Genomic DNA, 130,595 nt, shown 5'->3' with positions numbered 1-130,595 from the left:
TTTTAATATTGTTGAAATAAAATACATTGTAGGATCAAGCAGGTCCTGCTTGACTAACCTGATCTCCTTCTATGACAAGATGACCCACTTACTGGACGAGGGAAAGGCTGTGGATGTTGTCTACCTGGACTTTAGTAAAGCCTTTGACAGAGTCTCCCACAGCATTCTCCTGGAGAAGCTGACTGCTCAGGGCTTGGATGGGCATATGCTTTGCTGGGTAAAAAACTGGCTGGATGGCTGGGCCCAAAGAGTTGTCATGAATGGAGTTAAATCCAGTTGGTGGCCAATCACAAGTGGTGTTCCCCAGGGCTCAGTATTGGAGCCAGTTCTCTTTAATATCTTTATCGATGATCTGGACAAGGGGATTGAGTGCACCCTCAGTAAGAATGCAGACGACACCAAGTTGGGCGGGAGTGTTGATCTGCTTGAGGGTAGGAAGGCTCTGCAGAGGGATCTGGACAGGTTGGATCGATGGGCCAAGGCCAACTGTATAAGGTTCAACAAGGCTAAGTGTCAGGTCCAGCACTTGGGTCACAAAAACCCCATGCAACGCTACAGGCTGGGAGAAGAGTGGCTGGAAAGCTGCCTGGCTGAAAAGGACCTGGGGGTGTTGATCAATGGTTGGCTGAACATGAGCCAGCAGTGTGCCCAGGTGGCCAAGAAGGCCAACAGCACCCTAGCCTGCATCAGAAACAGTGGGGCCAGCAGGACTAGGGAAGTGATTGTCCCTCTGTACTTGGCACTGGTGAGGCTGCACCTCGAATACTGTGTTCGGTTTTGGGCCCCTTACTACAAGAAAGACGTTGAGGTGCTGGAGCAAGTCTGAAGAAGGGCAACAAAGCTGGTGAAGGGTCTGGACAACAAGTCTTATGAGGAGCAGCTGAGGGAACGGGGGTTTAGTCTAGAGAAAAAGAGGCTGAGGGGAGACCTTATCACTCTCTACAACTACCTGAAAGGAGGGGGTAGCAAGAAGGATGTTAGTCTCTTCTCCCAAGGAAGAAGGACAAGAGGAAATGGCCTCAAGTTGCACCAGGGGAGGTTTAGATTGGATATCAGGAAAAATTTCTTCACTGAAAGGGTTATCAAGCAATGCAACAGGCTGCCCAGGGAAGTGGTGGAGTCACCATCCCTGGAGGTATTTAAAAGACGAGTGGATATGGAGCTTAGGGATATTGTTTAGTGGTGGACTTGATAGTGTTAGGCTAATGGTTACACTCAATGATCTTAAAGGTCCTTTCCAACCAAAACAATTCTATGATCTTTCCCTTGAGGACTAAAAATATTTGGAAAATATTTTTCTTAACATACAAAGTAATGGAGAAAAGTAGGGTGTAAAATCTACTTGATGATAACAGTTTTACAATTATCAAAACAAGAAGTGACAACCATCAAAGGCAAAATGAATCAGGTTGTAAATGTGGTCGTATCAGGGAGTAGTGCTGCAATCATAACTCTGTACATTAATTTATTGGCACATCTTTCAATAACAAAGATAATTGTTATTTCATAACTACCACTAAACACAACCTGCCTCTGTAAATAGGATGTTTGCAATGAAATTGCAAAACTAGCAACCTAATTTGTGTTAAAAGTGAAAGAACAGTATTTAAAGCCCATCAAATTATTTTCCCTATACCATTTTATTAAATATGTTGTATCTGTTAAAGACGGCAAGTAACTTCTGTCTATTTTCATTACATTCACACAAGCACTAAATTGTGTATCTTCCTTAAAATGAGTATGTATTCATACCCCCTTGTCAAGGTTTAAAGCTGGGCTGGCTATGGCTTGCAGATGCTCTCTATTAACCCTTCCCTTCCCCTTCTGGGGAAGGAAAAGAGAAAAGGGAGAGAGACTTCTGGGTTGGAATGTTAAAACAGTTTTAATAGACCATGACAATGAGAAAGATTAATAATAGAAATAATTAAATATATACAAAACCAAGATTGAGCTCCCCTGATGACAATCACATCACCACTGGCAGTGCAGGCTTTGGGAAGTCCCGAACTGGACTCGGCAGCAGACGGTAACTGGATGCAGTAATGCACAGATTGGGATCGAGGGCAGGAGAAAAACAGAGAGAGTCCTCTTCAGACACTGGCAATAGCAGAAGACTTAAGGATCAGCTTCCCCCCCCCACTTTATACAGTAATAGTGCTAGAGGCATTTTAACAATTTTTTCAAAGTAACTCTTTATACACTTTGAAATACTCTTATCTTTGATATTTTCAGATGATTGTGGGTAATTTCAGTGCAGTGTCGCAGGAAAAAAGTCAGATATCATTCAGGCACATCTGAGCTAATAGTTTATTGAGTTCTAATCAGTAACTTCAGGTATGGGCCTCTGTTTAGCCCACACCTGGGGCTAAACAATAAGCAGTTGTTCTATCTCCCAGTGTCCCTTCCCCAACCAAGAAAGGAAATTGGGAAAAGGAGGGAGACTCGTGAGTTTAAATTTAAACAGATTTAATAAAATAAACCACTATCAATGGCAATACAAAACACACAAAATTATACTTAGCCCACAGAGTGGTGGCAAGTCACTCCAGGGATAGCAATTGTTGAGAAGAAGAAAGAGGAAGGGGAGAAGAGAGCAGAGCAAGAAGAGCCCCAACCCTCCCCAGCAAGCTTTCCCATTTACAGTGAACCTGATGTTAATAATATAGAATACACCTGTGGGTCAGCTGCCCTGCATTTATCTGGTAATGGCCTTGATCACCATGGCTGGCCACAAACTGAAACAAAATCTAACAAAAACTTGATTCTACAAATTTTATCCTCACAAAACCAGGACAGGATTCCACCTCTTATTCTATATCATTTATGTCAAGTCATTACTATTTTTCCTGTCTCTCAACATATATACATCCATAAATACACACAGATATCTCTCTAAGAAGTCCATTGAATTAATTTAGTCTAAAACCATGGGTTCCATTTCTCATAATAGTCCCATAGGGCAGGAAAAACATTGGTGTGGGATTCACTCAGTTGGCAGATTGGGACCAGGCCTCAATACAGCGTCATGGACTAGTGAAGTTGGGCCACAGCAGGATGATGTGTTGCAGCTGGTGTATCTGGTACAGCCCATGTTCACAGTCTGGGGTGATTCTTACTGTAATAAATGACACTTAGCATCATACAGTTCAAGTTATTGGCTTTTCTCGCACAGAAACAAATCTCCTTAGGGTACACATCTAACTTCCCCATCCTCCTGTATCACCCACCACATCCACCCAGGTCCTTGAGCAAAAGGAATTCCACAAGTGGGTTTGCCTTTGCTCGAAGCAGGAGTAAATCCAAACCGTTTTCCCCAACATATTTCTTGCATGAACCACTGGGACTTTATTCCCCTCTACAGCGCGCAACAGTTCGGAATGAGCAGGACCAGCCTGACTCACAGATCCCCTGGTATTAACTAACCAGGTGGCCTTTAGTAAGTATTCATCCCAGTTTTGAAAGTCCCATCGCCCATTGCTTTCAGGGTCATCTTCAACAGTCCATTACATAGTTCTACTTTCCCAGCAGCTGGTGCATGGCAGGGGATGTGATATATCCCTTCAATACCATGCTCTTTAGCCCAGGTGTCTATGAGGCTATTTTGGAAATGAGCCCCCTTGTCTGACTCGATTCTTTCCAGAGTGCCATGTCACCACAAAATCTGCTTTTCGAGGCCCAAAATAGTGTTACAGGCATTGGCATGAGGCAGCCGGTACTTGCTTCCACCATTGTGAGCACATGAAGCGCTTGCCTTGTCAGGTTCATGGAAGTGAGATGTAATCAATTTGCCAGGCCTCTCCATACTGATACTTCAGCCATCGTCCTCCATACCACAGGGGTTTTAGTCACTTGTCTTGTTTAATTGCAGCACAAGTTTCACATTCATGGATGACCTGTGCAATGGTGTCCATGGTCAAATCTACCCCTCGGTCACAGGCCCATCTGTATGTGGCATCTCTGCCTTGATGGCCTGATGTATTATGGGCCCACAGAGCTAAAAATAGTTCACCTTTATGCTGCCAGTCCAGATCTACTTGGGACACTTTGATCTAAGCAGCTTAATCCACCTGCTGGTTGTCTTGCTGTTCCTCAGTGGCTCTGCTCTTGTGTATGTGGGCATCTACATGATGTACCTTCACAACCAGCTTCTCTCATCAGGTAGCAATATCCTGCCACAATTTGGCTGCCCAGATGGGTTTGCCTCTGCACTGCCAGTTGTTTTTCTTCCATTGCTTCAACCATCCCCACAGGGCATTTGCTACCATCCACGAGTCAGTATACAGGTAGAGTACTGGCCATTTTTCTCACTCAGCAATATCTAGAGCCAGCTGGATGGCTTTTACTTCTGCATACTGACTTGACTCACCTGCTCCCTCAGCCACTTCTGCCACTCATCGCATAGGACTCCACACAGCAGCTTTCTACTTTCGCTGCTTGCCTATAATAAGACAAGATCCATCAGTGAACAATACATGATGCTTCTCATTTTTTGATAGCTTATTATATGGTGGGGCCTCTTCATCACGCATCACCTCCTCCTCTAGATACACTCCAAAATCTTTGCCTTACAGCCAGTACATAATTACTTCTAGAATTCCCAGGTGAGTGAGGTTCCCTATTCAAGCCTGCTGAGTAATCAATGCAACCCACTGCCAAAGGAATAGAGAAAAATGCATTTGCGATATCAGTCATGGCATACCACTTGGCTGCCTGTGACTCCAGTTTATAATGGAGTTCTAACATGTCCTGTACAGCAGCACTCAGTGGTGATGTGACTTCATTCAGGCCACGATAGTCTACAGTTAGTCTCCATTCCACATTGGATTTTCGCACTGGCCATATGGGACTGTTGAAGGGGGAGCGCGTTTTGATCACTCCTTGGTTCTCCAGTTGACAGATCAGCTCGTGGATGGGGATCAGTGAGTCTCTGTTAGTACAATATTGCCATCAGTGCACTGCTGTAGTAGCAACGGGCACCTTTTGCTCCTTGACCCTCAGCAGCCCCACCATAGAAGGGTCCTCTGATAGACCAGGCAGGATAGACAGCTGTTCAATTTCTTCCCTCTCCACAGCCGCTACACCAAACGCGCACCAGTACCCCCTCGGGTCCTTGAAATACCCTCTTCTCAGGTAATCTATACCAAGAATGCATGGGGTGTCTGGGCCAGTCACAATAGGGTGCCTCTGCCACTCAGTCCCAGTCAGACTCACTTCAGCTTCCAATACAGTCAGCTCTTGGGAGCCTCCTGTCATGCCAGAGATGCAAACGGATTCTGTCCCTCTGTAGTTTGATGGTATTATGGTGCATTGTGCACCAGTGTCTACTAGAGCCTTATACTGCTGTATCTCTGATGTGCCAGGCCATCAAACCCACACAGTCCAGAAAACACAGTCATCCCTCTCCTCCACCTGGCTGGAGGCAGGGCCCCTCTAATCCTGAACATAGTGTTCATTATTGACATCTTGGTTTGAGCAGTTCACATAGATTTTATCCCTCTTATTCACATATGGTAAATAGGGATCCAAAGCCCATCTACACTGTCTGGAGAGCATCCCATTGGAAACTAGAGCAACAAGTTTCCTGGAAGAACCCCCATTCCTAATTGGTTCACCTTGCAACTCATGTACATGTGTCCATAAAGTCAAGGTAGGTTTTCCCTCCCATTTTCTCACGTCTTCTCCGTGGTCACATAGGAAAAACCACAGGGTGCCTCGTGATGTGTACCGTCTCTCCTGAGCAAGTCTTGCAGGGGAACACTGTCTCCTGATGGCCGAGACATTCTTTGGTGCAGGTGGGAAGCAGGGTCTGTCCTCCATCCGGGACAATTTGTCCAACACCTCACCAAGCAGTTCTGTGGATTTGTCTGATGGTTTTTCCACAGCTGAGACACTGGCCCATTGTTGGGGATTGGCTACAGGACAAAGGACATAGCTCACTAGAACAGCTGTTCGAGCAGAGCAAGTTTTAGGGTAAGCAAGACTAGGCCGCATCTAGGCAGAAGTTGAAAGTTATGCTGATACCAGCAAAGTGGCAAGGACACTGCGTCCTTGATGGGTTTCGGTAAACAACTAAGAGGAACTACGGGACAAGAGAACAAGGAAGAAGGACACGAGACAAGCCACAAGCTGACCGCAAGTAGGAGGGATATGTAAAAGCGACCTTTAGAGCTTTAGCCAATCAATAGCTGACTACTAGGCATAATTATCGGTAACTGTATAAATATGAGCTATCTGGACGAATAAAGCGAACTCATACCTTATCACTCACATTGAGTTGTCCGTGGGTGTTCCTCCGCTACTCGCAAATGGCGCCCGAACAGGGACATGAAATGGAATGAACGGGAGTAGCGGACACAGAGAAGCACCGGTAGCAGCGACCGGGGGGCCAAGATCAACTCAATGCTGACTGGCGCGGCGTGTCGACCAACGGAGCCTGAACCGTCCAAAAGGGGCTCGCCGTCTGTGAGGGCTGCTGGAAAGGCTGCATCATCAACTTATCACACAGCGGAGTGCCTTAACCACGGAGCACAGTGAGGCCGCCGGCAACATGGATTTAGAGGTAGCCCTGGAGTTATTACAGCGCTTTTTAGAAAAGCGGGGGTGTCGGGTTCCGGATTTAAGGTCCGCCTCTAAAGCAAATCTAGAAATAAAATGCAGACAGCCGCCCCCCGTCCGCCCCCCCCCGAGAGAGAGAGAGGGAGAGAGAGAGGCCCGCCTAATTAGTCAAAAAAAGGAGCAAATCTAGAAATAAAATGCAGACAATCCCCGTCCCCTGCTCCCCGAGAGAGAGAGAGAGAGAGATATCCGCCTAATTAATAATTCCAGTGCAGCCCACGTGCGGCGTGCCTGGTTCAATGCAGACAGCCCGCGCGCAGGGCCCGCCAAAAATATAAATAATTCCAGTGCAGCCCACGTGCGGCGTGCCTGGTTCAATGCGAACACCCGGTATGCTTAACCTGCCGGCAGGTAAAGCACCCCCAAACAATCCTGACCCGAAATATTAAAGATTCGTGATCCCTGAGTTCAGACAAAGCACAACCGAGGCACGGTATCAACACACTTGGCTCTGACTTTATTAGGTCCAACACTGAGGCAACTCAATATTCAAGGAAAAGAGAGAGAGAGATGAAAGAAAGAAAGAAACAGAGAAAACAGTTGAAAGAGAAAGAAAAAAGAAAATATTCACCACCCTGAGATCCAGCGATGTCTTCCTTGGAAGATGGCGGTGAGGGTCCCATGTGTTGAAGTGATCCAGCCTCTTTTATAGAGTTTTTCGGCAGAGTCATGTGACTGGGAGCCGTCAGTCAACAGTTCGCACCAATCACAGGTCCGAAGGCGGGACATGTCCGGTTCCTGCGCCGTAGGATTGGCCCCTTGCCAGGCTGTCACCGGAGACACGCATCCGGAGGCGGGTGGAGGGCGGGCGCCTAGCTTATTGCGCCATCCCACGTTGCCAGGCTCAGGCATTCCAGGCAGCCGCCATAAGATGTCGCCCGAGCACGTGGTTTACGATTTCTGAGACAATGCTCAAAAGGAAGGGCCAGATTCCCACAGGGGGGTAGATTGTATTAAACAATTGTCAGGAATAGTTGCATATGGGAGGGTTAAAGGGTGTTTCCAACAACCCGACTCCTTGTTTGAAGTAGAGGAATGGCGAAAATTTGGTGATATCTTGTGGGACCTAGTTATTGATGACGACAAAAATGCAAAAAAAATAATGAAACCATGGAGGGAAATAATTAATGCTATAAAACGATATGAACTTGAAAAAAATGTTGCGGCGCTAGCCACCGAGCAATTGGGGGGGGGGTGGCAGGACCGGCTGATTGTTTACAGCCGAATACCTGGGAGCGGTGCTCGATGAAGCTCGCTGAGCGAGCTATGGCAGCGGGTTCTGCCAAAGAATTAAAAACATGGGGAGTTATCTCGTGGCTGCTATGGGCTGCACGGGAGGACTGGGCGACATGGGATGCGGCTCGGACGTGTTTACATGGGGTCTACCCTGACCAAGACAGAAGTGGCAGTGGTGAAACTCCTCCAACATATACTCTCTGAGAGAGGAATTAAATATGACGAAGCTGCGTTAAAGCAGTTACTGTTTTGGGCAAAAGATAAAGGACATTTTACAACCTTTAATGATGTCTTTGAAGTGCCTTTATGGGAGAAGATTGGTGACTCTCTCTGGAATGCGGTGTCAAGTGGTGATAAGGAAGCCTTTAAATTGTCTGCTACATGGAGGCTGGGTAGCGAAGCGTTAAAAGGAATAAAAGCAGAGAGAGAAGTCACACATACAGCTTTTAGGGCTTTAGGACCACAGGCGCCTACTACCCCCTCACTGTTTGCGGGACCAACACCTCCCACGGCCCCGGTGGCTGTACCAGTGGCAGCTCCTTTATCACCATGGGTACGGACGGCTCCGAAAAAAGCTGAGGAGCGGGGAGTGAGAAAAATAGATACAGATCCATCAGAACCGGTAGTGCGCCCTAAAACACGAACTCAAATTGAACTAATTGATTCAGACGCTGAACAGGAGACTTGGCAGAAACCCCCTCCGAAACCCCCTCCCTCTCATTGATCTCTCTACGGATGAGGCTGAGCAGGAGGACAAGAAGGAGGGTAAACATGCTTTATATCCACCTTTACCGGATTCGCCATTTACGGAGTCAGCAGTACCAGAGTCACAAGGACTTAAAGGACTGTTACCATCACGAAATGGACACGAACTTGACATGACAGAGCTTGGTAGACGACTGGAAGAATTAAAGACGGAATTGCAGCAGCATCGTTCAGCCAACGCCTCGGGACACGTGACTATGTCTCCCCCAAAAAACCCCCCCTCTGTGTTCAGGACAAGTATTAGGGCCACCTCAACCTCCTTTACAACTCCCTACTCCACCTTTAGATCAGGGCGGGGGGGGAGGTTTGCGTCCATCTGGTAATGTGGGAGGTGAGGGAGAGGGTCAGCGTCCGCCCGCGTATACAGGGGAAGGGGGGGGAGGTGAGGGAGGAGTGAAATGGAAAGGGGTCATTCGAGATGCGTTATTAGAAGGAGTTATAATTCCACAAGCATATCCAGTGATTGTGGGTGCGGGTCCTGAGGGGAGAAATATTTGGCAACTGTTAGATTGGAAAATTGTAAAAGAAGCATTGCCACTACAGTTAGCGAAGGACAACACAGTTGAGGACTGCAGGAAATTTGCAGGGATGGCAAATCATAACCCCACCTTAACTGAGCTAATGGATGCTTGTGAGAAAGTAGGAACCACCACATTTCAGATGGAGCATTTAGCAAAAACTTTTGCGGCGGCAATTAAGGTAGTTCAATGTTGTTATACATGCGAACAGGAAGGTCACTTTAAGAAAAACTGCCTTAAGAAGTTGAAGCTGAGTGGGAGAGAGAACTCTGTTTTGATGTGTCATTGCTGTGGGAAGCTAGGGCATTTTGTGAAGCTGTGCAGGTCTCAGTATAATGCTCAAGGTCAGCTGATAACAACCAGCTGCAGAATACAGGGAAACTGGAGAAAGAACGTGGCGGGGGGAACCGTGTGCTGACACAAATGAATCTTCCCAACCAGTTCCAGGCCTATGCAGTTAACTCGCAGCCCGAACCGGAGGGAGCGCAGGACTGGTGTTTCCACGCAGGGTTAACCTGCGCGGCTACCAAGCCTTGGACCTGTGGCAAACAGGGATAATGCTAATGCTGATTGTCAAAAGATCATTGAAGCTTTACCTGGAAAAACAGATTTGAATGCTATGATAAAGGCATGTGCAAAAGTGGGTACTGTGGAACATAAGGCTCAAGTTATGGCTGCGGCCGTACTTGGGGCTTACGTCGTCACAATTGCAGCCTATATTCCAATTGTTAGCAGGGGACACAACTTTAACAGCACCACGACACACTACTTCAGAGATACAGCAACTGATTACAAAAATAGAAAGCAGGCTACATTCCAAATTTGTACATCGTATTGATTTGAATCAGGAAATACAAATTATCACTTTGTTTGATAGGCAAATTCCGTATGCAATAATTGTCAATGGAATTCAGAATGATCAGATTCGTTACAGAGCTATTGGCACAGATTATTCATCAAAGGACGGATGCGATGTCGGGAGCTTGTGGCCAGAGATCCCTGCATCACTAACCGTTCCTATTGCGGTTCAATATTTTGAGTGGTGTATGGCTAATAGCTTTGCTTTGCAAACAGCTATGGAGAATTTCTCGGGACAGGTTGTTTATCACTTGCCCTCCCATCCTGTTATAAAATTGAGTGCGGAACTTCCAATTGCCACAGGAGTGTGGTGCGCAGACACTCCTGTGGATGGAATTACCATTTTTACGGATGGATCTGGGGAAACAGGCAAGACAGGCCTTGTCTAGTATTCTGATTGCAAGTGGGAATCTATGGTAGTACAACAAAAGGGTTCACCTCAGGTGGTAGAATTACGAGCTGTATTAAAAATATTTCAGAATTTTCCCATTCCCTTTAATTTGATTGCTGATTCAGCATATGTAGCTGGCATTATAAAGCAATTGGATAGATCTGTTATAGAGCATACACGTAATCAGTGTGTTTTTGAATTGCTGCGAGCTCTGTGGCAAGAAATTCAAATCCGAACTGCATTGTTTTATGTTTTACATGTAAGAAACCATACTAGTTTGCCTGGGTTTATTGCAGAAGGCAATGCTCGAGTGGACTCTTTGGTTTTTCATCCTAAAACAACATTTTGTACCAGAGTGGAAGCAATAGCACAATTGCTTGTCAAAGTGCATAAAAGGATTACAGACATTACCGGACTAGACTCAGATGCTATCTATTTACCTATCAGAAAGGAATATCTACAGTGGTTAACAAATCAGTCAACTCTTTTTCAAATGGCCTTACAGGATTTTACTGGACAATTGTTAACACATTTGCCAAAAGAAAAAGCTACAGTTTATTTGCAAACAGGATTGGGAAGAAAAACCTATCAGATCAGAGATACCTGTGACTGGACTAACTGTTTTTACTGATGCAGGAAAGCGATCACATTCAGCAGTTATTACCTGGCAAGAGGATGGACAATGGAAACATTGTAAATTCTCAGGACAAACTGAGGACTCATTGCAGACACTTGAATTTTTTGTGATATATCAGGGTTTTGTAAAATGGAAGGACTTACCTGTCAATATTGTAACAGACTCTCTTTATGCAGCAGGCATTGTAAATCGAATTGAAAGAGCTTTTATACGACCAATAAGAAATATGCGACTTTACACCATTTTGCTACAGTTGCATCAAGCAATAAACCTCAGAGAGATACCTTATTTTGTCACCCACATTCGTAGTCATCAATTTGATCAAGATTTGAGCATTGGAAATAATAAAGCAGACACACTTGTGTCCTATACACAAATATCACCAAATTTATTTGAACAGGCACACCTATCCCATCAATTCTTTCATCAATCAGCGAAAATGTTAGCGAAACAATTTCACCTCACCATGGCACAAGCACGTGAATTAGTTAGTGCTTGTCCTAGTTGTCAGAAAATTGGCATGGGAATTGGAATAGGGGTAAATCCTCGAGGATTGAGTGCGTTGCAACTGTGGCAAATGGATGTTACTCACATTGCAGAATTTGGAAGGCTCAAATATGTACATGTAACAATAGATACCTTTAGTAGGTTTGTGTGGGCCACCCCGCAAGCAGGGGAAAAGGCCCTCCATGTAATGCGCCATTTGACAAGCTGTTTTGCTGTAATGGGGGTTCCTGAGAAGTTAAAAACAGACAATAGGCCATCTTACATCAGATAAAAAAATGAGAAAATTCTGTCAAAGATGGGGGGTTGCACATATCACTGGCATTCCTCATTCACCAACAGGACAGGCCATTGTTGAGAGGGCAAATCAGACGTTAAAGCGATACTTAAGTAAATTTCCAGAAATCAAAAATATTCAAGAGAAGGTTTCACATGCATTATTTGTGATGAATTTCCTGTGTCTATTTGGGGATGAGGAAGTGCCACCTGCAAAAGTACATGCCGGAAGTGCGAAACATACGCCAGTGAAAATGCAAGTCTATTACAGAGATTTGAGCACAGGAGAATGGAAGGGACCTGTGGAGGTCAGATATGTTTTGGCAGGGGATACATGTGTATTATTACTCCCGCAGGACCGCAGTGGGTACCCTCGCAATGGACTAAAGCTGCCCCAATCAGCACCAAAGATCAACCTTCCACATCACCCAATCATCAGACTATGACAGAACACATGGAATAGTTGGAACTCTGGTATAATCATCCTGTTAAGTGTTCTAGTAGTGACAAACGGCTTTGTTCCCCAAACTGCCTTTAATCCTAGGCAAAATCTTTGGATATCGTTAAGCAGGGCCCTTAATACAACCACCTTTTGTGCTAGCTTAGCATCCCCCAGCGTTCCCTTTATTACTTGTTTAGTTGGGGTACCCTTAAACGAGTCTGACTGGGACATGTTAAATAAGACATTGCTAGATTTTGAACTACTTTGGAAACAAGGATTAAACAGAATCAGAGTCAGCTACTACCACACGCAAGCTAAAAGCCTTAGACAATGGTTTGACAACTATGATAGCTGGGATGATCGTCTTCCCATAGGCCCAGAGCCTCAGAAATTGAACTTATAGATTCACTAAATGCTTCCTATTGTTTCTTCCTAAATGCCTCTAAAACCCCTTGCAATGAAGGTCACCGCTTACTATGCAATACTACCGTAGAAACTCCTGTCTACCCAGCAGGAAATGAATCAGATTAGAAAAGGTGGTGCAACCAGACAGTAAGAGATGAAACTGCTCCTAACCCAGGTACCACCTATCCCCGTCATTTTCCTCCTGGGCTGTTTCTCATTTGTGGTAATCGAGCTTGGAATGGCATTCCGTCCCAACCAACTGGGGGCCCATGTACCATTGGTCGGTTGAGCCTCGCATTACCTCACCATCATCCAAATAAGACACATCCGATCAGGTGGAAAAGAGACCTCTCGGAACAACTTGCTGATACTTGTAATGATGGAGTAACACTATGGAATAAGTGGGAGGTCTTCTTTGCGTCTTTATTTACCCCCGGACTTTCAGCCGCCCGAGCCCACAAAAACTTAGAGGGCCTCGCTTGTTGGGTAGTGAAACAAGCAAACATGACCAGTAGAATATTAGGACAATTGGCAGATGATCTTTCTCGAACACAACACGCTGTATTGCAAAATCACATGGCCATTGATTTCCTTCCTTTAGCCCATGGCCATGGTTGTGAGGACTTTGACGGACTTTGTTGTATGGATCTCGAAGATCAATCACAATCTATCCATAAACAGATCCAACAACTCACGGACCATACAAAACAGATTAAGGAAGATCAAGGATTCTTTGGTCTTGAGAGTCTAACAAATTGGCTTGGAGTATCTGGGTGGCTGAAAAGTCTGCTTCAAAGTATTATATTAATCATTGTAGTTGCGCTTATAGTGATCATATTGATTTCATGCCTGTTCTCATGTCTTCGCAAGAGTCTCGATCGAATGATGAACCAAGCTCTGCTCGTACAAAAGGAAAAAGGGGGAACTGTTGGGGATTGGCTACAGGACAAAGGACATAGCTCACTAGAACAGCTGTTCGAGCAGAGCAAGTTTTAGGGTAAGCAAGACTAGGCCGCATCTAGGCAGAAGTTGAAAGTTATGCTGATACCAGCAAAGTGGCAAGGACACTGTGTCCTTGATGGGTTTCAGTAAACCACTAAGAGGAACTACGGGACAAGAGAACAAGGAAGAAGGACACGAGACAAGCCGCAAGCTGACCGCAAGTAGGAGGGATATGTAAAAGCGACCTTTAGAGCTTTAGCCAATCAATAGCTGACTACTAGGCATAATTATCGGTAACTGTATAAATATGAGCTATCTGGACGAATAAAGCGAACTCATACTTTATCACTCACATTGAGTTGTCCGTGTGCGTTCCTCCGCTACTCGCGGCCCATGGGGAGGAAAAGAGATTGTATGCATACTGCCTCATCCGATTATCTATGTCACCCACCATTGGTGCATCAGCATCTGCCCAGCTAAATAATGCTAATGTGCTAGCATACAATGGTGTCATGCTCAGTACCCACTTGCGCCACATGGGTCTGGTAACTCTGAGTGCATCGGGATCTAGTGGTGTCTGTGGGTCATCCAGGTCCTCAAAAATCAGCTCCTGCATAGCTATTTCCCTCAGATTCTTAACACCTCTCTCAGTGGTTGTCCACTTGCCTGGGTGGTATATGACATCATCCCAGAAGGGATACCTGTTCCTCATGCTTCACAGTAGTCACTGCTAGAGAGTGAGGGGCTCTGCACCTGTTGCAAGACCCCATCAATACCCACTTCTCTAGCCATTGGTCCCAGCTGCTCACCTTCATGATGGCTGTAATCTTTACATATATTTTGCAGCTCACGCAGGGATAGGGATCAAGTGGTTACCTCTGGCTCACCTTCTGTGATGTCCCTGGTAGGCCATCATGACCTGCTCTTCTGTATTTTGTCTTCTGTACAGGGGTGATGGATACTGGCACTGGTTGAGTCCCTAGGTTAGCTGTATCACCCATCACTGGGGGCTGATTAGCTGCAGCCATTGTTGCCAAAGTCTGGGTCATCACAGCAAGTGCTTCCTGGAGTTGAGTAATCACAGTACCCAGTGCAGAAATCTGAATAGCTGCTGGGGCAGACAGGATTCCTGCCTTAGGGGCTGGCAGTGTCTGAATATCTGCAATTATAGTTCTGGGGCAGCTGCGGTGTCTTTCATAGGGGCTGGAACTGCTGTGGTGCCTGGTGCAGGGGCCAGGGTTGCTGTGGAGCCCATTACAGTGGCTGCAGCAGCTGTGCTATATCCACCCTTATTACTTAAGTTTTACTCTAAAAAAGAGCTAAAACTGACAAAATATTCAAAAGGCCTGACAATATGAGAATGGTGGTTAAAACATTCCAAGGGTATTCAAAATTCTCAAAAGCTATCAAGATCACCCTCAAGGGAAAAAGAACATATATGCCACCCATTCCAATTCCATAGAAATCAGAAATGGGCACAATTCCAAAAGAATCTATAATACCATAAACCAATGCCAAACAACATAGCAGAGTGATACATCTGAGTCCATGCCCAGAAGTAATAAACCACACAAAACTAGTAACAAACAGCAGCAAAGCCACACATTTGCTTAGCCACCCCAAAAGCAACTGTAAAACCAAACTCCAGAGAATTCTACTCAAGGACCCTGCTACTGACACCAACATAATGAATGCTCTTAACAAAAGCAGTCAGATCTGTGAAACCTTCAGCCCTCTGAGACACTTAGATCAAAAGTCTACAGCTCTTCCCTGTGAACTATTTACACTGGTCACCAAATAAACTGTCTCTGTTTAGCCCACCCCCCAGGGCTAAACTATAAAAGCAGTTATTCTCTCAGCTAATTTCCCTTCCCTAACCAAGGAAGGGAACTGGGAAAAAGAGGAAAAACTCATGGGTTAAATTTAAACAGATTTAATAAAATAAGGAAACCCATATAAATGATAATACACAACACACAATTATACTTAGCCTACAGAGGTGCAGCCACTCACTCCAGAGATAGTGATGGAGGGGAGTATAAGGATGAAAAGAGGAAAGCAAAAAAGCACCCCAGCCCTTCTCCCCAAGCTTTTCCTTTTATAGTGAACCTGACATTAATGATATAGAATGCACCTGTGGGCCAGCCTGGGTCAGCTGTCCTGGCTTTAACTGCTAATGGCCTTGATCACCATAGCTGGCCACAAACTGAAACAAAATCTAACAGAAACTTGATTCTATAAATTTTATCCCCACAAAACCAGGACAGTATCTAAAATATTTAATAGATAGAGATGGATTGGTGGTCAATACTCTACTATTTACTACATTTAAAGTTAGTATGGTGTGTGAGCCGACACAGGCAGGACGCAGGAACAGCCACAAAACCACAGATAAAATGCAAAGAGCAAATTTATTCCCGTTACCTCGCAAACCAGGGGATCTCCGAAGCAGCACCCGGGGCAAAGGCACGCAAGCGGGGACGCAGGCACCGCGGAGCTCGGTTCCTGCTAGAGAGAGAGCAAGAGAGATTCCGGGCCTGCTGCTTTCGCCTGTATATTAGGGGTTTCTTGCAGGCGGTAGTTTTCCACTGCGCTTTGATCTTTCTCACAGCAGGGCAGGAATCTCAGGCATGAACAATTAGGTGCCCCTGAGTCTTATCACAGGCCTATGTTATCTGAATGCAGATGTTCTACTTGTCCAGCACACAAGACTAAATAACAGTTACTAGTATGATATATGTGTTTTTCGACACCTCAGGTGCAAGTCACTTGAGCGTGTTTACAATCCTCCTCGCCAATCTTCCATTATATTCCCACATATGGGATACAAAGATTATCATGTAAGCTTACTATACGTTTCTTAAATGTTACATGCATGCAAAAAATGTCACTTACCAACCCATTGATGTGTGCTGTCAGGTAAGGGATCTCAGCCTCAAGAGGTAACCTTGAGAGGTCTCCCTACTCAAGGGGAGATCACCACCGCACAGCCAGCTGCTGTGCAGGGAGAGCTCAATGCACCCCGATGGCTGCAGATATCTATAGTATAAAGTGGTTGATTCGTAGTCAGATTTTGTGCTGTGTTCATGTAGTTTAGGCTGCTTATCAGCAAAGTCTCCAGCCAAACCATTTTTTTGGGTTTGGTGCTGAGTTCTCACTGATAGCCTCACGCAATACGATTAACTTCGGTTACGCCTACTTGCTGAGCATCTGCCTGGACCAAAGTTAGGTTAGTTCAAACAGGAGGAGCGCATCCGTCACATGTAGGCATTGCCTTTTGTTTTCATAGCACTTGCTCTGCTCTCATGGAGAAAGGGTAGGTTCTGTTTCCCAAATTAAATTTGGAGGGATGCGGAACATGAGATCAGAGGAAAGGAGTGGGGTGCATTAATGCAGCAGGTGAAACAAACGGTGACAAGTGGCTGGATGGTTTCACTCAAAGAGTTGCGATCAACAGCACGATGTCCAAGTGGAGACCAGTGATGAGTGGTATTCCTCAGGGGTCGGTATTGGGACCAGTCCTGTTTAACATCTTTGTCGGCGACACGGACAGTGGGATCGAGTGCACCCTCAGCAAGTTTGCCAACGACACCAAGCTGTGTGGTGTGGTCGACACACTGGAGGGAAGGGATGCCATTCAGAGGGAGCTTGACAGGCTTAAGAGGTGGGCCCATGTGAACCGCATGAAGTTCAACAAGGCCAAGTGCAAGGTCCTGAATGTGGGTCGGGGCAATCCTAAGCACAAATACAGGCTGGGTGGAGAATGGATTGAGAGCAGCCCTGAGGAGAAGGACTTGGGGGTGATGGTTGGTGAGAAGCTCAACATAAGCCGGTAGTGTGCTCTTGCAGCCCAGAAAGCCAGCCATATCCTGGGCTGCACCAAAAGCAGCATGGCCAGCAGGTCGAGGGAGGTGATTCTGCCCCTCTACTCCCCTCTCATGAGACCCCACCTGGAGTACTGCATCCAGCTCTGGAGTCCTCAGTACAGGACCTGTTGGAGTGGGTCCAGAGGAGGGCCACAAAAATGATCAGAGGGATGGAACACCTCTCCTGTGAGGAAAGGCTGAGACAATTGGGTTTGTTAAGTCTGGAGAAGAGAAGCCTCCGAGGAGACCTTATTGCGACATTTCAATATTAAAGGCGGCTTATAGGTAAGATGGGGACAGACTTTTTAGTAGGGTCTGTAGCGATATGACAAGGGGTAATGGTTTTAAACTAAAAGAGGGTAGATTTAGACTAGATATAAGAAGAAATTTTTTATGATGAGGGTGGTGAAACACTGGAACAGGTTGTCCAGAGAGGTGGTAGATGCCCCATCCCTGGAAACATTCAAGGCCAGGCTGGACAGTGCTCTGAGCAACCTGATCTAGTTGAAGATGTCCCTGCTCATTGCAGGGGGGTTGGGCTAGATGACCTTTAAAGGTCCCTTCCAACCCAAACTATTCTATGATTCAATCAAGACTGTGGTTAAGAGAAGGTGAAAGGGACTTGGTCTAAATTGGTTTGAGGGAATAGCTGCTTTAAGGGAATCAATTACATTTCAAGCTGATGAAATATAAAGTTACTGTCTGCTAACCCTACTTCTTATATTTCATCTAAATTCTTATATGTGATAGGAGTGTTGGTCTTTTATAGCCGTGTCTCCTACTGTCACTCATCCCCCGATCCCCAAATACTGATGATAGAAATTCTCCCCTATGGCAACCTCAGTAGGGTGCCCAATTGTCCCTGAACTGTTGCCATACGTGGTACATAGTGCCCGGCTTTCCCCCTTAGGGAGAGGTGCTAATCAGGTGTCCATGGTCTTCTGCCAAAGCCAGCAGGTTTAGAAGGGAAGGGGCAAAGGGAAACCGTACTCTGAGCCTGGCCAGGGGACTCGGGGAGACAAACAGAGATCCACTCTCGCAATGACGAGAGCTCTAGTCAAGGAGACAACCTGAAGGTGGCTGCTGGGGTGAGGGCTGAGCTTGTGGCCAGGGCGGTGGTAATCCATCGGGCGGGGCTTGCGCCTGCGCACTGCACACACCGTGCCCTGCCTCTGGACGTTGACTCGGCAACAGGTGGCGGCAGCTCGTGTAGCAATGGAATGTGGCCCGGGCGGTGCCCGGGTCCAGCTGCGGTTGGGGCTCCTGGGTGTTGTGGCGGCCCATCAGTGCCCCAGCTCTGCAGGTTGTGGTGAGCAGCGATTTGGGCACGTGTGATCTCCCTTTGTGTTCTGAGGGTTGGCGTTAGTCTGAAGGACTGTCTCTGCCCTGACTCGGGCAAAAGTGGTGGTGGGATTCTTGGGATGGCGCCCGGAGGAGCAGGGGAAGTCTGTCCCGTTCGTGTTTCCCCCCCTCCAACTCCCTGCGCAGGGGGAAGCGGTTTGCCTGCGCTCTGCCTTGCTTCAGGGGCTGTGCCGCCCTCTGAATAAATCCCTCGAAATGTGAGGCAGTAGCCTAGCGGCCATCACTGGTGCCCTTAGGTTGAGCAGTGTACTGTGTTCTGTCAGCCCGCGGCCTGAGGTGGCTCCGAGACTGAGACTGGAATGCTCTCCTCCTGCCCTCTCCCGCTGCGGGGACTCAGGTCTGAAACATAGCCGGCCCTCTCTGCCCAAGAAGCCCAGCTGGTATTTTGCTTGAGTTTCTGATCTCTTGTGCTTAGGAGGCTGTAGTGTGTTTTCCTCGCTTTTTATGTTCTTATTAGAGTTTCTAGCAAGGTACTTTGTCTTGTGGCTCCTTTCTCTCAACTCCTTCTGGAACAAGCATGTAATCTGCGTGGCTGAACTGCAAATAGCCTGTGAGCTATGTGAATGAAAATAGCTGTTTTAATTTGGAAATATAGGTAAGCATCAGTTCTGTTTGTGTTTAGCAGGAAGCTGCTATAGTTAAGAGTTGGTGTCCCCATCCCTATCCTCTACCCCCCATACCCCCAAATAATAAAAACTTTTTTCTTTTTTTTTCCCTCTTCAAATTCTCTATAGGTATGTGAAAAAGCCACTATTTGGTTTTCTTTATAATAGTTATATAGAGGTTTAATAAGAATGGAGATTAAGCTAGATGTTCTCATCTCTACATGTATCAAGCAAAAAAACCCATGGCCCTGCATCTCTTGCATTGGACAGATAAGTGTAATGAACTTTTATTTAAATAAAATTCTGCAAAGAATTGGGGTTTTTTTAGCTATATAACACTTTGCACTTCTATTTATAGTGGAGGGGTGTGTGTTTAAAAAAAAAAAAAAAAAGTGTCAGGAGGTGATTTGGAAGTACCACACTTAAGAGTTATTGAAATAAATGGCTTGGTTTTCTATCTTCTTGACTTGAGGCCAGAGATTCAAAATTGCTCAGCTAAACAGTGGGGAGGGTTTTTTTGTTGTTGGTTGGTTGTTTTTGGTGTGGCTTTGGGTTTTTTTTGGTTGGTTGTTTTTTGTTTTGGTGGTTTTTGTGGGGTTTTGGTTTTTTTTTTTCCAAAAACATGTCCCTTACCTGACATTCTTATTTTGATGATTCTAGTTTTTCGTCACTCTCTTTTTTTCTACAGTACATTACTGGAAATCATAAACAAAAATATTTTTTCCCATTCCCTGCTGCATCTGTTGAAAGACATGCTTTCTTAAGCTTTTTGATAAAATAAGACTAATTTTTTTTTTCTTCTCTTCTAATATATGATTTGAGTTTAAGTAGGTAACTATTTAAGGCCCGTTCCTCCTTCTGTTGAAATCGCTGGCAAAAATATCATTAAATTTAGACACTAGTTATTTCATCTTGTAGTGTTTATCTTGCATTTGTTGGTAAGTACTTCAGTTGAGGTACTTTGACAAACTTTTTAATTATGATTGTAAATTTAGTTTAATAGCTTGAAACATGTGAACCAAATTTGACATCGTTGTAAGTTGATACTAGATATGATGTACTGTAAAGCAAATATGCCAAAGAATGAAGTTAATGTAGTAATTGCAACTGTAACATATTTTCTTTTTTTTTAAATTATTTTTTCCTAACATTTTTTATTTCTGTCTGCATTATTTTGCAGGCTTATATAGAAAATAATGTTTTGAAAAAAGGAAAAAATGCTTTTTTTTCTTTCAATAGGAAAAAGAGGCTATTTTTCTTCTAGACAATAAACATATAAATGAAATCAACCTGGCATCAGGGAAGACAAAGAAGAAAATCCCTTGACTGCAGTCATTGTTGAAAAATGTAGTTGTTTTAACAACATCAGGAAACGGTTAAGTGCCTCACCTTGAATACTGTGTGCAGTTCTGGGCCCCACAATTTAAGAAGGATATTAAGGTCCTTGAATGTGTCCAGGAGAGGGCAAAAAAGCTGGTGAAAGGGCTGGAAGGCATGTCCTATGAGGAGCAGCTAAGGATGCTGAGCTTGTCTAGTCTGGAGAAAAGGAGGCTGAGGAGCGACCTCACAACTCTCTACAGCTTCCTGAGGAAGTGTCCTGGTTTCATTGGGATTTGGTTTCAGTTTGTGGCCAGCCATTGTGATCAAGGCCCTTAGTAGTTAAATCCAGGGCAGCTGACCCTGGCTGGCCCACAGGTGTATTCTATACCATTAATATCAAGTTCACTATAAAAGAGAGGACTTGGAAGAAAAAGATGGCATTTTTCCTCCTCTTCTTCTCCTTGTGATTCTTGGGACAAATTGCCAATGCTCTGTAAATAAGTATAGCTTTCTCTGTTTTGTGTTGTCATTTATATTGATTTCTTCATTTCATTAAATCTGGTTAACTTCAACCTACAAGTCTCCCTCTTTTTCCCAATTCTCTTCCTCGTTTGGGGAAGGGACATTGGGTGAGAGAAAAACTGCTTATTGTTTAGCCCCGACTGCGGGCTAAACATAGACAGTTTATTTGGTGCCCAATGTAAATAGATCCCCTAGAAGAACCATAGACTTTTGATCTAAGAATCTCGGAGGGTTGAAGTTCTCACAGACTTGACAGTTTTTGCTATAAGCATACACTGTCTCCTACAGCATCCTTCTAGACAAACTGGCTGCCCGGGGCTTGGCTGGGTGAACTCTTCAATGGGTTAAAAACTGGCTGGATGGCCCAGCCCAGAGAGTGGTGGTGAATGGGGCAAAGTCCAACTGGCGGCCGGTCACTAGTAGTGTTCCCCAGGGCTCAGTTCTGGGGCCGGTGCTGTTCAATATCTTTATAGATGATCTAGACATAGGGATTGAATGCACCCTCAGTAAATTTGCAGATGACACCAAGCTGGGTGGGAGCGTCGATCTGCTGGAGGGTAAGAAGGCCCTACAGAGGGATCTGGACAGGTTAGATAGATGGGCCGAGACCAATGGCATGAGGTTCAACAAGAACAAGTGCTGGGTCTTACACTTTGGCCACAACAACCCCATGCAGCACTACAGGCTGGGGGAAGACTAGTTAGAAAGCGGCCCGGCGGAAAGAGACCTGGGGGTGCTGATCGACAGCCGGCTAAACATGAGCCAGCAGTGTGCCCAGGTGGCCAAGAAGGCCAATGGTATCCTGGCCTCTATTAGGAATAGTGTAGCTAGCCAGTCTAGGGAAGTGATTGTCCCTCTGTACTCAGCACTGGTGAGGCCGCACCTTGAATCCTGTGTCCAGTTCTGGGCCCCGCACTTCAAGAAAGATGTTGAGGTGTTGGAGCAAGTCCAGAGGAGGGCGACCAAGCTGGTGAAGGGTCTGGAGGGTCTGACCTACGAGGAACGGCTGAGGGAGCTGGGGTTGTTTAGCCTGGAGAAGAGGAGGCTCCGAGGTGACCTTATTGCAGTCTACAACTACCTGAAGGGAGGTTGTAGCGGAGTGGGAGTCAGCCTCTTCTCCCGGGCAACTAGCGATAGGACAAGAGGACACAGCCTCAAGCTTTGCCAGGGGAGGTTCAGGTTGGACATTAGGAAGAATTTATTCTCAGAAAGGGTCATTAGACATTGGAATGGGCTGCCCAGGGAGGTGGTGGAGTCACCATCTCTGGATGTGTTTAAAAAAAGACTGGACATGGCACTTAGTGCCATGGTCTAGTTGACATGGTGGTGTCAGGGCAATGGTTGGACTCTATGATCCCAGAGGTCTCTTCCAACCTGATTGACTTTGTGATTCATCATGTTGGTGTCAGTAGCAGGTCTGCTGGGTGGAATTCTCTGGTCTTTGGTTTTACAGTCACTTTTGGGATGGCTAATCAAATGTGTGGTTGTGCTGCTATTTGTTACTGGTTTTGTGCGGTTTGTCACTTTTGGGCATGGACTTAAAGGTGTCAGTCTGCTATGTGGTTTGGCATTGGTTTATGGTATTATAGATTCTTTTGGAACTGTGCCCATTTCTGATTTCTATGGAATGGGAATGGGTGACCTGTATGTTCTTTTTCCCTAAAAGCTGATCTCAATGGCTTTTGAAAATTTTGAATAACCATGGGATATCTCGACCACCAAGCTCATATTGTCAGGCCTTTTGAATGTTTTGTCAGTTCTTGCTCTCACTTCAACATTGGTATAAGGGTGGATATAGCACAGCTGCTGTACCACTGTAACAGACACTGCAGCTGCCCCGGCACACAAAACTGGAATTGCAGATACTCGGGCCCTACAAGTCCCTATAGCAGGCTCCCTGGCTACCCCAGAGGCTATTCAGATGTCTGCACTGGGTACTCTGATTACTCAAATACAGGCAACACTTGCTGCAATTACCCAGACTTTGGCAACAAGGGCTGCAGCTAATCAGCCCCCAGTGATAGGTGATGGTAGCTAACCTAGGGACTCAACCAGTGCCAGTATCGGTTGCCCCTGTACAGAAAACAAAAACCATAAAAAGGGCAGATCGTGATGGCTGACCAGGGACATCACAGGAGGCTGAGCCAAAGGTAACCACTCGATCCCTATCCCTGAGTGAGCTGCAAGATACACATAGATATAACAGCTGCCATGAAGGTGAGCAACTTGTTACTTGGCTGCTTGGCTGCTGGGATAACGGAGCTGATGGTCTCGAGTTAGATGGGACCAATGGCTAGAGAAGTGGGTATTGATAGGGGTCTTGCAAGTGGTGCAGAGCCCCTCGCTCTCTGGTGGAGATTCATGCGAAGCATAAAGAACACATATCCCTTTAGAGATGATGTCATATACCCCTCAGGCAAGTGGACAACCATTGAGAGAGGTGTCAAGAATCTGAGGGAAATAGCTGGGCGGGAGCTGATTTCTTGCTGACCTGGATGACCCGCAGACACCAGTAGACAGGGGTGCACTCAGAGTTACTGGACCCATGTGGTGCAAGTGGGTACTGAGCGTGCCACTGTCATATGGCAAGTCAGTAGCATTATTTAGCTGGGCAGATGCTGATGCACCAATGGTGGGTGACATAGATAATGGGATGCGGCAGTATGCAGACAATCTCTTTTCCTCCCCATGGGTCAGTGTCTCAGCTGTGAAAAAAAGTCTTCTGACAAATGCACAGAACTGCTCGGTGAGGTGTGGGAAAAATTGTCCCAGATGGAGGACAGACCCCACTCCCCACCTGCACCGAAGAATGTCTCGGCCATCAGGAGACAGTGTTCCCCTGCAAGACCTTCTCAGGAGAGACTCTACACACCACAAGGCGCCCTGTGGTTTTTCCTGTGTGACCATGGAGAGGACATGAGGAAATGGGATGGCAAATGTACGTCAGATTTATGGACATGCGTATGTGAGTTACGAGGTGAACCAATTAGGAATGGGGGCTCTTCCAGGAAATTTGTTGCTCCATTTTCCCATGGGTAACTCTCCAGACAGCGTAGGTGGGCTTCAGATCCCTATTTACCAGATGAGAATAATGGGGATCAAATCTACGTGAGCCACTCGAACTGGGATGTCGATAATGAACACTATGTTCAGGATTAGAGGGGCCCTGCCTCCAGCCAGGTGGAGGAGAGTGACAACCATGTTTTTTGGACTGTGTGGATTCCATGGCCTGGCACATCAGAACCGCAGCAGTATAAGCCTCTAGTGGACACTGGTGCACAATGAACCATAATACCATCAAGCTATAGAGGGACAGAATCTATTTCTATCATCTCTGGCGTGACAGGGGTTTCCCAAGAGCTGACTGTATTGGAAGCTGAAGTGAGTCTGACTGGGACTGAGTGGCAGAGGCACCCTATTGTGACTGGCCCAGATGCCCCGTGCATCCTTGGTATAGATTACCTGAGGACAGGGTATTTCAAGGACCTGAGGGGGTACTGGTGGGTGTTTGGTGTAGCTGCTGTGGAGACAGAAGAAATTAAACAGCTGTCTACCCTGCCTGGTCTATCAGAGGACCCTTCTATTGTGGGGCTGCTGAGGGTCAAGGAGCAAAAGGTGCCTATTGCTGCTAGAGCAGTCCACCGACGACAATATCGGACTAACAGAGACTAACTGATCCCCATCCATGAGCTGATCTGTCAACTGGAGAACCAAGGAGTGATCACCAAAACATGCTCCCCCTTCAACAGTCCAGCATGGCCAGTGTGAAAGTCTACTGGGGAGTGGAGACTAACTGTGGACTATCATGGCCCGAGCAAAGTCACACCACCGCTGAGTGCTGCCGTACCAGACATGTTAACAGCATTATGAACTGGAGTCAAAGACAGTGAAGTGGTATGCAGTGATTGATAATGCAAATGCATTTTTCTCCATTCCTTTGGCAGTGGAGTGTAGGCAACAGTTTGCCTTCACCTGGAGGGGCATCCAGTACACGTGGAATCGACTGCCCCAGGGGTGGAAACATAGCCCCACCATTTGCCATGGACTAGTCCAGACTGCACTGGAGAAAGGTGGAGCTCCAGAACACCTGCAGTACATTGATGACATCATTGTATGGGGTAATTGTAGGTAGATTAGGGTACAGCGACCGGAAAATCTCGGATTGTAACGGAAAGGTAGGCGTGGCGAAAGGAGCAGGATGTGCAAGTATCGCGCGAGTTCGTACGGGACAAGATGACTATATAAGGCTGTTGCGCAGTTAAATAAACGCCATTTGTTGCATCCTCACATTGGTGTCTGTGCTCAATGGCCCTGGGGTGCGGATAGCCTCAGGCCAGCCAGCAACCGAACGGAGCTTGCCGCAGACAAGCGGCAACAAATGGTGACCCCGACGTGATTGCTGGGCTGGCGGACTGCAGGCGGTCGGAGTGGGTTCGTGAACCATGGAAGCCTTGATAAAGGTGATTTCGTTACTGGGCGGGGAATTTAAGATTTCTGTGAAATCGAAAGACGTAGCCCAGTGTGTGGACAGTCTCGTTAAGGAGGGGGCGGTGGCAGGACCGGCTGATTGTTTACAGCCGAGTGCCTGAGAGCGGTGCTCTATGAAGCTCGCTGAGCGAGCTATGGCAGCGGGTTCTGCCAAAGAATTAAAAACATGGGGAGTTATCTTGCGGCTGCTACGGACTGCGCGGGAGGACCGGGCGATATGGGATGCGGCTCGGGCGTGTTTACATGGGGAACCAGGGCTGGACACACGTTTGCGGGACGTGAATGATTGCGACACGCAAACGGAGCCCTTACCTCGGGAGAAGGAGGGGGATGAATCCGGGCCAGGGGGTGGGCGCGGGGAGGGGGATCAGCATCCTGAGCCCTCGGCTCCAATGTATCCCTGGGGTGAGATGAACGCTCAGCCCCTGGCCCCCCCGGAGGACGGGGTACAGGCGTGGCCGGTGAATAAGCCGACGCCGTTGTATCCATGGGGCGAGATGCATGATCGGGACCCCGCAGTTCAGCCCTCTCAGTACACACCATCAGCGGGTAACCCCCCCCGCGGAACCAGTGGTAGTTACCGACCCGCTGGACTGGCTCCCCGGGACGTACATAAAGATGACGCCAGAGGGAGCGGGGGAGGGTCGGTCGAAAGCCTTAGGTGCGTGGCCTCAGAACCGCCCTGACCCACCACCTGACCGTAAAAGGCAACAGAACTTAGAAACCCTGCCCCTCCCGGCCGTCCCGGAACAAGGGGGGGAGCAGGAGGTGGAGGAGCTCACCGCCCGCTTGCAACAAGCGTGGAGCCCTGTCTCGGTACCGCGGACGCGCGAGGGGGGGGGGGAACCGCCACAACCGACGCGACCACACCTGGAGGTAGTCGACCAACTTGTGGAGGCGTTAGAGGAAATAAAGAGGGAGGTTCTGCACCAAAAACAGGTGTTGCAGCGAGTAGAGAAAGCAGGGGACAGAAAAGAGACCGGGGAGGCACCAAAGATCCCATTGACTAATTGGAGGATCATTGCAGAAAACTGTGCTTTGGAAGGGATTCAGCTACAACGCATGCCCGCTGTTTTTCCCATCCACGTGCAGGCAGGGGGCGTTGCAGAATGGGTCCCCTTGGAACCCAAGATAGTGCAGTCGCTGTTGCAAGCCATAAAAGATCATGGGCTGAAACATCCCTCCACACGGATACTGTTAGATAGCATACATGCTCAGGGCCTGTTGCCCACAGATATACGACAGCTAGCACAATCCGTGCTGACCCCAAGCTCATGGGCAATCTGGAAGGAGGCCTGGCAGACAAGGTGTTACCGATTAGCTGCCGCTGCAGCCGCCAGTGCAGACCATCCGCTTGCAGGAACCACTTATGACAGGCTTGTGGGGAAAGCCGCGAACATGTTAACACCACAACAGCAGGCAGGAGGCTTGCCGACTAGAGAAATAACTGCTACAACAGAGGCCTCAAGAATTGCTTATGAGGAAGTGGCTAGGGTGGTGAAATCGGAGCCTCCCTGGACAAAAATCAAGCAGGCAAATGCGGAGCAATTTGAGGTGTTTTGTGATCGGCTACAAAGGGCAATAGAGGACTCTGATTTGCCAGAGGAGGCTCGCCCTGCCGTAATGATAGAGTGCATAAAGCAACAGAGTAATGACTCCGTGAAAGATATATTACAGCATTTACCTAAAGGATCCAATTTGGCACAAATAATTAGGTTTGTATTGGAACGTCAGTCCCGAGTTTCTGACACAACTGTCCAGACACTGTTGCAAGTTGCAGCAGCCTTTCCCCGTGGTAACCAGTCTAGAGGCAGATGTTACAACTGTGGAGGAAAAGGTCACATAAAGATGCACTGTCCTACTAAAAGAGGACATGAGACCAGAAATGCACTGGGGCCGTGTTGGGCATGTGGAAGAACAGGACATATGGCCCGAGATTGTAGAAAAACCCAGGGAAACGGGAGGCGGGGAGGCCAGGCCCGGGGGCCAGCCTTCCCGCAGAACCCAGTTTTTGCCCCCGGAATCCCTTCATACAGCCCTCAGGGCAAGCAGGACCAGGTAGGGGGCCATCAGTGGCCCTGGCACTAGATTTTAAACAACGACCGATCACCCGAGTTTGCATGGAAATAGTCGAACACCCCGAGGCAGGATTTATGGCTTTGAATATGTTGCTTGATTCCGGAGCAGATGTTTCTGTCGTATCCTTCCATATGTGGCCGCCACAGTGGCCATTGGAAGGCGCCGGCTACATAGCCGGGGTGGGAGGCACCACCTCCACGTATAAAAGTAAGGAACTCATTCGATTCACCCTGTATGAACCTGATGGGCGCAGACTACAAGCCATCTCGCAACCCTATGTAACAGATCTGTCGGAGTCCCTGATAGGCTGCGATGTGCTTGCTGCCCTGGGGATGCAAATCACCAATGTTGCTCCCGGCTTTCAGCATCAAGGAAAAAAGGTAACAAATTTATCCTAAGGGCCACTGCCCCAGCAGTTTCACCGATACCGCTGCAATGGAAAAACAATGATCCTGTCTGGGTGGAGCAGTGGCCATTAAACAAGGAAAAGCTTATAGCTGCGCAGCAAATAATACAACAAGAGTTAGAGCAAGGCCACCTTGAGGAGAGCTTTAGCCCTTGGAACACACCCATATTTGTTATAAAAAAGAAGTCTGGTAAATTTCGTCTTTTGCATGACCTACGAGCAGTGAACCAACAGATGTGCGACATGGGGGCACTGCAACCTGGCCTACCCCTTTCCTCAGCAATCCCTAGGGGATGGCCAATTGTGGTAATGGATATTCAAGATTGCTTCTTCTCCATCCCATTACATCCTAAGGACCGGCACAGGTTTGCATTCTCTGTCCCAACTACAAATTTGGAGGAGCCAGCTACACGCTATCAATGGAAGGTCCTTCCTCAAGGCATGAAGAACTCACCAACCATCTGCCAATATGTGGTGGCCCAAGTGCTCTCGCCGGTGCGTGCACATTTTCCTGAAGCGGTGATTATTCATTACATGGACGACATCCTGTTGGCGGCCCCAGAAACACCCCAAGTGGAAAAAATGGAGGAAGAAGTAACAGCATCACTCCAGAGTGTCGGCCTTTTCATCGCAGACGCAAAAACCCAAAGAGGAGATGACGTTTCCTACCTGGGCACCTGTATAACAGGGAACACGGTACGTCCTATGAACATCCAGTTAAATCCAAAAATTTCCACCCTGCATGATGTGCAGAAGTTAGTCGGAGCCCTGCAATGGATGCGACCGATCATCGGGATCCCTCCAGAGGTCATGGTGCCATTTTATGATTTGTTAAAAGGGAAACACCTATGGGAGCCAAGAACAATATCAAAAGCAGGAGAAGAAAGCCTGAGACAGATCGAGAAGCTCCTGGCTACGGCGAGCATTAGCAGATGGGACCCCAAAGAACCTATTGTTGCTCTGGTCATGTTGGGTTCAGCGGAGGCAACAGGAGCTCTCACACAGCAGCCAGGACGATACCCTCAAGTCCTGCTGTGGCTCTTCTCTAGCCAAATGACGACCGCGTATATGACATATATTAGAGCCACCGCGTTGCTACTCCAAAAGGTTAGAACGGCTGCTGTTCGACACTTTGGACGTGATCCAGAGGAGATTCATGTGCCGTTCAAAAGAAAGGTGTGGTGTAGGGGCCTGGACCGTGGGAAAGTTATAGAGAGAACATACCAGTACACTGTTATGTAATAGCATGAGATAGCAAGAAAGCATAGGGATGTGGCTTGCTTAAGTTTATAGTAAGTATCCAATCAGAACAGTAGAGGTGGCACGCAGCCAGATTATGGACAATACTTGTAACCAATAGCTTAGTGTGTAACCATTACATAAGAGAGTATGTAGGTTATAAAAGTGTGTGTTAACCAAAATAAAGAAGCTACTAGAGCACCATATTGGTGTGCTGTAGTTCCTTCCTCGCGCGGACCCCAACAGTGTGGGATACCTTAGCTGCAACTGATGATGAAATTATGCTAGCTCTGCACACATATCATGGAAGGATAATCCCTGGCCAGTCACACCCCTTGCTCCAGAATCTCCAGACCTGCCAGCCCATGATCAAGATTCGAGTACTATCAACCCCAAAGCCTGGAACCATCTATTTCACCGATGCATCTTCACGTACTAGTACAGCCGCTGTGGTATGGGCCTCAGAAAAACAATGGAGGAAGGTCACATACACGGACAGCAATTCAAGCGTGCAGCATCTAGAAGCCAAGGCAGTGTCATTGGCGGTGCAGATGGAATCCAATCAACACATTAACATCGTCACAGACTCCATTTTCATTTGGAAATTGGCACAAAAAATGACTACTGCAGGATACACCGGTTCAGCCATAGCCTGTATGCTAGAGGATGCGCTACAGCAGCGCCAACAAACATGTTCAATCATCCACGTTAACGGACATCAACGCTATCCAGGCCCCTTTACAGAAGGCAATGCGATGGCAGACAAAGCAGCGAATAAGATATGGACACTATCTGAAGCCAAAGATCTCCACGGCTTTCTGCATATCGGAGCACGAGCGCTCGCAAAACGCTGTGGCATCCCTCTCACGCAGGCTCGAGAGGTCGTTGCGACCTGCCTGTACTGTCAACGTTCACCGTTATGGAGTGCTGGGGTCAACCCCCGTGGACTGAAGCCTAACGGCATATGGCAATCAGACTTCACCCTATGTCCTCAGCTCAGACCTCAACCATGGCTGGCAGTCACAGTGGACACTTACAGTATGATGATTGTGGCCACCCCGCATCGGAAACAAACAGCACGCTCCATTCAGCTACATTGGAATCTTGCAATCGCTTGTCTAGGCCTACCTGTCGAGATCAAAACTGATAATGGCCCCTGTTTTATTGCTCATACCACACGTCAGTGGTGTCAGCGGTGGGGTATCACGCTCAAACACTGAGGAGAAGGAACACGCCTCCACAAAATCCAACGTGAATCAAAGTGAAGACGCTTTATTAAGCATAAGCTGTCCCTTTTATACATTTTGTACTTTCCCTGGCTGTAAGCATGTGCATTGCTACTGGTTAATAATACTAAACATATTCTTCTTTGATGTGTTGATTGGTCACTGCTCTGCCACTGGTCCTTCCTTAATTGGCTCCATCAGTTCTTGTTTCTTCTCCTCTGTGTTCGGCTCCCACCGGCTACTCCCTCAATTCTTGTTTGCTCAGCTGCTGTTTTTCCTCATCTCTCAAAGGTCGGCTTGTTGACACTAGCTACATGAATCTTCTCACGCAGCTAGGCCTTCACTCCATACTCTCATACTTCTGGCTCATTACATGACCATTCTGCTCCAAAAACCCCTCTACAATTCCCCCTTTCTTTTCTTGAGCCAGAAAGGCCGTGTTTATTGTCCGCTGCAGGGCCCTTTGCAAGCAGGAGAATAAACACGGTAATACAAGGATGATAATACAAATCACAAACAATCCCATCAATAGCATTTTAATCAATCCGACCAGCCACCCTCCAATTCCCAAATTACCCAACCAGTCATCCAGGAACCCATGCTATTCCCGTATTTTCTGTGTGGCATCCATGAGCTCTTTGATCTGCTTATGAATTGACCTGGAATGATCGTTCAGATCCATGCAACACATCCCATCAAACTCCTGACATCCGTGACCGTGCACTAATAATAAAAAATCTATAGCAGCTCTATTTTGTAAGGTAGCATGTCGGATACTATCTACATCATTGGCTAATGTTCCTAAAATTCTAGAAGTTTGATCAGCTCTTTTTGCAACCCAGCAAGCTAAGTTTCGCAATTGTGTTAGTCCTTGTGCAGCAGCAACACCTGGTGCAAAAATAGAAGAAAGAACTACTTTGGTCCTAGACCATAGTTCTACCTCATCTTTACATTCTTTCCCTAAGGTAGTGACACTTCTTTTAATCTTGTGTAGGTTAGTGTGGTTTAATATGACCTTTCGTGTAGGCATTAGTAAGCTTAATTTACCTATGGTACACGGACCTCCCAGTTTTTTACTGGGCAGCCCTGGCCAAGCCCTATCTCCACAAATTAGGAATAAACCTGGTAATTTTCTAGGCATGGCCAAATCCGGTGCTGGCTCTGTTCGACTGCGCCCTACGTTTGCACACCAGATAGATTCATTTTGCCACAATGGATTACTGGGTGTGACATCTTGTAATCTCTTTATGTCGTTCTGATAAATGTTTGATCCCTCTGTGTAATTGAAAAACACACAGGATTCTGCCTCTAAAGTTCCTAGGATGTCAAGTTCTTGGGGCTCTAAGGGACTGACAGGCAAGCTATCGTCCCATAAATCCCAATGTTCGCCACATTTCATTGCATTCTCACAGAGGCTCTGTTTCAGCACATTCAACCCTGCCACTATCTCCTTACTTTCAGATCTGTTTAAGGGGACCCCCACTAGAAATGTATGAAAGGGTTGTTCAGGCTGAGCTAAGGAGGCACAAAACTGTGTCTGGTTCAAGCTCCGCATCAGAGTCACCCAAACGTTGTGACTCCCCTTCCACGGTGTCGGCGGAAGGACTATCGGTTGATGACCTTTTGTCAGGTCCAGGATCCAAAGCAGGCTTAACACAGAAAAAACAACCCCTTGCTTCATCATGACTACGCCTTTTGCTCCCTTTTCTATACCTCCCACGCAAACCTTTTTTCACACTTCCCGCAGTCAGGGCACTGGATCTCTCGAGAGGTCAGTGTTCCGAGGCAGATCCTGAGTTGGCTCCTGTAGTTCAGGTTGTTTTTGTAGCCACGGCTTCACCCACTTAGCTGGTACCCATTTGGCTCCTGTATCTGTAACGACACATGCATACCCTTGACCCAACGTTATTAATTTCATTGGACCTTCCCACACACCAGTCACCCCATTTTTTACCATCACTTTGGCTTGTTCCTGTTCTTTCTGAAAAGCCTCCATACCTCCCTTTAACCCTGCACCATGTTTTACTGCTGGAGGTACAGAGTAGTCCTGTGGCAAGCGTAAAAAGTTTAGTACATAAAGCGCTTTACACAACCTGTCAGGAGGAGATAGCCCTGGCTCTCCCCCTTTTTGTTTTTGTAAAAGGTGTTTCAGAGTTTGATTCATGCGCTCCACAATAGCTTGTCCCGTTGGTGAATGTGGGACACCTGTTACATGCGTTATACCCCACAGTTGGAAAAAGTCCTGTGTGGCACGTGCCACATAGCCTGGGCCATTGTCCGTTTTAATCGTCTGTGGAATGCCCAGGGCTGCAATAGCAGAACGCATGTGTCGTTGAACGTGTTTGCTGGATTCGCCTGTTTGTGCTGTAGCCCAGGTAGCAAGGGAGAAACAGTCAACACTCACGTGGACATATTTCAGCCGTCCAAATTCGGGGATGTGCGTTACATCCATTTGCCATATCTCCAACGGTCCAGTACCGCGGGGGTTGACACCAGGTGCTAAACCACCCCCAAGATGTTGACAGTCTGGACAGGACTGGACTATCCCACGTGCATCTGCACTGCGTAGCCCAAACTGACGCCGCAGTACCTTAGCAGATTGATGGAAAAAGGCATGGGATCGTTGTGCTTGAGCGAAGCGATCAATTGAAGGCGCAGCCCAGGCAGGTGCGACAAGTTTGTCTGCCCGAGCACTGCCTTCAGCTAAGCCTTCCAGGAGTCCTGTGTGACTACGGATATGTGTGATGAAATATGGATGCAGTCGCTCTGTCAGCAAAAGCCATAATTCATGAAAAAGTTGGTATAGTTGTTCATTAGCTATCTCTTTGAGCAGAGCACGCTCCATCCTCTGGACAATCCCTACGACATATAAAGAGTCGCATACCACATTAACAGGTGCTGTGTTCCATCGCCGGAAGACCTCCACCACAGCTCGCAATTCTAATTGTTGTGTAGACCCTTGAATGTCAGATAAAATTACATCATGCCACTTCCCATTGTCTAACCATGTTAGTGCTGCTTTTTGAGCTTTGCCTCCAGCATCTGTAAAAACGGTGACACCACTGACCGGACGTTCTGACCTTTTTGGTAATTCTTCCCATTGACCCAATTGCAGCACGGAGAAGTATTTGTGAGGGGGTAGATGTACCTTCAACTCGCCCCTATAATCCAATAACGCAACTTGTAATGGTATGGAATTTTGTAATGCCCATTGTAGATACTCTGCAACCAGTGGAATAACCAAAAAAGCAGGTTCGACACCTGCTATCTCTACAACCCTCTGCCTTCCTTTCATTGCAAGTTGTGCTATGGCCTCTACTTTCGTAGTGATGGTACGTTTTGGTTGCATAGGCAAAAAGATCCATTCCAGCACATGTAGAGGATCCTTGTCAGTCACCCACTGCATAATTAATGCCAGGGGGTGGCGATCGTGATTGATAACCAATACTCCAATACTGTAATCTGGGTCCCAACGGTGAGTGTATGCCATAGCTATTTTGGTACTCAGGTGTTTCAATGCCTGCTCAGCTTCCTGTGTCAATGTGCGGGGGGCATCTGCACCGCCTCCTCCCTTTAGCAATTGCATCAAAGGTGCCAATTCAGCATTGGTGAGACCACACAGGGTTCGCACCCAATTGAGGTCTCCCAACAGTTTTTGTACATCATTTAAAGTACTGATATTCACACGAATTTCTAGGTTTTGGGGTCTAACAGTTGTTTTGGTAATTTCCCACCCAAGGTACTTCCAGTTTTCCTCCTGTTGTACCTTTTCTGGAGCTATTTGCAATCCACCTTTTGCTAGTTCAGTCTGCAGTGTATGAATCAATTGTTTTTTATCCAATTGTTTCCCTGCTATTAGAATGTCATCCATATAATGGTATATAATCAAATTTGGAAAATTCCTTCGCACAGGAGCAAGTGCCCAGGCCACATACATTTGACACATTGTCGGTGAATTTTTCATTCCCTGTGGTAACACAACCCAATGACAGCATTTCATAGGTGCAGCTTTGTTCACTGATGGCACCGAAAAAGCAAATTTCTGATAGTCATCAGGGTGCAAAGGGATGGTGAAGAAACAATCTTTTAAGTCAATGATTAAAATGTTCCTATCTTTAGGGATCATATTGGGGGATGGGAGCCCTGGTTGTAGGGTTCCCATATCATCCATGACCTCATTGATTTTTCAAAGGTCATGTAACAAGCGCCATTTGCCACTTTTTTTTGGAATAGTAAATATTGGGGTGTTCCATGGGCTTGTTGTGGGCTCAATATGACCTTTTTCCAGTTGCTCCTGTACCAAGCTTTCAAGGTGGGCGATTTTTTCTGCAGACAGCGGCCATTGATCGACCCAAACTGGGGTTTCTGTTTTCCAGGTTAGTTTTAGGATTGGTCGCCCTTCATCAATGGCCGCCTCTAAAAACCCTCACTGTTAGTTACCAAACGTGCCCCTAATTGACTTAATGCATCTCTCCCCAGTAAACAAATGGGGACAGGCATCACATATGGTCTTACTGTACAGGTACTCCCATCCTGCAATTTGCAACAAATCACATTTGTACTGATTTTAGTGGTCTGTATTCCCCCGACCCCCAAAATGGGCGTAGGGGGGATCTCCAATGGCCACGAATGAGGCCACGCTGCTTGACTGATTATTGTAACGTCTGCTCCAGTATCAATCAGCATAATGACCACGCAAGTTTTCCCACCAGGTTCTTTTAGTGTTACCCGTTCTGTTGGTTTTGCCTTGCTGATATCCATTGCCAGATAAATGTCAGCCTGGCCTGTTGATCCAAAACCCCCAACCCCTCTTATCTGATTCCCAGCTGTGGGCACAGCTGATTTAAAGGGGACCAGTTGTCCAATTTTTTCTCCTTTGGGTATATGAATTGGTGGCAGGGGGGTCCATACCATAATAGATATGACCCCTGTAAAATCGGCATCGATTATACCGGGTAAAACGAAAAGACCTTTTCGGGTCGTAGAGGATCGCCCGATAAGTAAGGCACTCAACCCATGACCCAGTGGGCCTTTCATATCGGTGGGTATACATTGTACTTGCGGGTCTATCAGAGTCACCTCTACTGCTGTGGCAATGTCCACCCCAGCACTCCCTCTTGTGGCGGCGGCGACGCCATCCAGGCAGCCCGGGTGGAAGACCTGTTTTGTGTCATCGCGCTGGGTCTCCTCGCGCTCGCCCCCCCCCCGTTTCCCAGCCGAGTTCCCTGCTTAGTGAATCTAGATCGGCATTCATCTGCACGGTGACCGTATTTCCGGCAGTGATTGCAGGTCCCTGCAAACTCGTGACTTTTTACTCGGCATTGAGCCTTAAGGTGTCCCGGTTTGCCACAGTTGTAACATTTTGGTCCCTGATCGCCTCTCCCTGATCGTACTAGAGGTTTCACCGCAGCCGCAAAGGCTGACGCCATGTATCCTGCTGTTTCTTCCGTTGTTCCTACGCGCTCACACGCCTCCATCATTTCTGCCAGGCTAGAATTTTTGGGTAATGTCTGTAAAATGCGCTTACAAGTAGGATTAGCATTGTCGACTGCCAACGACATTAGCAACGCCTCTCGAGCTACATCGGTCAGCGATGCCCTTTCCAATGCTTCACGCAATCTTTCTAAAAATGTCATATAAGGCTCAGATGGACCTTGCCTTATTTTTGTATAGGCAGGAATTACTTTCCCATCTTCTGGGAGGGTTTTAAAAGCCTCTCGGGCTAAGGTGGCAGTAAGTGCCAAGGCTTCTGGTCTAAGTCGTGCCTGTCGTTGTGGATCACTAAACTGCCCTTCTCCCACCAGTTGGTCAAATGTTATCCCTAAAAGTGGATCATTATCTCCCCTCCCCAGGTTTTCCACCGCTGCAGCCTGTGCTGCGTCATGCCACCTCGTCCGCCACAAGAGTTCCTGCATCGGGGTTAAAATCATCGCCATCAATTGCTTAAAATCAAAAGGTGTTAAAAGCGTAGACATAAAGATACTATTTATAAATGCTTGGGTATAAGGTGCATGCAACCCATTTTGTTGTACCGCTTTCCGTGCCTCCTTAACAATCTCCCACTGTAATCCTACCCAGCGCGGTGGTTCTCTCTGATTTCCCAAAATAACTGGGAAAGCTGTGGGCAGAATCTCCCCCTCCACCAGCGCATTCTGTATAACTCCTCGCCACCGTAATCGCGGATCGTCTCCTCCCCCGTTCCCCCATGACAGAGTGCATACCAACATTCCCATCCATGTTTCTCATGCGGCTAGTCCCAGCCGCCTCAGCACCCCCCCTGGCCCCCCCGCGTAGGCGTTCCCTTTCTTCTTCTTCTCTCCTCTGCTCCTCCTTATGTTGTCGCTCAGTTAAGGTCGTCTGTCTTTCCAGGTCTTGTAATTTTGCTAACAATTTTTCCGCCCAAGCCACCGGATCCTTAAATTTCCCTGGACCGCCGGCAGGCGATGGGGGAGACGAAGGGGGCAGAGGGGGATATTCGTATTCGGCGCGATTTGCGAGATTGGCGGCTCGCGGAGGCTTGAAGGGTGGGGGGGTGGGCTCGGGCTGATGCTCATCAACCTCCATTTCCTCCGGCTTAGGGGGCTCCCCTGTTGGTTTAGGGGGTATTTCAATTTTTTCCTGCTCTTCTGATGGTGCGGAGGGGTTTGAAAAAACCGGTATTGGCGGCTGACCAAAAACACGAAGACCTCTCGCCCCAGGGTTAACCTCTGTTGGACGCAGAGCCGTAAAAGCCCCTGCTGCAACAGCCCTCTCTGCTTTCATTTCTTGAAGAGCAGTAAGAACAGCCCTCCATGCAGTTGCCAGTTCTATTGCCTCCTTTTCCCCACTGCTTATCGCGTCCCATAAACCCTTTCCAATATCTTCCCAAGTGTCCACCTTAAAAGCGCTCTGGGGGTCCGAAGGGAACCCATGCTCTCAACACCAAACTAACAGTCTCCGGAGCAAATGCTCATCATGTTTCACTCCTCTCTTAGAGAGGATATGTAGGAGAAGCCTTACTATCGCACTTTCTTCTTTAGAAATATTTTGGCCCATCTCCTTTTTCCCCCGGCTGCTCACCTCACTAAGTGTCCCATTGCAACGTTCTTTTCTTTTCTTGTGAGTCGTCCTCCGTCTCGCCCCGGTCTTCAGACCTGCTGAGCCGTACTCCTCCTTCTGGGCTATTCCCCGAACTTGCCGTCGATCAGTGTCTCATCAGGGTCACCATCTGAGGAGAAGGAACACGCCTCCACAAAATCCAACGTGAATCAAAGTGAAGACGCTTTATTAAGCATAAGCTGTCCCTTTTATACATTTTGTACTTTCCCTGGCTGTAAGCATGTGCATTGCTATTCGTTAATATTACTAAACATACTCTTCTTTGATGTGTTGATTGGTCACTGCTCTGCCACTGGTCCTTCCTTAATTGGCTCCATCAGTTCTTGTTTCTTCTCCTCCGTGTTCGGCTCCCACCGGCTACTCCCTCAATTCTTGTTTGCTCAGCTGCTGTTTTTCCTCATCTCTCGAAGGTCGGCTTGTTGACACTAGCTACATGAATCTTCTCACGCAGCTAGGCCTTCACTCCATACTCTCATACTTCTGGCTCATTACATGACCATTCTGCTCCAAAAACCCCTCTACAAAACACGGCATTCCGTATAATTCTACCGGGCAGGCCATTGTAGAGCGCACTAATCAGACGCTAAAACACAGAATTAAGATTCTTGGGGAGGGGGAAGGATTCCCAGATGTAATTCCTGTCAACTACCAATCTCACATTTTACATCACGCTCTTTATTCTTTAAATCATTTTGCCCGGGGAGACCAAGAGCGTGCCCCAATTGAGCAACATTGGGGTCCAGGGGTGCCAGAAGTGGGCCCCCCAGTCAAGGTTCGGTTCCCTGGGACAGCGGAGTGGGAAACAGGTTGGGAGCTGCTACATCACGGGAGGGGGTATGCCGCCATCAAACGGGATGATGTTATACAGTGGGTCCCTACACGCTGTTTGCGCCCTGATTTAAAACAAAATCCTAACCCGAAGTAATATGTACGCTGTCCGAGCTTTATGTTTTGCAGGAGTACCTGTGGGGGAAGCCGAAACAGCACCAGCCTCGACCTTCAGACGTGAGGAGTCATAACAGTACAGAGAGCCTGGTAAAGCGGCGGGGCGCCAAGAAAGATGAGGAACGGCGACCGTTGCTGAGTGAAACGAAAGCTTTGAACAATGCGCTCATGATTAGCTTGCTTTTGCTTTGCATCTCAGGAGTTGCAAGGGAATCTTACTGGAGAACCTGGGCTCGGGTACATAACCAGACACGGTACTGTTGAGGACCAAAGCTCTGGGGGGAACGTTTCCAGCCAGGGCGGAACACTACTGTAAATAGTTCCCTCGTTGTGGACGAAATGGATATAAGGGATACTCCCTTTTTGTCTGCAGCACCCGTTAGTATTATTATGTAATGGTACTGTTCACAAATGTTTCTACCCAAGAGAGCCATATGGGTGGTGCATATTTGGCACCTTAGAACCCATGGGCATCTTCCTGAAACCTGAGAGACGAGGCAGGCGACTGCCTTGATGAAGAAAGAGGGACTTAGGGACATTGAGAGTGGAACTGGATGATGGCGAGGTAATAACCAGTGAGAACTGTTTATGCAGGGGAGTTCTTATCTTTCCCTGTCTGGAAAGGCGCTGCGGGAGTCTTTACGTTAGCTTTAACAGATCCAGGAACGTAATGTAATCCTCCAGAAGGCAGCGGATAGCTTGGTAGAAATAGCTAAGGAGGATCCAGTTAAATGGCAATGGCTAGCTGATATCGGAGCTAGTGTCTGGGGATGGCTAATGTCTTGGTTTTCTTGGGACAAACTCATAATAGTTGCTGCTGTTGTTGTTGGAGTTATTCTCCTAACATGTTTTGGTTTTCCTATTTTAGGATGTTGTATCCACCAGTTACGCTTACGCTTTGACGCAAGGCTCCAGAATCAGCGATACGCTTTACTTCGCATGACTTGAAGCATGGGGAGGGGGAAATGTAGGTAGATTAGGGTACGGCGACCGGAAAATCTCGGGCTGTAACGGAAGGTAGGCGTGGCGAAAGGAGCAGGATGTGTCATTATCGTGCGAGTTCGTACGGGACAAGACGACTATATAAGGCTGTTGCGCAGTTAAATAAACGCCATTTGTTGCATCCTCACATTGGTGTCAGTGCTCAATGGCCCTGGGGTGCGGATAGCCTCAGGCCAGCCAGCAACCGAACGGAGCTTGCCGCAGACAAGCGGCAACAGGTAATACAGCAGGAGAAGTTTTTGAGAAAGGGGAAAAAGTAATTCAAATCCTTCTAGAAGCTGGTTTTGCCATCAAACATGGAAAGATCAAGGGACCTGCAAAAGAGATCCAGTTTTTAGGGATCAAGTGGCAAGATGGCCGCCATCAGATCCCAATGGATGTGATCAACAAAATAACAGCCATGTCTCTGCCAACTAACAAAAAGGAGACCCAAGCTTTCCTAGGCGTAGTAGGCTTCTGGAGGATGCACATTCCCCATTACAGTCTGATTGTGAGCCCTCTCTATGAAGTAACTCGGAAGAAGAATGACTTAAAATGGGGCCCTGAGCAACAACAGGCTTTTGAGCAAATTAAACAAGAGATAGTTCATGCAGTGGCCCTTGGACCAGTCCGGATGGGACCAGATGTAAAGAATGTCCTCTATACTGCAGCTGGGGAGAATGGTCCTACCTGGAGCCTCTGGCAAAAGGCACCAGGGGAGACTCGAGGTTGACACCTGGGGTTTTGGAGCCAGTGATACAGAGGATCAGAGGACTGTTATACTCCAACAGAAAAAGATACTGGCAGCCTATGAAGGAGTTGGAGCTGCCTCAGAAGTAACTGGTACTGATGCACAGCTCCTCCTGGCCCCTTGTTTGCCACTGTTGAACTGGATGTTTAAAGGGAAGACTTCCTCTGCACATCATGCAACTGATGCTACATGGAGTAAGTGGGTTGCGTTGATTACTCAGCAGGCTCGAATAGGAAACCTGAATGACCCAGGAATTCTGGAAGTAATCATGGACTGGCCCGAAAGCAAAGATTTTTGGAATGGTGCCAGAGGAGGAGGTGATGCACGCTGAAGAGGCCCCACCGTACAATAGACTATCAGAGAATGAGAAGCATCATGCCTTGTTCACTGATGGATCTTGCCACATTGTAGGCAAGCAACGAAAGTGGAAAGCTGCTGTGTGGAGTCCTACATGATGAGTGGCAGAAGCAGCTGAGGGAGAAGGTGATTTGAGTCAGTATGCAGAGGTAAAAGCCATCCAGCTGGCTCTAGGTATTACTGAGAGAAAAATGGCCAGTACTCTACCTGTATACTGTCTGGTGGATGGTAGCAAATGCCCTGTGGGGATGGCTGAAGCACTGGAAGAAGAACAACTGGCAGCACAGAGGCAAACCCATCTGGGCAGCTGAATTATGGCAGGATATTGCTACCTGATGAGAGAAGCTGGTTGTGAAGGTATGTCACATAGATGCCCACGTACCCAAGAGCAGAGCCACTGAGGAACAGCAAAACAACCAGCAGGTGGATCAAGCTGCTAAGATTCAGGTGGCTCAAGTAGACTTGGACTGGCAGCATAAAGGTGAACTATTTTTAGCTCTGTGGGCCCATAATACATCAGGTCATCAAGGCAGAGATGCCACATACAGATGGGCCCGTGACCTAGGGATGGATTTGACCATGGACACCATTGCACAGGTCATCCATGAATGTGAAACTTGTGCTGCAATTAAACAAGACAAGTGACTAAAACCCCTGTGGTATGGAGGACGATGGCTGAAGTATCAGTATGGAGAGGCCTGGCAAATTGATTACATCTCACTTCCATGAACCTGACAAGGCAAGCGCTTCATGTGCTCACAATGGTGGAAGCAAGTACCGGCTGCCTCATGCCAATGCCTGTAACACTATTTTGGGCCTCGAAAAGCAGATTTTGTGGTGACATGGCACTCTGGAAAGAATCGAGTCAGACAAGGGGGCTCATTTCCAAAATAGCCTCATAGACACCTGGGCTAAAGAGCATGGTATTGAAGGGATATATCACATCCCCTGCCATGCACCAGCTGCTTGGAAAGTAGAACTATGTAATGGACTGTTGAAGACTACACTGAAAGCAATGGGTGATGGGACTTTCAAAAATTGGGATGAACACCTATCAAAGGCCACCTGGTTAGTTAATACCAGGGGATCTATCAACTGGGCTGGTCCTGCTCAATCCAAACTCCTGCGCACTGTAGAGGGGGATAAAGTCCCAGTGGTTCCTGCAAGAAATATGTTGGGGAAAACAGTTTGGATTATTCCTGCCTCAAGCAAAGGCAAACCCACTTGTGGAATTACTTTTGCTCAAGGACCTGGGTGCACCTGGTGGATGATGCAGGAGGATGGGGAAGTTAAACGTGTACCCCAAGGAGATTTAATTCTGGGCAAGAATATCCAATAACTGTATGATGCTAAGTGTCATTTCTTATAGTAAGAATCACCCCAGACCCTGAACATGGGCTGCAGCAGATAGATGCACTGCACGATCAAGATGCAATACACCATCCTTCTGTGCCCAACTTCAACAGTCCATGACACTGTACTGAGGCTTGGTCCCGAGCTGCTAACTGAGTGGATCCCACACCAATGTTTTTCCTGCCCTGAGAAATATTCTGAGAAATGGAACCCACAGATTTGGACTGAATTGATTCAATGGACTTCTTGGAGAGATAGCTCATGGACTGGAGAGAATATCTGTGTGTATATATGGATGTGTATGTATGTTGAGGGATGGGGAAAATAGTAGTGACTTGATGTAAATGATATAGAATAAGGGGTGGAATCCTGTCCTGGTTTTACTGGGATTTTGTTTCAGTTTGTGGCCAGCCATGGTGATCAGGGCCATTAGCAGCTAAATCCAGAGCAGCTGACCCTGGCTGGCCCACAGCTGTATTCTATATCATTGACATCAAGCTCCCTGTAAAAAAGAGGGCTTGCTGAGCAGAGGTGGGGCTTTTCATGCTCTCCTCGCTTTTCCTCTATTGTTCCTCTTCCTCATTGTGATTTCTGCGGCAACTTGCCAGTGATCTGTGGATAAGTATATTTTTGTGTGTTTTGTGTTGTCATTTATATTGATTTCTTCATTTCATTAAATCTGTTTAACTTCAACCTACAAGTCTCCCTCCTTTTCCCAATTCCCTTCCTCATTTGGGGAAGGGACATTGGGTGAGAGAAAAACTGCTTATTGTTTAGCCCTGGGTGCAGGCTAAATGTGGACATGAGGGGAAGTGGAGAGGGAGGTGCTAATCTCTTCTCCCTGGTATCCAGTGATAGGATGCATAGGAATGGTTCAAAGCTGCCTCAGGGGAGGTTTAGACTGGACACGAGGAAGCATTTCTTTACCGAGAGGGTAGTCAAAGACTGGAACAGGCTTCGTAGCGACGTGGTCGATGCCCCATGCTTGTCAGTGTTTAAGAGGCATTTGGACAATGCCCTTAATAGCGTGCTTTAAATTGATCAGCTCTGAATTGCTCAGGCAGTTGGACTAAATGATCATTGTGAATCCCTTACAACTGAAATAGTCTATTCTATTCAATATATTACAAACTCATTCTATTTGTAGTTCTAACAGTTTAGAAAGATAGAATATCTAAAGGATCTGCCAGTTCACTGTCAGCTTTAGAACTGTGGCTAAGATGGAAGGGAAGTAATTATAAGTACTTGACAATAATATCATTCAAAACATCTGTCCCCCAATGAACACAGGTGCTTGGTTAGCAGGAATACTTACAACAGGAGAGCTATTTCTTTGGAATAAAGATCAGGACTGCTTGAAAATTGAGCCAGCAATCAGAGTCTAGGGAATTAGTTGCAGCAGCACAAGGTAGGGTTTTTTTTTTCAATTAGTTTTTTGAAAAATGGAATAGATTGAAAGCGTTTTTGTTTGTTAAATGTTATTGCTCAAGTAAAAGCTATATTCTCACATTGGTTAGCATTTGTATAATTTGTGTGCTAGTTAAGCTTTGACAAATGTCACTTTTGTCACTTGAATGGTACTTTTTTGCATTTAGTAATCTCCTGTATAATTTTTAAATACAGTGAATACTTTATTTAATTTTAATTTTTTTTTATGTTTCTTCTAGGCATTGGATGCAGATTCTGCCTGATGAATCAGTCATGTTGCCTTCTACTGAAGAAAATGATGTTGGAGTGCATGCTGCTGTCATACAAAATGAGGTAAAAAATAAGCCCTAAAGCAATCATCTAATCTCTTAAGTAAACTAGAGCCGCAGAAGCTACAGTGAATTTTGAGAGCAATGTCTCCCTCTTCGGTGTTGTGTGTAGGCTTAATCACTCAGTTCGTATTAGATTTAATGACAATGTAAGAACAGCCATACTAGATCAGATCAAAGTTAATCTGGCCCAGTAATATTCTCACCAGCCTTTATATTTCTGAATGATAACATTATTTAATCTGAATTGTAATAGCTATTGATCTAAATATATAAATAATTTAAAAGGAAATTGTGTGTAACCAGTTTTTTGGGGTTTTTTGTTTTAGTTTTGGGGGTCTTGTTGTTGTGTTGTGTTTTTTTTTTTTCTCTCAGATACTGGGTGATTTCTGCTTGTGCTCTTTTGTTTTACTCTGGAGAATGTTTGGTACTCACATTTTTTGATTCTTTGATGGCATGAAAATAACTTTAAATATGTTGGGTAAGTTCAAGGATATTTGAAGTTAATTAGCTTAAGAGGAAGATTTTTATAATTAAGTGCTTTAGAGTGGGGATTCACAGCTACAATTGAACACACTTACATTAACATCCAGTTAGCTTATGGTTACAAGCACCTACTTATATTTGCATATGTATGTTCGTAGCGTGTCACATTATATATGCATATATGGACAAGATGGTCGTTTTCAAGTATTTAAAGTGGTTAATGCAACAGCATTTATGTGGGGTTCCCACAAGACAACGGTCATGTACTGAACGAGCTATGTCCAGGGGGTGGTAATGAAACTAGCCAATCATAATACAGAACAAGGACCTTGGCTATGAGACAAACAAGATATGAGGAAGTTGAGGACCTTGGCTATGAGACAAACAAGATATGGGGAAGTTGAGGACCTTGGCTATGAGACAAACAAGATATGGGGAAGTTGAAAAATAAGTAAGAATGCTGCAGCTGCAAGATATAGCTTTTTAGCATAAGCCAATCAGAACTAATATAGAGGCGCGTGGACAAAGCATGCTCACCAATCATGTTAGTACAAGTAAGGTATACTAACCAATCATAATAGAGATGACACGTGCACGGAGCGTGCACGGAAATAGAATAGTATAAATGTACCCTCAGATACGCGAATAAACGAGATCTGCTTAACGATCATATTGGTCTGCGTGCAGTTACTCCGAGCCCTCTCGCGAACACAGACACATTTATGTATGTATTCCATACTTCATTATTAACTTACACCTAAATAAAATTGAGTGTATTTATCACTGCATGTGGGTGGCTATGTATACATACACATGCCTGCACACACATTTGTGTTAGTGTCAGGAAGTCTTTTGCATAGCACTAATAGTTTTCTTTCCTTGTTTTTCTTATATTACTAGTGCATACTGTGCAGCTATGAATACCCTAAATATCTCGTTCTCTTCATTATGCATATTTGTATTTTATTTGTTTTCTGTTCCCCTTTTCATCTCTCTATGCCTAGACTATGTAAGAGTGTGTGTGCACATGTGTATACACACACGTTTCTTTATTTGGGCTGGGACCGTGTACTGAAATAGTTATACTGATAAAACCACTTAAAAGTGCAATTGAATAATGATCCTGAGTACATGTATAGTCCATTTCTCTTGCTCTGTGAAATACATGTATGTGTGATTTTAAATGCATATGTCCTCTGCAGGTATAACTTGTGTAACTTGCTAAAATTATGCCCTACATTTGAAATAGTACAACTGCCTTTGTTAAATGATGCCCTTTTGATATTAACTTAGTAATGATGTCCTCCTTGTCCTACTAAGCAGCATCACTCTTCACTCAGTTTGTCAGTAGCATGGTAATGCCTTTCTGGTAATACAAAAATTAAATGGAGCGTAAGATTCCCAGTGTAGAAGTGTGTATTGGGTTTGTGTGGCAAGGTTTTGGTAGCAGGTGGCTTCTGTGAGAAGATGCCAGAAGCTTTCCCCCATGCCCAATAGAGCCAGTGCCAGCTGACTCCAAGATGGACCTGCTGCTGGCCAAGGCTGAGCCAATCAGTGATGGTGGTAGTGCCTCTGTAATTTAAGAAGGGGGGAAAAAAAAACCTGCTGTGCAACAGCAACCAGAAGAGAGGAGAATATGCGAGAGAAACAACTCTGCAGACACCAAGGTCAGTTAAGAAGGAGGGGGAGGATGCAGTGAGCTGAAAAGAAGGTGTGGACTCTGCTGCTCAAAGAAGCAAAGACATTTATTGTTATTCTACTATCCTATTTAAATACTACAAGCAGGAGCTGGACTACGCAGTTCAAGGTAACATCAACATTCACATGCTAAGCACCCATCACCCATTCTGGCAGGAGCCACAGAGTTCTGGGCTCAAAACATCAACAATCGTTCTTTGTCAGTTCTGTATTCAGAACGTGACCTTCAACACGTTTACTTGTTTCATGCCTCAAAGGGCCCTGTGAACTGGTTCCTTTATCTTAAAAGCAAGCAAGAACTATTCTCAATGAAGTGTTCTTAAGTGAATCCTTTGCTCTTTAAGTAAAGAGCAGCTGTTTGCAGGCTGATGGTCTTCCTCAGGAGGAGGTTGTCCATTATTATAGTTTATTAAAATGGTTTTAACTTTCCAACCTGTAAGTCTGTCTCCCTTTTCTCTTTTCCTTCCCCTTTGGGGGGGGGGAAGAAAGGGTTAATAGAGAGCATCTGCCATCTGTTTAATAGCCAGCTGAGCTTTAAACCTTGACAGAGGTGCTCCAGGTACTGGAGCAGAGATTCCCCTGCAGCCTGTGGTGAGGACCATGGTAAGGCAGGCTATCCCCCTGCAGCCCATGGAGGTTAATGGTGGAGCAGATATCCACCTGCTGCCTGTGGAGGACCCCATGCTGGAGCAGGTGGATGTGCCTGAAGGAGGCTGTGATCCTGTGCTGGAGCAGGCTCCTGGCAGGACCTGTGAACCTGTGGAGAGAGGAGCCCACACTGGAGCAGGTTTGCTGGCAGGACTTGTGACCCCATGGGGGAACCTGTTCTGGAGCAGTCTGTTCCTGAAGGACTGCAGCCTGTGGGAAGGTCCCATGCTGGAGCAGTTTGTGAAGAACTGTCTCCCGTGGATGGGACCCCATGCTGGAGCAGGGGAAGAGTGTGAGAAGAGCAGCAGAGACAAAGCGTGATGAACTGACTGCAACCCCCATTCCCCGTCCCCCTGTGCTGCTCAGGGGGAGGAGGTAGAGAAATCAGGAGTGAAATTGAGCTGGGGAAGAAGGGAGGGTTGGGGGGGAAGATGTTTTAAGAATTGTTTTTTATTTATCATTATCTTACTCTAACTGTTGATTGGTAATAAATGAAATTAAGTTCCCTGAGTTGAGTCTGTTTTGCCCATGACAGTAACTGCTGAGTCCTTATCTTGACCTATGAGCCTTTTGTCATATTTTTCTCCCCATGTCCAGTTGAGGAGGGGGAGTGATAGAGCAGCTTGGTGGGCACCTGGCAGCCAGCCAAGGTCAACCCACCACAAAGTGCATATATATACTGTAGTACTTGCAGCCTGAAATTATAACAACATTTCTCAGCCATGTTACTAATAATTTTTTATGCCAACTTTCACTCAGCTTCATTACTAACTATTATTTACTTCATTTTATCATCTTAATGCTTTTTTTCTTTTTTGGTCTGTTAGGTGGCATGCTTCCAAATGGAATCTCTCTTGTGTTTTCTATCATGTTTTGAATCTTCTTAGAATCATTGAACCATAGAATGGTTTGAGTTGGAAGGGACCTTTTAAAGAACATCTAGTATAACCCCCTTGCAATGAGCAGGGACGTTTTTCACTTTCACGATCAGGTTGCTCAAAGCCCTATCCATCCTGACCTTGAACACTTCCAATGATGGGGTATCCATAACTTCTTAGTTTAGAGCAGGATACCATTGATTTCCATTTTTGAATTCTGAGTATTCCTGTGTTGGATGATGTTACACTGTCTGAGGAAGCTGTTCCTAGCTAGAATACAAGTACTTTAGTTATATGGCATATATCTATATTTATTTGCATGTTCTATACATATAGCCCAAATTCCTATCCCATAAAAATAATTCTCATCATTCAGAAATCATTTTTAAACTCGGGTAAATACAAAGTATTTTTCATTTGTAAAGTTTTTGAAGAAAACTTGATTTTTTTTTTTCAAATATACATGCTTTGTGTGTTTATCTTGCATGTTGTAGTTTTTTTTACTATGTACAAAGCATCCCTTTCAGTATATCTGAGTAACCTCTTTGTTTTGTTGTCTTTTGTTATTCAGTTCTTTGCCATACCACAACCACAGGGTGCAGCAGACTTCTCTTGTTAATTTGGTTCCTCACTGTGTGTTTGTAAATTGAGAGGAGTTTTGTTATGTGCATTTGCAAGAGATGGACTTTTACTTGTAGCTGTTAATCAAAATCATCTAATGGTATGAATGATAGACAGTATCATAGAATCATAGAGTGGTTTTGGTAGGAAGGGGCCTTAAAGATCATCTGGTTCCAACCCCCCTGCCCCAGGAAGGGACACCTTTTCACTAGACCAGGTTGTTCAAAGCCCTATCCAACCTGGCCTTGAACACTGCCAGGGAGGGGGCACCCACAACTTCTCTGGGTAACCTGTTCCAGTGTCTCATCACCCTCACAGGAAAGAATTTCTTCCTAATATCTAATCTAAATCTACCCTCTCAGTTTAAAACTGTTACCCCTCATCCTATCACTACTTGCCCTTGTAAAAAGTCCCTCTCCTGTTTTCATGTAGGCCCCCTTCAGATACCGGAAGGCTGCTATGAGGTCTCCTCCGAGCCTTCTCCAGGCTGAACAGCCCCAACTCTCTCAGCCTGTCTTCATAGGAGAGATGCTCCAGCCCTCTGATCATCTTCGTGGCCCTCTTCTGGACTTGTTCCAACAGCTCCATGTCCTTCCTATGTTGGGGGCCCCAGAGCTGGATGCAGTACTCCAGGTGGGGTCTCATGAGAGGGGAGTAGAGGGGCAGAATCGCCTCCCTCGACCTGCTGGCCATGCTGCTTTTGATACGGCCCAGGATACGGTTGGCCTTCTGGGCTGCAAGCGCACATTGCCGGCTCATGTTGAGCTTCTCATCAACCATCACCCCCAAGTCCTTCTCCTCAGGGCTGCTCTCAATCCATTCTCTACCCAGCCTGTATTTGTGCTTAGGATTGCCCCGACCCATGTGCAGGACCTTGCACTTGGCCTTGTTGAACTTCCTGCGGTTTGCATAGGCCCAGCTCTCAAGCCTGTCAAGGTCCTTCTGGATGGCATCCCTTCCCTCCACTGTGTCAACAGCACCACACAGCTTGGTGTCATTGGCAAACTTGCTGAGGGCGCACTCAATCCCACTGTCCATGTCGCTGACAAAGATGTTAAATGGCGCTGGTCCCAATACCGACCCCTGAGGAACGCCACTCATCACTGGTTTCCACTTGGACATCGAGCCGTTGACCATAACTCTTTGAGTGTGACCATCCAGCTAATTCTTTATCCACCAAGTGGTCCATCCATCAAGTCCATGTCTCTCCAATGTAGAGACAAGGAAATTTTTGATTTCAGAGTTAATTTTTCAGCGATTTAACATCCACAGGAATAAAGAGTTATTTTGGAAGTATTGTAAATACTCTACTAGTAAGTTGATATTATAATGCCAGATATGTCTCTACAATATCAACTTATTTTGATTGCTTTGATTTTTCTGAAAGTATCTGAGTGCATCTATGGTTTTTAATGTTTCTGTATTACAACATGCACCGGTGTATATTTGTTCATGGTCTCTTTGGATATTTTAATCAGACAATTTTTCGTATAAAGCCTACAAAATAATACCTTTGCAGAGAAAAGGACTCAGCACACGATTCAATATGAATCAAGCATAAGCCGTTTATTACAAAAAAAAAAGCCCCTTTTTATAACATATTTGCTTCCGTATATGCAGCCAGGCACTGTCCATGCAAAACCCGATTGGTCGCCCCGCTTCTGCCACACGCTGTCCATGCGCCCCCCTGCAATCTCCCATTGGTCAGTGCTTTCACCATCCCCCTGTGCTGTAACATGATCCTGCAGGTGCCAAGTCCGGCACTGTTCACAGTGATGTTTACTGTCAAGTATGCAGAGGCTCTGTGGGAAGCACACAGGAGATTAGCCTGTGACCTTGCAGGTGCTAAGTCTGGCAGAGGCTCTGTGGGAAGCACACAGGAGATTGGCCTGTGGCCTTGCTTGGAGAGCTTGTTGACTTCAGCTCTTCATTCTTTCTGTTAGATGTAACAATATCCCCCAACATACCTTGATTTCAATATTTGCATTAGTCAAAGAAAGATCCATGTTGTCATGGTTCAAACCTGGGCCAGCTATTAAACCGGTGGCAGACGCTCTCTATTAACCCTCCCCGCCTGCTCCAGAAGGGAAAGGGAAAAGGGAGAGAGACTTACAGGTTGGAAAGTTAAAACAGTTTTAATAAGCTATAATAATTAAAAAGAGTATAATAATAATAATAATAGAAATAAATATATACAAAACCAAGATCGAGCTCCCCTGATGTCGGTCACGTCACCACCAGCACTGCAGGGCAGGCTCCGGGAAGGCCCAGGCTGGGCCCAGCGATGGATGGGAACTGGATTCAAGGATGCACGGAACGGGATCAGGGGCAGCAGGAAAATGGACAGAGTCCTCTTCGGACACTGGCCATACCAGAAAAGGTGAGAAGGGAGAAGAAGGGGCCGAGACATTTGTGATCCCCCTGCTTTATACTGAGAATGACGTGTATGGGATGGAATACCTTTGTTAGTCAATTTTGTGTCACCTGTCCTGTCCGCTCCTCCCTGCAGGTGCGACCCTCCTGCGGCTTTTCACTCGTAAGCAGTGAGGAATTTAGCAGTGACCTTGGTTTCTCTAAGAATAAGTACAGCAAGAGCCTTTCTGCACAACGTCCCTACTGGTGCCTCAGTGATAACTACGAACTTCAAGCGGTATCAGTCCTAGAAGCAGACACTGTCTGCAAAACATGCAGTTAGTTTCAGAAAGTGCAATTACTTAGAAGAATCACAGAATCAATCAGGTTGGAAGAGACCTCTGGGATCATCGAGTCCAACCATTGCCCCGACACCACCATGTCAACTAGACCATGGCACTAAGTGCCATGTCCAGTCTTTTCTTAAACACATCCAGAGATGGTGACTCCACCACCTCCCTAGGCAGCCCGTTCCAATGTCTAATGACCCTTTTTGAGAAGAAATTCTTCCTAATGTCCAACCTGAACCTCCCCTGGCAAAGCTTGAGGCTGTGTCCTCTTGTCCTATAGCTAGTTGCCTGGGAGAAGAGGCCGACTCCCACTCCGCTACAACCTCCCTTCAGGTAGTTGTAGACTGCAATAAAGTCACCTCTGAGCCTCCTCTTCTCCAGGCTAAACAACCCCAGCTCCCTCAGCTGTTCCTCGTAGGTCAGACCCTCCAGACCCTTCACCAGCTTGGTCGCCCTCCTCTGGACTTGCTCCAACACCTCAACATCTTTCTTGAAGTGCGGGGCCCAGAACTGGACACAGTACTCAAGGTGCGGCCTCACCAGTGCCGAGTACAGAGGGACGATCACTTCCCTAGACTGGCTGGCTACACTATTCCTAATAGAGGCCAGGATGCCATTGGCCTTCTTGGCCACCTGGGCACACTGCTGGCTCATGTTTAGCCAGCTGTTGATCAGCACCCCCAGGTCTCTTTCCGCTGGGCCGCTTTCTAACCACTCTTCCCCAGCCTGTAGCGCTGCATGGGGTTGTTGTGGCCAAAGTGTAAGACCCGGCACTTGTTCTTGTTGAACCTCATGCCGTTGGTCTCGGCCCATCTATCTAACCTGTCCAGATCCCTCTGTAGGGCCTTCCTACCCTCCAGCAGATCGACGCTCCCACCCAGCTTGGTGTCATCTGCAAATTTGCTGAGGGTGCACTCAATCCCTACATCTAGATCATCTATATAAAGATATTAAACAGCACCGGCCCCAGAACCGAGCCCTGGGGAACACTACTAGTGACCGGCCGCCAGTTGGACTTTGCCCCATTCACCACCACTCTCTGGGCTGGGCCATCCAGCCAGTTTTTAACCCATCGAAGAGTTCACCCATCCAAGCCCCGGGCAGCCAGTTTGTCTAGAAGGATGCTGTGGGAGTGTCAAATGCCTTACTGAAGTCTAGATAGACTACATCCACAGCCCTGCCCTCATCTACTAAGCGGGTCACTTGGTCATAGAAGGAGACCAGGTTGGTCAAGCAGGACCTGCCTTTCATGAATCCATGTTGGCTGGCCCCGATGCCCCGATTGTCCTGCATGTGCCGTGTAATGGCACTCAGGATGATCTGTTCCATCACCTTGCCTGGCACCGAGGTCAGGCTGACAGGCCTATAGTTCCCTGGATCATCCTTCCGACCCTTCTTGTAGATGGGTGTTACATTTGCTAATTTCCAGTCAGCTGGAACTTCTCCAGTTCACCAGGACTGCTGGTAGATAATAGAGAGTGGTTTGGCAAGTTCATTTGCCAGTTCCTTCATTACTCTGGGGTGAATCCCATCCGGGCCCATAGCCTTGTGGGTGTCCAACTGGCACAGCAGGTCACTAACCGTCTCCTCCTGGATTACGGGAGGTTCACACAGCCCCCCGTCCCTAACTTCAGGCTCTGGGGGCCGAGTCTCCTGAGGACAACCGGTCTTGACATTAAAGACCGAGGCAAAGAAGGCATTGAGCAGCTCTGCCTTTTCCTCATCCCCTGACACTACACTACCCTCCTCATTCAGCAAGTGGTGGAGGCTCTCCTTGACCCTCCTTTTGCTGTTAATGTATTTGTAGAAACTTTTTTTGTTATCTTTGACTGTAGCAGCCAAATCAAGCTCTAATTGAGCTTTGGCCGTCTAATCTTCTCCCTACATGACCTGGCCATGTCCCTATAGACCTCCCAAGTTACCCGACCCTTCTTCCAGAGCAAGTAGGCTCTCTTTTTTTCCTTAAGTTCTATCCTAAGTTCTCTGTTTAACCAGGCCGGTCTTTTTCCCCGACGGCTTGTTTTCCTACACACCGGGACAGCCTGTTCCTGAATATTTAGCAATTCCTTTTTAAAGCACGTCCAGCCTTCCTGGACTTCTTTGCCCTTCAGGACCGACTCCCAAGGGACTCAGTCCACCAACCTCTTAAACAGGCTAAAGTCTGCCCTGCGGAAATCTAAGGCAGAAGTTCTGCTCTTGCCCCTCCTTACTTCCCCCACTATCGAAAACACTAACATTTCATGGTCGCTACTCCCAAGACAGCCACCGACCCTCACATCTCCCCCTAGTCCTTCTCTGTTCACAAACAACAGGTCAAGCAGGGCCCCTCCTCTAGTGGGCTCATTTACCACTTGCATGAGGAAGTTGTCCTCCATACATTCTAGGAACCTCCTAGATTGCTTCCTCTCTGCCATGTTGTATCTCCAGCAGACATCCGACAAGTTGAAGTTGCCCACGAGTACAAGGGCCGGCGACTGGGCAGCTTCTGACAGCCGCTTGTAAAACGCCTCGTCCGCCTGCTCATCCTGGTTGGGTGGTCTATAACAGACTCCCACCGTAATGTCCGCCCTGCCAACCTTCCCCCTGACCTTTACCCATAGACATTCTACCTTGTCATCCTCATCATCTTCCTCAATTGCAACACAGTCCAAGCACTCCCTAACATACAACGCTACCCCACCGCCTCTCCTGTTTCGCCTGTCCCTCTTAAAGAGCTTATAGCCATCCATAGCAGCACTCCAGTCATGAGAGTCATCCCACCACATTTCTGTGATGGCAACCACATCATAACCTTCCTGCTGTACAGTGGCTTCTAGCTCGTCCTGTTTGTTGCCCATACTGAGTGCATTGGTGTAAAAAATGCTAAAGAGCTGAAGAGACTTAGCTGAAAGTAAAAATCACTTAAAGGAAAATTGGTCTGGTTTAGGCCAAACCAGGACACGTGTGTACATGGTGAGAAGGTCTTGGAAAAATTGTGTTGCACAAGCTGGATTAGTGTGAATATTTCCCTAAATAATGTCATTGCCTCAACAGTAAACAGAAATGGCTGGAGAAGCAAAGAACTCCTTAGACTTAATGTTGATCAGCACCTCTCCAGGAAAACCATGAAATAAAAACTTGGGAAACAAATTTAAACCTCAAGAAACAAGAGGATACTAAATTTGTCTTAATTTGTCTCAATACACTTCCTTAAAATAAGCATAAGTTGCATACTTACAAATGTTCCATCAGTGTGAATTAAATCTTTACATTAAGAATAACCCACAAATTTTGCATATGCTTGTATACTGCACATTCTTAAGCAGAAAAATAGCCTACTCTGATCTCAGTATTATATCATAGCATGAGCTGTATAGATGTTGATAGAAGTTTCTTGGATCTTTGAATATATTTATGAAATAATCATGATCTGTATTCTGGTTCCTTTCAGCTCTTTTTTCTGTCTGTTTTTTTTTCCATGTCCATTCATTTACTTAAGTAGCACCATAGTGATAATAAAGTATGCATGCCTCTCTGTTTTTTCCATAAAGGATCTGTACTCTAAGGAAGAAGAGAAATATTCTTAGGAGCAGAAACAACATTTAAGTCAGATTCCTTATTGTATATGTCCTTTTTAATTTGGGGCTTGTTTTTGTCTTGGAATTTGCATTTTTCGGGAAGACTGCAATGACAGTCTTTTAAAAATTGAAAGAGAAATTTGTCAGAAAGTGTCAGGAGTTCTTCAGCGCATTATCTTGCTCTTCTGGGCTGCTTGTTGTTCCTGCCCTGCAGCACAGTGGTATATTGCACAACTGAAGTGGGTGAAAAAAGTTATGCAAAAAGTAAGCATTTAACTTGTTTTTTTGTAACTTGCTTATCAGTAGTAAATATTACTGACAAGCTTGCAATTGCATTGCAGGAGTATTCAGTCTCATCTGGACTTTGCTGCTGTCATGTTTTTTACGTGTTAGCTTCTTATACTTTTATGCTCCATGTTCAGTTCTTTTAGGAAACCAGAACTTAAAGATATAGGGTATGTACTTCATAAAAGTGTCTTCTTTTACGTGTCTTTCTGTACCTACTTGGTAAAATATGAACTCATTTCTTTCTCCACTTGAAAGAAACAAGCTAATTTTAATTGGGAGTTACAGCTGCTAACTGGAAGTGTGTTCCAGATCACTTAGGGTTGAATATGTAACAGAGAACATGATGCTCATTTCAGGTAATGTGGTCATCTTAGTGCACAAAGTACAGGGCTTATAAGATCTCATTCTACTTGTGCATTTTGTTTGCATAGAACCAAGCTTGGAATATACTGATAAAAAATTTTTGTGTAAACTCAGGCTTTTCTTAGGTCATTGTTACACAGCCACTTAAAGGTTGACTTGCTACAGAAGGGTGTGCGTGTGACTGTCTGCCTTCCCTCAACCCCCTTGCACCAGCTTTCATGTAGAGATCCAGATCAGGAACTGGTCTGACTGACAAATAAATATTTCTTCTTTTTTTGCTCATTGCATGTTCATGCAAAAGCTTAATGCTGGCACAGGGAGATGATCAGAAATAGCAGCTGAAACAGGAAGGAAAACTAGTCTGCCCTGGTTGACAGCAGCCTGGACTGTGCTGGATTAAACTGGTTTCGTAATTGTGGTCTTAGTTGTTCTTATACTTTGTTGCTGTTTTATTTCATGGTACTCATGATTATCATGCAAACAAAAGCATTCTATGTGCCATAGCTCATACTAAACTTATTCCTTTAAATGAATATTCAGAATACTGATTTGAAGAAAATGGAAAGCAAGCTTAAGGGAATTTTACTGATCTTGGTAGTATTCTGCTAATAACTGAGAGGCTGTACATTTCATAGTGATAAATACAAAACTTTAACTGATTTTTATTTCTGTTTTGACATGCAAACAAAATTAGTTGATACATATATAAAATGGCAAATTATATTTAAATAACTGATTGTTTGTTTGTTTCTTTATTTTTACTAGTATAGATTTGAATGAAAGTATCTCTTCCTTCACTGAGTCCATTCCCAGAGACTTTACTTCGTTACTCCAATTTCTACACTGTTTTCTGTAGATCTTCATCTTCTGGAGACCATCAGTTTGATGATATTTCCTGTAAAATTTTAGGTCTGTATGCAATAAAATAGAATAATTTAGAGCTGAAAAAAGAACATGAGAGAATCCACAGGTGCATAGAAATTCTAATCAGCTTGAAATATTATACTGCAATGTATGCAGAAACACATTCCTTTTCCAGCTTTTAATTATGTTAGTTATCAAAACTCTTAATCCGAAAGTTCCTGTTCTAGATTATTGTGTGTTATAGATCTGACAGATGTGAAAGAACATGAACACTAAGTGGGACTAAAGAGCTCAAGCTGTAGAGCACTATTGAAAACTCAAAAATGAGCAATTTTTTCTTTAATTACTGTTAAGATAAATGATGTTAATTCCTTTCTTCTAGCTAAAAATCTCAAGTTGTTTTATTTAATTTATTTAAATAGAATCTCACCATATTGCATGTTTCTATTGTAGGTTGGTTTAGAGAGCTACGTGCATTGCGTTGGATGTTTCATGTTTCTGAAAGATTATCTCTCAATTGTAGGTGGTACCAAATTGCAAGGGAAAATATGGACAACCATAAGGTAATAAAATTACTAATATAGTTCTCCTGGTTTCATTGGGATTTTGTTTCAGTTTGTGGCCAGCCATGGTGATCAAGGCCCTTAGCAGTTAAATGCAGGGCAGCTGCCCCAGGCTGGCCCACAGGTGTATTCTATATCATTAACAATCAAGTTCACTATAAAAGGGAGGGCTTGGGAGAAAGAGGGGGGGTTGTTTTTGCTCTCTTTTCTGTTGGTATTATTTTTTTCTTATTGCCAATGGTTGGTATTCCTGGAATAACCTGCTGCAACTCTGTAGCTAAGTATACTTTTGTGTGTTTTGTGTTAGCATTTATATTTGTTTCTTTATTTTATTAAATCTGTTTAATTTTAACCCATGAGTCTCCCTCTTTTTCCCAATTTCCTTCCTTGGTTGGGGAAGGGACAGTGGGTGAGAGCAAAACTGTTTATTGTTTAGCCCCGGGTGTGGGCTAAACAAAGACAGTTTATTTAGTGCCCAAGGTAAATAGATCACCTGGGAGAACTGTAGACTTTTTGCTCTAAGAGTCTTGGAGGGTTGAAGTTTTCACAGATTTGACTGGTTTTGTTACAAGCATTCATTTTGTTGGTGTCAGTAGTAGGGTCACTGGGTGGAATTCTCTGGGCTTTGGTTTTACAGTTGCTTTTGTGGTGGCTAATCAAATGTGTGGTTCTGCTGCTGTTTATTACTGTTTTTTTGTGGTTTGTCACTTCTGGACATGGACTTAAAGGTGTCGCTCTGCTATGTTGTTTGGCATTGGTTTATGGTATTATAAATTCTTTTGGAACTGTGTCCATTTCTGATTTCTATGGAATGGGAATGGGTGACATGTATGTTCTTTTTCCATTGAGTCTGATCTCAATGGCTTTTGAGAATTTTGAATCCCCTTAGGATGTTTCAACCACTAAGCTCATATTGTCAGGCCTTTTGAATGTCTTTCAGTTTTTGCTCTTGCTTAAACATTGGTATAAGGGTGGATACAGCACAGCTGCTGCAACCACTGTAATGGGCCCCACAGCAGCCCTGGCCCCTACACCAAGCACCATAGCAGCTCCAGCCCCTGTGACAGAAACCGCAGCTGCACCAGCACCCACAACTGGATTTACAGATACTCAGACCATGCCAGTCCTTACAGTAGACATCCCAGCTACCCCAGAGGCTATTCAGATCTCTGCACTGGGTACTGCAATTACTCAACTCCAGGAAGCACTTGCTGTGATTACCCAGACTTTGGCAACAAGGGCTGTAGCTAATCAGCCCCCAGTGATAGGTGATGGTAGCTAACCTAGGGACTCAACCAGTGCCAGTATCGGTTGCCCCTGTACAAAAAAACAAAAACCATAAAAAGGGCAGATCGTGATGGCTGACCAGGGATATCACAGGAGGCTGAGCCAAAGGTAACCACTCGATCCCTATCCCTGAGTGAGCTGCAAGATACACATAGATATAACAGCTGCCATGAAGGTGAGCAACTTGTTACTTGGCTGCTTGGCTGCTGGGATAATGGAGCTGATGGTTTTGAGTTAGATGGGACCAATGGCTAGAGAAGTGGGTATTGATAGGGGTCTTGCAAGTGGTGCAGAGCCCCTCGCTCTCTGGTGGAGATTCATGCGAAGCATAAAGAACACATATCCCTTTAGAGATGATGTCATATACCCCCCAGGCAAGTGGACAACCATTGAGAGAGATGTCAAGAATCTGAGGGAAATAGCTGGGCGGGAGCTGATTTCTTGCTGACCTGGATGACCCGCAGACACCAGTAGACAGGGGTGCACTCAGAGTTACTGGACCCATGTGGTGCAAGTGGGTACTGAGCGTGCCACTGTCATATGGCAAGTCAGTAGCGTTATTTAGCTGGGCAGATGCTGATGCACCAATGGTGGGTGACATAGATAATGGGATGTGGCAGTATGTAGACAATCTCTTTTCCTCCCCATGGGCCAGTGTCTCAGCTGTGAAAAAAAGTCTTCTGACAAATGCACAGAACTGCTCAGTGAGGTGTGGGAAAAATTGTCCCAGATGGAGGACAGACCCTGCTCCCCACCTGCACCAAAGAATGTCTCAGCCATCAGGAGACAGCGTTCCCCTGCAAGATCTGCTCAGGAGAGATGGTACACATCACAAGGCACCCTGTGGTTTTTCCTGTGTGACCATGGAGAGGACATGAGAAAATGGGATGGAAAACCTACCTCGGCTTTATGGGCACATGTATATGAGTTGCAAGGTGAACCGATTAGGAATGGGGCTTCTTCCAGGAAATTTGTTGCTCCATTTTCCCATGGGTAGCTCTCCAGACAGCGTAGATGGGCTTCGGATCCCTATTTACCAGGTGTGAATAATGGGGATCAAATCTATGTGAGCTGCTCAAACCAAGATGTTGATAATGAACACTATGTTCAGGATTAGAGGGGCCCTGTCTCCAGCCATAATACCATCACACTATAAAGGGACAGAATCAATTTGTCTTTCTGGTGTGACAGGGGGCTCCCAGGAGCTGACTGTATTGGAAGCTGAAGTGAGTCTGACTGGGACTGAGTGGCAGAGGCACCCTATTGTGACTGGCCCAGATGCCCCATGCATTCTTGGTATAGATTACCTGAGGAGAGGGTATTTCAAGGACCCGAGGGGGTACTGTTGGGCATTTGGTGTAGCTGCTGTGGAGACAGAAGAAATTAAACAGCTGTCTACCCTGCCTGCTCTATCAGAGGACCTTTGTATGGTGGGGCTGCTGAAGGTCGAGGAGCAAAAGGTGCCCATTGCTACTACAGCAGTGCACTGATGGCAATATTGTACTAACAGAGACTAACTGATCCCCATCCATGAGCTGATCTGTCAACTGGAGAACCAAGGAGTGATCAGCAAAACATGCTCACCCTTTAACTGTCCCATATGGCCAGTGCGAAAGTCTAATGTGGAATGGAGACAATCTGTGAACTAGCGTGGCCTGAATGAAGTCACACCACCACTGAGTGCTGTTGTACTGGACGTGTTAGAACTCCATTATGAACTGGAGTCAAAGGCAGCCAAGTGGTATGCCGTGATTGACATCACAAATGCATTTTTTCTATTCCTTTGGCAGCAGAGTGTAGGCAAGAGTTTGCTTTTACCTGGAGGGGCATCCAGTACACCTAAAATCTACTGCCCCAGGGGTGGAAACATAGCCCCACCATTTGCCATGGACTGGTCCAGACTGCACTGGAGAAGGGTGGAGCTCCAGAACACCTGCAGTACATTGATAACATCATTGTATGGGGGGATACAGCAGGAGAAGTTTTTGAGAAAGGGGAAAAAGTAATTTGAATCCTTCTAGAAGCTGGTTTTGCCATCAAACATGGAAAGATCAAGGGACCTGCAAAAGAGATCCAGTTTTTAGGGATCAAGTGGCAAGATGGCTGCCGTAGGATCCCAAAGGATGTGATTAACAAAATAACAGCCACGTCTCCACCAACTAACAAAAAGGAGACCCAAGCTTTCCTAGGCATAGTAGGCTTCTGGAGGATGCATGTTCCCCATTACAGTCAGATTGTGAGCCCTCTCTATGAAGTAACTCGTAAGAAGAATGACTTTAAATGGGGTCCTGAGCAACAACAGGCGTTCAAGCAAATTGAGCAAGAGATAGTCCATGCAGTGACCCTTGGACCAGTCCGGGTTGAACCAGATGTAAAGAACGTCCTCTATACTGCGGCAGGGGAAAATGGTCCTACCTGGAGCCTCTGGCAAAAGGCACCAGGGGAGACTTGAGGTTGACCCCTAGGGTTTTGGAGCTAGGGATACAGAGGATCAGAGGACCGTTATACTCCAACAGAAAAAGAGATACTGGCAGCCTATGAAGGAGTTAGAGCTGCCTCAGAAGTAATTGGCACTAAGGCACAGCTCTTCCTGGCCCCCAGATTGCCAGTGTTGAACTGGATGTTTAAAGGACAGACCCCCTCTACACATCATGCAACTGATGCTATGTGGAGTAAGTGGGTTGCGTTGATAACTCAGCGGGCTTGAATAGGAAACCTGAATGACCCAGAAACTCTGGAAGTAATCATGGACTGGCCGGAAGGCAAAGATTGTGTAATGTCACCAGAGGAGGAGGTGATGCGCGGTGAAGACGCCCCACCATACAATGGACTATCAGAGAATGAGAAGCATCATGCCTTGTTCACTGATGGATCTTGTCGTATTGTAGGCAAACAGCGAAAGTGGAAAGCTGCTGTGTGGATCCTATGCGACGAGGGGCAGAAGCGGCTGAGGGAGAAAGTGATTTGAGTCAGTATGCAGAAGTAAAAGCTATCCAGCTGGCTCTAGGTATTGCTGAGTGAGAAAAGTGGCCAGTACTCTACCTGTATACTGACTTGTGGATGGTAGCAAATGCCCTATGGGGATGGCTGAAGCACTGGAAGAAAAACAACTGGCAGCACAGAGGCAAACCCATCTGGGCAGCCGAAGTGTGGCAGGATATTGCTACCCGATTAGAGAAGCTAGTTGTGAAGGTATGTCACGTGGGTGCCCACGTACCCAAGAGGAGAGCCACTGAGGAACAACAAAACAACCAGCAGGTGGATCAGGCTGCTAAGATTCAAGTGTCCCAAGTAGACCTGGACTCGCAGCATAAAGATGAACTATTTTTAGCTCTGTGGGCCCATAATACATCAGGCCATCAAGGCAGAGATGCAACGTATAGCTGGGCCCGTGACTGAGGGGCGGATTTGACCATGGATGCTATCGCACAGGTCATCCATGAATGTGAAACTTGTGCTGCAATTAAACAAGCCAAGTGACTAAAACCCCTGTGGTATGGAGGACGATGGCTGAAGTATCAGTATGGAGAGGCCGGGCAAATTGATTACATCTCACTTCCATGAACCCGACAAGGCAAGCGCTTCATGTGCTCACAATGGTGGAAGCAAGTACCGGCTCATTGGAAACATACCCCATGCTTCATGCCACTGCCCATAACACTATTATGGGCCTTGAGAAGCAGATTTTGTGGTGACATGGTACTCTGGAAAGAATTGAGTCAGACAAGGGGGCTCATTTCCAAAATAGCCTCATAGACACCTGGGCTAAAGAGCATGGTGTTGAAGGGATATATCACATCCCCTACCATGCACCAGCCACGGGGAAAGTGGAACGATGTAATGGACTGTTGAAGATGACACTGGAAGCAATGGGTGAGGGGACTTTTTAAAAATTGGGATGAACACTTAGTAAAGGCCACCTGGTTAGTTAATACCAGGGGATCTATCAACCAGGCTGGTCCTGCTCAATCCAAACTGTTGTGCACTGTAGAGGGAGATAAAGTCCCTGTGCTTCATGCAAGAAATAGGTTGGGGAAAACAGTTTGGATTACTCCTGCCTTGAGCAAAGGCAAACCTATGTCTGGAATTGCTTTTGCTCAAGGACCTGGGTGCACCTGGTGGATGATGCAGGAGGATGGGAAGTTAGATGTGTACCCCAAGGAGATTTGATTCTGTGTGAAAATAGCCAATAACTTGAACTGTATGATGGTAGTTGTCATTTATTACAGTAAGAATCACCCCAGACTGTGAACATGGGCTGCAGCAGTGTCCTGGTTTGACCTAAACCAGGCCAATTTTCCTTTCAGTGATTTTTACTTTCAGCCAAGTCTCTTCTAAGTAACTGCACTTTCTGAAAGTAACTGCATGTTTTGCAGACAGTGTCTGCTTCTAGGACTGATAACGCTCGAAGTTTGTAGTTATCACTGAGGCACTGGTAGGGATGTTATGCAGAAAGGCTCTTGCTGTACTTAGTCTTAGAGAAACCAAGGTCACTGCTAAATTCCTCACTGCTTACAAGTGAAGAGCCGAAGGGGGGTTGCACCTGCAGGGAGGAGCGGACAGGGCAGGTGACCCAAAATTGACCAACGAAGGTATTCCATCCCATACACATCATTCTCAGTATAAAGCGGGGGGATCACGAGGGTCTCGGCCCCCTTCCTTCTTCTGCCCCTTCCCTTGCTTCGCCTGCTGTGTTTGGGTGTTTCTGCTGCTTCGGGCTGCTTCTGCGGCTTGAGCCTTTGGCCAGTGTCCAAGGAGGACTCTGTCTGTTTTCCTGCTGCCCCCGATCCCGATCCGTGCATCCCTGAATCCAGCTCTCGACCGTCGCTGGGCCCAGCCTGGGCCTTCCCGGAGCCAGCCCTGCAGTGCGGTGGTGACGTGGCCGACATCAGGGGAGCTCTATCTTGGTTTTGTATATATTTGTATATATTTGATTATTCCAATATTATTATTATACTCTTTTTCATTATTATAGTTTATTAAAACTGTTTTAACCTTCCAACCTGTAAGTGTCTCTCCCTTTTCCCTTTCCCTTTCCCTTCGGGTGGGGGGGGAGGGTTAACAGAGAGCATCTGCCACAGGTTTAATAGCCAGCCCAGCTTTAAACTGTGACAAGCAGATACATGCACTGCAAGATCAAGATGCAATACATCATCCTGCTGTGCCCAACTTCACTAGTCCATGACACCGTACTGAGGCCTGGTCCCGAGCTGCCAACTGAGTGAATCCCACACCAATGTTTTTCCTGCTCTGAGAGACTGTGATGAGAAATGGAACCCACAGATTTGGACTAAATTGATTCAATGGACTTCTTGGAGACATGGCCCATGGACTGGAGAGAATATCTGTGTATATATGTGGATGTGTATGTATGTTGAGGGCTGGGGAAAATAGTAGTGACTTGATGTAAATGATATAGAATAAGGGGTGGAATCCTGTCCTGGTTTCATTGGGATTTGGTTTCAGTTTGTGGCCAGCCATGGTGATCAGGGCCATTAGTAGTTAAATGCAGGGCAGCTGACCCTGGCTGGCCCACAGGCCATATATCATTAACAATCAAGTTCACTATAAAAGGGAGGGCTTTCTGGGGAGAGGTGGGGTTGTTTTTGCTCTCCTCTCTTCTAGCATCTCTTTTTTCTCATTGCTGACGATTAGTATTCCTGGAACAACCTGCTGCAACTCTGTAGCGAAGTATACTTTTGTGTGTTTTGTGTTAGCATTTATATTGGATTATTCTTTAGCCCCGGGTGCAGGCTAAATGAAGACAATAGTAAAGATACATTTTAATTTCATAGAGCTGTAAGAGGAATTGTAAGGATGTGCTGTACATTTCTGTGAGGACTCTTAATTGCTTAGTAGGACAAAATTAGCATAGTGATATAATGTGCAATATTTGATGCTACAGAATAGTGCTGTCCATGTGACCTACATCTTTCTAATGGTATTTCTGTTGGGCTTTTGCTTGGTATTTAACTCAGATAATTGAAGATATATACTGTCAGAAATGCAATAGTTTCTATGCTTTTTGTCTAGCTTAAGTATTTTTTTTTAACATTAGATTACATTATTTTGGGTATTTCCTGACCAATGTGTATTTAATGTACTATCTTTGCATGAAGCAGGTTTTATGATGAAGATTGGGTCTTTGGTTTTCAGAAGAATAATGAAAAATACTAAAATTGAATCATGTTTTCTCTACTTATACACTTGATGTTCGAGATCAAGGAAGAAAAAGAAAGAAACTATTGGCATTATATTTGTCACATATCCTGTATCAGTACAGATGTTGATTTTTGCCCTATCTAATCTAGTAACTTAGCTGTCCTTAGCAAAGGCTGCTTCCTTTTTGAGTCCAAAATTTCTCTTCACCAGAAAAGTCAAGCTTCAAATAAACAGCATGGCTCTGTTTCAAATAGTACAATATTCTGACTTTTTTGTGCTTCATGTGACAGTGATGAATGAGATGGAAACCACTGACTGTTTCAAAATAAACTGATCTATCTTAAAAGCCTCTCGGCTGTCTTAATTTATCTTACTCCCAAGAAAGAATTTATGATCACTTTAAGTCACAGTAAAATTATTTACTTCATCTGGTAATTCAGTATATTTAATCAGTTACAGCTCGTTTAATCAAATCCTTAGGTTTTACTCTAAATGACTGCAAACAGACTCTGCTGAAGAGTGGTAATGGCATTATTTCCTAAGCTGGTTTAAAAAAAGGTTTTTTTAATTATTATTTTATTTTTACATAGGTTATGGTCCATTACAACCTTGATCTGTCTTCTAGCATCATATTCTCTGTTTGGCAGTGAAGTTAGCTGGTTTTATTTTCTCTTAGCTAGGGAAGAATTAATGCAATTTGCAATGTGTGAATAATTTAGCTTATCAATTAAAGTTTATATAGCAAGGTGTTTTTTTTAGGATCTGAACAATGAATATGATGCCTCCACAGTTGAGCATTGTCTAAATGCAGTGGAGTGGGCTTGTCAAATGCTTGTTTTCTACAGGTTCATGAATGTTGAAGAACTAGCTGAAGATGTAATTTTGAGTTTGCTTGGAGAATTGCCACCAGTGAAAAAGGTAAAAGACATTAAAACTAGAACAAAAGCAATATTGATTATCACAAATGTTTCTTCTTGTAAATGCTACTGGATAGACTTTTTGGTGGTGTAAGTTCTGTTGGAAATTATACCTTACTTGTATGTTAGCTACTTGAAAAGATACTTTATTTTGTGCAGGTGGCAGAGGTTTTTGTAAAAGCATTTCCTAATCCTGAAGATATAAGGGTTCCACTAAGAGATATAAATATGGTCTTCAGCAGCGACTCGGACACAGTATTGTTAAAGGTAATGTGCATCCTTCTTCAGGAAATATATTAATTTTCTTTTTTACCCTACTTAGTAGTTAACTTGTGACAATACCTTCTTTCATACCCCATGTAAAATAGTTATTATAGTTTTCAGTTAGATAACTTTGAGAGTGTTTTGTGGTAAAATCTGTTTTTTCTTTGTCTACACCAATAACAGAATATCCAAGTTGATGGTGTTTCTTCACTTTATCAGTTTCCTTTTGTATCTCTAAATGCCTATAATTTATGATGATTCCAAGTTCATTATGTCTCAATTTGAGAGAATAAGTGAAAACTGAGAAGATTGCATTTAAAATCTCTTGGTTCTCTTTCTTTGGGTAGGTCCTGAAAGTGAAGAAATTATGTCTGTTGTTATACAAAATACTGAAAAATTGAGAATGAAGTCCTTGAGATGTGTAATAAGGAACATAGGCCTCATAGAAATTAATATTTGGGAGCCAGCAGAAGAGGGAACAGCGGATGATGAGGAACACTGACAGTGAAAAATGACAGACTCTCATTAGGCACTAGTCTAAGCAGAAGCACACTTACTGATTTGGGGAATCCTCGGGCATATAGTGATGCTGAAACAGCAGATACACTTTCTGATGCTTTGCTTTCTGAAGAAACAAGAGCTCAAACACCTTCACTCCAAAGACATGAAAAAAGTAGCAAGAGAAAGCTTTTCTATTAAAATAAATTTTTTAAAAAGTCTCTTGCTGTTCAAGTAATATTTTCATCAAACAGGATAATTGTCACTTTGTGTAATTTATCAAAATAAAAATTACAAATTTACTAAATCTTAGAATTGCCAATGTTATATCAGGTACTCTGTGATTAATATGTTACAGAATCACAGAATGGTTAAGGGTTGGAAGGGACCTCTGGAGATCACCTAGTCCAACCCCCTGACAAAGCAGGTTCACCTAGAGCATGTTGCACAGGGTTGCGTCCAGGCGGGTTTTGAATATCTCCAGAGAAGGAGACTCCACAAACTCCCTGGACAGCCTGTTCCAGTGCTCTGTCACCCTCACAGTACAGAAGTTCCTCCTCATATTGAGATGGAACTTCCCATGTTTCAGCTTGTGCCCATTGCCCCTTGTCCTGTCACTGGGCACCACTGAGAAGAGTCTGGCCTCATCCTCTTGACACCCACCCCTAAGGTATTTGTAAGTGTTGATAAGATCCCCTCTCAGTCTGTTAAAGAAAATTGGCAGAGTCCGGATCTCTAGGTTTGCTGATTCTTTATTGAAGCAACTCAGAGTTGGACCACCACCGCAGTGAATGGTACCTGACTCAAATTCCCTATCAGTTTATACAGAAACTAATAAGTAGTTACATTACAAACTTCTCACGAGCTTCTGTTAAAAATCCACTAACTATTTCAATTCCTCTTTCTTCCTTCATCAAGAGTCCACAAAAGTCCATTCTTTTCCATTGGTTAGCTGATCTTTATGTTCTGGTTCCACTCCAGCTCCGGTTGACACCCTATCCTTAATGTTCTTACTGTGATCAGTGTCCCGTCTTGATCCGGGTTGACCAGAGTCTGGTTTCCACTGCCAGCATCTCCTAAGTATTAACCTAAAATAGCTAAAGTCTATTTAGAACTTTATTTCTATTAATGTTTATTTCTAAGTATCCTATATTTCTCTTAAGGTAAAGAAAAGGTTAACTATACATCCCCTTTACCAAAATCATCAGAAGGTAATACTTCTAGGCCTACTCCTGCTTAGCTACTCATTAAGCTTTGATTGATGATTTGTTCAGTCATAGGTCAGGATTACACAAGGAGCTTTGAGAACAATATTCATGGATTGTGAAAGCCCACCTGTGTTTATCAGATTGACTTATATTTATTATTCTATTCTTAAATTGTTATAGAAGTTCTCATGAATTATGTGAAAATTTCTACAAGAAGTCTTCTCTTCTCCAAGCTGAATAGACCCAGCTCTGTCAGCCTCTCCTCCTAAGAGAGATGCTCCAGTCCTCTGATCATCTTTGTAGCCCTTCACTGGACTCTCCAGTAATTCCTTATCTTTCTTGAACTGGGGGGCACAGAACTGGACACAGTGTGGGGTTCCCACGGGACAACGGTCAAGTACTGAACGAGCTATGTCCAGGGGGTGGTAATGGGGTGGTGATGAACTAGCCAATCATAATACAGAACAAGGGCCTTGGCTATGAGACCAACAAGATATGGGGGAAGTTGACGACCTTGGCTATGAGAAAAATAAGATATAGGGAAGTTGAAAAATAAGAAAGAATGCTGCACCTGCAAGATATAACTTTTTAGCATAAGCCAATCAGAACTAATATAGAGGCGTGTGAACAAAGCATACTAACCAATCATAATAGAAATGACATGTACACAGAGCGTGTACAAAAATAGAATAGTATAAATGTACCCTCAATAGAATAGTATAAATGTACCCTCAGATATGCGAATAAACGAGATCTGCTTAACGATCATATTGGTCTGTGTGCATTTACTCCGTGCCCTCTCAACAACACAGTACTCCAGATGTGGCTTCACCAGGGCTGTGTAGAGGGGCAAGATATAATCTCCCTTGACCTGCAGTGCCGGTGGTGACGTGGCCGACATCGGGGGAGCTCGATCTTGGTTTTGTATATATTTGATTATTCCAATATTATTATTGTACTCTTTTTCATTATTATAGTTTATTAAAACTGTTTTAACTTTCCAAGCCGTAAGTGTCTCTCCCTTTTCCTTTTCCCTTTCCCTTTCCCTTCGGGTGGGGGGGGGAGGGTTAACAGAGAGCGTCTGCCACAGGTTTAATAGCCGGCCCAGCTTTAAACCGTGACAGATTTATTGGCGCACAACGTGGGGCTCGAGAGAAGCTCCGGCAGGTTGCTCTGATAAGTCGAATCCTGGCTCCAGCAGGAGGAGACCCAGAGAGCTCAGCTGAGAGAGTATCAGATTTCTTCCTCTGAGATTTACGAGGGGTTGGAAATTAAAACAGATAGCTAAGATGGTAATGTTATTTTTGAACGCTGTGTTATCTCATCTCTTTATAGAGCTTTATACAGAGTTAAGTGTAATAGTATCTTACTTGCCACATGCAGCATATTATTGCTTGCTTCTTATGAATGTTTACATGTGGTTTAACAGTGGGAGCTGCTCGAAATGTTTTGTTTTGCTATGGGGTTTGATACTGATTTATGCCGTGATAAACTGGGCAGTTACTATTCCGATCTCTTATCTCTATGACACAATGATGGGCAGCTTTAATCGCGAATCAGTAGCAGCGACTTCATCTGCGCACTCCGGGCGTCCTTTAGCTGATTGTGTTAATGATTACACTTCCAATTTTACTTTGGGAAATAGTACCTTCTCCTTTTCTGCCAAGCTGATTCCACTAGATTTTATGAAATTCGGATGGTGCTGTCTAGGTGGCATGTTTTTATTTTTGGTTGTCCTGAATGTGTTTCTGATGTGGGATAAGATTAAATATAGGTGCAGGGACGGGTGTAGGTGTTATGCTGCCACTACAGCCACTAAATCCACTGAAACCTCGGCAGCCTGCACCACAGCTGCTACACCCCCCAAGATGGCCACTGCAGCTACTCAGACTCTAACGAGTCTCAGCACTCCCATGACAGCCACTGCATCTACTCAAACCCCAGCATCTACCCAGTCTGTACTAATCGCCCCTGTAACCAGGAAGAAATACCAAAAGAAATCAGCTCGTGAAGAGACGGATGATGACTCAGAGCCTTCTAAGGCAGAGCCATCACATGACCCAGGTGAGGGCCCTTCTCAGGCACAGTCAGGGCCTGACACAGATGGGGGTTCCCTTGATCGTCATTTTAAAGCAGACCCATCACAGAAGAAAGTTCTGCTTTAGAAGGACCTATCACAAGAGGAGGACTCGGACGTAGAGGTATGCATGGGGTTATTTCTCCCAAGGTGCAGGACTCTATACTTGCCTGTGTTGAACTTCATGAGGTTCCTCTCCACCCAGCTCTCCAGCCTGTCCAGGTCTCGCTGAACGGCAGCACAGCCTTCTGGTGTATCGGCCACCCCTCCCAGTTTTGTGTCATCAGCAAATTTGCTGAGTGTACACTCTGTTCCTTTGTCCAGGTCATTGATGAATAAGTTGAACAGGACCGGACCCAGTACTGACCCCTGGGGAACACCACTAGCCACAGGCCTCCAACTAGACTGAGCACCGCTGATCACAACCCTCTGGGCTCTGTTGTTCAGCTAGTTCTCGATCCACCTCACTGTGCACTCATCTAAGCCACACTTCTTGAGCTTTCCTATGAGGATGTTATGGGAGACAGTGTCAAAAGCCTTGCTGAAGTCAAGGTAGATAACATCCACTGCTCTCCCCTCATCAACCCAGCCAGTCATGTCATCATAGAAGGCCATCAGATTGGTCAAGCATGATTTCCCCCTGGTGAATCCATGTTGACTACTTCTGATGACCTTCTCCACATGCTTAGAGATGGCATCCAGAATGAGCTGCTCCATCACCTTTCCAGGGATGGAGGTGAGGCTGACCACCCTGTAGTTGCCTGGGTCTTCCTTCTTACCCTTTTTGAAGACTGGAGTGACATTGGCCTTCCTCCAGTCCTCAGGAACCTCTCCTGTTCTCCATAACCTTTCAACGATGATGGAGAGTGGCTGGGCAATAACATCTGCCAGTTCCCTCAACACTCGTGGGTGCATCCTGTCGGGGCCCATAGATTTGTGGGTGTCCAGTTTGTCTAAATGATCTCTAACTTGATCCTCCTCAACCAAGGGAAAGTCTGCCTTCCTCTAGACTTTCTCTTGTACCTCCCCAGGGTCTGGGATTCTTGAGGGCTGGCCTTAGCAGTAAAGGCTGTGGTAAAGGCGGCATTCAGTAACTCCGTCTTCTCTGCATCCTCTGTCACCAAGGCACCCTCCTCATTCAGCACCGGGCCCACATTTTCCCTAGTCTTCCTTTTGCTGCTGATGTACTTGAAGAAGCCCTTCTTGTTGTCTTTGATGTCCCTTGCCAGATTTAATTCCAAGCGGGCCTTGGCCTTCCTTGTTGCCTCCCTGCATACTCTGACAACCTTCCTATATTCCTTCCAAGTAGCCTGTCCCTTTTTCCACATTCCATAGACTTCCTTCTTCCACTTCAGTTTTGCCAGAAGCTCTTTGCTCATCCATGCAGGTCTCCTGCCCCCTTTGCTTGATTTCTTACTCATAGGGATGCACTGATCTTGAGCTTGGAGGAAGTGATGTTTGAATATTGACCAGCTCTCATGGACCCCCTTGCCCTCTAGAGCCCTAACCCATGGGATACCCCCAAGGAGGTCCTTGAAGAGGCCAAAGTCAGCTCTCCTGAAGTCCAGGGTTGTGGTCCTACTTATTGCCCTGCTTCCTCCACGCAGGAGCGTGAATTCCACCATCTTGTGGTCACTGCAGCCAAGGCTACCCCCAGCCTTCACATCCCCAACCAGACCTTCTTTATTTGTTAACACAAGGTCCAGCAGCACACCTCTCCGCGTTGGCTCCTCCACTACCTGTGTCAAAAAGTTATCGTCAACGCTCTGTAGGAACCTCCTGGACTGTGGGTGCCTAGCTGTGTTGTCTTTCCAGCAGATATTGGGGTGATTGAAGTCCCCCATGAGAACTAGGGCCTGCGATCGTGAGGCTACTTCCAGCTGTCTGTAGGCCTCACCTACTTCCTCTTCCTGATCAGGTGGCCTGTAGTAAACCCCCACAACAGTGTCACCCGTGTTAGCCTGCCCCTTAATTATTACCCATAGGCTCTCTACTCATTCTTCATCCTTCCCTAGGCTCAGCTCGATATATTCCAGTTGCTCTCTCACATAGAGGGCAACTCCACCTCCTCGCCTTGCTGACCTGTCCTTCCTAAAAAGTACGTAGCCATCCATGACAGCATTCCAGTCATGTGAGCTATCCCACCATGTCTCTGTAATTGCAATGAGATCATGGCCCTGCGACCTCACATAGATCTCTAGTTCTTCCTGTTTATTCCCCATGCTGCATGCATTGGTATACAAGCATTTCAGAGAGGTAGCCAAGCATGCAGGTTTCCCAGGAGAGAAAGTTTCTGAAGTGTAAATTATTATCAGCTATGACCAAATTAATATATGATACTGCTAAGTTGCAGTTTATGTGAAATATATGGATTTTGCATTTGATTAACTTGCCACCTTAATATTGTATTAATGTAAGCTTGGTTTTGTTAGTTTCCTGTTTTTAACAATAAAGGAAGAAGAGGAACTAATGTTGCATTTACTTATTTTTTCACGTAATTCTTCTTAAAATTGATTTTGGCATTAACAGTACTTATGTTTGTGTGTTGTCTTACAGGGATAATGAACATCAGAGACAAGTTGAAATAGGTAGAAAAAAATCTACCCAGAAGATAAAAGCTCTTAACTGGAAAACAAAACATAAAGACAAAGTATATGGAAAGGACATGAATAATCAATGTAACTTGCCTATAGTTAGTGCATGGGAATTTGAATGTGATGATGATGAATATGTCATTTTTTAGAACTCTCTTTGAGTTATGCTCTTGAGAGAGACCCGATAAAGTACAGTGACCTTGGAATTCAATTTCTTACTAGCTTTTCTGGATTTTTTTCGAGAGCATGAATTAAACTCTTTTTTTTTGATGTTCATACAACACTTAAAATGTCAACAAGGCAAAGCTAGAAGCCAAAGTGTGTTTAGAGCATGGTCTCACTGTACTGTCACCCTGGCATCTTGTGATCCTGAAACAGTGTCTGTCTATAATGAAAACCAAAATATTTTGGAAAATCCAACCATTGTACAGTCCATTCTACAGACAACAGAACCTTCTGTGCATAACCTAATGAAAGGACTTAATGCAGGATTATTTGGTTTAAAATACAAGTAAACTTACAGAGCTCAGAGTGACAATCAAGGTGTAACTATTACACCAGCAAGCCAGACCTTTCCTAACCATACTTTCTCTAGCCTGCAAACTCTGGCAACTTCTAAATTTACAAAACTCTTCATATAGTTGATATTGTATCAGGAGAAGAACTAGCTACAGCATTGATGGGTAAATTTAGCAATATTGCAAAATTGCTTGAGTGGATGTGGTTCCAATAAGCAAGATTCCTTAGAAGAGAGTCTCTTAATGATACATGTGAAAACATCAGCAGCTGCTGTCCTTGCTGCTTTGTGGCTGTTAGAACAGTTATACAGGTATGGATCTCAAGCAAAGAGCATAAAATTTAAGGTAAAAAAAGAGGATGGGATTGGTGTCAATGAAATGTGTGTTACTTATGCCAGTAAAGAAAATCACACACATCTGTTACCTCATACTTCCATTCTCAATAAAATATGAATATTGATTAATAGCTGTCTTCATTTAGCCCACACCCAGGGCTAAACAATAAGCAGTATTGTTTAGTAAGCTTCCCCAACCGAAAAAGGGAATTGGGAAAAGGAGGGAGACTCATGGGTTAAAATTTGAACAGCTTTAATAAAATAAGAAAATCAATATCAATGCTAATACAAAAGACACAAAATTATACTTAGCCCACAGAGTGGTGGCAATGTACTCCAGGGAGAGCAATCATTGAGAATGAGAAAGAAGTAAGGGGAAAAGAGAGCAAAGCAAAGAGCCCCACCCCTCCCCTGGGAGCTTTCCCTTTTATAGTGAATGTGACATTAATGTTATAGAATACACCTGTGGGTCAGCCTGGGTCAGCTGTCCTGGATTTAACTGCTAATGGCCTTGATCACCATACCACAGCTGGCCACAAACTGAAACAAAATGTAACAGAAAAGTGATTCTATAAATTTTATCCCCGCGAAACCAGGACAATAGCCTTTCCTTTAAGGGTTGCTAGGAAAAGAGAAACATCCCAGGAATATTGGAATTCTGCATGTAGGAAGACTTTGGTTGGAGATTAAAGTCCTCTTTGCAATTCCTATTTAAAATCTAACTCATCTAGATACCAGATTATTTGAGCAAATGCTTACAAGTTAAATCACTGTGTCTAATTTTAGACATCATCTTTGAAGAAAGCTAGTATTGGAGACAGGCTTATGGAAAATCAAGACGAAGAATAAAGAAATAGTTTCTCTGATGAGACTTGAATTTAGATTTGTCTTTGAGGACAGTACAGATTCAGTCTGACTGAAGTATTTAAAGTAGCTGTGGATTGGTGAAAAGTAAATTTTGAATTTCCGTCTAGCACTGTTAGAGTTGGAGAATGTGTGTTAATACAAAAGAAGATATTTGCCAGAAGAACCCAATGAGTATTGCTTTATTTTATATTTAGGAATAGCTGGATCATTTATCCTCTTTGATTAAGTCTACATGAAAGGCTTTGGGGGGAAGAGGGTTGTGGGGTTTTTGTTTGCTCTTTTGGGTTTGTTTTTGAGAAGGCTTTTCTCCCAGATCAAAAGAGATTTTTTTGGTCTGCATTTTCTGTTTTCTAACAAGTGCCACTTGTATTTTACTTACAACTTACTGCCAAAATGTTGTGCGTGTTTCTAACTATGCATGATTATGTATGGGGTTTTTGCCTCTCATACTGTCTTCAGTGCTACTAATTTAGAGTAGTTTAGTACCAGTTTTGTATTACTGGTGCTGAAGACCAAATCTTATTGTATATCTTTGTATAGAGTATATTTAATTGTCACATAGCATCAGTGACAACTGATGCTGATAAATATCTCTTACTTCATGATTCCTTTAGATAATTCAGAGGACCATTGCTTCACTTAATGCAAAAAGGGGCAAAAATCAGGTTCCACAGGCAACCCTAACTCCAGAATTTCTCAGTTCTATAATAGAGAAAAGGATATGAAGTTAATCATAAACATACTATATTGGGTTTTTTTAAGTATCAAGTATCTTTTTTTAACTAGTGATATTTTTTTTATCTTTATTGTTATTATTAATAGAATCTAGGTAATCAATATCTGAAAGAATTTACATCTCCATCAGAAGCCCAACCTAGGACAGAGAAAGAAAGTAGTATGGATGAAGGCTCTTCAATACTGGCAGTTGATATCTAGCACGTACAAGCCTATGATGATCTTTGTGAAACCAGTTTTGGGTATTTTTTTTTCTTTAACCTAAGAACTCTAGTTGGTTATAATTCCTCAGCTAAGCAGCATGTCAATATGAAGAGTTCTACTGTTATTACATGTTATATACATGTTTAATGTTGAGTGCAAAGTCAAACTCGCACATATTGTTTCCAGCTGCATGAAGCAGTCTGTTACATTACTAGATGTTATTCCCAAAATATGATCCTTACTTATTATATATATTCTATATCTGTATAAGTTAGTAATTCCACTAGAAATTTTAAGGTGTTCTCTTCTATACCACGATGCCTACTACTGTTGATAATTGTTAGGATTAATAGCCTTGCTTAGCGCTAGAAGCGAAAATAGTTGAAACCTTAGGCTGCAAGAGCTGATCGAGAGTAAGCTTTTTGATAAAACTAATGCTGCAAATATAGAACTAGCTGAAACTGGCAGATGCAAGCAGAATGAAGAAGGACCAAGGAACCGATTCCAAGAGAATGATCTAAATTCAAAAGTAGGCCAGGCCAGTGACCAAGAAAAACAATAAGAAATCAAGAGATGACTGACCAGAATTAAGTGATTGGACTCAGGGACTGGGTGACGGGTGGTACGGGTATAACTGGAGTGCACGATCTGCAGTAGGGGACCCACTTTGGAGGCACCCAGCGTGAGCTGCTCTGCATGTCGGATAAATAAACTACTTCTTTACTCAGCAGATGGGCAACTCGTCTTCGAGCAGGAACCTAGGGCTGAGCCCTATTGAGGTGTTGCCGCTTGTCTGCGGCAAGCTCCGTTCGGTTGCTGGCTGGCCTGAGGCTATTCGCACCCCAGGGCCATTGAGCACTGACACCAATGTGAGGATGCAACAAATGGCGTTTATTTAACTGCGTAACAGCCTTATATAGTCGTCTTGTCCCATACGAACTCGCACGATACTTGCACATCCTGCTCCTTTTGCCACGCCTACATTCCGTTACAGCCCGAGATTTTCCGGTCGCCGTACCCTAATCTACCTACATTTCCCCCTCCCCATGCTTCAAGTCATGCGAAGTAAAGCGTATCGCTGATTCTGGAGCCTTGCGTCAAAGCGTAAGCGTTGCTGGCGGATACAACATCCCGAGCCCAGGTTCTCTAGTAAGATTCCCCTGCAACTCCTGAGATGTAAAGCAAAAGCAAGCTAATCATGAGCGCATTGTTCAAAGCTTTTGTTTCACTCAGCAACGGTCGCCGTTCCTCATCTTTCTTGGCGCCCCGCCGCTTTACCAGACTCTCTGTACTGTCATGACTCCTCACGTCTGAAGGTCGAGGCTGGTGCTGTTTCGGCTTCCCCCACAGGTACTCTTGAACCTGGTTCCCTGTGTCTCGCAGAGCCCGGTCAGAGAATCCCAGCCTTGATTACCCATAAATCCTGCTCTCTGTTGTTGTGCCACAAAGGTTGTATTGACCATTCGTTGCACAGTTTTCTGCAAACATGCAAACAAATAGGGTAACACAAGTAGGATAATGCTTATTATAAACATTCCTATAAGCAGACTCTATCTACAAAACATGCAGTTTACTTCAGAACATACTGTTATTCTCTATTTTTCTAGCTGAAAGGAAAATTACTGACAGGAAAGCTGATTCTGTATAAAGGTAACACAGAGCAGGCCTTTTAGAGCCTACTCTGAGGCCTACTCTTGCTAAACCATTGCTAAACCATCCGGTATCAATTTCCCCCTCTGGAAGTAGTTAGATTTATTATCTCACTACTTCCATATACTCTTCTCAATGATTGTCTTAACACAACCCATGCAGATCCCTATGATAACTATAATCACAACTACATAAACTATTCCCTCTAATAATGTGGCTAACCATCCTTTTAGAGACAATCCACCGTACTCCTGCGCCTGTAGAGACAGAAGCATAACCTCGACCCATTAGTAATAGTTCCCCTGGTCCCAACCATTCGTTAGTACCTGGTTCCCTATACCACACTTTGCCTTTGTTTTTCACATAGCTTGCTCCCTGTTGAACTGCCTCCCAATGTATTACAATTGGGGGTCGCTCCTTATCTCCTGCTAAAGTTAAATGGTTAAGTACACAAACAGCTTTTGCAAGTCTCTCAGAAGGTTCAGTCACCTCTCCCCCTTTTTGTTTTTGCAGAAGCTGTTTCAATGTACTATGAGCACGTTCCACAATCGCCTGACCCGTAGGCGAATGAGGAATCCCGGTGACATGTGTAATACCCCATAGCTGACAAAATTGACGAAAAATCTATGAACAGTATGCTGGTCCATTATCAGTCTTAAGTTGTTGTTTTAGGATGAAAAGGTGGAAAAACCCATTCTATGATTTGCTGTTTAGTGTCCGGCACCTGCACAGTCATTGCAGTAGAATTTGTAAGGTCAGAAACCAAAGAGTCCACTCGAGCATTGCCTTCTGCAATAAACCCAGGCAAATTAGTATGATTTCTTACATATAAAACATAAACCAATGCAGTTCGGATTTGAATTTCTTGCCACAGAGCTCGCAGCAATTCAAAAACACACTGATTACATATATGCTCTATAACAGATCTATCCAATTGCTTTATAATGCCAGCTACATATGCTGAATCAGTAATCAAATTAAAGGGAATGGGAAAATTCTGAAATATTTTTAATACAGGTCGAAATTCTACCACCTGAGGTGAACCCTTTTGTTGTACTACCATAGATTCCCACTTGCCATCAGAATACCAGACAAGGCCCGCCTTGCCTGTGTTCCCAGATCCATCCGTAAAAATGGTAGTTCCATCCACAGGAGTGTCTGCGCACCACACTCCTGTGGCAATTGGAAGTTCCGCACTCAATTTTATAACAGGATGGGAGGGCAAGTGGTAAACAACCTGTCCCGAGAAATTCTCCATAGCTGTTTGCAAAGCAAAGCTATTAGCCATACACCACTCAAAATATTGAGCTGCAATAGGAACGGTTAGTGATGCAGGGATCTCTGGCCACAAGTTCCCAACATCGCAACCGTCCTTTGATGAATAATCTGTGCCAATAGCTCTGTAACGAATCTGATCATTCTGAATTCCATTGACCAATTATTGCATACGGAATTTGCCTATCAAACAAAGTGATAATTTGTATTTCCTGATTCAAATCAATACGATGTACAAATTTGGAATGTAGCCTGCTTTCTATTTCTGTAATCAGTTGCTGTACCTCTGCAGTAGTCTGTCGTGGTGCTGTTAAAGTTGTGTCCCCTGTTAATAATTGGAATAGAGACTGCAATTGTGACGACGTAAGCCCCAAGTACGGCCGCAGCCATAACTTGAGCCTTATGTTCCACAGTACCCACTTTTGCACATGCCTTTATCATAGCATTCAAATCTGTTTTTTCCAGGTAAAGCTTCAATGATCTTTTGACAATCAGCATTAGCATTATCCCTGTTTGTCACAGGTCCAAGGCTTGGCAGCCGCGCAGGTTAACCCTGCGTGGAAACACCAGTCCTGCGCTCCCTGCGGTTCGGGCTGCGAGTTAACTGCTTAGACCTGGAACTGGTTGGGAAGATTCATTTGTGTCAGCACACTGTTCCCCCCGCCACGTTCTTTCTCCAGTTTCCCTGTACTCTGCAGCTGGTTGTTATCAGCTGACCTTGAGCATTATACTGAGACCTGCACAGCTTCACAAAATGCCCTAGCTTCCCACAGCAATGACACATCAAAACAGAGTTATCTCTCCCACTCAGCTTCAACTTCTTAAGGCAGTTTTTCTTAAAGTGACCTTCCTGCTCGCATGTATAACAACGATGAACTACCTTAACTGCCGCCGCAAAAGTTTTTGCTAAATGCTCCATCTGAAATGTGGTGGTTCCTACTTTCTCACAAGCATCCATTAGCTCAGTTAAGGTGGGGTTACGATTTGCCATCCCCGCAGCAACCCCTCTGCAGTCCTCACCTGTGTTGTCCCTCGCCAACTATAGTGGCAATGCTTCTCCCACAACCCTCCAATCCAACAGTTGCCAAATATTTCCTCCCTCAGAACCCGCACCCACAATCACCGGATATGCCCGTGGAATCACAACTCCTTCTAATAACGCATCTCGAATGACCCCTTCCCATTTCACTCCTTCCTCACCTCCCCCCCTTCCCCTGTATACACGGGCAGACGCTGACCCTCTCCCTCACCTCCCACATTACCAGATGGATGCAAACCTACCCCCCCGCCCTGATCTAAAGGTGGAGTAGGGAGTTGTAAAGGAGGTTGAGGTGGCCCTAATACTTGTCCCGAACACAGAGGGGGGTTTTGGGGGAGACATAGTCACGTGTCCCGAGGCGTTGGCTGAACGATGCTGCTGCAATTCCGTCTTTAATTCTTCCAGTCGTCTACCAAGCTCTGTCATGTCAAGTTCGTGTCCATTTCGTGATGGTAACAGTCCTTTAAGTCCTTGTGACTCTGGTACTGCTGACTCCGTAAATGGCGAATCCGGTAAAGGTGGGTACAAAGCATGTTTACCCTCCTTCTTGTCCTCCTGCTCAGCCTCATCCGTAGAGAGATCAATGAGAGGGAGGGGGTTTCAGAGGGGGTTTCTGCCAAGTCTCCTGTTCAGCGTCTGAATCAATTAGTCCAAATTGAGTTCGTGTTTTAGGGCGCACTACCGGTTCTGATGGATCTGTATCTATTTTTCTCGATCCCCGCTCCTCAGCTTTTTTCGGAGCCGTCCGTACCGACAGCGATAAAGGATCTGCCACCGGTACAGCCACCGGGGCCGTGGGAGGTGTTGGTCCCGCAAACAGTGAGGGGGTAGTAGACGTCTGCTGTCCTAAAGCCATAAAAGCTGTATGTGTGACTTCTCTCTCTGCTTTTATTCCTTTTAACGCTTCGTTAACCAGCCTCCATGTAGCAGACAATTTAAAGGCTTCCTTATCACCACTTGACACCGCATTCCAGAGAGAGTCACCAATCTTCTCCCATAAAGGCACTTCAAAGACATCATTAAAGGTTGTAAAATGTCCTTTATCTTTTGCCCAAGACAGTAACTGCTTTAACGCAGCTTCGTCATATTTAATTCCTCTCTCAGAGAGTATATGTTGGAGGAGTTTCACCACTGCCACTTCTGTCTTGGTCAGGGTAGACCCCATGTAAACACGCCCGAGCCGCATCCCATGTCGCCCAGTCCTCCCGCGCAGCCCGTAGCAGCCACAAGATAACTCCCCATGTTTTTAATTCTTTGGCAGAACCCGCTGCCATAGCTCGCTCAGCGAGCTTCATCGAGCACCGCTCCCAGGTATTCGTCTGTAAACAATCAGCCAGTCCTGCCACCGCCCCCCCCCTTTAACGAGACGGTCCACACACTGGGCTACGTCTTTCGATTTCACAGAAATCTTAAATTCCCCGCCCAGTAACGAAATCACCTTTATCAAGGTTTCCATGGCTCGTGAACCCACTCCGACCGCCTGCGGTCCGCCAGCCCAGTAATCACGTCGGGGTCACCATTTGTTGCCGCTTGTCTGCGGCAAGCTCCGTTCGGTTGCTGGCTGGCCTGAGGCTATCCGCACCCCAGGGCCATTGAGCACTGACACCAATGTGAGGATGCAACAAATGGCGTTTATTTAACTGCGCAACAGCCTTATATAGTTGTCTTGTCCCGTACGAACTCGCACGATACTTGCACATCCTGCTCCTTTCGCCACGCCTACCTTCCGTTACAGCCCGAGATTTTCCAGTCGCCGTACCCTAATCTACCTACATTGAGGTGGCACCCACATAATTCCTACCATGGTCTAGGTGGTGGCTGCATAATTTCTGCTACAATTATCAACTTAGTAAAAGAAAATCCAAATTTTATTATGCCTTGTAATATTACATGCAATTGTGTCAGATCTTCTGAAATAAATGACCAAATTTGTAATAAAAAGTATTCAGGAGATTTAAATTATTTTGGTGATTTTGTTACAGTATCCTGGTTTGGACTAGAACAGAAACAATTTTCCTTTCAGTGATTTTGACTTTCAGCTAAGCTTTATCTAAGTAACTGCATTTTCTGAAAGTAACTGCATGTTTAGCAGACAGTGTTTGCTTCTAGGACTGATAACACTCGAAGTTTATAGTTATTACTGAGGTACCAGTAGGAATGGTATGCAGAAAGGCTCTTGCTTACATTTATTCCTAGAGAAACCAAGGTCACTTCTAAATTCCTCACTAACTACAAGTGAAGAGCCATAGAAGGGTTGGACCTCCAAGGAGGAGCAGACAGGACAGGTGACCCAAAATTGACCAACGAGGTATTCCATCCCATACACATCATTCTCAGTATAAAGCGGGGGGATCACGAGGGTCTCGCTCTTCTTCTATGGCCGGCGTCCGAAGAAGCCTCTCTCCACTTTTCTCCTGCCCTCAATCCCAATCTGTGTGTTCCTGAATCCAGTTCCTGTACATTGCTGATTCCAGTCTGGGACTTCCTGGACCCTGCCCTGCAGTGCCAGTGGTGATGTGACCGTCACTGGGGGAGCTCAATTTTGGTTTGGTATATATTTGTATATATTTAATTATTCCCATCATTATTATTATTTTTTTTTCATTGTTATAGTTTATTAAAACTGTTTTAACTTTCCAACCTATAACTCTCCCTCCCTTTTCTCTTTTCCTTCCCCTTCTGGAGGGGGGAGAGGGTTAATAGAGAGCATCTGCCATCAGTTTAATAGCCAGCCCAGCTTTAAACCGTGACATATGGAATCATAGAATTGTTTTGGTTGGAAAGGACCTTTAAGATCATCAAGTCCAACCGCTAGCCTAGCACTGCCAAGTCCACCGTTAAACCATGTCCTTAAGCACCACATCTACGCTCCAGGGATGGTGACTCCACCACTTCCCTGAGCAGCCTGTTGCACTGCTTGATAACCCTTTTCGTGAAGAAATTTTTCCTGATAGCCAATCTAAACCTCCCCGGCACAACTTGAGGCCGTTTCCTCTTGTCCTATCACTTGTTACCTGGGAGAAGAGACCAACACCCACCTTGCTACAACCTCCTTTCAGATAGTTGTAGAGCATGATAAGGTCTCCCCTCAGCCTCCTTTTCTCCAGACTAAACAACCCCAGTTCCCTCAGCCACTCCTCATAAGACTTGTGCTCTAGACCCTTCACCAGCTTCATTGCCCTTCTTTGGACTCACTCCAGCACCTCAATGTCTTTCTTGTAGTGAGGGGCCCAAAACTGAACACGGTATTCGAGGTGCGGCCTCACCAGTGCCAAGTACAGGGGGACAATCACTTTTCTAGTCCTGCTGGGCACACTATTTCTGATACAAGCCAGGATGCCATTGCCCTTCTTGCTCACCTGGGCACACTGCTGGCTCATCTTCAGCCAGCCATCGATCAACACCCCCAGATCCTTTTTTCCCAGGCAGCTTTCCATCCACTCTTCCCCAAGCCTGTAGCGTTGCATGGGGTTGTTGTGACCCAAGTACAGGACCTGACACTTAGCCTTGTTGCACCTCATACAGTTGGCCTCGGCCCATCGATCCAACCTGTCCAGATCCCTCTGCAGAGCCTTCCTACCCTCAAGCAGATCAACACTCCCGCCCAACTTGGTGTCGTCTGTGAACTTACTGAGGGTGTGCTCAATCCCCTCGTCCAGATCATTGATAAAGATATTAAAGAGAAGTGGCCCCAATACTGAGCCCTGGGGAACACCACTTGTGATTGGCCGCCAACTGGATTTAACTCCATTCACCACAACGCTTTGGGCTCGGCCATCCAGCCAGTTTTTTACCCACCGAAGCATATGCCCATCCAAGCCATGAGCAGCCAGTTTCTCCAGGAGAATGCTGTGGGAAATGGTGTCAAAGGCCTTACTAAAGTCCAGTTAAACAATACCCACAGCCTTTCCCTCATCCAGTAAGCGGGTCACCTTCTCATAGAAAGAGATCAGGTTAGTCAAGCAGGACCTGCCTTTCATAAACCCATGCTGACTGGGCCTGATCGCCTGGTTGTCCTGTACATGCCACATGATGGCACTCAAGATGATCTGCTCCATAACCTTCCCTGGCACCAAGGTCAGGCTTACAGGCCTGTACTTCCCCGGATCCTCCTTCTGGCCCTTCTTGTAGATGGGTGTCACATTTGCTAATTTCCAGTCAACTGGGACCTCCCTGGTTAGCCAGGACTACTGATAAATGGTGGAAAGTGGCTTGGTGAGCACTTCTGCCAGCTCCCTCAGTACCCTTGGGTGGATCCCATCCAGCCCCATAGACTTATGTCTGTCTAAGTGGCGTAGCAGGTCACCAACCATTTCCCCTTGGATTATGAAGGCTTCATTCTGCTCTCTATCCCTGTCTTCCAGCTCAGGGGGATGGTTACCCAGAGAACAACTGGTCTTACTACTAAAGACTGAGGCAAAGGAGGCATTAAGCACCTCAGCCTTTTCCTCATCCTTTGTTACTATGTTCCCCCCCACATCCAGTAAAGGATGGAAATTCTCATTGACCCTCCTCTTGTGGCTAATGTATTTATAGAAACAGTTTTTATTGTCTTTTACGGCAGTGGCAGATTAAGTTCTAGCTGGGCTTTGGCCCTTCTAATTTTCTCCCTGCATAGCCTCACGACATCTTTGTAGTCCTCCTGAGTGGCCTGCCCCTTCTTCCAAAGGTCATAAACTCTCTTTTTTTCCTGAGTTCCAGCCAAAGCTCTCTGTTCAGCCAGGCCGGTCATCTTATTTCAGCATATGGGGACAACCTGCTCCTATGCCTTTAAGATTTCCTTTTTGAAGAGTATCCAGCCTTCCTGGACTCCTTTGCCCTTCAGGACTGCCTCCCAAGGGACTCTGTCCACCAGGCTCCTAAACAGGCCAAAGTCTGCCCTCTGGAAGTCCAAGGTAGCAGTTCTGCTGACCCTCTTCCTTACTTCTCCAAGAATCGAAAACTCTGTCATTTCGTGATCGCTATGCCCAAGACGGCCTCCAACCATCACATCACCCACAATTCCTTGTCTGTTCGCAAACAACAGGTCCAGCAGGGCCTCTTCCCTACTTGGCTCCCTCACCAGCTGTGTCAGGAAGTTATCTTCCACACACTCCAGGAACCTCCCAGACTGTTTTCTCTCCGCTGTATTGTATTTCCAGCAGACATCCTGTAAGTTGAAGTCCCCCACGAGAACAAGGGCTAGTGAATGTGAGACTTCTCTCAGCTGCTTATAGAATATTTCATCTGCCTCTTCATCCTGGTTGAGTGGTCTATAGCAGACTCCCACCATGATATCTGCCTTGTTGGCCTTCCCCCTGATTCTTACCCATAAACAACCCTATCATCACCATCCTCAAGCTCTAGACAGTCAAAACACTCCCTAACATACAGACCACTCCATCACCTCTCCTACCTTGCCTATCCCTTCTGAAGAGTTTATAGCCAGCCATTGTAGCACTCCAGTTGTGTGAGTCATCACACTATGTTTCCATGATGGCAACTGTGTCATAGTTTTCCTGCTGCACAGTGGCTTCCAGCTCCTCCTGTTTGTTGCCCATGCTGCGTGCATTGGTGTAGATGCATTTCAGCTGGGCTATTGATCCCACCACTTTTGTTGGGAAAGAAGCCCTAATTCCTGCATGACCATTCTCCAGCACTTCTGCGGTTTCTAACCCATCACTAACTTTTGCATCTCTGCTGCTGCATGGCTCTCCATCCCCTGCCTCCACTGAGATGGCAGACCAAAGGACCTCACTAGTTCACCATCCCTCAAACATTGGTGTGCTGCCCCCAGGCTTGTCTCTAGCAAGCCTCGTTTTATCCCCTGTTCTGTGCTCCTGTTACTTTTCATGAAAATATGAAAAAATCTTAGGTGCCATCTTTAAGCGTTATTAGCATTAAGTGTTGGAAGCTGACAGTCTTGAATATTGTTACATAGTTGCTACAAGACTTCACTTTTTATAGAACTTCAGTAGTGAGACATAACATAACACTTGAGAGACAGAAAAGCAGATTAAATATTCTCCAACAGCAGACGTGTCTCTAGGTAGAAAACAAAGTAGCTGTTGCATATGAAGTGAATTGTACATGATGATTGTTTATAAACTTAGTGATGTGGAAATGGGCTCTAGATTTCTGATACAACTGATATCATGGTTTTCTCAAAGAATTCGGATAACTTCCACTCTCTTCATTGTAATTTTCCTTATGCTGGGTTGAGAGTTCACAAGACTAGTTTATTTTTTCCCTGGATCTCTAATCTAGCTATGTTCATATGTGTGCATGTTGGAAAAATAGATGGAAAAGGCAGTAAATATTTTATTTGTTAATATCTTACACAATTCTGGAGATGGAGATTTCGTAACCTAAAGGTGTTTGTGACATTTCTTTTCATCTTCCGCTGCACTAAAGAAACAAAAAATCTTTGGTATTAGTATTCTAAGACATTGGTGTGTGTCTTCTCTGACAAGAATTTTTTTTTTTTTAATAAAGGAAGCTTCTGTGAGGGAGATAGATTTTGAAGTAATGGTGCAGTTTATGCCATCCATTTTCTTTTTGGTAGATCATGTGTGTTGGTTACATTTTTCTGGAAACAGCCCATCTGAAAGACTGTACTATTAATGTCAATAAAATATTACAGCTATACAAAAAAAATATTAATCTTAGTGTATTGGGTTTGCGTGGCAAGGTTTCGGTAGCAGGGGGGCTATAGGGGTGGCTTGTGTGAGAAGCTGCTAGAAGCTTCCCCTATGTCTGATACAGCCAATGCCAGCCAGCTCCAAGATGGACCTGCTGCTGGTCAAGTCTTAGCCAATCAGCAATGGTTGTAGTGCCTCTGTGATAACATATTTAAGAAGAGGGGGGAAAAAAACTGCTGCACAAGAGCAGCCGGAAGAGAGGAGTGAGAATATGTGAGAGAAACAACTCTGTGGACACCAAAGTCAGTGAAGAAGGAGTGGGGGGAGGTGCTCCAGGCACCAGAGCAGAGATTCCCCTGCAGCCCGTGGTGAAGACTGGGGTGAAGCAGGTTGTCCCCCTGCAGCCCGTGGAGGCTAACGGTGGAGCAGATATCACCTGCAGCCCATGGAGGACTCCATGCTGGAGCAGGTGGATGTGCCCAAAGTAGGCTGTGACCCTGTGGAGATCCTGTGCTGGAGCAGGCTCCTGGCAGGACCTGTGACAACATGGAGAGAGGAGCCCACGCTGGAGCAGGTTTGCTGACAGGACTTGTGACCCTGTGGGGGACCCATTCTGGAGCAGTCTGTTCCTGAAGGACCGCAGCCCGTAGAAAGGACCCATGCTGGAGCAGTTTGTGAAGAACTTCAGCCTGTGGGAAGGACCCATGTTGGAGAAGTTTGTGGAGGACTGTCTCCCAGGGAAGGGACCACATGCTGGAGCAGGGGAAAGAGCGTGAGGAGGAAGGAGCAGCAGAGACAATGTGTGATGAACTGACCGCAACCCCCATTCTCCGTCCCCCGTGCTGCTCGGGAGGGGAGGAGGTAGAGAAATCAGGAGTGAAGTTAAGCCCAGGATGAAGGGAGGCGTTGTCGGAAGGTGTTTTAAGATTTGTTTTTATTTCTCATTACCCTACTCTGATTTGATTGGTAATAAATTAAATTAATTTCCCTGAGTTGAGTCTGTTTTGCCCATGATGGTAAACGGTGAGTGATCTCTCCCTGCCCTTTTCTCTACCCACGAGCCTTTCGTTGTATTTTTCTCCCCCTGTCCAGTTGAGGAGGAGGAGTGATAGAGCGGCTTGGTGGGTACCTGGCATCCAGCCAGGGTCAACGCACCACACTTGATTTAAGTGAAATTTACAGAGAAAATTTATATGAACATTGACTATATCGCAGCAGTGTTTATTTTACGATTACGTACTAGCCTGCAATCTGAGAGGAACAGCATACTTAAACTGTCAGATACTTACATTATTTCTATTACTATTACCTTTTGTAATTCCAATTACCAGAATGTCTCCAAAGTCGACATATTTTTATAAGAAGGAAATTAAACATGGGAATTACTCTGTACCTCATATGACTGAAGATCTTAATGAAGTGGAACAATTTGTTCAGGAGGTGTTAGATGTAATATCAGAAAGCGAAGGTTTGTTTTTATGGTATATCTTTTTACTATGGGCTGACTTATAAAACAGTACAAGTTTTGCCTGAATAAGATTATATGTCCCTCTGTTTATTTAATCAGAAATGGAAATAAGTTTTAATTGTTCTATTGAAATTAATATTGTATTATTATTGTATCAGTTTTATATTATAACTAAATTTTATACAATTGCTTTCTCAAGATGTTTTCTGATCAGTTTTTCACTTATGTAACTTTTTTCTATAGAGATAGGACAATGTATATTAACGTATTTAATTCTCTCTTTTACTTTCATTCCAAAATATTCATGTGAATATGATTTGAAAATTTTAAGAGCTAAGTATACATAGATTAAATTTATCATATTCCTACCATGAAAATAAGCTCTTTTTTTTTCTTCTGGTGCATGCATCATCACTAGTAATAGCACAAATTTTGAATTTGCTGAGAGATCTCTCAACCCCTTTCTTCTCACTAGGGGAAAAGTGGACTAATGTGACCAGTTGGCAGAAATCACATAATAGTGCTGTATGTCATGTAGTTTTTTGATTTAGAGTAATTGTGTTTATTTTGTAGAGTTCTTTGAGGAGCCATATGAAACTCCAAAGAGCTCCAATAGCTCTGTCAGAATCAAACCTGTAGAACATCAAAGAGGAAAGGCAAGTTATCATCTTGCATAGAAGCAGCAAATTATTATGAATACTCTTTTCAAAATATCCCAAATTCCTCAATATACTTAAGAAATGGAGGGTTTAAAATGTTTAGAATTGGTGATATTTTTTCCCTACTTAAATCAGTAATAAAAGTCACAAATAATTAAACAGTAGTAAAGTGAGATCTGACGTGAGCACTTTTGAAAACTGATTCATTGTTTGTAAAACTAAATGTGTGTGTATGTCTATATAAACAGATATATATAAAAGCATTAAATCTGTATAATGTATAACACTAAATATATAAGATCACGCATGCACACATATATACAAAAGCACGTAAACTAAAATAATACAGATGGTCTTCTGGTTAATAGACCAGATTCTTATGTGTATTTTGTTATATTAGCAAGATGTATTAACAACTTTTTTTTTTCTTTAAAAATGCATGCTATCTCTGAAGTTGTCACAGGGTGATTAAGTAAAGACTCTACCACTTGTTTGCTTGCTTGCTTGTTTTTTAAATTAAATGTGTAAAGACATTTATTTTGCTCCTGTCTGAAAACTCAATCTGGATCTGTAAACAAGCCTTGTTCTCATGCATCATCTTTGGTCGTAAGTCTCCTATCTTTGAAATTGGCTAAGGGCTATTATGCTAAATTGTGAATTGCAATAGCATTGGTTTGCTTCCCTGTAGTAGTCTAGATTCAGTGCAGTTAATAGGATTAGAAACAATAAATGTATTGTGCTCTTCAATTCTACAATGCATTTTATTATTTTGAATCTCTGGCATGTGTAAAATCCTGTGTTTGGTTTTAATTTCTTAGTTTGTAAATAGTTTGTGTATAATAGGATTGTTTCCACATTTTCATCCTTACCTAGGAGGTGCGAGATTAGCAGAGTATATTTCCAGGGTACTATATGGATATGAATTTGAAAATAAAAACTCATAATAATTACTTTTTAAAAAGATGCTCAGATAAATCATTAGGATATCTCCTTATTTCTGATCTGTAGCTGTCCTCTGAGAAGTATGTAATTTTGATTATTTTTCAGTCAGATTTATTTCAAGTGGCTGATTAATCAAAAGTATGTTTGCCTTAGGCTAATACAATAATATTTTATTGAAGTAGAAGGGGGATATAAAAATATACAAGTTCAGATGCATCTTTATATATTCCAGCATGGCTCCATTTCAGATAGTTCCCAGAAAGACCAAAAGGTGGAAAAAACAAAGGAAGGAAAGGCTGAACAGAATGCATGAGAGACTTTTTGTTGTTTTAATTTCTCTTTTAACTTTGTTTAAAAAATCTAAAGTATTTTTTTTAATTAGGGAATCCAGTCCCATCTCAATGGGTTCTTGCTGTTGTTTATAGCAACAAAGTCATAGTTAGAAACAAAATTTAAGTCATCTTCTATTTTACATATACAGGCATTTCACATATGCAAAGTGCTGAGTGGATGAGTGGTTATTTTAGTAATGAACAAATAAAAGAGGCATGGTTTGTAGGAAGGTGTATTTTATATCTAGGCAAAGGATAGAGAATAACTGGAAACGCTTTCAGATATACAATTCCTTTTCCAGATCTGAAATAGGAGCAGCATCTTCAGGCTAAATACAGGTGGAGAGTTGTTATTATAGGAAATTTAACAGTTAATTTGTTACACAATTGTCCTGGTTTCCTAGGGATTTGGTTTCAGTTTGTGGCCAGCCATGGTGATCAAGGCCCTTAGCAGTTAAATCCAGGGCAGCTGACCCAGGCTGGCCCACAGGTGTATTCTATATCATTAACATCAAGTTCACTATAAAAGAGAGGGCTTGCCTTTTTTTTTTTTTTTCTTTTTGCCTTTCTTTCCTCATTTCCAATGATTATGATTCCTGGAGCAACTTGCTAGTTGTTAGATAAGTATAGTTTTGTGTGTTTTGTGTTGTCATTTATATTGATTTTTCTATTTCATTAAATCTATTCAACTTCAACCTCCATGTCTTCCTCCTTTTCCCAATTCCCTTCCTCGTTTGGGGAAGGGACATTGGGTGATAGAAAAACTGTTTATTGTTTAGTCCTGGGTGCCGTCTAAATGTGGACAACAATTTAGAAGAGAGAGAGATTGGTGTCTAGGAAGTAGACGGTAAGATAAAAATGGATAGGTTAGTTCCTGAAAGAGGGAGGGAAATATTTTACACAACTTAAGAAATTCAAGAAATGTCCTTCATTATAATATTTTTTAAATTTTAGGTTTTAAAATATCTCTACTTTTATAATATAATGTATATAAAATTATAGAAACAGTTCATGAACCTGATTGTCACATTATCTGTTTGAATTCATTACTGCTCAGTTTGATTTCTTTGAAGTTTTTCAAGAGAAGAAACTATATTCTGTGAATACAGGGCTCTTTGTTTTCCATGAGGAATCTTGGTGTGTTGAGATTTCTTCTTTTTTTTTTTTTTTTTAATGATAGAAAAATATCACCCTAATCTTATTATTTCAGTTAGCTTTCTTCTTGAATCCACCAAATTTGTTTGTAATAATGAAACCTTTTCCTCTGATATACAGTGCCTGATTGTCTTAATATTTAGAAAATCTTATTAATTGTGGTGGCATATAAAGAAATATTCCTGTGTATGTACAATGTTTGTTAAAAACTTTAAAAGGGCCTAATTTTTAAAAGACACAGAATTCTCTACTACTTTAAACTGATATACTTCTATTTTGAAAGAAACAAAAAAACATGCACATAAGATGCCTCTCTTGTAAGATTGTAGTAAGATTAATAGTATTGCTTAAATTGTATTTTTTTTCTTTTGTTAACTCAATCAACCTCTTCTTTTGACTGCTGTTTGTGTTGAACAGCAAGAACATTTTCAGTGTTTTTGTTTGAGTAAGTTTCTGATTGCTAGGGGGACAAAGCGTGAATGTCAATATTTGCCAGCTCAAATTGTAGCATAATGCAGTAATAGAAGCAATGCAGATCAGTATAGCTCTGGTCAGGTGGCTTTCAGGTAACTTATACTAATGAAAATATTTTTTTCAGGAGTTTTTTTATACATATTAAAATAATGTATATAAAATGAAAATAGCATAATAAATTATTGTAGTGTTTACAATACTAATTTTTTTTTCTTTCTTTGTAGCATGACTGAGGTTGTCACTAGCACCATTTCTCACTCATTTTCTTTGGAACAAGATGCAGAAGTCCCTGGGTAAGATAAACCTATAATGTTTTATACAATAAATAATGGACTACCCCTACTAAATTTTAAGTTTCAATAAACATGATGTGTAGATTAGAGTACAAAATATTTGCAGATATAGTATATTGTACCTGCAAACTCTAGTACTAAGTAGCCTTTTCTGAAATCTTTGTACTCTAATCCTTGAGGATTATGTATTCTTGCATGTTGTCCAGAATATCACATGAATCAGTCATCTTAATTCAGAACTACCAGATTTCAAGAGAAGTGATTCTCTTGTTTTCTGGTTTCAGATAGAATCACTATAATTAGATAATATTACAATAGAAGAGATATTGTTTACATAAAACAATAACATTATAAACTTATATTCATTTTAAATAAAATTATTTAAATGTATATGTCCTACAGTAACTGCTAGATACACCTAATATTTCTATAAACAGGGAGAAAGTTGGAAATGGGAAAAGGGGTCAGGAGTCAGTCTCAGGCTTTTGCTTCTAGAACAGTCCTCTATAATATGAGGGGTTTTTCAGTTTAGAGGAAGATATGAAGTACACATCCCTTCAGATTCCATTTTCATGTGTCTCTAGTATCATTTCCCTCTTGGGTTTTTCATGCTGGCTTTTTTTAAAAAACATTTCTTCAACTTTAGGGTTTCATGCCATGCTTACACATTCTAATTGTCTTCCAAAAGATTACCTGTGCCACTCACACCCATTACATATCCAAAACTGTTCCAATATTACTCATTAGCCATTGCTTTACACTTCTGTTTTATTTCTTTGTATATTTGGAGACCATCCTGTTCAGCTGTGAAAAATCTTACAAAGGTTGCCTGTATCTGTAGCAATGTCAGCATTTTTCTTGGAGAAATGTCTTTTGGGTCAATTTCTGTTGATGTAGATAAAGCCCTTCAGTTTCTTTATAACTTCATGTAAGTTCTAACCCTCTCTTTATTTAAGTACTTTATCTACTTAACAGTCTTTACCTACTATAAGATGTAATTATCTCTGTGAGTAATTGTAAAATTCAATATATTGAATCATCTGGTATGTTATTTTAATTTTAATTGTTTTCTGATCTGAAATTTTGTTGTTGACTTTTAATTTCAAATAGATAAAGGTGCGTTGAATTATTTAACTGAAAGCAAATTTGCCATCTATTATTTCAGCTAATAATGTCCTTATCCATTTTCAATCACCTGTTTGGCTTTATGACTAAGAGGACCTCTTTCTGTCAAATCATTGGTTTCTGCCTCTATCTAGCAAAGATAATGTTTTGGATACCCCTGTGACTAAAAAAATCAGAGCTTATGTCTTATACTCAATGAAAAATAGTAGTAATTAGGAATAATTAGGAAAAAGATATTGTACATGCTCTCCAATGAAGGTCATAAAATCACAGAATCATAGAATGGTTTGGGCTGGAAGGGCCATTAAAGAACACCCAGTTCCACGCCCTCTGCCATGGGCAGAGACACCTTTCCACTAGACCAGGTTGCTCAAAGCCCCATCCAACCTGGCCTTAAACACTGCCAGGGAGGAGGCATCCACAGCTTCTCTGGGCAAACTGTTCCAGTGTCTCACCACCCTCACAGGAAAGAATTTCTTCCTAATATCTAACCTAAATCTACCCTCTTTCAGTTTAAACCCGTTACTTCTCATCCTATCACTACATGCCCTTGTATAAAGTCCCTCTCCAGCTTTCCTGTAGGCCCCTTTCAGGTACTTGGAAGGCTGCTATAAGGTCTCCCCAGAGCCCTCTCTTCTCCAGGCTGAACAGCCCCAACAGTGTGCCCTGGCAGCCAAGAGGGCCAACTGTGTCCTGGGGTGCATGAAGCATAGTATTGCTAGCCGGTCGAGGGAGGTGATTGTACTGCTCTACTCTGCACTGGTACAGCCTCACCTTGACTACTGTGTGCAGTTTTGGGCACCACAGTATAAAAAGGATATGAAGATACTAGAGAGTGTCCAGAAGAGAGCCACAAAGATGGTGAAGGGTTTAGAGGGGAAGCTGTATGAGGAGCAGCTGAATTCACTAGGTCTGTTCAGCTTGGAGAAGACTGAGGGGAGACCTCACTGCGGTCTACAGCTTCCTCACAAGGGGAAGTGGAGGAGTAGGCATTGACCTCTTCACCCTGGCGACCAGTGACAGAACTCGAGGGAATGGCAGGAAGATCATAGAATCATAGAATGTTAGGGGTTGGAAGGGACCTCTGGAGATAGAGTCCAACCCCCCTGCCAGAGCAGGACCAATCTAGGGCAGGTTACACAGGAACGCATCCAGACGGGTCTTGAAAGTCTCCAGAGAAGGAGACCCACAACCTCTCTGGGGAGCCTGTTCCAGTGCTCTGTAACCCTTACAGTAAAGAAGTTCTTCCTCATGTTGAGGTTGAACTTCCTGGGCTCTAGCTTGCATCCATTGCCCCTTGTCCTATCACAGGGCACAAGTGAAAAGAGGTTGCCCCTTTCCTCTTGACACGCAGCCCTCATATATTTATACACATTAATCAGCTCCCCTCTCAGTCTTCTCTTCTCCAGACTAAAAAGCCCCAGGTCTCTCAACCTTTCCTTGTAAGGCAGGTGTTCCAGTCCCTTAATCATCCTCATAGCCCTCCATTGGACTCTCTCCATGTCACGGTTTAAAGCTGGGCTGGCTGTTAAACCTGTGGCAGATGCTCTCTGTTAACCCTCCCCCCCACCCAAAGGGAAAGGGAAAAGGGAGAGAGACTTACAGGTTGGAAAGTTAAAACAGTTTTAATAAACTATAATAACAAAAAAAAAATAGTATAATAATATTGGAATAATCAAATATATACAAAACCAAGATCGAGCTCCCCTGATGTCGGCCACGTCACCACTGGCACTGCAGGGCAGGCTCTGGGAAGGCCCAGGCTGGGCCTGGCGATGGTCGAGAACTGGATTCTGGGATGCACGGATCAGGATTGGGGGCAGCAGGAAAACAGAGAGAGTCCTCCTTGGACACTGGCCAAAGGCTCAAGCTGCAGAAGCAGCCCGAAGCAGCAGAAACACCCAAACACAGCAGGCAAAGCAAGGGAAGGGAAGGCAGGAAGGGGCAAGACCCTTGTGATCCCCCCGCTTTATACTGAGAATGACGTGTATGGGATGGAATACCTTCATTGGTCAACTTTGGGTCACCTGCACTGTCTGCTCCTACCTGCAGGTGCGACCCCCCTTCAGCTCTTCACTTGTAAGCAGTGAGGAATTTAGCAGTGACCTTTGTTTCTCTAAGAATAAGTACAGCAAGAGCCTTTCTGCATAACATCCCTACTGGTGCCTCAGTGACAACTACAAACTTCGAGTGTTATCAGTCCTAGAAGCAGAAACTGTCTGCAAAACATGCAGTTAGTTTCAGAAAGTGCAGTTACTTAGAAGAGACTTAGCTGAAAATAAAAATCACTGAAAGGAAAATTGGCCTGGTTTGGGCCAAACCAGGACATTCCACCCCTTATTCCATACCATTCACGTCATACTCAGATCACCACTACCTTTTCATTTTCAAATATATATACACATATCACTAGTTTATGATTCATCTCTATACAAAAAGTTCATTAAGTTCATTTAGTTCAGGATTGTGGGTTTCCATCTGGCTAGCAGTCTCTCAGGGCAGGAGACATGGTTTTGTCATGGTTTGTGCCCACGGGTTGTAGGTTAAAGATATCAGACTCGAGGAGGTTACTGGATGCCACTTGCAGCTAGCTCTGGTCTCGTCACCATGGCCTCAACCTGAAAGACACTTATGAACACTGTTAGTATTATGCAGCAATTAACATCATGCAGTTCAGAATTAAGTGTTCTCACCCAGGATTAGATAACCTTCAGGGACACATCGGACTTCACCATCCTGCAGCATCACCCACCAAGTACATCCAGGTCCCTGAGCAAAAGCAATCCCATGAATGGGTTTACCTTTGCCCATAGCAGGAAGAACCCAGACAGTTTTTCCCAACAGATTCCTTTCATGCACCACAGGGACTTTATCCCCTTCTACTGTATGTAAAAGGTCTGACTGAGCAGGGCCAGCTCGGTTGATAGATCCCATGGTGTTAACTAACCAGGTGGCTTGTGCCAAATGCTTATCCCAGTTTTTAAAGGTTCCACCCCCCATTGCTTTTAGGGTAGTTTTTAACAGCCCGTTGTACCATTCAATTTTCCCAGAGGCTGGTGCATGATAGGGGATATGATATACCCATTCGATGCCATGCTCTTTGGCCCAGTTATCTATGAGACTGTTTTTGAAATGAGTCCCATTGTCCAACTCAATTCTCTCTGGCGTGCCATGTCACCACAAGATTTGCTTTTCGAGGCCCAGAATAGTGTTCCGGGCAGTGGCATGGGGCACAGAGTATGTTTCCAGCCATCCGGTGGTCGCCTCCACCATGGTAAGCACATAGCGTTTACCCTGGCGGGTTTGAGGGAGTGTGATGTAGTCAATTTGCCAGGCCTCCCCATATTTATATTTCAACCACCACCCCCCATACCACAAAAGTTTTAACCGTTTCACTTGTTTCATTGCGGCGCACGTTTCACAGTCGTGGATAACCTGTGCAATAGAGTCCATGGTTAAGTCCACCCCTCGGTCACGAGCCCATCTGTATGTTGCATCTCTCCCTTGATGACCTGAAGTGTCATGAGCCCACCGAGCTAAAAATAGTTCACCTTTATGTTCCCAGTCCAAATCTATTTGGAACACTTTAGCAGCTTGATCCGCTTGTTGGTTGTTTCGATGTTCCTCAGTTGCCCGACTTTTAGGTACGTGAGCATCTACATGACGTACCTTCACGACTAGTTTCTCTAGCTGAGCAGCAATATCTTGCCACAATTCAGCAGCCCAAATAGGTTTCCCTTTGCGCTGCCAGTTGCTTTGCTTCCACTGCTTTACCCACCCCCACAAGGCATTTGCTACCATCCATGAGTCAGTATAAAGATAAAGCCTTGGCCGCTTTTCTCATTCAGCAATATCTAAAGCCAGCTGGGTGGCTTTTACCTCTGCGAATTGACTCGATTCACCTTGTCCTTCTGTAGCTTCTGTGACTCGTCGTATGGGACTCCATACAGCAGCTTTCCACTTCCGATGCTTTCCTACAAGACGGCAGGATCCATCGGTGAACAGGGCATACTGCTTCTCATCCTCTGGTAGTTCATTATATGGTGGGGCTTCTTCAGCACGTGTCACCTCCTTTTCTGGTGGCATTCCGAAGTCTTTGCCTTCTGGCCAGTCCATGATCACTTCTAAGATTCCTGGGCGATTAGGGTTTCCTATTCGAGCCCTCTGTGTGATTAATGCAATCCATTTACTCCATGTAGCATCAGTTGCATGATGGATAGTAGGAACCTTACCCTTGAACATCCAGCCTAGTACTGGTAATCGAGGTGCCAGGAGAAGTTGTGCTTCAGTACCAATTACCTCTGAAGCAGCTCTAACTCCTTCATATGCTGCCAGTATCTCTTTTTCAGTTGGAGTGTAATTGGCCTCGGAGCCCTTGTATCCTCGACTCCAAAATCCTAGGGGTCGACCTCGAGTCTCTCCTGGTACTTTCTGCCAGAGACTGCAGGTAGGACCATTGTCCCCAGCTGCGGTGTAGAGCACATTTTTAATATCTTGTCCCGTACGGACTGGTCCAAGGGCTACTGCATGCACAATCTCTTGTTTAATCTGTTCAAAAGCCTGTCGTTGTTCAGGGCCCCACTGAAAATCATTTTTCTTTCGGGTCACTTGATAAAGAGGGCGTACAATCTGTCTGTAATCTGGAATATGCATTCTCCAGAAACCCACAACGCCGAAGAAGGCTTGTGTTTCCTTTTTGTTAGTTGGTGGGGACACAGCTGTTATTCTGTTGATCACCTCTATTGGGATTTGTCGATGCCCATCTGGCCGTTTAATCCCTAAAAACTGGATGTCCCGGGCAGGTCCCTTGACCTTGCCTCTTTTTATGACAAAACCAGCTTTCAGAAGAATTTGGATTATTTTCTCCCCTTTCTCAAAAACTTCTGCTGCTGTATCACCCCACACAATGATGTCATCAATGTATTGCAAATGTTCTGGAGCTCCACGCTTTTCTAGTGCAGTCTGGATCAGTCCATGGCAAATAGTAGGACTGTGTTTCCACCCCTGGGGCAGTCGATTCCAGGTGTACTGAATACCTCTCCAGGTGAAGGCAAACTGTGGCCTGCACTTTGGTGCCAAAGGAATAGAGAAAAATGATTAGCAATGTCTATGGTGGCGTATCACTTGGCTGCCTTTGACTCCAGTTCGTATTGAAGTTCTAGCATGTCTGGCACAGCAGCACTCAGCGGTGGCGTAACTTCATTTAGGCCACGATAGTCCACAGTTAATCTCCATTCTCCATTAGACTTTTGCACTGGCCATATAGGGCTATTAAAGGGTGAGCGAGTCTTGCTAATCACTCCTTGATTTTCTAATTGTCTAATCAGTTTATGAATGGGGATCAGGGAGTCTCAATTGGTGCGATATTGTTGTCAGTGCACTGTGGTAGTAGCAATTGGCACCTGTTGTTCTTCAACCTTCAGCAACCCCACAACAGAAGGATCCTCTGAGAGGCCAGGCAAGGTAGACAGCTGTTGAATGTCCTCAGTCTCTACAGCTGCTATACCAAAGGCCCATCTATACCCTTTTGGGTCCTTAAAATACCTTCTCTTGAGGTAGTCTATGCCAAGGATGCACGGAGCATCTGGGCCAGTCACAATGGGGTGCTTTTTCCATTCATTTTTAGTTAGGCTCACTTCGGCCTCCAATACAGATAACACTTGAGATCCCCCTGTTACTCCTGAAATACTGATAGATTCTGTCCCTTTATGATTCGATGGCATTAGGGTGCACTGTGCACCAGTGTCTACCAGGGCTCAATACCTTTGTGGTTTTGATGTGCCAGGCCATCGAATCCACACAGTCCAATAAACTTGGTTGTCCCTTTCCTCCACCTGGCTGGAGGCAGGGCCCCCCTAATTAAGGAATGGATTCGTGCAGCTCACGGGGATTGGACCTTCATTTCCCCTATTCACATTTGGGAAATAGGGATTTGAGGCCCATCTCCCCTGGCTGGGGTCCTGCTCACTGGTAACTGGAGCAGCCATCCTCCTAGGAAAATTCTCTCTGGTATTTCTTTTAGCTTGCAACTCACATACTCGTGCCTGTAGGGTACTGGTAGGTTGTCCATGCCATCTGTTCATGTCCTCCCCATAATCACGCAGGGCAAACCACAGGATACCTCGTGATGTGTTCCATTTCCTTTGAGCCGGTCCTGTAGGAGGGCGTTTTCTCCTAAAGGCTGCAACGCGGGCCTGTGTAGGTAGAGAGTCAAGTTTATTCTCTATCCTGGACAGTTTGTCTGACAGTTGTTTAAATGAGTCCTTGTTTTCCTTAGTCAGTTTTTCCACAGCCGAGATGTGGGTCTGCAGTGGGGAAGAAATACTATCTTCATACTGTCGCATACAGTTAGCCATTTTACCCACAGTAGATGGTGCCATAGCATCTTCTCCCCATTCTAATATTGACCAACTTTCTTGGGCTCTTTTGCCCTCCAGAGTCTTAGCCCATGAGATTCCTGCAAGTAGATCTTTGAAGAGTACAAAGTTGGCCCTGCGGAAGTCCAGGGTTGTAATCCTACTTATTGCCCTACTTCTACCTTGTAAAATACTAAACTCCACCATGTCGTAATCACTGTCGCCAAGGCTGTTCCCAACCTTGCTGTCCCCAGCTAGTCCTTCTTTATTCATTAATACAAGGTCCAGCAGTGCACCACTTCTCGTTGGTTCCTCCACTACCTGAATTAAGAAGTTATTATCGATGCACTGCAAGAGCCTTTTTGACTGAACATGTCTAGCTGTGTGGGCTTCCCAACAAATATCAGTGTGATTGAAGTCACCCATGAGTACCAAGGAGTGTGTTCTAGAGGCTACTTCCAGTTGTCTGTAGAAGGCCTCATCAGCATCTTCTTCTTGGTTTGGTGGTCTATAGTAGACCCCCACAACAGTTTCACTCCCCTTTGCATGTCCCTTAATTCTTACCCACAAGCTTTCAACCTGAGCTACCTCCTCCCCTGGATAGAACTCGATACATTTCAGTTGCTCTCGCACATAAAGAGCAACACCACCGCCTTGCCTTGTTGGTCTGTCTTTCCTAAATAGTACATAGCCATCCATGACAACATTCCAGTCATGGGAGCTGTCCCACCATGTTTCAGTGATCTCAACTATATCATAGTCATGCAATCTAAGGCAGATTTCCAACTCCTCCTGCTTATTTCCCATACTCCGTGCATTGGTATATAAGCACTTCAGAGAGGGAGTTAAGCCACCAGTTTTCACTCTTGCTATCTGGCTATTCCTGGCCACTTCCTTGGTTACTAACTTATTAGTGAGCCCTGTGTTATTAGTGCCCCATGTACCACCATTATCCACCTTGAGTAGGACAGTAGTCTGAAGGCTGTCCTTAGGCTCATCTCCAGTGAGCCTGGTTTTATCCCCTTCCCCCTTTGAGCCTAGTTTAAAGCCCTTTCAACGAGCCCTGCCAACTCCTGTGTGAGGATCCTTTTTCCCCTTTGAGACAGATGTACTCCATCTGTCACCAGCAGACCAGGTGCCATATAAACTTCCCCATGATCAAAGAACCCAAAATTCCGACAGTGGCACCAGTCTCTGAGCCATGTGTTAATCAGGTGTGTTTTCCACCCTCTTTCAGTGTTTTTCCCTACCACTTGAGGTATTGATGAAAACACCACCTGCGCACCCGAACCTTCAACTAGTTGCCCCAGTGCCTTGAAGTCCTTTTTGATTGCCTTTAGACTTCTCTCTACAACCTCATCATTACCAACCTGGATAACTAACAAAGGGTAATAATCAGAGGGCTGCACCAGAGCAGTGAGCTTCCTTTTAACATCTCTAACCTGAGCCCCAGGGAGGCAGCAGACTTCCCTGTGGGATGGGTCTGGTCGACAAATGTGCCTCTCTGTTCCCCTCAGAAGAGAGTCCCCTACTACAATTACCCTCCTTTTCTTCTTAGTTGAAGAAGTCATAAGATGTGGGGATGAGTGACAAGCTGTGGGCGACTCACTGGATGGATCCTTATCTCCATCTTCATTCACCTGGCTGTCAAGTCCCAAAGCCCCATACCTATTGTACAATGGCAACTGGGAAGGTGAGGGGGGCCGAGAAGGTTTTCTCTTGCCTCTCTGAGGAGGGACCTCTCTCCATTCCCCCTTGTCCCTTATGTCCCCGCCTTTGGCCTGGTGACAGGAGGGGAGGTTTAGGTTGGATATTGGGAAAAGGTTCTTCACCCAGAGGTGGTGGAGCACTGGAACAGGCTCCCCAGGGAAGCAGTCATGGCGCCAAGCCTGACAGCATTCAAGAAGCATTTGGACAATGCCCTCAGGCACATGGTGTGAATTCTGGGGCTGTCCTATGCTGGGACAGGAGTTGGACTCGATGATCCTTATGGGTCCTTTCCAACTCAGGGCATTCTATGATTCTATGATTCTTTTCCTTCTGGTCTTCAGTAATATAGAGATTTCTCTAAGTGATGGTCAGCCTTCTCAGACTGTTGTGTCAACTATGTCAAGTGTTGCCTCCAATACTTCTATTCATGCAAAGCAGCAAGACATCAAGAAAGAAGTCCCTACAGAAGATAAACTAAACACATCAGAAACTGTCAGGCAGATGCTCCAAGAAGAAATGTTTAAGTTTGTTCACGTGAGAGCATCTCATTATTGAAAATAGCATTCACAGTATTAACTATGCTATTTAAAACAATGGGAATACTTACTGTTTTAAAGGAATTCTCTGTTTTGTTGTTGTTAAGAGATTTCCAGTGCCATGTAACTACTGTGAAAACTTATTTTAGACTTAACTTTTGCTTTTGACTCAAGAAAATGATTAATAATAAAAAAAGTTTGAGTGTGTTTTAGTTCACATAACTTGGTGTCCTCTAATAGTATAGATTAGGAAAGATTCTGAAGCTGTAATAACTTTGTAGCCATACTAGAAAATAATTTTTGTTAGTATATTGAAACAATTCTATGTGACCTTTCATTTACTTAAACTTCACAATAAAAGTGAAGGAATTTGTCTTGCTTTAGCATAACCTGTCTGGGGCAGGTATTTAATGTATCTTAAAAGAAAGTCCAGTACAATAAAAAAAAATCATACAAATGAATCATTATTGAAACTTTGAGATGTTGTTTATTTTGTCACCTATATTAACAGGATAATGAACAGTTATAACATAGCCTAGACATAGAATTTTTGCTAAGATTCCTGTTAAAGGTTTTTACAGTTTAACTTTGTGTGTGTTTATTCAGCTACAGCAAATCAACTTCATGAGTTTAATGCAAATAGTGCAGTCATCCTTTGCCAACCTGCCAAATGTGCAACAAATTTGCACTGCCTCCAGCAGTATAGACAGAGGCAAAGAAGGCATTCAGTAACTTCGCCTTCTTTTTATCCTCTGTCTCCAGGGCCCCCACCTCATTCATCAGTGGGCCTACATTGCCTCTAGTGTTGGTTTTACCTGCAATGTATTTGAAGAAGCCCTTTCTGTTGTCCTTGACCTCTCTTGCAAGGTTTAATTCCAAGGAGGCCTTAGCTTTCCTAGTTGCCTCCCTACATCCTCTGACAACAGACTTATATTCCTCCCAAGTGGGCAGCCCCTCCTTCCATGATCTGTACACCCTCTTCTTCCACTTGAGTTTGCCCAGCAGTTCCCTGTTTAACCATGCAGGTCTCCTGGTACCCTTCCTTGACTTCCTACCTGCTGGGATGCTCTGATCTTGAGCTCGGAAGAAGCAGTCCTTGAATGCTAACCAACTATCTTGGGCCCCCTTACCTTCTAGTACCCTGTCCCATGGGATTTCCCCTAGCAATTGCTTGAAAAGGCCAAAGTTGGCCCTCCTGAAGTTCAGGGTTGTGATTCTGCTAGCTATTCTGTTCCTGCCACATGAGATCCTGAACTCTACCATCTCATGGTCACTACAACCAAGGCTGCCCTCAACCTTCACCTCTTCAACCAGACCCTCCTTGTTAGTGAGGATAAGATCCAGCAGCGCTCCTCTCCTAGTTGGCTCATCCACCATTTGCATCAGAAAGTTATCATCAATGCACTGGAGGAACCTCCTGGACTGGGGATGGCTGGCTGAGTAGGCCTCCCAGCAAATATCAGGGTAGTTGAAATCCCCCATGACAACCAGGGCCTGTAATTGCGAGACTGCTCTCAGCTGCCTGTAGAAGGCCTCATCACCCTCCTCATCCTGATCTGGTGGCCTGTAATAGACACCCACAACAGTGTCACCCCTGCCAGCCTGCCCCTTAATTCGCACCCACAAACTCTCAACTTGCTCCTGATCCGCCCCTGGACAGAACTCAATACATTCTAGCTGCTCACTCACATAAAGAGCAACTCCACCACCTCTCCTTAGTGGCCTGTCTTTCCTGAACAGGACATAGCCATCCATGACCACATTCCAGTCATGCGAGTTGTCCCACCAAGTCTCTGTAATTGCCACTAAATCATAGCCCCCCCAACCGAACACGGATTTCTAACTCCTCCTGTTTATTCCCCATGCTGCGCGCATTGGTGTACAGGCATTTCAGGGAGCGAGCTGAGCACACCGATTTCACCCCAGGGGGATGGGAGGCCTCCTGGTCTGCCTCAACACTAGAGCGTTGCCCCAGTGGTGCAAGCCCTGTCCTGAGGAGCCCCAGACCCCTGAGGCCCCAGAAGAAGTCAGGATAGAGGAGGAATCTGTCTTGGTAGATGAGGGCTGGGTCAGGGACCAATTAAGCAATCTGGACGTCCATAAATCCATGGGCCCTGATGGGATGCACCCGCGGGTGCTGAGGGAGCTGGCGGAAGTCATTGCTAGGCCACTCTCCATCATCTTTGCTAAGTCGTGGGGAACGGGAGAGGTGCCTGAGGACTGGAGGAAAGCGAATGTCACTCCAGTCTTCAAAAAGGGCAAGAAGGAGGACCTGGGTAACTATAGACCGGTCAGCCTCACCTCCATCCCTGGAAAGGTGATGGAACAACTTGTCCTTGGTGCTGTCTCTAGGCACATCAAGGATAGGGGGATCATTAGGGGCACTCAGCATGGCTTCACCAAGGGGAAGTCATGCTTAACCAACTTGATAGCCTTTTATGAGGACGTAACCCGGTGGATAGATGATGGTAAAGCTGTGGATGTGGTCTATCTCGATTTCAGTAAAGCGTTTGACACGGTCTCCCACAGCATCCTTGCAGCTAAACTGAGGAAGTGTGGTCTGGATGATCGGGTAGTGAGGTGGATTGTGAACTGGCTGAAGGAAAGAAGCCAGAGAGTGGTGGTCAATGGGACAGAGTCCAGTTGGAGGCCTGTGTCTAGCGGAGTCCCTCAAGGGTCGGTACTGGGACCAGTACTATTCAATATATTCATTAATGACTTGGATGAGAGAATAGAGTGCACTGTCAGCAAATTCGCTGATGACACAAAACTGGGAGGAGTGGCTGACGCGCCGGAAGGCTGCGCAGCCATTCAGAGAGACCTGGACAGGCTGGAGAGTTGGGCGGGGAGAAATTTAATGAAATATATCAAGGGCAAGTGTAGAGTCCTGCATCTGGGCAAGAACAACCCCATGTATGAGTACAAGTTGGGGGCAGAGCTGTTGGAGACCAGCGTAGGGGAAAGGGACCTGGGGGTCCTAGTGGACAGCAGGATGTCCATGAGCCAGCAGTGTGCCCTTGTGGCCAAGAAGGCCAATGGCATCCTGGGGTGTATTAGAAGGGGTGTGCTTAGCAGGTGAAGAGAGGTTCTCCTCCCCCTCTACTCTGCCCTGGTGAGGCCGCATCTGGAATATTGTGTCCAGTTCTGGGCCCCTCAGTTCAAGAAGGACAGGGAACTGCTAGAGAGAGTCCAGCGCAGAGCCACGAAGATGATTAAGGGAGTGGAACATCTCCCTTATGAGGAGAGGCTGAGGGAGCTGGGTCTCTTTAGCTTAGAGAAGAGGAGACTGAGGGGGGACCTCATTAATGTTTATAAATATGTAAAGGGAAGTGTCATGAGGATGGAGCCAGGCTCTTCTCAGTGACATCCCTTGACAGGACAAGGGGCAATGGGTGCAAGCTGGAACACAGGAGGTTCCACATAAATATGAGGAAAAACTTCTTTACGGTGAGGGTGACCGAACACTGGAACAGGCTGCCCAGAGAGGTTGTGGGGTCTCCTTCTCTGGAGACATTCAAAACCCGCCTGGACGCGTTCCTGTGTGATATGGTCTAGGCAATCCTGCTCCGGCAGGGGGATTGGACTAGATGATCTTTCGAGGTCCCTTCCAATCCCTAACATTCTGTGATTCTGTGATTCTGTAATTTTCCAACAGTATCCATCTGTTCACCTGGAAGGAAGCCAGCCTGCACACACTGCCAAAGGCAATGACCCTCTAAAAACACAACTTCTCACTCAAGAAGATAAAGGAAAAACTGGTCAAAAGAGCTCTGATTTTCAACCAAGGAATAGTTTAAGAGATGAAAAGAACAATGGCCATATAAAAGCAGGTATATCAAAGTGTCATTTATGAAGACTGTTCTATATATCTGTTATATTCTGTCCTGTTAAATTAGGAAATGTTTTTGTAGTGATTGCTGTAGACAAAAAAGTTTTATACCATTTTTGTTCATATTTAGTGCATGGTTCCTATTTCAAGGTACTTGTAAATGCTGTTTTGTTTGCTTTTCTGATTTAGAATCATCTGAATGTGAATGTTTCCTTAAGCCTATTAGAAAGCCACAGCAGAGAAACAAGGTTTATGCCACTGTCTCAAGATTTGCATTCTTCAGCACCTGCTAAACCATTTAGTTTCCTAGCTCCTTCTTCAGACATCCAGAAAACACCCAAGCTTATCCCTATTGGAAAAAAAAAACCTGAATTACTCAAATGGATTTCCTTTGCTTAAGCTTGAATCAGGTTATAATTTTGTCCTGGTTTGGCCTAAACCAGGCCGATTTTCCTTTCAGTGATTTTTACTTTCAGCTAAGTCTCCTCTAAATAACTGCACTTTCTGAAACTAACTGCATGTTTTTGCAGACAGTGTCTGCTTCCAGGACTGATAACGCTCGAAGTTTGTAGTTATCGCTGAGGCACCGGTAGGGATGTTGTGCAGTAAGGCTCTTGCTGTACTTTTTTCTTAGAGAAACCAAGGTCACCGCTGAATTCCTCACTGCTTACAAGTGAAAAGCCGAAGGGGGGGGTCGCAGCTGCAGCGGGGAGCAGACAGGGCAGGTGACCCAAAATTGACCAACGAGGGTATTCCATCCCATACACGTCATTCTCGGTATAAAGCGGGGGGATCACGAGGGTCTCGCCCCTCTTGCTCGCTCTTGCTTTTTCTGCTATGGCTGGTGTCCAAGGAGGACTCCGACTGTTTTCCTGCTGCCCCCGATTCTGATCTGCATCCCTGAATCCAGCTCTCGACCGTCGCTAGGCCCAGCCTGGGCCTTCCCGGAGCCTGCCCTGCAGTGCCGGTGGTGACGTTGCCGACATCGGGGGAGCTCGATCTTGGTTTTGTATATATATTTGTATATATTTGATTATTCCAATATTATTATTATACTCTTTTTCATTATTATAGGTTTATTAAAACTGTTTTAACTTTCCAACCCGTAAGTCTCTCTCCCTTTTCCCTTTCCCTTTCCCTTTGGGTGGGGGGGGGGAGGGTTAACAGAGAGCGTCTGCTGCAGGTTTAATCGCCAGCCCAGCTTTAAACCGTGACAGATTTATTGGCGCCCAACGTGGGGCTCGAGAGAAGCTCCAACAGGTTCCTCTGATAAGTCGAATCCCGGCTCCGGCAGGAGGAGACCCAGAGAGCTCAGCTGAGAGAGTATCAGATTTCTTCCTTTGAGATTTACGAGGGGTTGGAAATTAAAACAGATAGCGAAGATGCTGATGTCATTTTTGAATGCTGTGTTATCTCATCTCTTTATAAAGCCTTTTACAGAGTTAAGTGTAATGATACCTTACTTGCCGTATGCGCTGTTTGTTACTGTTTATGTGCAGTTTATCACTGCTGGGCACTGGTCAATGTGCATTGTTTTGTTATGGCGTTTCATACTGATTTATGTCGTGATAAACTGGGCTGTTACTATTCTGACCGCGGTAGCAGCGATTTTATCTGCGGGCTCCGGGCGTCCTTTAGCTGATTATGTTAATGATTACACTTCCAATTTTACTTCGGGAAATAGTACCTTCTCCTTTTCTGCCAAGCTGATTCCTCTAGATTTTGTGAAATTAGGATGGTGCTGTCTAGGTGGCATGTTTTTATTTTCGGTTGTCCTGAATGTGTTTCTGATGTGGGATAAGATTAAATATCGGTGCAGGGACAGTTGTAGATGTTGTGCAGCCACCTCAGATCCTACAGCGTGTGCTGCCGCTACAGCCACTAAATCCACTGAAACCTCGGCAGCCTGTACCACAGCTGCTACACCCCCCAAGATGGCCACTGCAGCTACTCAGACTCTAACGAGTCTCAGCACTCCCATGACAGCCACTGCATCTACTCAGAGTCCAGCATCTAACGAATCTGTACCAATTGCTCCTGTAACCAGGAAGAAATACAGAAAGAAATCAGCTCGTGAAGAGGAGGATGATGACTCAGAGCCTTCTAAGGCAGAGCCATCACATGACCCAGGTGAGGGCCCTTCTCAGGCAGAGTCAGGGCCCGACACAGATGGGGGTTCCCTTGATCGTCATTTTAAAGCAGACCCATTACAGAAGAAAGGTCGTTCTAAAGCAGAACTATCACAGGAGGAGGACTCGGATGTAGAGATAACCTACCACTCCTTATCCCTGAAGGACCTGAGAAATATAAGGAAAGATTTCAGCCGTTATGATGGTGAGCCAATTATTACCTGGCTGCTCCGATTCTGGGATAATGGGGCAGATAGCATGCAATTAGACGGTAGAGAAGCCAGACAGTTGGGATCCCTGTCCAGAGATGGTGGTATTGATAAGGCGCTTGCAAGAAAGTCAAACACTATCAGTCTCTGGAGGCGACTCTTGTCAGCTGTAAAGAGCAGGTATCCCTATAAAGATGATGTTATGAGCCACCTGAGCAAATGGACCACTATAGAAAAAGGTATTAACTACCTTAGACAACTAGCTGTGCAAGAGATCATTTATAGACACCCACGGGAAATTGTAGATCCTGTAGATCCTGATGAAGTGGAATGCAACCGATCCATGTTCCGGAAGGTTGTGAAGAATGCTCCACCGACATATACCCATACATTGTCAATATTAGTCTGGGGAGAAAATGCTATGGCACGACCTAGTGTGGATGAAATGGCTAACTGTATGCGACAGTATGAAGATAGTATTTCTTCCCCACTGCAGGCCCGTGTCTCGGCTGTGGAAAAACTGACAAAGGAAAACAAGGACTCATTTAAACAACTGTCAGACAAACTGTCCAGGATCGAGAATAAACTTGACTCTCTACCTACACAGGCACGCGTTGCAGCTGTTAAGAGAAAACGCCCTCCTACAGGACCAGCTCAAAGGAAACGGAACACATCACGAGGTATCCTGTGGTTTGCCCTGCGTGGTTATGGGGAAGACATGAACAGATGGCATGGACAACCTACCAGTACCCTACAGGCACGAGTACGTGAGTTGCAAGCTAAAAGAAATACCAGAGAGAATTTTTCTAGGAGGATGGCTGCTCCAGTTACCAGTGAGCAGGACCCCAGTCAGGGTAGATGGGCCTCAAATTCCTTTTTCCAAAGTGTGAATAGGAGAAATGAAGGTCCAGTCCCTGTGAGCAGCACAAATCCATTTCTTGATTAGGGGGGCCCTGCCTCCAGCCAGGTGGAGGAAAGGGACAACCGAGTTTATTGGACTGTGTGGATTCGATGGCCTGGCACATCAAAACCACAAAGGTATCGAGCCCTGGTAGACACTGGTGCACAGTGCACCCTAATGCCATCGGATCATAAAGGGGCAGAACCTATCAGTATTTCAGGAGTAACAGGAGGATCTCAAGTGTTATCTGTATTGGAGGCCGAAGTGAGCCTAACTAAAAATGAATGGAAAAAGCACCCCATTGTGACTGGCCCAGATGCTCCGTGCATCCTTGGCATAGACTACCTCAAGAGAGGGTATTTTAAGGACCCAAAAGGGTATAGATGGGCCTTTGGTGTAGCAGCTGTAGAGACTGAGGACATTAAACAGCTGTCTACCTTGCCTGGCCTCTCAGAGGATCCTTTTGTTGTGGGGTTGCTGAAGGTTGAAGAACAACAGGTGCCAATTGCTACTACCACGGTGCACCGACGACAATATCGCACCAATCGAGACTCCCTGATCCCCATTCATAAACTGATTAGACAATTAGAAAATCAAGGAGTGATTAGTAAGACTCGCTCACCCTTTAATAGTCCTATATGGCCAGTGCGAAAGTGTGATGGAGAATGGAGATTAACTGTGGACTATCGTGGCCTAAATGAAGTTACGCCACCGCTGAGTGCTGCTGTGCCAGACATGCTAGAACTTCAATACGAACTGGAGTCAAAGGCAGCCAAGTGGTACGCCACCATAGACATTGCTAATGCATTTTTCTCTATTCCTTTGGCACCAAAGTGCAGGCCACAGTTTGCTTTTACCTGGAGAGGTATCCAGTACACCTGGAATCGACTGCCCCAGGGGTGGAAACACAGTCCTACTATTTGCCATGGACTGATCCAGACTGCACTAGAAAAGGGTGGAGCTCCAGAACATTTGCAATACATTGATGACATCATTGTGTGGGGTGATACAGCAGCAGAAGTTTTTGACAAAGGGGAGAAAATAATCCAAATTCTTCTGAAAGCTGGTTTTGCCATAAAAAGAGGCAAGGTCAAGGGACCTGCCCGGGAGATCCAGTTTTTAGGGATTAAATGGCAAGATGGGCGTCGCCAGATCCCGATAGAGGTGATCAACAAAATAACAGCTATGTCCCCACCAACTAACAAAAAGGAAACACAAGCCTTCTTAGGTGTTGTGGGTTTCTGGAGAATGCATATTCCAGATTACAGCCAGATTGTACGCCCTCTTTATCAAGTGACCAGGAAGAAGAATGATTTTCAGTGGGGCCCTGAACAACGACAGGCTTTTGAACAGATTAAACAAGAGATTGTGCATGCAGTAGCCCTTGGACCAGTCCGTATGGGACAAGATGTTAAAAATGTGCTCTACACCTCAGCTGGGGACAATGGTCCTACCTGGAGCCTCTGGCAGAAAGTACCAGGGGAGACTCGAGGTCGACCCCTAGGATTTTGGAGTCGAGGATACAAGGGTTCCGAGGCCAATTACACCCCAACTGAAAAAGAGATACTGGCAGCATATGAAGGAGTTAGAGCTGCTTCAGAGGTAATTGGTACTGAGGCACAACTTCTCCTGGCACCTCGATTACCAGTACTAGGCTGGATGTTCAAGGGTAAGGTTCCCACTACCCATCATGCAACTGATGCTACATGGAGTAAATGGATTGCATTAATTACACAGAGGGCTCGAATAGGAAACCCTAATCGCCCAGGAATCTTAGAAGTGATCATGGACTGGCCAGAAGGCAAAGACTTCGGAATGCCACCAGAAAAGGAGGTGACACGTGCTGAAGAAGCCCCACCATATAATGAACTACCAGAGGATGAGAAGCAGTACGCCCTGTTCACCGATGGATCCTGCCGTCTTGTAGGAAAGCATCGGAAGTGGAAAGCTGCTGTATGGAGTCCCATACGACGAGTCACGGAAGCCACAGAAGGACAAGGTGAATCAAGTCAATTTGCAGAGGTAAAAGCCATCCAGCTGGCTCTAGACATTGCTGAACGAGAAAAGTGGCCAAGGCTGTATCTTTATACTGACTCATGGATGGTAGCAAATGCCTTGTGGGGGTGGTTAAAGCAGTGGAAGCGAAGCAACTGGCAGCGTAAAGGTAAACCTATTTGGGCTGTTGAACTGTGGCAAGATATTGCTACTCGGCTAGAGAAACTAGTCGTGAAGGTACGTCATGTAGATGCCCACGTACCTAAAAGTCGGGCAACTGAGGAACATCGAAACAACCAACAAGCAGATCAGGCTGCTAAAGTGTTCCAAATAGATTTGGACTGGGAACATAAAGGTGAACTATTTTTAGCTCGGTGGGCTCATGACACTTCAGGTCATCAAGGAAGAGATGCAACATACAGATGGGCTCGTGACCGAGGGGTGGACTTAACTATGGACTCTATTGCACAGGTTATCCATGATTGTGAAACATGCGCCGCAATTAAGCAAGCCAAACGGTTAAAACCTCTGTGGTATGGGGGGCGGTGGTTGAAATATAAATATGGGGAGGCCTGGCAAATTGACTATATCACACTCCCTCAAACCCACCAGGGTAAACGTTATGTGCTTACCATGGTGGAGGCGACCACCGGATGGCTGGAAACATACTCTGTGCCCCATGCCACTGCCCGGAACACTATTCTGGGCCTTGAAAAGCAAATCTTGTGGCGACATGGCACGCCAGAGAGAATTGAGTCAGACAATGGGACTCATTTCAAAAACAGTCTCATAGATAACTGGGCCAAAGAGCATGGCATCGAATGGGTATATCACATCCCCTATCATGCACCAGCATCTGGGAAAGTTGAACGGTATAATGGGCTGTTAAAAACTACCCTAAAAGCAATGGGGGGTGGAACCATTAAAAACTGGGATAAGCATTTGGCACAAGCTACCTGGCTAGTTAACACCAGAGGATCTATCAACCGAGCTGGCCCTGCTCAGTCAGACCTTTTACATACAGTAGAAGGGGATAAAGTCCCTGTGGTGCATGAAAGGAATCTGTTGGGAAAAACTGTCTGGGTTCTTCCTGCTACGGGCAAAGGTAAACCCATTCATGGGATTGCTTTTGCTCAAGGACCTGGATGTACTTGGTGGGTGATGCTGCAGGATGGTGGAGTCCGATGTGTCCCTGAAGGTGATCTGATCTTGGGTGAGAATACTTAATTCTGAACTGCATGATGTTAATTGCTGCATAATACTAACAGTGTTCATAAGTGTCTTTCAGGTTAAGACAGTGGTGACGAGACCAGAGCTAACTGCAAGTGGCGTCCAGTAACCTCCTCGAGACTGACATCTTTAACCTGCAACCCGTGGGCACAAACTGTGACAAAGCTCATACCATCTCTCCTGCCCTGGGAGACTCCTAGCCAGATGGAAACCCACAATCCTGAACTAAATGAACTTGATGAACTTTTTTTTTTTTCTGTATAGAAATGAATCATAAACTAATGTTATCTGTATATATTTTAAAATGAAAAGTTAGTGGTGATCTGAGTATGACGTGAATGGTATGGAATAAGGGGTGGAATGTCCTGGTTTGGCCTAAACCAGGCCGATTTTCCTTTCAGTGATTTTTACTTTCAGCTAAGTCTCCTCTAAATAACTGCACTTTCTGAAACTAACTGCATGTTTTTGCAGACAGTGTCTGCTTCCAGGACTGATAACGCTCGAAGTTTGTAGTTATCGCTGAGGCACCGGTAGGGATGTTGTGCAGTAAGGCTCTTGCTGTACTTTTTTCTTAGAGAAACCAAGGTCACCGCTGAATTCCTCACTGCTTACAAGTGAAAAGCCGAAGGGGGGGGTCGCAGCTGCAGCGGGGAGCAGACAGGGCAGGTGACCCAAAATTGACCAACGAGGGTATTCCATCCCATACACGTCATTCTCGGTATAAAGCGGGGGGATCACGAGGGTCTCGCCCCTCTTGCTCGCTCTTGCTTTTTCTGCTATGGCTGGTGTCCAAGGAGGACTCCGACTGTTTTCCTGCTGCCCCCGATTCTGATCTGCATCCCTGAATCCAGCTCTCGACCGTCGCTAGGCCCAGCCTGGGCCTTCCCGGAGCCTGCCCTGCAGTGCCGGTGGTGACGTTGCCGACATCGGGGGAGCTCGATCTTGGTTTTGTATATATATTTGTATATATTTGATTATTCCAATATTATTATTATACTCTTTTTCATTATTATAGGTTTATTAAAACTGTTTTAACTTTCCAACCCGTAAGTCTCTCTCCCTTTTCCCTTTCCCTTTCCCTTTGGGTGGGGGGGGGGAGGGTTAACAGAGAGCGTCTGCTGCAGGTTTAATCGCCAGCCCAGCTTTAAACCGTGACAAATTTCAAACCAGCATTTTTTACATCCAACAGAAAAGTCATCAGCTTTTGCTAGACCACCCCCAGTACTATGAGTAGCTTGGAGTTCATAAGATTCCTTATGGAACCATCAATCCTCATACACACCAAGAAAGAGTAAGTCAACAGCACATTTGAACATGAGTAGATATGACCCTGAGATCCCAAAGCAAATGCATGAGGAAGAGAAAAAGATGGGCAGAAACTGTGCATATAAGGGACCTCCCAAACACATGAATCTAGATCAGTATGAAGGACAGCAAGAAGTTTCACCTCAGCAGCAGTTCCCCACAAATGTGAATATGGACAAAGCGCTGATTACCCAGAACCCTGCTGGTATTCCACTATTGCACTTGCAACTTGACCCAGTACCTAGACTTTCACCACTTGTAAGACAGCCAATTGCTACTTTAATTATCTGTTAAACCTGTAACAAAGGAGACTGACTGCAGAGAAACACTACAGCACACAGTAATATCACTACTCCATGCTAATTTACATCAAAAAAAAGAAGGCACTGGATTTTAATAATATATTTTTCTAAGTCGCAGGGATTTTTTTCAGTTTCATTGTTTCTTATTCATCAAAAATAAGTTAATGTTTCCAGAGTATGGAATTCGGAAGTGGTCAGCACAGCTACCAGAAGGGATCTGGAACTATGGTACCTTCTTATTGGCATGTCAATATGAGACGGGCTGCAAGCTTGGAAATGTTTTTAACAAACTTAGATTGATTCTACATTCCATAGTTCATCAACATTCAGACCACTAGTACTGAATGTATAAGGAATCTACTGACTAAAACACTGGATAATATTTATGTGGTAAAAAATAATTCTGTTTTTACAGACATTTAAATAGAACTATTTACAGAAATACAAAGAATGCAGTAAGAAATCTCTTTTGTAAGGGCAGAAATGGAATACTAAAAGACTTGGTTAGAACACTTTGTCTTCTGGATGTTGAGAACTTGATGTTTTGAGAAAAGTTGTTCTGATAGACTCTCATATGCTGGCCCATTACAGTTGAAAAGAACGGAAATGTTTTTCCTTGAAAGCTGCTTCTTCAGTTCTTGTCTACATTGCACTCTTCCTAACTTCATCCTCAACCACACACATTAGAAATGTAAATATTAGTGAAATGCATTTTGTGGAGAAAATTTGTATTTTTAGGTTACTTTCAGGAAATAGTTTACATATGTACACATTAGCTGAAATTCTGGTCTGATGCTGTTAATATTATATTTTCACTTTCTCCAGACATTGCTGCAGGAGTTGTGTTTATATAATGAGATCCAAACTGGACCTGCTTTGTTCATCCAATCTGACTGGGATTCCCTCTTCTGTTTCCTTTATTGTTGTTTAATTTTTGCTTCTCTCTCTGTGATGGATGCACTCAACCCCCCTTAACCAAACCAGCAGCAGTTTGGTACAGGCTCCAAAGGAGGTAAAGGCCTGAGCCATAGCTGGGCCAAGAACTCCTCTAGGAAACTCACAAAGAAGCAGAGAGACACAGTGAACACCAATAAGTTGTGGGTACAAGCAGTCTCGTGCATACCTTTCACATTGTATGCAATTTGACTACGAGTCAACCACTTTATCCCATAAATATGACAGCCTAAGTGAGCCGCCTTTGAGCTCGACCTGATTGGCAGCGTGGCTGCATGGTAATGTTCTCCCCTTGAGCTGGGACGCCTCTCAAGGCTGTTCCTTGAAGCAATGAGATTTTTTACCAATGACAGATCGCTGGACGAGCCCAATTTGAATTCTCCTTGGACGGCAACTGGACTGCACCCCAGGCAACTCTCCCCTTTAGCAGGGATGCCTCTCAATGTTGAGATATTAGTTGTTTAGCTTAAATAAGTTTTCAATAGAATGAATCACTTAGATTTATAATGTTGTGTGATTTAGTATGCTGTTTGCTTAGCTTTACTTAGCATGAGTAGCTAGATTTGCTGAAGCCTTAGGCCACAAGCTGTAAATTTCCACTTGGGTTTACTGAATGTGTACCTACGAGGGTATTCCATCCCATACACGTCATTCTCAGTATAAAGCGGGGGGATCATGAGGGTCTCGCTCTCTTTCTGCTATGGCCGGTGTCCAAAGAGGACTCCGTCTGTTTTCCTGCTGCCCCTGATCCCGATCCGTGCATTCCTGAATCCAGCTCTCGACCGTCGCTAGGCCCAGCCTGGGCCTTCCCGGAGCCTGCCCTGCAGTGCCAGTGGTGACATGGCTGACTTCAGGGGAGCTCAATCTTGGTTTTGTATATATATTTGTATATATTTGATTATTTCTATTATTGTTATTATACTCTTTTTCATTATTATAGTTTATTAAAACTGTTTTAACTTTCCAACCCAGAAGTCTCTCTCCCTTTTCCCTTTCCCTTTCCCTTTGGGGGGAGGGGGGGGATAACAGAGAGCATCTGCCACAGGTTTAATAGCCGGCCCAGCTTTAAACCGTGACATTAGTCAAAACAGGGCCTCCTGAGCCAGCATAAATCAGAAGATACAGAGGCTTCAAGGCTACAAACCATCAACAGCAGCTGCAACTAGACAAGATAATGGCCTGTCTGAAGACAGTGAAGGAATCCAACGAGGAACAAGAAGACCCCAGACCCAAATATTACTACTGGACCAAACCATCATGTGAGGGGCAGGTGAATAGTCTGTAAGGGTATAATTGCCCAGGGATTTCTTTGTTCGGTTTGGCCCTTCTCTGGAGACATGAGCTGACCATGCTGCTGTATCACTCTATTAAATTATTTATTTTATAAAATCTGATGCCTGAGAGTCTGCTTCGGGAAACCTAGGGTTCAAACTTTGGAGTGAACTAACATCGGACACCCAGACGGAAGGTAAGTGAAGTGGGAATAAGCATGATGAAACTCTGAAATCTTAGCTAAACGATATAGAGAATCGGGTGTGCACATATAATCCTTTAGCTATAAACACATGTAATCCCTTACCCTTTGGACCTCTTAGACATAAACCGTTGACCAAGTCTGGGACTAGGAGTGGATCCAGCTGCACCTAGACTCCTCTCTGAGAATGAGTTTAGAAAGCAAGGGGGTCCATTCTGAACCTCGTGACTCAATGGGAGGGTCTCCCTTACCTTTCTGCACCTCCAGTCCCTGTGTCAGTCATTCTAAGTCGATTCTAACCCAATTTTCCCTCTGTATGTTTCCTCCACGTAGCAAGTAATAGAGTGAACCTTGCCATCAAACTCTGTTAAGTCACGTTTTTATCTAAACACTCCTCCATGACGAATAGTCAGCAGGATCTATGGGTGGTGTTCCACGACACTGTCTCTCTGAACACTTTCAGGAACCAAAACTCATTCCATTTCAAGATCTCATTCCATTTGTGCAATGCCACCAGCATCATACTGTGCCCAATACTTCCTTTGGGCAAGACCAAACTGATCCTATACAGTTACTAAAAACTGATGTTGAACCATTTGAACTAAGTGATAAGGGACATAACTCCTTTTCCTTTTTTCTTGCTATTTGATCTGGGTGTGAGCTGTCCTGGGGGTTGAGAAATTCTTTGCCTGTGAGCTGTCCTGGGGGTTGAGAAATTCTTTGCCTGTGAGCTGTTCTAGGGGTTGAGGAATTCTTTAGTTCTTTATCTTATCAGCCTGATGTGTAAATTAACTGCCTAAGCATATCTCAATAGAACAAGTTGCAGAACATTAAGGTTATACAAAACCCAGCGAGAACTGGTCTTGCGGTTTGAGCCAAGATGTTACCACGCCCATGCAAGAAGAAAAGGTGAGAAGTGCACAGCGAGGAAGACATACGGCCTTCATCCCTGAGACCCCGGCCCACGACCACCAGGAGGAACTTATTATAATAAAGACCGCCTTCTCGGGGAAAGTCATGAATATGTATAGGCGCCCTTGAAATTATGATGAATATGTAACACTTTGCCACATAAATACAAGCTGAATTACCACGAAGGTGCGCACGATTTTGGTGGGACTACCCCCCGTGCTGCCCAGCGCTGAATAAACATACCTACTTTACAACCTTGCCGGTTGTGGAGTCTGTTTTCCGCACGTCATAAGAGATGTGCAGAATAATAGAAAAAGGCAAGCCAAACTTTTAAAGTGGGTCTTCATTTTGAAAGACTTGCTGGTAACCTATACCTTCTAGCTTTGAAATCAGTGGGAGCTTTTACAACTGCTTCAAAGACAGTGGGATTGGATGTAATTCTATTGGAGGAGAATAACATAGCAAATATTAGTAAAGACACAGCAGAAAATATACTACTAGGGCATGAAGGGGTTGTTGCTATTACCAGGCTGATCGGAAGAAGATTTCCGACTCCGAACTAAAACATTGATTGAGCATTGCTAAGACACACTGTTACGACCTGGTCGCAACTAGTTCACAAATTCCTTGGAGTAAATTAAGGGGAAACGGCACCAAATAACTGGTATGAAATTAAGAACAATTTATTAATACAGGGAAAGTGGCATGGTCGTACGTGTCTTGGGTTTCTAAAGGCATTGAGAAAAGAGAGAAAAAGAAAAGGAAAAAGAGAGAGAGGATAGAGACTATGAGAGAGAGGAAAAGAGAGATCACCACCCTTGGATCCAGCGATGTAAGTTGTTTGTAGAGTTGGTAAATTGCTTGCAGAGATGCTCCTCCTGTAAATCGCTTGCAGGATCGGTCCTCAGGTGGTGGGCAGGTGGGCGGGCGGGAGCGCGCACCAGCATCCCAAGCGAGAAGTTCTAAATACGTCATTTTCATGCGAGATAGGAGAGGGTGGTAACATCCCTCTTGTCTCCCCCCTCTGCTCTCTTCTCATGCTAATTGAGATGCCTGCGCATTTGTAGTCCTAGATTGTTCTCAAAATGAGTCGGTGGTCCCCCAAGGGGTGGCTGGTGGTCGTGATCCCCTAGTTGTGGTGTCCGCTGTATGACCCCGCTTCTGCACAAGTGTGCTTGATGCCTTGCAAAGTTGTTGCACATGTAGGCTGGCCCCAAGGAAAAGATACCATCGGGCCTCCAAAGGACTTATCTCTTCCTCCAGCCAGAGCTGTAAATCACACCAATTAAGGCACAACAAAGGTATTGTTCTGTTCCCAAGACCCTTATCTCTTGCCAGACTTGCAGGCCTCTGTAGTATGCATACTCTCCTCCAGCCAGAGTTGTCAAACAAGTTGTTTAAGGCATACAAACTCTGTCCGTCACAATAGTAAGACAACATCAAGATGTTAATAACCCAAATTGTGTAGTCTTTGGGAAATACAAGTTACAGCATCATGGCTTATGGTATCTTTCCCCAGAAAATTAGGAAAACCTTTCCAGATGTACAACAGATATTAAGTCCTTTCTTGGGATAGTCAGTTTTTAGAGTATTGGTGTGGAGAGACATGCAGGCAAACTTAAGATCTCATATCAATTATGTGTAAACTCAGAATAATTCTCCTGAAAATTATAGAAGTATTTTAAGTTTTCTTAAAGATAAGTGATAAACTTATATTTATGTTTATAAACAATGGACTTCAGGAAATAATGAGAGTATGTTGGGTGAATTTCAGTGACTGCTTCACAGTGATTTCTGTTCATGTGATTAATCAGAAGAATGCTGTAAACAATGCTTTCAAATTCTAAATCAGTTTTATTTGTTTTAAAAATATATTCTTCCAATTTTAATTTGCCTGCATATTCTAATGACATGAAACTTAAGGCTCTTATATTTAAAAGAAACTGAATGTTTACAATATTTCTAGCTTGCAAAACGAAGACCATGCCTATATAAAGATTTATTTCTTTCTAGCACTTTAATTCAGCACAATATTTAGTCCTAGCAGAGGAAAAAAATGCAATCCATTCTCTGAAATTTAGCCTTAGAGAAATACTGGCTTGCAAAGCTCTGTAGAAATATAAATAAGGAAATAAAAGTATATATGTCATAAATATTTTCCCCCTTTTAAAATATGAAAAGAAATTGTCATTATACAGCACACTAAAATATTTAATTTAAACATTACAGGTCCAAACTCAGCCTTGATTTTAATTTAGTGTAACGTTATAAGTTTCAGTACAGTTGCATATTCACATAAGGCAGGTAGTACAAACTTTTCTCTATATCATTCATAAAGTATGCTTAGAGAAAGGTTAAAATTATTTGTCAGAAATGCAAATAAAAATCTGTTGGAGCCCTTAGTTTTGAGCTAATATATTTGCTTTCATAGATTTCTAATTCTTGCATTAGTTATATACAGCTATTGTGTATTATCACATTTTAGATGCAGTGGGTGACGTGCGGAAAACAGACTCCACAACCAGCAGGGTTGTAAAGTAGGTATGTTTATTCAGCGCTGGGCAGCACGGGGGGGTAGTCCCACCAAAATCGTGCACCCCGGTTTGGCAAATTCCCAGAGAATATATACCATAAAGTTATACATAGTCATAGGATTTCTGAGAACTCATTTACATAGACATGAGATATGCAAATGTCCGTTCGCATGCGCAGTCATTTTTCCTGGTGGTCGTCAGGGGTCTTCAGATGAAGGCCAGTAGTCTTCCTCACTGTGTTCGCTGACTGACCCCTGCTTCTGCGCAAACTCAGTCCGGGGATCACGTAGGCCGTAGGCCGTATGTCCTTTGAGGTAGCTGTTGCAATTCCCTTATCTCCATGTTCCCGTGCATCGGCCCCTCCCAAGGCCCAGCCATCTGAAGTGAGATTACCACTCTCCAAATTGTAAAGGCTTCCCTTTGTTTAGTTGAGCACTCAGGATAGTCGAGTAATTAAAGTATTTATAACATCTCCCTTGCCCTTGGGGTCCCAACGTTTCATGGGGGAAGGGATTACTACTTCAACAGATCTACATTACATGGCTTCTACAAGAAAAAAAAACAGCAGAAGCTCAAGATGCAAATACAAATACTCACCCAGGTAAATGCTACCTGTGTGACCCACAGAAACCAACTATTTCTGGTACTGCTTCTTGTTAATTGTGATATTTGGTAAGTTTCAAAGGGAAAAAAATTGTTGTGCTTTAAATTTTTGTTTCAAAAAAAGTATTAAACTAGAAGATATTGGAATATAAATTACAAAATATTAGTGAAAATAATTATAAATAAAAATATTATTGATGCAATTATGTTGGAGTCTCCACACACTTTCTGTAAGTCAGTTCAGCTGTGACTTTTTCTGCAAGCTCCTTTTAACTAAGCTTGACTTTATCTAAATGCATTTTAGACAATGTTTCACATGTGACTGAAATGAATTTGGTTTTTTTTTCCATCAAGTGCTCAAATTGTATCAGGATGTTGGAATCAGTGCTGGAGATGAGGTTTCTGAAGTTTGAAAAAATGAGTCAGTCATGTCTATTCCTGTGTCAAGTGTGGCTTCAGTCTTTCTCTACTTCATTATTTGTTTGGGAAGTCTATAAAATCATAGAATCATAGAATATCTCAAGTTGGAAGATACCCATAAGGATCATAGAGTCCAACTCCCTGCTCCTCGCAGGGCTATCTAAAACTAAACCATATGACTAAGAGCATCGTCCAGATGCTCCTTGAACTCTGGCAGGCTTGGTACCGTGACCACTTCCCTGGGGAGCCTGTTCCAGTGACCAGCCACCCTCTCAGTGAAGAACCTTTTCCTAATGGCCAATCTGAACTTCCCCTGAGGCAGCTTCATACTGTTTCCTCGTGTCCTATCAATGGTCACCAGAGAGAGGACATCAGCACCTCCCCCTCCACTGCCCCCCTTGAGGAAGTTGTAGACTGCGATGAAGTCACCCCTCAGCCTTCTCTTCTCCAAGCTGAACAAACCAAGTGATCTTAGCTGCTCCTCATGTCTTGCCCTTGAGGCCTTTCACCATCTTGGCCACCCTCCTCTGGACACACTCTAATAGTTTGATGTTCTTCTTATATTGAGGCATACAAAACTGCACACAGTACTCGAGGTGGGGCTGCACCAGTGCAGTGTAGAATGGGACAATCACCTCCCTGGACCGACTAGCTATGCTGTGCTCGATGCACCCCAGGACACAGTCGGCCCTTTTGGCTGCCAGGGCACACTGTTGACTCATATTCAACTTGCTATCAACCCAAACTCCCAGACCTCTTTCCGTGGGGCTGCTCTCCAGCCTCTTGTCCCCCAATTTGTATGTATAACCAGGTGGAGAATCCAGCACTTGCTCTTGTTAAAATTTCATCTGGTTGGTGATTGCCCAGCTCTCTAGTCTATCCAGATCTCTCTGTAAGGCCTCTCTACCCTCGAGGGAGTCCACAGCGCCTCCTAGTTTAGTATCATCATCAAGCTTACTTAATGTACATTCAATTCCTGCATCCAGATCATTTCTAAAAACATTAAAGAGCACTGGCCCTAAAATTGAGCCCTGGGGAACCCCACTGGTGACTTGCTGCCAGCCTCATGTAACCTCATTTACTCACAACCCTTTGAGCCTGACCTGTCAGCCAGTTGTTCACCCATCATATTATGGACTTGTCTAGCTGTGTGCTGGACATTTTGTCCAGAAGGGTACTGTGAGAGACAGTATCAAAAGCTTTACTAAAATAAAAAAAAAAAACCACATCTACTGGCTTCCCTTGGTCAACTAGGTGGGTGACCTTGTCATAAAAGGAAATTAAGCTCGTTAAGCAGGACTTTCCCCTCGTGAACCCATGTTGGCTATGACCAATGACTGCATTGGCTCTCAAGTGTTTTTCAATAACTCCCAGAATAACCTTCTCCATAATTTTACCAGGCACTGAAGTGAGACTGACAGGCCTGCAATTACCAGGGGCTTCCTTCTTACCCTTCTTGAAAATTGGGACAACATTTGCCAGCTTCCAGTCAACTGGGACCTCTCCAGACTGCCAAGGCAATTGAAAAATAATGGAGAGAGGTCCCGTGATTACATCGTCCAGCTCTTTCAGTACCCTGGGATGAATCCCATGGGGCCCCATAGATTTATGCACATCCAGCTGGAACAGTGAGTCTTGAACAAGTTCAGAGTCGGCTGGGAGTTTATCATCCCCCCCATTCACGGTCTTCCAACACAGGGCTCCGGGGGTTCCAGGGCCCATCATCGGTGTTGAAGACAGAGGCGAAGAAGGCATTAAACATCTCTGCTTTGTCTACGTCCCTATTTGTGAGGTGACCGACCTCATCAAGTAATGGCCCGATGTTATCTCTGATCCTCCTTTTGCTATTAACATATTTTAAAAAGCCCTTTTTGTTGTCCTTCATAGTACTGGCCAGCTTGAACTCTAATCAAGCTTTGGCCACACAAATTTTCTCCCTACAGTGCTGAACAGCATCTCTGTAGTCCTCCTGTGTCACCTGTCCTTGCTTCCAAAGTCCATACACTTTCTTTTTCCACCTAAGTTCTAGAAGAAGAGCCCTGCTCAGCCAAGCTGGCCTTCCGCCTCCAACACTTTGAATTGCCTGCTCCTGTGCTCTTCAGAGATGGCTCTTAAAAAGTGACCAGCATTCATGGACTCCAATACCTTCAAAAGCAGATTCCCAGGGGACCTTACTAACTAGCTCCTTCAGCAGCCCGAAGTCTGCTCTCCCCATATCCACGGTCAAAGTTTTGCTGGCAGTTTTTCTCCTGTCGCCAGCGATTTGAAACTCAACTACTTCATGGTCACCGTGACCAAGACAGCCACCAATCACCACTTCGCCCACAAGTCCCTCTCTGTTTACAAACAACAAATCTAGGAGGGCACCTTTCCTATTCAGCTCCCTTAGTACCTGCACCAAGAAGTTAACTTCAAAAATATTACCATTTTAACATGGTTTTTGTACATGAGGTAGCTTAATGCAGGATATAGATAAGATGCTAATTTATCCTACTTCTTGAAACCAAATGTAAAATAATTATAATACCATTTATGAAAAGTTTGGCTGTATTTTTTTATAGTGCAATATACCCATGCTTTTATATTCCTGTATGAGGAGGTACATTTGCGGATTTTAGCTTGGTTTTAGTGCTGCTTAATCTTGTGGAGTTGGGGTTATGTAGACCAAATGGATTGACCAGTGGGATGTTAAGACGGATCACAGCTCCACATGAAATCAAGCTGTAGTATCTCAGCTGATTATACAGTTGTTATATGCATCTGCTAAACTGTGTAATAGCTATATGCTAAGTAACAATGTTCCACTGAAGTTTAATTCAATCCCAAAAGGTATCATTGAAATATGCACCAAAAATTAAAAATATGAGAGAAAGAAATAAAATCAAAGGTAGAAAATCTGAATCTTATGGGTACTGATTCCACAAATATGCATTTGAAAATATTTGTATACTTTGATCTTTTCCAAAACCATAATGCAGGACCTGGGCATAAGATTTTAAAGCTGATTGATAGTATGTATTTCTATTGTATCATAAAATCTAAAATGGTGCTTATGGGTGCTTTGCTTGCTGATCTAAAAGGATATGAAATTTGTCCTCAGTTTTCCCTGTGTATATAAAGAAACTTCTTTTTCATGTATCTTTGGTGGCTATATAGTTGTAATACCAGCTTACATCAGCTTAACTGCTTGCTAGAGCTGATGTATTGGATAATTTCTTGTTTATATAACAAATGACTATATAGTACCTATTTACTTATAGCTACTGTACTGTGCCTATGTCCTGGTTTGGACTAGGACAGACTTTTCTGTAAAGTTTCCTTTCAGTGACTTTACTTCCTGAAGTGGACTACACGGCCTGTCGCCGTGGGAACTAGGGTCCCTGTTGGGTCTCTTTGTCCCACAGGGGAAGGGGCTGTAGTGTGCCACACCTGTGGGGAGGGGCAGACAGGACAGGTGACCTGAACTGACCAACGGGGTATTCCATCCCACCCACGTCATACTGAGTATAAAGCTGAGGGACCAGGAAGGTTGTGCTCTCTTCCCCTATGGCCGACATCCTGGGAGGACCCTGCCCGCACTCCTGCCTTCACTCCTGAACCCGGTTCCCACCTGCTGCCGCATGTGCTTCGGGACTGCCCAGCGCCTGCCCTGCAGCATCAGCGGTGATGTGGTCGTCATCGGGGGGAGCTCTGTAGCGGTTTTGTATATAGTTCATTATTTATTATACTCTTTCTTTTCCTTGTTACTGTTCATTAAAACTATTTTAACTTTCCAACCCATAATTCTCTCTCCCTTTTCTCTTTTCCTTTCCCCCCTGGGGAAGGAGAAGGTTAACAGAGTGTGTCTGCCGTCCGTTTAACCGCCCGCCCAGCCTTAAACGGCGACAGATTTATTGGCGCCCAACGTGGGGCTCAAGAGGAGCAGCCCTGGCCGGCTGGTCCCCTGATTAATTTGCATTTCGGTTCCGGCGGGGGGAGACCCGGTCAGCTTGTCACCGAAATCGGGAATAAAACCTCTTAACACCAATGTAGTATTAAGAAGCAGGCACACCTTTATTGCAGCGCTGGGGACACGGGGGATAGCTCCACCTTACATGTCCACCTTAGCATCAAAATTTAAGGGTTTTTATACACTTTTTCAGTCAAGTCATTGTTACATAACCTTTACATTGATTGGTTTCACCCATCACACGTTCACATCAATATTTTAATTTTATTATAATAATTGGTTAGCTCTACTGACTGATATCCTTAATATTTAAATCAAGATAGGAAGGGTAAGGGGATTTCCAAGTAGCATTACTGGTGTTCATTGTATTTAACTAGCATCCATGTCGGTCTCCTAACAAAACAAAAAGTCCAGTAACTTACCTAGTGGGGTGTCTATGGTTACCTGTTTAAAATTTAACAATCCTATAGCTAACTCTATAGATTCTAAAGCAGAACACAGCACTTCTTCTATTATTATACTTATTCTATTAAACTTATCTTCTTATGATTTTAAATTAGATTTCATTTAATTTCTAATATTTATAACAAGCTCAGCTGAGGGTTTGCATTTCGTCTCCGGTGGGGGGGAACCCGGCCAGTTCAGCCAAGGCAGTACCAAATTCCTTGCTTTGAGAGTCTCGAGGGGTTGGAAGTTAAAATACTCTGCAACATGCGGATATGCTTGTCCCTGAGCAGAATTCTTTATCATGTTTTCGGGGTGCTTTGACCTGAGTTAAGTACCCTGTTATTGTCTCACCTACAGTACCGGTTGTTTACGAGCTGTGCATGCGGATTTTCAGGGCTGGGGGCTGGATGAAAGGCATTGTTTCTTATGCGCTCTACTGTATATGTACTCGGTGCTAAAGTGGGCCATTACCACCCTGATGGCTTATCTCCATGCAGCCCTGACAGGCAGTGGGGAGAAGGAGTCAATAGCAGCGGCTTTAGCAGGGCACTTCGAGCACCTCCTGTCGACCATTGTTAATCACTACAGTTATAATTTTACCTTGGGGAATGATACTTTTCCTTTTCCTGCCAAGCTGACTTCACCAAGTTTTGGGGATTTTTGGATGTTCTTGGGACCACTGTAATAGCATGCTCCTATTACTGGTTCTCTCAAATGTTTTTCAGGTGCAGTGTAAGGTTAAACATCAGTGCAAGTGCAGGTGTAGGTGTTGTGAAGCCACCTCAACACCTACATGTGCTGCCTCCCCAACAAGCACCACAGCCATGCCAACCCCCACAACAGGCACTGCCACTACTCCAGCTCCAGCTACAGCCACCGCAGCTACACAAACTTCAGTGACAGCAGCCATGGACACCCCTACTCAACCGGTGTCAGTGTCAGTCACCACTGTAACCTGGAGAAAACACAAAAGAAAATCCATTTGTATAGTGGAGGACAGCGAGGATGGAGGTGAGGGAGAAGGTCCTTCTCAGTCAGGGCCATCGCAGGATGAAGACTCAGACACAGAGGTAACGGTCCACTCCCTATCCCTGAAGGAGCTAAGAAATGTGTGGATAGACTTTAGCCGCCATGAAGGTGAGCCTATTATCACCTGGTTGCTCTGGTGCTGGGATAATGGGGCCAACAGCTTGGACTTGGAGGGTAGAGAGGCCAAGCAGTTGGGACCCCTGGCCAAAGAAGGGGGCATTGATAAGGCACTTGGGAGAAAGGCAGCTACTCTTAGCCTCTGGAGGCGACTCCTGTCAGCTGTAAAGACCAGATATCCCTTTAAGGATGATATCGTGTGCCACCCGAGTAAATGGACCAACATGGAAAAAGGCATCAAGTACCTGAGGGAACTGGCTGTGCAGGAGATGATTTATAGTGACCCACAGAAAACTGTAGACCCTGATGAAATGCCATGCAGCCAACCTATGTTGCGCAAGTTGGTGCAGACTGCCCCACCAAATTATGCCCACACATTGTCAATATTGGTCTGGGGAGGAGAGAGAGAGACACTAACTGTGGGTGATGTGGCCACCCAAATGCAACAATATGAAGACAGTCTTTCCACTCCCTCACAGGGTCATGTCTCAGCTCTAGATCAAGTGACGAAGCGATATGATAATATATTTGATAGAATATTTGACAGCTTGTCCAAGGTGGAGAATGTATGCTACTCACCACCTGCATGGACCCGTGTTGCATCCATCCAGAGAAGGCCCCCTCCAACAAGACCAGCCCAAGAGAGATGGAACACCCCTCAAGGTGACCTGTGGCGTATCCTATGTGACTGCGGTGAGGACATGAGCAGATGGGATGGAATACCCACTGCTGCTCTACGGACACGAGTACGTGACTTGCGACGTAAAACAAATACATGAGGTGGTTCTTCCAGGAAGGTGGCTGCTCCAGTTTCTAGTGGGTGGATCTCCAGGAAGAATAGATGGAATTCTGAGCCGTCCCCACCAGGCACTACCAAACAGGATTAGAGGGGCCCTGCCTCCAGCCAGGTGGAGGAGAGGGATAACCGAGTTTAGTGGACAGTGTGGATCCAATGGCCTGGCACATCAGAGCCACAGGAGTATAAAGCCCTGGTAGACACTGACGCACAGTGCACCCTGATGCCCTCAAATCATATGGGAACCAAATCCATTAGCATCTTTGGAGTGACAGGGGGACATCAAGAGTTATCTGTATCGGAGGCTGAAGTAAGCCTAACTGGTAATGAATGGGAAAAGCACCCCATTGTGACTGGCCCAGATGCTCCATGCATCCTTGGCATCGATTACCTCAGGAGAGGGTATTTTAAGGACCCAAAAGGGTATAGATGGGCCTTTGGTATAGCAGCTGTAGAGACTGAGGACATTCAACAGCTGTCTACCTTGCCTGGACTCTCAGAGGATCCTTCTGTTGTGGGGTTGCTGAAGGTAGAGGAACAAGAGGTGCCAATTGCTAATACAACAGTGCACGGACGCCAGTACCGTACTAATCGAGACTCCCTGATCCCCATTCAAACACTGATTCGGCAGCTAGAAAATCAAGGAGTGATTAGCAAGATGCAGTCACCCTTTAACAGTCTGATATGGCCAGTGCAGAAGTCTAATGGAGAATGGAGATTAACTGTGGACTATCGTGGCCTAAATGAAGTTACGCCACCACTAAGTGCTGCTGTGCCAGACATGCTTGAACTTAACTATGAACTGGAGTCAAAGGCAGCCAAGTGGTACGCCACCATAGACATTGCTAATGCATTTTTCTCTATTCCCTTGGCAGCAAAGTGCAGGCCACAGTTTGGTTTTACTTGGAGGGGTATCCAGTACACCTGGAATCGATTGCCCCAGGGGTGGAAACACAGCCCCACAATTTGCCATGGAGTGATCCAGACTACACTGGAAAAGGGTGGAGCTCCTGAGCACTTGCAATATATCGATGATATCATCATATGGGGTGACACAGCAGCAGAAGTATTTGAGAAAGGGGAGAAAACAATTTAAATTCTACCACGAGCTGGTTTTGCTTTAAAAAGAGGCAAAGTCAAGGGACCTACAGGAGAGATACAGTTTTGGGGAATTAAGTGTCAAGATGGGCGTCAACAGATCCCAATAGAGGTGATCAACAAAATCACAGCTGTGCATCCATTGTGCACCCTCTTTACCAAGTAACCCGAAAGAAGAACGATTTTCAATGGGGCCCTGAACAACGACAGGCCTTTGAACAGATTAAACAGGAGATTGTGCATGCAGTAGCCCTTGGACCAGTCCAGACAGAAGAAGATGTTAAAAATGTGCTCTATACCACAGCTGGGGACAATGGTCCTACCTGGAGCCTCTGGCAGAAAGCACCAGAGGAAGCTCGAGGTCAACCCCTAGGATTTTGGAGTCAAGGATACAAAGGCTCCGAGGCTCACTATACTCCAACTGAAAAAGAAATACTGGCAGCATATGAAGGAGTTAAAGCTGCTTTGGAGGTAATTGGTACAGACGCACAGCTCCTCCTGGCACCCAGGTTACCAGTACTGGGCTGGATGTTCAAGGGTAAGGTTGCTGCCGCTCACCATGCAACTGATGCTGCCTGGAGTAAATGGGTTGCATTAATCACACAGCGGGCTCGAATAGGAAATCCTAGTCACCCAGGAATCTTAGAAGTGATCATGGGCTGGCCAGAAGGCAAAGACTTTGGACTGCCACCAGAAGAGGAGGTGACACGTGCCAAGGAAGCCCCACCATATAACCAACTACCAGAGGATGAGAAGCGGTATGTCCTGTTCACTGATGGATCCTGTCGTTTTGTAGGAAAGCATCAGAAGTGGAAAGCTGCAGTGTGAAGTCCTACAAGACAAGTCTCAGAAGCCACAGAAGGACAAGGTGAATCAAGTCAGTTTGCCAAGGTAAAGGCCATCCAGCTGGCTTTGGACATCACCAAGCGGGAAAAGTGGCAAAGGCTTTATCTCTATACTGACTCATGGATGGTGGCAAATGCCTTGTGGGGGTGGCTAAAGCAGTGGAAGCAGAGCAACTGGCAGCACAGAGGTAAACCTATTTGGGCTGCTGATTTGTGGCAAGATATTAGTGCCTGGCTAGAGAGACTAATTGTGGAAGTGCATCATGTGGATGCCCTCTTACCAAAAAGTCGGGCCACTGAGGAACATCGAAACAACCAACAAGCGGACCAGGCTGCCAAAGTGTTCCAAATAGATTTGGACTGGGAACATAAAGGTGAACTATTTCTAGCTCGATGGGCCCATGACACTTCAGGTCATCAAGGAAGGGATGCAATATATAGATGGGCTCGTGACTGAGGGGTGGACTTAACCATGGACACTATTGCACAGATTATCCATGACAGTGAAACGTGCGCCGCAATGAAACAAGTGAAACGGTTAAAACCTTTGTGCTATGGGGGGCGGTGGTTGAAATACAAATACGGGGAGGCCTGGTAAATTGACTATATCACACTCCCTCAAACCCACCAAGGCAAACACTATGTGCTTACCATGGTGGAAGCAACCACCGGATGGCTTGAAACATACCCTGTACCCCATGCCACTGCCCGGAACACTATCCTGGGCCTCGAAAAGAAAATCTTGTGGTGACACGGCACTCCAGAGAGAATTGAGTTGGACAATGGGACTCATTTCAAAAACCATCTCATAGACAACTGGGCCAAAGACCATGGTATCAAGTGTGTATACCATATCCCCTATCATGCACCAGCTGCTGGTAAAATTGAAAGGTACAGTGGGCTGTTAAAAACAACACTAAAAGCAATGGGGGGGTGGAAGATTTAAAAATTGGGATAAACACTTAGCACATGCTACCTGGCTAGTTAACACCAGGGGGGTCTATCAGTCAAGTTGGCCCTGATTAGTCAGGACTTCTGCATACAGTAGATGAGGATGAAGTCCCCATGTGCATGAAAGGCGTCTGTTGGGAAAAACTGTCTGAGTTTTTCCTGCTTCGGTTCTCATTTTACAAACTGACAGTACATTTATTTTTGAAACTATGAAGACTACATCAACATTAAAAGGAGGAGGAAAAAAATCACTATGCAAGAAACTTAGTGCCTATGTTTGAAAATGTAGGGTGTCTTATTTTGTCTGCATATTGCCTGCATTGCTTGCTTTCAAGCTTCTAAAAATGATATATACTTTGTACAGGTGAACATGCATTTGACAGTCACATTTGCAGCAATCTATCTTAAAAAGTGTTAAAACGGTTCCTATATTTGCATACAGCAGAAGCAAATCTCAAATGGCATGCACAGCCAGATAAATTTTATAAACAGTAATCCACTTGCAGTTTTCTCTTTAAGTATAAACTTGTTACTTGCAAGCTAAGAAAACTGTAGGCAATATTGAGTTGCAAGTACCATTTTTTGAGAGTACAGTGTAGCTTAGGAAGGATAATTATCCTCTTGCCTCCAAGACATCCATGCTGTTCTTCAGCCACATTTCCTGAATTCCAGGAGTTCATAGCCTGGCTTTTTCAAGTAAGTGGAAATTGTTAATTTTCCATAAAAAAAGCTGTATAGTTAATTGGAACAGACCAGTTCCAATTAGTTGGAAATGATTAGCTTAGTTTGATTGCAGCAGAAAACTGAAAACAGTGACCTCATCTTCCTAGCAAAACTCCATGTTAATCAGGGAGCTATTAATTAATGTTGTCTGAAGACTCTGTATTAATCAGAGAATCACAGAGTGGTTTGGGTTGGAAAGGACCTTAAAGATCATCTAGTTCTAACCCCCCTGCTCAAAGCCCCATCCAACCTTGCCTTGAACACTTCCAGGGAGGGGGCATCCACAAATTCTCTGGGCAACCTGTTCCAGTGTCTCACCACCCTCACAGGAAAGAATTTCTTCCTAATATCTAACCTAAATCTACCCTCTTTCAGTTTAAAACCATTACCCCTCCTCCTATCACTACTTGCCCTTGTAAAAAGTTCCTCTCCAGCTTTCCTGTAGGCCCCTTCAGGTACTGGAAGGCTGCTAGAAGGTCTCCTCGGAGCCTCTTCTTCTCCAGGCTGAACAGCCCCAACTCTCTCAGCCTGTCTTCATAGGAGAGGTGCTCCAGCCCTCTGATCATCTTTGTGGCCCTCCTCTGGACTCGTTCCAACAGCTCCATGTCCTTCTTCTGTTGGGGGCCCCAGAGCTGGATGCAGTATTCCAGGTGGGGTCTCACGAGAGGGGAGTAGAGGGGCAGAATCACCTCCCTCGACCTGCTGGCCCCGCTGCTTTTGATGCAGCCCAGGATACAGTTGGTTTCTGGACTGCAAGCTCACATTGCTGGCTCATGTTGAGCTTCTCATCAGCCATCACCCCCATGTCCTCCTCAGGGCTGCTCTCAATCCATTCTCTGCCCAGCCTGTATTTGTACTTGGGATTGCCCCGACCCACATGCAGGACCTTGCACTTGACCCTGTTGAACTTCATGCAGTTTGCACAGGCCCACCTCTCAAGCCCGTCAAGGTCCCTCTGGATGGTATCCCTTCCCTCCAGCGTGTTGACCGCACCACACAGCTTGGTGTCGTTGGCAAACTTGCCAAGGGCACGCTCAGTCCTACTGTCCATGTTGCCGACAAAGATGTTAAACAGCACCGGTCCCAATACTGACCCTGAGGAATGCCACTCGTCACTCGTGTTCACTTGGATATCAAGCCCTTGACCGCAACTCTTTGAGTGCGACCATCCAGCCAATTCCTTATCCACTGAGTGGTCCATCCATCAAGTCCATGTCAGTCCAATTTAGAGACAAGGATGTCATGCGGGACAGTGTCAAATGCTTTGTGCAAGTCCAGGTAGATGACATCAGTTGCTCTTCCCCTATCCACCATTGCTGTAACCCCATCGTAGAAGGCCACCAAATTTGTCAGGCATGATTTGACCTTAGTGAAGCCATGTTGGCTGTCACCAATCACCTCCTTGATTTCCATGTGCCTTAGCATAGTTTCCAGGAGGATCTGCTCCATGATCTTGCCAGGCACAGAGGTGAGACTGACTGGCCTGTAGTTCCCCAGGTCTTCCTTTTTTCCCTTCTTGAAGATGGGGGTTATGTTTCCCCTTTTCCAGTCAGTGGGGACTTCACCAGACTGCCATGACTTTTCAAAAATGATGGATAGCAGCTTAGCAACTTCATCTGCCAGTTCCCTCGGATGCACCTCATCAGGTCCCATGGACTTGTGCACTTTCAGGTTCCTTAGATGGTCTCGAACCTGATAGCCTACAGTGGGTGGTTCTTCATTCTCCCAGTCCCTGCCTTTGCCTTCTGCGACTTGGGCGATGTGGCTAGAGCACTTGCCGGTGAAGACTGAGGCAAAAAATTCATTGAGTACTTCAGCATTCTCCATATCCTGCATAACCAGGTCTCCCGTTTCCTTCCAGAGAGGGCCCACATCTTCCCTAGCCATCAATTAACCTGGCAGTCAATGACATGCTCTCACACAGGTCATTA

General features: G+C 45.0%; 2 pseudogenes; both read left to right on the top strand.

The window, feature by feature from the left end:
* The first annotated feature begins 19,611 nt into the window (after positions 1-19,611).
* On the top strand, positions 19,612-48,381 carry LOC137675657 (ciliogenesis and planar polarity effector 1-like; annotated as a pseudogene).
* A 2,201-nt stretch (positions 48,382-50,582) lies between these two features.
* On the top strand, positions 50,583-114,889 carry LOC137675656 (ciliogenesis and planar polarity effector 1-like; annotated as a pseudogene).
* Positions 114,890-130,595: the final 15,706 nt, after the last annotated feature.

Source organism: Nyctibius grandis, chromosome W (genome assembly GCF_013368605.1).
Source record: "Nyctibius grandis isolate bNycGra1 chromosome W, bNycGra1.pri, whole genome shotgun sequence".
Classification (NCBI taxonomy): domain Eukaryota; kingdom Metazoa; phylum Chordata; class Aves; order Nyctibiiformes; family Nyctibiidae; genus Nyctibius; species Nyctibius grandis.
The sequence above is the reverse complement of the archived record's forward strand: the minus strand, read 5'-3'. Positions and strand labels throughout refer to the sequence as shown.